The following is a 144179-nucleotide window of genomic DNA, read 5'->3' on the forward strand; positions in this document are numbered from 1 at the left end:
CCTCTCACCCTCTCTCGGCCCTCTCACCCCTCCCACCCTCTCACCCTCTCTCACCCCCTCTCACCCTCTCTCGGCCCTCTCACCTCTCTCACCCCTCTCACCCTCTCTCGGCCCTCTCACCCCTCTCACCCTCTCTCGGCCCTCTCACCCTCTCACCCTCTCTCGGCCCTCTCACCCTCTCTCGGCCCTCTCACCCCTCTCACCCCTCTCACCCTCTCTCGGCCCTCTCACCTCTCTCACCCTTGCTCGGCCCTCTCACCTCTCTCGGCCCTCTCACCCCTCTCACCCTCTCTCAGCCCTCTCACCCCTCTCACCCCTCTCACCCCTCTCACCCTCTCTCGGCCCTCTCGGCCCTCTCACCCCTCTCACCCTCTCTCGGCCCTCTCACCCCTCTCACCCTCTCTTGGCCCTCTCATCCCTCTCACCCTCTCATCCCTCTCACCCCTCTCACCTCTCTCACCCTCTCACCCCTCTCACCACTCTCACCCCTCTCACCCTCTCGTGGCCCTCTCACCCCTCTCACCCCTCTCACCCCTCTCACCCCTCTCACCCCTCTCGGCCCTCTCACCCCTCTCACCCTCTCTCGGCCCTCTCACCTCTCTCACCCCTCTCGGCCCTCTCACCCCTCTCGGCCCTCTCACCCCTCTCACCCTCTCACCCCTCTCACCCTCTCACCCTCTCTCGGCCCTCTCACCCTCTCTCACCCCTCTCACCCCTCTCACCCCTCTCGGCCCTCTCTCAGCCCTCTCACCCCTCTCACCCCTCTCACCCTCTCTCGGACCTCTCACCCTCTCACCCCTCTCACCCCTCTCACCCTCTCTCACCCTCTCTCACCCTCTCACCCCTCTCACCCCTCTCACCCTCTCTCACCCCTCTCACCACTCTCACCACTCTCACCCCTCTCACCCTCTCTTGGCCCTCTCACCCCTCTCACCCCTCTCACCCCTCTCACCCTCTCACCCCTCTCACCCCTCTCACCCCTCTCTCATCCCTCTCACCACTCTCACCCCTCTCACCCTCTCTTGGCTCTCTCACCCCTCACACCCCTCTAACCCCTCTCACCCCTCTCACCCTCTCACCCCTCTCACCCTCTCACCCCTCTCACCCCTCTCACCCTCTCACCCTCTCTCACCCCTCTCACCCTCTCTCACCCCTCTCACCCCCTCTCACCCTCTCTCACCCCCTCTCACCCCCTCTCACCCCTCTCACCTCTCTCACCCCTCTCACCCTCTCACCCCTCTCACCCCTCTCATCCCTCTCACCCCTCTCACCCCTCTCACCCTCTCTTGGCTCTCTCACCCCTCACACCCCTCTCACCCCTCTCACCCTCTCACCCCTCTCACCCTCTCACCCCTCTCACCCTCTCTCACCCCTCTTACCCTCTCTCACCCCTCTCACCCCCTCTCACCCTCTCTCACCCCCTCTCACCCCTCTCACCCTCTCTTGGCCCTGTCACCCCTCTCACCCCTCTCACCCCTCTCACCCCTCTCACCCTCTCTCACCCCTCTCACCCCTCTCACCCCTCTCACCCTCAATGTCACTTCAAAGGGGTACCGGTACAGAGTCAATGTGGAGGCTATATACAGGGGGTACCGGTACAGAGTCAATGTGGAGGCTATATACAGGGGGTACCGGTACAGAGTCAATGTGGAGGCTATATACAGGGGGTACCGGTACAGAGTCAATGTGGAGACTATATACAGGGGGTACCAGTACAGGGTCAATGTGGAGGCTATATACAGGGGGTACCAGTACAGAGTCAATGAGGAGGCTATATACAGGGTATTACAGTACAATGTGGAGGCTATATACAGGGGGTACCGGTACAGAGTCAATGTGGAGGCTATATACAGGGGGTACCGGTACAGAGTCTATGTGGAGGCTATATACAGGGGTACCGGTACAGAGTCAATGTGGAGGCTATATACAGGGGGTACCGGTACAGAGTCAATGTGGAGGCTATATACAGGGTATTACGGTACAGAGTCAATGTGGAGACTATATACAGGGGGTACCGGTACAGAGTCAATGTGGAGGCTATATACAGGGTATTACGGTACAGAGTCAATGTGGAGACTATATACAGGGTATTACGGTACAGAGTCAATGTGGAGACTATATACAGGGGGTACCGGTACAGAGTCAATGTGGAGGCTATATACAGGGGGTACCGGTACAGAGTCAATGTGGAGGCTATATACAGGGGGTACCGGTACAGAGTCAATGTGGAGACTATATACAGGGGGTACCGGTACAGAGTCAATGTGGAGGCTATATACAGGGGGTACTGGTACAGAGTCAATGTGGAGGCTATATACAGGGGTACCGGTACAGAGTCAATGTGGAGACTATATACAGGGGGTACGGTACAGAGTCAATGTGGAGGCTATATACAGGGGTACCGGTACAGAGTCAATGTGGAGGCTATATACAGGGGGTACCGGTACAGAGTCAATGTGGAGACTATATACAGGGGTACCGGTACAGAGTCAATGTGGAGACTATATACAGGGGGTACCGGTACAGAGTCAATGTGGAGACTATATACAGGGGTACCGGTACAGAGTCAATGTGGAGACTATATACAGGGGTACTGGTACAGAGTCAATGTGGAGACTATATACAGGGGTACCAGTACAGAGTCAATGTGGAGACTATATACAGGGGTACCGGTACAGAGTAAATGTGGAGACTATATACAGGGGGTACCAGTACAGAGTCAATGTGGAGGCTATATACAGGGGTACCGGTACAGAGTCAATGTGGAGGCTATATACAGGGGTACCGGTACAGAGTCAATGTGGAGACTATATACAGGGGGTACCGGTACAGAGTCAATGTGGAGACTATATACAGGGGTACCGGTACAGAGTCAATGTGGAGGCTATATACAGGGGGTACTGGTACAGAGTCAATGTGGAGACTATATACAGGGGTACCAGTACAGAGTCAATGTGGAGACTATATACAGGGGTACCGGTACAGAGTAAATGTGGAGACTATATACAGGGGTACCAGTACAGAGTCAATGTGGAGGCTATATACAGGGGTACCGGTACAGAGTCAATGTGGAGGCTATATACAGGGGGTACCGGTACAGAGTCAATGTGGAGACTATATACAGGGGGTACCAGTACAGAGTCAATGTGGAGGCTATATACAGGGGTACCGGTACAGAGTCAATGTGGAGGCTATATACAGGGGGTACCGGTACAGAGTCAATGTGGAGGCTATATACAGGGGTACCGGTACAGAGTCAATGTGGAGGCTATATACAGGGGTACCAGTACAGAGTCAATGTGGGGCTATATACAGGGGTACCGGTACAGAGTCAATGTGGAGACTATATACAGGGGGTACCAGTACAGGGTCAATGTGGAGGCTATATACAGGGTGTTACGGTACAGAGTCAATGTGGAGACTATATACAGGGAGTACTGGTACAGAGTCAATGTGGAGACTATATACAGGGTATTACGGTACAGAGTCAATGTGGAGGCTATATACAGGGTATTACGGTACAGAGTCAATGTGGAGGCTATATACAGGGGGTACCGGTACAGAGTCAATGTGGAGGCTATATACAGGGGGTACCAGTACAGGGTCAATGTGGAGGCTATATACAGGGGGTACCAGTACAGGGTCAATGTGGAGACTATATACAGGGTGTTACGGTACAGAGTCAATGTGGAGGCTATATACAGGGGGTACCAGTACAGAGTCAATGTGGAGGCTATATACAGGGGTACCGGTACAGAGTCAATGTGGAGACTATATACAGGGGGTACGGTACAGAGTCAATGTGGAGGCTATATACAGGGTATTACGGTACAGAGTCAATGTGGAGGCTATATACAGGGTATTATGGTACAGAGTCAATGTGGAGGCTATATACAGGGGGTACCGGTACAGAGTCAATGTGGAGGCTATATACAGGGGGTACCAGTACAGGGTCAATGTGGAGGCTATATACAGGGGGTACCAGTACAGAGTCAATGTGGAGGCTATATACAGGGGTACCGGTACAGAGTCAATGTGGAGGCTATATACAGGGGGTACCGGTACAGAGTCAATGTGGAGACTATATACAGGGGGTACCAGTACAGAGTCAATGTGGAGGCTATATACAGGGGGTACCGGTACAGAGTCAATGTGGAGGCTATATACAGGGGGTACCGGTACAGAGTCAATGTGGAGGCTATATACAGGGGTACCGGTACAGAGTCAATGTGGAGGCTATATACAGGGGGTACCAGTACAGGGTCAATGTGGAGGCTATATACAGGGTGTTACGGTACAGAGTCAACGTGGAGACTATATACAGGGTATTACGGTACAGAGTCAATGTGGAGGCTATATACAGGGTATTACGGTACAGAGTCAATGTGGAGGCTATATACAGGGGGTACCGGTACAGAGTCAATGTGGAGGCTATATACAGGGGGTACCAGTACAGGGTCAATGTGGAGGCTATATACAGGGGTACCAGTACAGGGTCAATGTGGAGACTATATACAGGGTGTTACGGTACAGAGTCAATGTGGAGGCTATATACAGGGGGTACCAGTACAGAGTCAATGTGGAGGCTATATACAGGGGTACCGGTACAGAGTCAATGTGGAGACTATATACAGGGGGGTACGGTACAGAGTCAATGTGGAGGCTATATACAGGGTATTACGGTACAGAGTCAATGTGGAGGCTATATACAGGGTATTATGGTACAGAGTCAATGTGGAGGCTATATACAGGGGGTACCGGTACAGAGTCAATGTGGAGGCTATATACAGGGGGTACCAGTACAGGGTCAATGTGGAGGCTATATACAGGGGGTACCGGTACAGAGTCAATGTGGAGACTATATACAGGGGGTACCGGTACAGAGTCAATGTGGAGGCTATATACAGGGGGTACTGGTACAGAGTCAATGTGGAGGCTATATACAGGGGTACCGGTACAGAGTCAATGTGGAGGCTATATACAGGGGTACTGGTACAGAGTCAATGTGGAGACTATATACAGGGGGTACCAGTACAGGGTCAATGTGGAGGCTTTATACAGGGGGTACCGGTACAGAGTCAATGTGGAGACTATATACAGGGGGTACCGTACAGAGTCAATGTGGAGGCTATATACAGGGGGTACTGGTACAGAGTCAATGTGGAGGCTATATACAGGGGTACCGGTACAGAGTCAATGTGGAGACTATATACAGGGGGTACGGTACAGAGTCAATGTGGAGGCTATATACAGGGGTACCGGTACAGAGTCAATGTGGAGGCTATATACAGGGGGTACCGGTACAGAGTCAATGTGGAGACTATATACAGGGGGTACCAGTACAGAGTCAATGTGGAGGCTATATACAGGGGTACCGGTACAGAGTCAATGTGGAGACTATATACAGGGGGTACCGGTACAGAGTCAATGTGGAGACTATATACAGGGGTACCGGTACAGAGTCAATGTAGAGACTATATACAGGGGGTACTGGTACAGAGTCAATGTGGAGACTATATACATGGGGTACCAGTACAGAGTCAATGTGGAGACTATATACAGGGGTACCGGTACAGAGTAAATGTGGAGACTATATACAGGGGGTACCAGTACAGAGTCAATGTGGAGGCTATATACAGGGGTACCGGTACAGAGTCAATGTGGAGGCTATATACAGGGGGTACCGGTACAGAGTCAATGTGGAGACTATATACAGGGGGTACCAGTACAGAGTCAATGTGGAGGCTATATACAGGGGTACCGGTACAGAGTCAATGTGGAGGCTATATACAGGGGGTACCGGTACAGAGTCAATGTGGAGACTATATACAGGGGGTACCAGTACAGGGTCAATGTGGAGGCTATATACAGGGTGTTACGGTACAGAGTCAATGTGGAGACTATATACAGGGAGTACTGGTACAGAGTCAATGTGGAGACTATATACAGGGTATTACGGTACAGAGTCAATGTGGAGGCTATATACAGGGTATTACGGTACAGAGTCAATGTGGAGGCTATATACAGGGGGTACCGGTACAGAGTCAATGTGGAGGCTATATACAGGGGGTACCAGTACAGTGTCAATGTGGAGGCTATATACAGGGTGTTACGGTACAGAGTCAATGTGGAGGCTATATACAGGGGGTACCAGTACAGAGTCAATGTGGAGGCTATATACAGGGGTACCAGTACAGGGTCAATGTGGAGGCTATATACAGGAGGTACCGGTACAGAGTCAATGTGGAGGCTATATACAGGGGTACCGGTACAGAGTCAATGTGGAGACTATATACAGGGGGTACCAGTACAGGGTCAATGTGGAGGCTATATACAGGGGGTACCAGTACAGAGTCAATGTGGAGACTATATACAGGGTGTTACGGTACAGAGTCAATGTGGAGGCTATATACAGGGGGTACCGGTACAGAGTCAATGTGGAGACTATATACAGGGTGTTACGGGACAGAGTCAATGTGGAGGCTATATACAGGGGGTACCGGTACAGAGTCAATGTGGAGACTATATACACGGGGTACCAGTACAGGGTCAATGTGGAGGCTATATACAGGGTGTTACGGTACAGAGTCAATGTGGAGACTATATACAGGGAGTACTGGTACAGAGTCAATGTGGAGACTATATACAGGGTATTACGGTACAGAGTCAATGTGGAGGCTATATACAGGGTATTACGGTACAGAGTCAATGTGGAGGCTATATACAGGGGGTACCGGTACAGAGTCAATGTGGAGGCTATATACAGGGGGTACCAGTACAGAGTCAATGTGGAGGCTATATACAGGGATACCAGTACAGGGTCAATGTGGAGGCTATATACAGGGGGTACCGGTACAGAGTCAATGTGGAGGCTATATACAGGGGTACCGGTACAGAGTCAATGTGGAGACTATATACAGGGGGTACCAGTACAGGGTCAATGTGGAGGCTATATACAGGGGTACCAGTACAGGGTCAATGTGGAGGCTATATACAGGGGGTACCGGTACAGAGTCAATGTGGAGGCTATATACAGGGGTACCAATGGTACAGAGTCAATGTGGAGGCTATATACAGGGGGTATACCGGTACAGAGTCAATGTGGAGGCTATATACAGGGTATTACGGTACAGAGTCAATGTGGAGACTATATACAGGGTATTACAGTACAGAGTCAATGTGGAGACTATATACAGGGTGTTACGGTACAGAGTCAATGTGGAGACTATATACAGGGGTACCGGTACAGAGTCAATGTGGAGACTATATACAGGGGTACCAGTACAGGGTCAATGTGGAGGCTATATACAGGGGTACTGGTACAGAGTCAATGTGGAGGCTATATACAGGGGGTACCAGTACAGAGTCAATGTGGAGGCTATATACAGGGGGTTACTGGTACAGAGTCAATGTGGAGGCTATATACAGGGTATTAGGTACAGAGTCAATGTGGAGGCTATATACAGGGTATACCAGTACAGGGTCAATGTGGAGGCTATATACAGGGTGTTAGGTACAGAGTCAATGTGGAGGCTATATACAGGGGTACCAGAGAGTCAATGTGGAGGCTATATACAGGGGTACAGGGTCAATGTGGAGGCTATATACAGGGGGTACCAGTACAGAGTCAATGTGGAGGCTATATACAGGGGTACAGAGTCAATGTGGAGGCTATATACAGGGGTACTATATACGGTACAGAGTCAATGTGGACAGGGGGTAGTACAATGTGGAGGCTATATACAGGGGTACCGAGTCAGTGTGGAGGCTCAGTGGGTATGTGGAGGCTATATACAGGGGGGTACAGAGTCTATGTGGAGGCTATATACAGGGTATTACGGTACAGGGTCAATATGGAGGCTATATACAGGTGGTACCGGTACAGAGTCAATGTGGAGGCTATATACAGGGGGAACCGGTACAGAGTCAATGTGGAGGGGGGGGTGCAAATAGTCTGGGTAGCCATTTGATTAGCTGTTCAGGAGTCTTATGGCTTGGGGGTATAGAAGCTGAAGAAGATGTTCAATGAGCTGTTCAATGACTGATTTCACCTGTAATCCTTTTCCTACATCTTCACTTCAAAGTAAATCTCAGCTCTGTAAAAAATACACTGAATAAAAACTCTTCTTTATCAGGAGTAACATTAAAATAGAATAATATGCCCCGCTGTTCTGAAAACCCAAACTCAAATAGCTGGAATAAGTAGATGAAGTCAATGAGAGAATGGTCAGATTAACTGATAAATCAAATCAAATTTATTTATATAGCCCTAATGTATTTATATATTCCAGAGACTGACTTCAAAGGGGTAATGTTATCCCTAACAATCTGTGTTCAACAGTGATATCCCTCCTCTATCATCATGTTTCTCTCTGTCTCTAATATCAAAGACACAAGTAGTATTAATACGATGCTCCAGTTCTTGAAGTTAATAACAACGTCTGAAACATACTTTCCACAGCAGGTTCAGACTCAGACCTCTCTGGGAGACTGCACAACTCCGGCTCTCTGGGAATAAAACAGTCACAGAGCCACAAACCGAGGACTACGGTACAGATAGATGCCGGGACAAAAGCCTTATCACAGACGAGAGGTCGGGCCTGTCTGGGAATGTTGGAATCCCCCTGAAAGACAAGCATGGCTTCTACAGGAACAAATTCATGTGCTACAGGAACAAATCGATTTAGCCAAAACTAAATACGATGATCTCCATGCCAAACTAGATCAATCTGAAGAGTTATCTACAAACAGGAGCCCTCAACTTGATAACATGCACAACATCTACAAACAGGAGCTCAACTTGATAACATGCACAACATCTACAAACAGGAGCTCAACTTGATAACATGCACAACATCTACAAACAGGAGCTCAACTTGATAACATGCACAACATCTACAAACAGGAGCCCTCAACTTGATAACATGCAGTTTTGTTGAACGTTCCTCAGAGTAACACGGTTCTCCTCAAAACGCTGCAGACCGGCCTCCCGGGTGGCGCAGTGGTTAAGGGCGCTGTACTGCAGCGCCAGCTGTGCCACCAGAGACTCTGGGTTCGTGCCCAGGCTCTGTCGTAACCGGCCGCGACCGGGAGGTCCGTGGGGCGACGCACAATTGGCCTAGCGTTGTCCGGGTTAGGGAGGGTTTGGCCTCTAGGGAAAAACTTGTCTCATCGCACACCAGCGACTCCTGTGGCGGGCCGGGCTCAGTGCGCGCTAACCAAGGTTGCCAGGTGCACGGTGTTTCCTCTGACACATTGGTGCGGCTGGCTTCCGGGTTGGACGCGCGCTGTGTTGGGTTGTGTATCGGAGGACGCATGATTTTCAACCTTCGTCTCTCCCGAGCCCGTACGGGAGTTGTAGCGATGAGACAAGATAGTAGCCGCTAAACAATTGGATACCACGAAATTGGGGAGAAAAAGGGTAAGATTCAAAACAAAAAAACAAATAAAAATGCTGCAGACGATCAGTTAATGAACACAATGGAAAGGTTGGTTGACAAATCAGCAGAACCCTTTGAAGTCGCTGACCAAATGAAGGGTGAGAGAACTCAGGTGATGAAGATGGAAATGTTGATTTCTAAGCAAGCGGAGGAAATCTCATCATTAAATCTCTCGCACTATCTGCAAACCATGACAGATACGTTTGAGACCGAAAGGAGCAAGTGTGACACTCACGTGTCCAAAATCAGTACTCTAAGCGCTCATGTGGACTCTGCAATGCAGCAGAATACCACCCTTAGGTACCATCTGGAGGAAGTCCAGAATGGTCACGCTCTACAGAGTGACTACCAATCCAAGCAACCGGAGCCCTGTACTCACAGGAGGCTATATACAGGGGGTACCGGTACAGAGTCTATGTGGAGGCTATATACAGGGGGGTAACAAAGAGTTGAAGGACGATCAAAACGTAGACCAGTTGTCTCCAGAATTTCCACTACGTGAAGAACTAAAGCGAGAAACATTTGAGAAAAGGGTAAAAGATAAGTCACCAGGACTAGACGGGGAATTACCAGACACCAGGTCCGCAGGAATTAACACCCATAGCAAGGACATTAAAATTCTAATCTCTCCCGCTCTCATTCAAGACCCTATCCAGGGCCCGCATGATCAAGAAACAAGCCCACAGGCTTTGTCTATAGACTCTGATACAAAGGTTGCGAAGAAAAAGGTCAAGCGCTTCGTTAAAGCCAAGCCCACTCAAAATCGGAAAAGTCAATCTGCTTCCACCTTGAACAGAAATGGCACATCACGTCGTTGTGAACTACCACTCCACTTTGTGGGAAATATGTCCACTAAACACGAATCTAAACGGCCATACCTGGAAACAGTCCTGGAGGACTGCTTAACTTGTTATGCTCTAATTGATTCCTGTGCGACAATATCACTCATCTCTCAAACATTGTTTGATGATCTTAAAAGGGCTTTGAAGCCAACTAAACGTTGGTTAAAAGTGGAACGATGAGACACTACACTTTGAGGGGTCACTCAGACTACCTCGCCTCTCACATTGAGAGTCATGCTGAAACTACACTTCAAGGACGTATCGCTCGTTCACCCTGTGTATGTTACCAGCCTCGAAACTGTAACCCTGCTACTTGGAGCAGACTTGATGGATCGGTTACTCCCATTGATGGATTGGAAAACCAACCAGGTATGGTCACAGGCCACCGTGCCTTCTCCACCGACCACACTGTCTTCCCCTAACGCTAGCTGCAACGCAGTCATTCACGAGGGGTATCTGTCGAAAGCACCCCTTGGGAAAAAGACGTTTAGAAACCTCTTGGGGCAGAATCCGATCCAAGGAGATATTAGGATATCTCGACACATTCCATCAGCCAACCTGATTGACCATTCTTTTCATGATTTAGATTTTATCTCTATGAATAAGCAACTTCCCTCCTCCTTGCAGTCGTGCAATACGGTAGTTGAGATGAACTCCTCTTGGCCTTCAGACACTTCCGCAAGCACTGTGGCCGTATCAGCAAGAAAAACATTGATGAGTAGAGTATACTCCGCTTCCGATGATACAACTTCCTCTTTGTTGGGGACTGTCACCCCTTACAATGACACTAATGGCGTCAGTCCAGCAACTGACCCGATGACTCCCACTGGTGAAACACTTTGCGATATCACAGACCGATATCCTCGTCTCAGTTCGCAGGTACTGAAGAGGTTGCCACACGCGGACGCGATGGTGACTGACATGCCTCTACAGCCACTGAGCGTTTTGAAGCACAAACACCAGGAAATTTGGTTGAAAGGTTACAGCCATTCCCATAACAACACGGCCGCTGACAACTCGTACATAGGGTCCGACCTTTTCGTTTGCGCCTCAGATACCAACACCACCTGCTGGTGGGGGGGTCCGGAGACACAAAGGGGGGGAATAGTAGCCCAGACCCATGAGGAGCCTCATCGAGGCCGGTGGGGGTCCGGAGACACAAAGGGGGGGAATAGTAGCCCAGACCCATGAGGAGCCTCATCGAGGCCGGTGGGGGACACAAAGGGGGAATAGTCCGGAGACACAAAGGGGGGGTATAGTAGCCCAGACCCATGAGGAGCCTCATCGAGGCCGGTGGGGGGTCCGGAGACCGGAGACACAAAGGGGGGGGGTCCGGAATAGTAGCCCAGACCCATGAGGAGCCTCATCGAGGCCGGTGGGGGTCCGGAGACACAAAGGGGGTATAGTAGCCCAGACCCATGAGGAGCCTCATCGAGGCCGGTGGGGGGTCCGGAGACACAAAGGGGGGATAGTAGCCCAGACCCATGAGGAGCCTCATCGAGGCCGGTGGGGGTCCGGAGACACAAAGGGGGAATCCGGAGACACAAAGGGGGGGATAGTAGCCCAGACCCATGAGGAGCCTCATCGAGGCCGGTGGGGGGTCGACACTACGGACAACATCGTACGAGGCCGCCAGAGCATAAATTAAATCTAGTTGTAAACTCCCCAATGAGAACAGTGAGGAGCAGACAGGCCCCTAGACGGGGATTATGTTAGGACACATCTAAGATAGTACTGAGGTGTACCACACTGATCGTAAAGGAAGTCCAGTGGACTTGTCCACCTCCAAAACAAATGGCAACAATAATCATTCCCTGCCATGTGTAGGTTCAACTACAATACAACTAGTAAAATGCTCCAATCATGTGTATAATATTTCAGAATATTTCAGAATAAATCGGTAAGATAACTGGTCCCTTTGAGCACCAGTACCAATACCAGCAACAGTCAGTCTAGCTACAATCAGTAAGAAGGTTAGAGACACAACCAATCAAATTACCCTTGACAATAGCGACATAGGAGTCACTCAGAGTGCAACACGTGGAAGGGAATCTCCAGTCTTCCAATGGTTAACACACATGTCACTAATAAATAGAATCTCGACATTCAGGAGGAATTATTCCGTTGTGCATGTGCGTTTATGCTTACACAAGCAAAGGGAAGACCATTGCTGAATCTTTTAACCATACCACGTGGTTCAACTCTTAGACTATCGATACCGACAGAATAAGATCAAGTCTTTGATATTAATTACTGGTCTGCAGCTAGGAATTCGGTATCATAGAACGACAACCGCCGAAACATACATTCTACAACGAAACGAATGAATGTCACTCTGAACTACCCACTATAACCATGACAGAGGGAGAGACGGACAATTCTACAAAAGAAACCAACTTTTCACCAGCGATCAAGACGACACACTGAGCGTAAATATATATATTGATTGAATTGTTCCCGAATGAGTGAGCGTTCATGTACTTCCGGCGCCGACAGAGATGGCCGCCTCGCTTCGCGTTCCTAGGAAACTATGCAGTTTTTAGTTTTTTTACGTGTTACAAGCATTTCGCTACACTCGCATTAACATCTGCTAACCATGTGTATGTGACCAATAACATCTGCTAACCATGTGTATGTGACCAATAACATCTGCTAACCATGTGTATGTGACCAATAACATCTGCTAACCATGTGTATGGGACAAATAACATTTGATTTGATGTGTAAAGGATCAGCATTTCAATAGTTATAATCATTAACTCTGTAGTGACTTCTCAGCTGACCCCCACTCCCCTTTTGTCTAACAAGCCGGTTTAGCCCACTAGGGCACATTCCCTTATCATTTCCTGTAACCATATTGACTTTGTTTGTTTATGCATTTCTGTGAATTACTTAGTTAGTAATAAATAAATGATTTAAGACAATTGATGTATGGATGACTCATAGTGAAGATTGTGGTCGTGCAGATAACCAATCATTTACGACGTTTGGAATGAGACTAACGTGAGGTAAAATAAATAATTCATTAATTCGAAGACTAATTGATCAGATATAAAATACCTGAAAAGTTATTTTGGGAATTGATAACTGTGTAATCTGAATATTTTCCTTGGTGCCCTGACTTCCTAGTTAATTACAGTTACATGATTAATCAGTTTGATCGCGTAATACTAATTACAGAGAATCTTTGATAAAAACTAAGTCTTCAATTTATTGATAGTAAAGACATGACACTGGCACACACACATACAGACACACACACACACACACTGGCACACACACTGGCACACACACTGGCACACACACTGGCACACAGACACACACACTGGCACATACACACACACACACACACACACAGACCACAGACCCGCACACTGGCACACACACTGGCACACACACTGGCACACACAGACACGCACACTGGCACACACACACACACACACACACTGGCACACACACACAGACCCGCACACTGGCACACACACACACAGACACACACACACACAGACCCGCACACTGGCACACACACACACAGACACGACACTGGCACACACACACACACACACACACACACTGGCACACACACAGACACGCACACTGGCACACACACACACTGGCACACACACACACAGACACGCACACTGGCACACACACACACACACACACACACACACACACACACTGGCACACACACACACACACACTGGCACACACACAGACATGCACACTGGCACACACACACACAGACACGCACACTGGCACACACACACACAGACACGCACACTGGCACACACACACACACACACACACACACACACACACACACACTGGCACACACACAGACCCGCACACTGGCACACACACACACAGACACGACACTGGCACACACACACACACACACACACACACACACACACACACACACACACACACACACAGACATGCACGCTGGCACATGCACACACACACACACACTGGCACACACACACACAGACATGCACGCTGGTACACACACACACAGACCCGCACACTGGCACACACACAGACATGCATGCTGGCACACACACACACAGACCCTGCACACTGGCACACACACACACCCGCACACTGGCACACACACACACAGACCCGCACACTGGCACACACACACAGAACCGCACACTGGCACACACACACACAGACCCGCACACTGGCACACACACACACCCGCACACTGGCACACACACACACAGACCCGCACACTGGCACACACACACAGACCCGCACACTGGCACACACACACACCCGCACACTGGCACACACACACACCCCCGCATGCTGGCCCACACACACACAGACCTGCACACTGGCACACACAGACACGCAGACCCGCACACTGGCACACACACACACACACACACACACAGACCCGCACGCTGGCACACACACACACACACACAGACACGCACGCTGGCACACACATACACACACACACAAAGACACACACAAAGGAACACGCTGGCACACACATACACACACACACAAAGACACACACAAAGGAACACACTGGCACACACACAGACACACACACTGGCACACACACAGACACGCACGCACACTGGCACACACACACATCAATCAAATGTATTTATGAATCCCTTTTTACATCAGCTGATGTCACAAAGTGCTGTACAGAAACCCAGCCTAAAACCCCAAACAGCAAGCAATGCAGGTGTAGAAGCACGGTGGCTAGGAAAAACTCCCTAGAAAGGCAGGAACCTGGGAAGAAATCTAGAGAGGAACCAGGCCAAGATGTTCAAACTTTCATAGATGATCAGCAGGGTCAGGAAACACTGTGGCCCCGTTTGACGATACCACCGGACAGGGCCAACCAGGCAGGATATAACCCAACCCACTTTAACAGAACACAGCCCCCACACCACTAGAGGGATATCTTCAAACCACCAACTTACTATCCTGAGACAAGGCCAATTATAGCCCAAGAAGATCTCCCCCACGGCACGAACCTGAGGGGGCGTCAACCCAGACAGAAAGATCACGTCAGAGACTCAATATCCCTGGAGTCGCCTCTTCACTGTTGGCGTTGAGACTGGTGCTTTGTGGGTACTATTTAATGAAGCTACCAGTTGAGGACTTGTGAGGCATCTGTTTCTCAAACTAGACACTCTAATGTACTTGTCCTCTTGCTTGGGCCGTACGATGTGGGTTGTTTTACTGGGTTGAGAGACCCTGTCTGGGCTGGAGGTGTGGGGAGTTTTCCTGGCTGGAGCGAACTGCCTGCCTGGCTGTCTGCTGGAGGTAATGAGAGAGATTAACACAAGAGGGATCTCCTCCAACCCTGCTCTAAACACCTAACACACACACACACACACATACACACACACACCTGCAGACACACACACACACACACACACACACACATGTACACATACTCACTCACACACACAGTCACACATGCACACACACACACACACACACACACACACACACACACACACACACACACACACAGACACACACACATGCGAATCCCCCTCCTCCCTCCCTCTTTACACATATGTGTATGTGGGTGTGGGGTGTGTGAGAATGTGCATGTGTGGTGTGTGTTCGCATGTGTGTGTGTCTGCGTGTGTGTGTATGTGTATGTGTACTCACACACACACATGCATGCAGACACACACACGCACACACACACCAGCGCGATAGTAAACACCTATCTCACCTACCACTAACCCTCTCATCAGATGGAACTGCAGAGAACGAGGAAACAAAGGAGATTAGAAAGATTAACAGTAATCCTGAAAGGAGGGTGGTGAGAGGAGGAGGGAGGGTGGTGAGGGTGGAGGGAGGGAGGGGGAGAAGGGAGAAGGAGAGGGAGGAGGAGTGAGGGTGGAGGGAGAAGGGAGAAGGAGGGGGGGAGAGAGAAGATGAGGGAGGGTGGTGAGGGTGGAGGGAGGGAGGGGGAGAAGGGAGAAGGAGAGGGAGGAGGAGTGGGAGGGTGGAGGGAGGGGGAGAAGGGAGAAGGAGGGGGAGGGAGAGAGGGGAGGAGGGAGGGTGGTGAGGGTGGAGGGAGGAAGGGGGAAAGGAGAGGGAGGAGGGTGGAGGGAGGGGGGGAGAAGGGAGAGGGAGGAGGAGGAGGGTGGAGGGAGGGGGAGAAGGGAGAAGGAGGGGGAGAGAGAGGAGGAGGGAGGGTGGTGGGAGGGTGGAGGGAGGAAGGGGAGAAGGGAGAAGGAGGGGGAGAGGGGGAGGGTGGAGGAGAAGGGAGAAGGAGAGGGAGGAGGAGGAAAGGGAGGGTGGGGAGAGGGAGGGGGAGAAGGGAGAAGGGAGAGGGGGGAGAGGTGGAGGAGGGGGAGAAGGGAGAGGAGAGGGTGAGGAGGGAGGGGGGAGGGAGGAGGAGGGAGGAAGAGGGGAGAAAGAGGAGGGGAGAAAAGGGAGGGAGGGGGAGAAGGAGAAGGGAGGGGGAGAGGGAGGAGGGAGGAGTGGGGAAGGACAGATGGGGAGGGTGGAGGGAGGGGGAGAAGGGAGGGGGAGGGAGGGAGGAGGGTGGAGGAGGGAGGGTGGTTGAGGGGGAGAAGGGAGAATGAGGAGAAGGGAGAATGGAGGAGGGGGAGAGGGAGGAGGAGGGGGAGAATGGAGGAGGGGGTGAGGGAAGGACAGAGAAGGGAGGAGGGAAGAGGGAGGGAGGAGAGGGGGAGGAAGGAGGGGGAGAGGAGGGGGAAGGACAGATGGAGGGAGGGGGAGAAGGGAGGGAGGGGAGCGAGGGTGGAGGGAGGGGGAGAAGGAGGGGGGAGAGGGTGGGGAGGGAGGGGGAGAGGAGGGGGAGAAGGAGGAGGAGGGAGGGAGGAGGGAGGGGAGGTGAGGGAGAAGGGAGAAGGGAGAAGGAGGGGGGGAGAGGAGGAGGGTGGAGGGAGGGGGAGAAGGGAGAAGGAGGGGGAGGAGGAGGGATGGTGGGAGGGATGGGGAGGGGAGGAGGGTGAAAGGGTGGGGAGGGAGGGATGGATGGGGAGAGGTGAGGGAAGAGGGAGGAGGAGGGTGAGGGTGAAGGGAGGGAGGGGGAGAAAGAGGGAAGGACAGGAGGGGGGAGGAGGACAGTGAAAGGAAGGACAGAAGGGAGGGGGGACAGATGGAGGGAGGAGAGAGGGAGGAGAGAGAGGGGAGAGGAGAAAGGGAGGAGAGGGGAGAGGGAGGAGGACAGTGAAAGGGAAGGACAGAGGGGAGAGAGAGGGAAGGAGGGGAGAGAGGACAGTGAAAGGAAGGAGAGAGGGGAAGGACAGGGGGAGAGGGAGGAGGACAGGGGAAAACAGATGGGGAGAGGGAGGGGAAGGACAGGGAGAGGGAGGAGGACAGTGAAAGGGAAGGACAGATGGGGAGAGGGAGGAGGACAGTGAAAGGAAGGACAGATGGAAGGACAGAAGGACAGAGAGAGGGAGGAGGACAGTGAAAGGGAAGGACAGATGGGGAGAGGGAGGAGGACAGTGAAAGAAGGACAGATGGGGAGAGGGAGGAGGACAGTGAGGGAAGGACAGATGGGGGAGAGGGAGGAGGACAGTGAAAGGGAAGGACAGATGGGGAGAGGGAGGAGGACAGTGAAAGGGAAGGACAGATGGGGAGAGGGAGGAGGACAGAGGGGACAGATGGGGAGAGGAGGACAGTGAAAGGGAAGGACAGATGGGGAGAGGGAGGGAGGAGGACAGTGAAAGGGAAGGACAGATGGGGAGAGGGAGGAGGAGGAAAGGGAAGGACAGATGGGGAAAGGGAAGGACAGATGGGGAGAGGGAGGAGGACAGTGAAAGGGAAGGACAGATGGGGAGGGAGAGGAGGACAGTGAAAGGGAAGGACAGATGGGGAGAGGGAGGAGGAGGAGGACAGATGAAAGGGAAGGACAGATGGGGAGAGGGAGGAGGACAGTGAAAGGGGAAGGACAGATGGGGACAGAGGGAGGGGAGGACAGTGAAAGGGAAGGACAGATGGGGAGAGGGAGGAGGAGGACAGTGAAAGGAAGGACAGATGGGGAGAGGGAGGAGGACAGTGAAAGGGAAGGACAGATGGGGAGAAGGACAGAAAGAGGGAGAGGACAGAAGGACAGATGGGGAAAGGAAGGACAGAGGGGGAGAGGGAAGGAAGGACAGTGAAAGGGGGACAGAGGGGAGGGGAGGAGGGGAGGAGGACAGTGAAAGGGAAGGACAGAGGGGAGAGGGAGGAGGACAGTGAAAGGGGAAGGACAGAGGGGGAGAGGGAGGAGGACAGTGAAAGGGAAGGACAGAGGGGAAGGAGAGGGGAGGAGGACAGTGAAAGGGAAGGACAGATGGGGGAGAGGAGGAGGACAGTGGGGAGAGGGAAGGAAGGACAGATGGGGAGAGGGAGGAGGACAGTGAAAGGGAAGGACAGATGGGGGAGAGGGAGGAGGACAGTGAAAGGGAAGGACAGATGGGGAGAGGGAGGAGGACAGTGAAAGGGAAGGACAGAGGGGAGAGGGAGGAGGACAGTGAAAGGGAAGGACAGAGGGGGGGAGGGAGGAGGACAGTGAAAGGGAAGGACAGAGGGGGAGAGGGAGGGAGGAAGGACAGATGAAAGGGAAGGACAGAGGGGGAGAGGGAGGAGGACAGTGAAAGGGAAGGACAGAGGGGAGAGGAGGAGGACAGTGAAAGGGGACAGATGGGAGAGGGAGGAGACAGTGAAAGGGAAGGACAGAGGGGGAGAGGGAGGAGGACAGTGAAAGGAAGGACAGATGGGGAGAGGGAGGAGGACAGTGAAAGGGAAGGACAGATGGGGAGGAGGGAGGGAGGACAGATGGGGAGAGGGAGGAGGACAGAAAGGGAAGGACAGAGGGGAGAGGGAGGAGACAGAGGGGGGACAGAGGGGAGGAGGACAGATGGGGAAAGGGGACAGTGAAAGGAGATGGGGAGGGAGGAGGACAGTGAAAGGGAAGGACAGAGGGGGAGAGGGAGGAGGACAGTGAAAGGGAAGGACAGAGGGGGGGAGGACAGATGGGGAGAGGGAGGAGGACAGTGAAAGGAAGGACAGACAGGACAGAGGAAAGGAGGAAGGAAGGACAGATGGGGAGGAGAAAGGGAGGAGGACAGTGAAAAGGGAAGGACAGAGGGGGAGAGGGAGGAGGACAGTGAAAGGGAAGGACAGAGGGGGAGGAGGACAGTGAAAGGGAAGGAGGGAGGAGGACAGTGAAAGGGAAGGACAGAGGGGGAGAGGGAGGAGGACAGTGAAAGGGAAGGACAGAGGGGGAGGGAGGGAGGAGGACAGTGAAAGGGAAGGACAGATGGGGGAGAGGGAGGAGGAGGACAGTGAAAGGGAAGGACAGAGGGGAGAGGGAGGAGGACAGTGAAAGGGAAGGACAGAGGGGAAGGACAGATGGGGAGGAGGAGGACAGTGAAAGGGAAGGACAGAGGGGGAGGAGGGAGGAGGACAGTGAAAGGGGGAGGGGAGAGGAGGAGGACAGTGAAAGGGAAGGACAGAGGGGAGAGGGAGGAGGACAGTGAAAGGGAAGGACAGATGGGGAGAGGGAGGAGGACAGTGAAAGGGAGGAAGGACAGATGGGGAGGAGGACAGTGAGGGAAGGACAGATGGGGAGGAAAGGAAGGACAGATGGGGAGAGAGGGAGGAGGAAGGACAGAGAAAGGGGGAAAGGAAGGACAGATGGGGGAGGATGGGGAGAGGACAGTGAAAGGGAAGGACAGATGGGGAGGGAGGAGGACAGAAAGGGAAGGACAGATGAGGGAGGACAGTGAAAGGGAAGGAGGAGGACAGTGAAAGGGAAGGACAGAGGGGGAGAGGGAGGAGGACAGTGAAAGGGAAGGACAGAGGAGGAGGAGGACAGTGAAAGGGAAGGACAGAGGGGGAGAGAGAGGGAGGGACAGTGAAAGGAAGGACAGAGGGGGAGAGGGAGGACAGTGAAAGGGAAGGACAGAGGGGGAGAGGGAGGAGGACAGAGGGGGAGAGGGAGGAGGACAGAGGGGGAGAGAAAATAAATAAACATATAAACGTAAAAAAGCATTCTTTAGAGATCCCTGATAACTGTTTCAGTGTCAGACCACACACAGCCCTGTGGTTGTTCCTGGGTGGGCTAGGTGAGATCCAGGGTGTTTCCCTCAGTGTTTCAGGATACATGTGCTGTCAGAGTTGGACACCCACACCTTGTCATCATGGGAACCAGGTAACGCGGTGAGTCTAAAAGCCAATTTATGTTTGATCCCAAAATGTAATAGGAGGCTTCGTATGGAGGGTGGAGCGCCTTCAGAGGCACACAGGGGCAAGATCAAGCTCAGTACCGCATCGCAGGGGCCAGATCAAGCTCCGTACCGCATCACAGGGGCCAAATCAATCTCTGTTCCACATCACAGGGGCCAAATCAAGATCTGAGTTTATGTAATATGAGACAGTGTCCAAGTTATAAAATTATCGGGTAGAATGCCCTGCATTTATTTAGCCACACTCACAAACATAAGCTATTTTCTGTAATTAGCTCTCTATTAACTTGTAAATAATGATCTTGTTGTGGGTTTATTTTCCTGTTACACTGAAGAGAAATTAAGACATTGTCAGCTATATTATATGGTCATTATTTAAACTGGCTAGCCAGCTAACAAGCTAACCAGCTAACAAGCTAGAAACAAACCAAAACATTGTTTAGAAAGTTCCTTTTAGTTGCCTGGTTTGCTAGATTGACATATATTACATACATTTTTAAACGTATGGGTTTATTGGTGTTAAAATACACAATCTTCTGCTATTTTGGACCACCAGGCTGCTGATGTCATGCAGCCTGTCGTTTTTGTGTTTAGACTTTTTCATAACGACGACACAAGTTTGACGTCGGACGACAATAGAATGTTAATGACGTCACTGTGACAACTGTATATAGACGTAGTACAAACCAGTCTTTAGTTTTGAAATCTTTTGTTTTACACTACTGTACTCGCTGCTTAGCACATGGCCTCGTGAATCCTTAAAGAGATGGGTGGGGCTGAGTTTATCAACTTTCAAAGCATAATTACTTTCCCATTGTTCCTCAACTGTAGTGTATGACACCACTTTCTAGCTCTGAGTCTCTACTTTTATCCAATGTAAAAAATAACATTTTCTAATGTTGCTACATAAGACCGAATCAAGCTGGTCAGTCACATATTTTAGCATAGTCTAAAAATAATAAAAACATTTAATTTTCCCTTATTTTATCCTCACTGAGGAGGATGGTCCTCCCCTTCCTCCTCTGAGGAGCCTCCACTGCTCCACATGGAAAAACAGGTCATCTGGAGATGCGCAGTTTTCATCAGCAACAAAAGGCAAGCCACAATAAAGATTAGCCACAATACTGGAATTTGCAGTTTGCCTTCAAAATAAAGGTCCCACATTGAAACAGATACAAAATAGTGGAATCATGTCATATTTGCACTCGATCGTTCTTAACAAGTTTGGAATGTTATATAAACGCAACAAAAAACAGTAGTTAATTTGACAAAGAAGGACAAATCATTTGAAATCGCTCTGTTGATGTATTAGACGTCATAATTACATTGGGGGCATACTTATATTACCTATGGATTGTGGATCCATTAAATAAGGTGTCAGCCTATTCAGTGACACCCACAGAACACAACTGGGAAGAGTTTACACACATTTTAGCATTGTAGCTCTTATTGCAATACTTTGTGGGAAATCACCTCACTGTTCAGCCTATTGTGCAAATTGAACATTAATATTTCACTGTACAGCCTTACCTATGAATCTAGGATCCCTGAAATGGGCTATCAGCCTACTGGGTGATACATAACACAACTGTGAAGGGTTTACACATATTAGCGTCGTAGCTCTTATTGCAGGACTTTGGCTGTGGGAAACCACCTCACTATACATAGCCCATCTGTAAACAGCCCATCCAATCTACCTCATCCCCATACTGTGTTTATTTATCTTGCTCCTTTGCACCCCAGTATCTCTACCTGCACATTCATCTTCTGCACATCAATCACTCTGGCATGTTGTAATTACTTCACCACCATGGCCTATTTATTGCCTTCCTTTTCTTACCTCATTTACTCACACTGTATATAGACTTGTTTATACTGTATTATTGACTGTATGTTTGTTTTACTCCATGTGTAACTCTGTGTTGTTGTATGTGTCGAACTGCTTTGCTTTATCTTGGCCAGGTCGCAGTTGTAAATGAGAACTTGTTCTCAACTTGCCTACCTGGTTAAACAGAGGTGAAATAAAACACAAAAAAACTATTGAGCCTATTGACTAGTGAGCTAATGTGGCTAATTTCACAGTGGTGTCAAAGTCCTGCAATAATAGTTACAACGTTAATATTTGTGTAAATTATAAACAGTTTTGAACATTTCACGGACCCAAGATACATAGGCAAGGCTGTAAAATAAATACAGTATGCCCCCAATGCAAGTCTAATACATCCACTCTGCGATTTCAACTGATTTAAATGTTTTGGTCAAATTGACTTTTGTTGAAATCATACACCAAACCAAATTGTATTGGTCACATACACGTTTTTAGCAGTTGTTATTGCAGGTGTAGCGAAATGGATATGTATTTTTTTTATATAAAAAAACAACAACATTTTTTTTAACCTTGTTTAGCATTATCCAGTATTTGTGTTTGTTTGTGTCAGTTTCAATGCAGGACTTTTATTTTGAAGGCGATCCGCAGAGTCTACAAGTGTAGCTAATCATTATTGTGGCTAGCTTCACATAGGTGGTGCAAAAGCAGCCCCATGACATTAAATACCACCCACAGACGCTTGATTGAATGACACACGAAGACAATCCATGTCTCAATTGTCTCAAGGCTTCAAAATTCTTCTTTTAACCTGTCTCCTCCCCTTCATCTGCACTGGTTGAAGTGGATTTAACAAGCAACATCAATAAGGGATCATAGCTTTCACCTGATCAGTCTGACATGGAAAGAGCAGGTGTCCTTAATGTTTGTGTTGTACACGTAGTGTGTGTGTACAATACCCGTTAGATATTGTGATCTTCCTGTAATGTGCTTTTGTATGTATTTTTGCTGTAAGAAGAGTTTGTTAACATGCTCTAAATGCAATGGGCATATTAGCTCCCTGCTAATTACAGGTGTTTTTCTACAGCCATCAAGAGCATCTAGAACTGCATATATAATGTGCAATCTTTTTATGAAGTATTTATACATATTGTATTCTAATATTTTTGTAATTGTTCAATTATTGATTGTAAATCCCCAGTCTGATATTGACATACACGCACTCGAGTCATAAACGACATATGTAATATATTTGTATCAAAACAAACTACAGATAATCTGGAACCATTGGCTGGGCTTCTGTTCTTTATTACCCAGTGCGAGAGAGAGTAAGGATCACATCTGTTACATACACACAGGTGTTTAGAGAGACGCAGATAGGTTAGTCCACTCTGTCTTCCGTAAACAAGCTCTGTAACATGGGAACACTAACCCTGTGTATCAATTTAGCCTATTTAAAAAAAAAAACACATCTCTCTCCGATATGAAAACCGTACCACAAGCGATGCATGTTCCCACCTACAGAAGAGTCCTGCGTCTAATGGAACTGTGAGAGTCCTGATCAAGGGCTAACAGGGTTGCATCGACTGCTGCTGTGGTGTAGGAAGGGGGGATTCCAATATGTAGATTACATCCTTTTCTATATTGAAACAACTAATACCCCCCCCCCCTCAAAAAAAATAGGTATGCTCTTTAATGATATATGTCTAATACCAGCCATAACTAATGTAATTGCATGTTGTTAAGCCTAAATGTGACTGTGTTTTAAAAAGCTACTCCCCTAAATGTGTAATGGTCCAGGCGGTTGCTATGCCGTCGACAGGTCTATAGCAGCAACGCTAAGGAACACAATGACGGCAGTGGTGCTCGCGCCTTGATCAAATATCGGCGGATTCCAAAAAAAACCCGTTATTTTCAAAACGCCATAACGACGGTTGCTAATAAACATGTCTTGTATCCGCAGGGCGAACGGTCAATTCCCGTGTATGAGCCCCGCTGTCAGGTAACGTCCATTTCTGACGCTATCTTGTTTACCGAAAAGGGATGTGATGAAGCTAGCTAGCTTAGCTATAAATATTTAGCTGCAGATGTGTTGTTTCTTTACGTTGCTCGGCAGTTGAGTTAGCTAACGCTAGCCAACCGTTTTGACGTTTGCTTGAAAACTACTGTTAGCTATCTCGCCATGTTTGACTAGGACATTGGATCGGCTAGATATTAAGCTAACTAATCGATTGATTGTAGCTAGACTAGTTAGCTGCTAGCGTCAATTGCCTAGGAATTCAATCAAAGTCGCACTGTGAGAATGTGCATTGCGGATAGATTCATCTACGTTGCACCTTTTTACTGTCTTTTTTCTTATTTACTGTAGATGCTGTGTTGCTATTTCTGCCTTTCGCAGGTTAGATGCTGTGTTGCTATTTCTGCCTTTCGCAGGTTAGATGCTGTGTTGCTATTTCTGCCTTTCGCAGGTTAGATGCTGTGTTGCTATTTCTGCCTTTCGCAGGTCTGAGTGCGGATTGCACATTTTGATCATACGAAAAAAGGTAGAAGGTGGAAAATTTAAATGACACAAACATCTAACCCTGCATCTTACCTATACACTATCCCCAAAACCCCATCCCACTACTTTAGCCCAAAACGACTCTACACCAGGCCGTTGTCCTTGGAGGATGGAAAACCTGCTCTCAACTTCCTGTAGATCTGCTGCACAAAACTCTCACACCCAAAACTCTCACACCCAAAAACTCTCACACCCAAATACTCTCACACCCAAAAACTCTCACACCCAAATACTCTCACACCCAAATACTCTCACACCCAAAAACTCTCACACCCAAATACTCTCACACCCAAATACTCTCACACCCAAATACTCTCACACCCAAATACTCTCACACCCAAAAATACTCTCACACCCAAAACTCTCACACCCAAAAACTCTCACACCCAAATACTCTCACACCCAAATACTCTCACACCCAAAACTCTCACACCCAAAACTCTCACACCCAAAAACTCTCACACCCAAAAACTCTCACACCCAAAACTCTCACACCCAAATACTCTCACACCCAAATACTCTCACACCCAAAACTCTCACACCCAAAAAAAACTCTCACACCCAAATACTCTCACACCCAAAAACTCTCACACCCAAAACTCTCACACCCAAAACTCTCACACCCAAAAACTCTCACACCCAAAACTCTCACACCCAAAAACTCTCACACCCAAAACTCTCACACCCAAAACTCTCACACCCAAAACTCTCACACCCAAAACTCTCACACCCAAAACTCTCACACCCAAAACTCTCACACCCAAAAACTCTCACACCCAAAACTCTCACACCCAAATACTCTCACACCCAAATACTCTCACACCCAAAACTCTCACACCCAAAAACTCTCACACCCAAATACTCTCACACCCAAAACTCTCACACCCAAAACTCTCACACCCAAAAACTCTCACACCCAAATACTCTCACACCCAAAAAAATACTCTCACACCCAAAAACTCTCACACCCAAAACTCTCACACCCAAAACTCTCACACCCAAAACTCTCACAACCAAAACTCTCACACCCAAAACTCTCACACCCAAAAACTCTCACACCCAAAACTCTCACACCCAAAACTCTCACACCCAAAAACTCTCACACCCAAAACTCTCACACCCAAAAACTCTCACACCCAAAACTCTCACACCCAAAACTCTCACACCCAAAACTCTCACACCCAAAAACTCTCACACCCAAAAACTCTCACACCCAAAACTCTCACACCCAAAACTCTCACACCCAAAACTCTCACACCCAAAAACTCTCACACCCAAAACTCTCACACCCCCAAAAAACTCTCACACCCAAAAACTCTCCCAAATACACCCAAAAACTCTCACACCCAAAACTCTCACACCCAAAACTCTCACACCCAAAAACTCTCACACCCAAAAACTCTCACACCCAAAACTCTCACACCCAAAACTCTCACACCCAAAACTCTCACACCCAAAACTCTCACACCCAAAAACTCTCACACCCAAATATTTATCTGCTGTTTCAACTATCACATCTTTCTTCTGTGATTTCTGCTCCATCCCTGCAGTTGGAGGCTCCCAGTCAAATCCTTCATCCTTGGGCTATCCTCTACTCTCCTTACCGCCTCAGCATATGAAAGTCTTCCCCACTCGAACTCTGGCAATCTCAACTTGTCTCTCGTACAGGGCACTTCAGACCCCCAGCTGCATGGGCGCCCCACAGTGTCCTCAACCCCAACTTCACACTCCCTGTTCCTAGGCCGTCATTGAAAATAAGAATTTGTTCTTAACTGACTTGCCTAGTTAAATAAAGGTAAAATAAAATAAATGCCCTCCTGTACACTTTCCACATTCTGGGATCTCCCTTCTACATACTGCTGCCACATATCCAAATCCTTGGCACCTAATCAACCGTATCAGGTTCGGAATAAACGCCCTCACCGAATAGCAAATATACCCTAGCCAGACCTTATTCGTTAGAAACTCCATATTGAAGCTCAGCAAGAAAGACCGTGTAGCCTCCATCTTACCATTTCCACCGGATTTGAGTCTCCCCAAACGGCAACCGACACACCACCAGAAATGTTATTTCTCATCTTATCCACCTCCACACTCAATGCCCCCCCAGTGATCACTTCTTTGATCTGCGCCCTACTCTGGACAACAAAGCACGTACGGGACCTGTGCACGCACCTAATCATATATGTGCACGCACCTAATCATAGAATTACATATAGAATCCTTATTCATTCAATAGGATCTCTGTGGGCCTAATCAAGAATTACATATAGAATCCTTATTCATTCAATAGGATCTCTGGGGGCCTAATCATAGAATTATATATAGAATCCTTATTCATTCAATAGGATCTCTGGGGGCCTAATCATAGAATTATATATAGAATCCTTATTCATTCAATAGGATCTCTGTAATCATAGTTATTTAGTAGTTTTGATGTCTTCACTATTATTCTACAATGTAGAAAATAGTAAAAAATAAATAAAAAACATGGAATGAGTAAGTGTGTCCAAACTTTTGACTGGTACTGTATGTATATATAGTATTCACTTGGGAACAGATTTCTTAAATTATAATCACTTGGAGCTGATTTCCTAGTGTTTTCACAGTCTATTATGTCCAACAATAAAACATCAAAGGTTTATATATATATATACAGTACCAGTCAAAAGTTTGGACAAACCTACTCACGCATAATAGAGACGTGATTGTATACAAATGTAAACATGGTTTGAAATGATGATTATTTTTGTTATTTTTACCCCAGTTTTTCTCCCCAATTGATAGTCTTGTCCCATCGCTGCAACTGCAGTACAGACTCGGGAGGGGCTAAGGTCAAGACTCCTCCAGAACCCCGCCAAGCCGCACGGCTTTTTTACACAATACACGTTTAACTGTGATGTTTTACGGGACCATACCGCCTTACTTTCACCCCAAACATGACACCAGTTGAGTCCCGAGACGCCTGACGCAGATCGCTTCCTGCCTCTGGGTGGAGGATAGACAAAAACATCTAAACAAATCCACTTCTCTAAACTTTGACAGATGTAACAGTTCTCAGTTTGTCCTTTACCCAACTTGAAACAACATTTTGGTCGGCCAAAAAGGATAGATCCACTTTTTCCAAAAAACACACTCCTACCATTCCAAAATCATTTCTGGTAGGATTTTCAGGGCAAACGTTGTAAATCTGTACCACCACACCTGCTGCCACAGGAAGGCCTTCATCCTGGCTCCATCTCATGATTCTCAAGAGAGCCAGCAGACCCATGGGATCCAACATCCTCAAAATGCTCAAGTGATAAACTAAATTTAGAAGTAATATTCCCTGGCTTGTATTCAGGCGATGAAGGTTTGTACTTAGAACCATTTTCCCCCACTTTCGAGTCATGACATTTCCTCTTTCTCGCCGTCGGACTGATAGCCTTTTGTCCAATTTCTGCTCCAAGGGCACTGGCTTCTATCTAATTGTATGGTTCATATGGTGGAGGTTTATTTGTATTTTGACAAATTGGCATCAATGGCACCTACTGTATCTACGTTATATTGTGTTTGTCTTTTTCAGCTGCTCCCGTCTGCGCCATGTCCAGTCACTGCTGTGGGAGGGGGAAGCCAGCCCTGATGGGATTCTTTGCTCTCTGGGTGAGTCCAGCTCTGTCTCAATACTGGAGTCACATTCATTCTTAGGAAGTTGGATTTGACAACATGACAATATATTAAACATTGCTTGAACGCAGTAAACTGTCTTGAGATATTATTATTTAGACACTTAGTATATCAAACATTAGGAACACCTTCCTAATATTGAGTTTCACCTCCCCCTTTGCTCTCAATTCGTCGGGACATGGACTCCTCGGTGTCAAGCGTTCCACAGGGATGCTGGCCCATGTTGACTCCAATGTTTCCATTTGGGTGCTGGACCATTCTTGATACACATGGGGAACTATTGAGCGTGAAAAACCCAGCAGCTTTGCAGTTCTTGACACAAACCGGTGTGCCTGGCATCTACTAACATACCCCGTTCATAGGCACTAAAATCTATGAATGGCACACATACACAATCCTGTGTCAATGCTTAAAAAACATGATTTAACCCGACTCCTTCCCTTCATCTACACTAATTGAAGTGGCTTTAACATGTGACATCAAGAAGGGATCATACAGTAGCTTTCTCCTGGTCAGTCTCTGTTGGAAAGAGCAGGTGTTCTTCATGTTTTGTACACTATTCCCTGTTTTATATAGATGGTGTTTTAGCTATGTTGTAGTCATATTAACTTCCCTGTTTTATATAGATGGTGTTTTAACTATGTTGTAGTCATATTAACTTCCCTGTTTTATATAGATGGTGTTTTAGCTATGTTGTAGTCATATTAACTTCCCTGTTTTATATAGATGGTGTTTTAGCTATGTTGTAGTCATATTAACTTCCCTGTTTTATACAGATGATGCTTCAGCTATGTTGTAGTCATTAACTTCCCTGTTTTATTTGATTTCAGCATGATTTGACATGTTAGTTCATATTGCAGGGATTGACAGCAGGTATAATGAGGGCTGCAGTGAGCTGGCCAACTACCTGTTCTACGGACTGTACCGGAAGAACCAGCTGAACCTGGAGCACATTCTGGAGGACTTCCCTGAGGAGGTGCTAGATGGTGAGGAGAAGGGGTTATGGGGTTTAGTATTTCAATAAGATCCCCCAAGGCAGCGGCTAATCTTCCTGTGGTCCAAATAGGAAGCAAAACACAACAAATAGAATCAATAATATACATCATACAATACGCAAATATATAAACATGTCTGTGTCTCCACAGTCCCCGTCATGCCGTAAGGTGTTCTTTAATCAGTTACCTGAGGTGGCAGAGAGTTCCATGTGATCAGTATATAGTCAGTAGTAGGGGTTATGGGGTTAAGATCAGTATATAGTCAGTAGTAGGGGTTAGGATCAGTATAGTTAGTAGTAGGGGTTATGGGGTTATGATCAGTATATAGTCAGTAGTAGGGGTTAGGATCAGTATAGTTAGTAGTAGGGGTTATGGGGTTATGATCAGTATATAGTCAGTAGTAGGGGTTATGATCAGTATATAGTCAGTAGTAGGGGTTATGATCAGTATATAGTCAGTAGTAGGGGTTATGATCAGTATAGTCAGTAGTAGGGGTTATGGGGTTATGATCAGTATATAGTCAGTAGTAGGGGTTATGATCAGTATATAGTCAGTAGTAGGGGTTATGGGGTTATGATCAGTATATAGTCAGTAGTAGGGGTTAAGATCAGTATAGTTAGTAGTAGGGGTTATGGGGTTATGATCAGTATATAGTCAGTAGTAGGGGTTATGGGGTTATGATCAGTATATAGTCAGTAGTAGGGGTTAGGATCAGTATAGTTAGTAGTAGGGGTTATGGGGTTATGATCAGTATATAGTCAGTAGTAGGGGTTAGGATCAGTATAGTTAGTAGTAGGGGTTATGGGGTTATGATCAGTATATAGTCAGTAGTAGGGTTATGATCAGTATATAGTCAGTAGTAGGGGTTATGATCAGTATATAGTCAGTAGTAGGGGTTATGATCAGTATAGTCAGTAGTAGGGGTTATGGGGTTATGATCAGTATATAGTCAGTAGTAGGGGTTATGATCAGTATATAGTCAGTAGTAGGGGTTATGGGGTTATGATCAGTATATAGTCAGTAGTAGGGGTTAAGATCAGTATAGTTAGTAGTAGGGGTTATGGGGTTATGATCAGTATATAGTCAGTAGTAGGGGTTATGGGGTTATGATCAGTATATAGTCAGTAGTAGGGGTTATGGGGTTTTAAGATCAGTATATGCATACTACTAATGCGGGTAGATTTAGGTATTCCTGTGTTAGAATATCAATTTCACCATCAGCAACATGGGGTTAGGATCAGTATAGTTAGTAGTAGGGGTTATGATCAGTATATAGTCAGTTATGGGGTTATGATCAGTATATAGTCAATAGTAGGGGTTAGGATCAGTATAGTTAGTAGTAGGGGTTATGGGGTTAGGATCAGTATAGTTAGTAGTAGGGGTTATGATCAGTATATAGTCAGTTATGGGGTTATGGGGTTAAGATCAGTATATAGTCAGTAGTAGGGGTTAGGATCAGTATATAGTCAGTAGTAGGGGTTATGGGGTTAGGATCAGTATAGTTAGTAGTAGGGGTTATGATCAGTATATAGTCAGTAGTAGGGGTTATGGGGTTAGGATTAGTATATAGTCAGTAGTAGGGGTTATGGGGTTAGGATCAGTATATGCATACTACTTCACACATGTTGGATGGTTCTCAACAAGCGCTCCTGGCTCCAGTGATTAATATTTCTAATGGTCTACATCCCGGATGGCACCCTATTCTCTATATAGTGCATATAGGTCTCTGGTTAACAGTAGTGCACTATACAGGGAATAGGGTGCTTTAGGGATGACAACGTATGTGTTCTAGTGTGTTGTTAATGCTGTCTTACTCTGTGTGTTGTTTTGGCTCGTTAACATTTAGACCCGTCTCTTGGTCTCTCTTCATCTCCAGATGTGATCGTGCTGATCAAGGCAGAGAGTGTCCACCTGTACTGTAACCCAATCAACTACAGTTACCTGCTGCCCTACGTCTCCCACTGGAGGAACCTCTCCATACACTGCATGAACCAAACAGAGGTTAGCTATTACTGCAACCACATAGACTGTCTTACCCAGGCAGAGGTTAGCTATTACTGTAACCACATAGACTGTCTTACCCAGGCAGAGGTTAGTTCACTACTATACCCACATAGACTGTCTTACCCAGGCAGAGGTTAGCTATTACTGTAACCACATAGACTGTCTTACCCAGGCAGAGGTTAGCTATTACTGTAATCACATAGACTGCCTTACCCAGGCAGAGGTTAGCTATTACTGTAACCACATAGACTGCCTTACCCAGGCAGAGGTTAGTTCACTACTATAACCACATAGACTGCCTTACCCAGGCAGAGGTTAGCTATTACTGTAACCACATAGACTGTCTTACCCAGGCAGAGGTTAGCTATTACTGTAACCACATAGACTGCCTTACCCAGGCAGAGGTTAGTTCACTACTATAACCACATAGACTGTCTTACCCAGGCAGAGGTTAGCTATTACTGTAAACACATAGACTGTCTTACCCAGGCAGAGGTTAGCTATTACTGTAATCACATAGACTGTCTTACCCAGGCAGAGGTTAGCTATTACTGTAATCACATAGACTGTCTTACCCAGGCAGAGGTTAGCTATTACTGTAATCACATAGACTGTCTTACCCAGGCAGAGGTTAGCTATTACTGTAACCACATAGACTGCCTTACCCAGGCAGAGGTTAGCTCTTACTGTAACCACATAGACTGTCTTACCCAGGCAGAGGTTAGTTCACTACTATACCCACATAGACTGTCTTACCCAGGCAGAGGTTAGCTATTACTGTAACCACATAGGCTGCCTTACCCAGGCAGAGGTTAGCTCTTACTGTAACCACATAGACTGTCTTACCCAGGCAGAGGTTAGTTCACTACTATAACCACATAGACTGCCTTACCCAGGCAGAGGTTAGCTCTTACTGTAACCACATAGACTGTCTTACCCAGGCAGAGGTTAGCTATTACTGTAACCACATAGACTGTCTTACCCAGGCAGAGGTTAGCTATTACTGTAACCACATAGACTGTCTTACCCAGGCAGAGGTTAGCTCTTACTGTAACCACATAGACTGTCTTACCCAGGCAGAGGTTAGTTCACTACTATAACCACATAGACTGCCTTACCCAGGCAGAGGTTAGCTCTTACTGTAACCACATAGACTGTCTTACCCAGGCAGAGGTTAGCTATTACTGTAACCACATAGACTGCCTTACCCAGGCAGAGGTTAGTTCACTACTATAACCACATAGACTGTCTTACCCAGGCAGAGGTTAGCTATTACTGTAAACACATAGACTGTCTTACCCAGGCAGAGGTTAGCTATTACTGTAATCACATAGACTGTCTTACCCAGGCAGAGGTTAGCTATTACTGTAACCACATAGACTGTCTTACCCAGGCAGAGGTTAGCTATTACTGTAACCACATAGACTGTCTTACCCAGGCAGAGGTTAGCTCTTACTGTAACCACATAGACTGTCTTACCCAGGCAGAGGTTAGCTATTACTGTAACCACATAGACTGCCTTACCCAGGCAGAGGTTAGTTCACTACTATAACCACATAGACTGTCTTACCCAGGCAGAGGTTAGCTATTACTGTAAACACATAGACTGTCTTACCCAGGCAGAGGTTAGCTATTACTGTAATCACATAGACTGTCTTACCCAGGCAGAGGTTAGCTATTACTGTAACCACATAGACTGCCTTACCCAGGCAGAGGTTAGTTCACTACTATAACCACACAGACTGTCTTACCCAGGCAGAGGTTAGCTATTACTGTAACCACATAGACTGTCTTACCCAGGCAGAGGTTAGTTCACTACTATAACCACATAGACTGCCTTACCCAGGCAGAGGTTAGCTATTACTGTAACCACATAGACTGTCTTACCCAGGCAGAGGTTAGCTATTACTGTAACCACATAGACTGTCTTACCCAGGCAGAGGTTAGTTCACTACTATACCCACATAGACTGCCTTACCCAGGCAGAGGTTAGCTATTACTGTAACCACATAGGCTGCCTTACCCAGGCAGAGGTTAGTTCACTACTATAACCACATAGACTGTCTTACCCAGGCAGAGGTTAGCTTACTACCATCACACTTGTAAGTTCTCATCCAAATGTTCAATTGATCAATAAATAAATAACAATATTTTTGTTTTAATTAGATTACTTAATTAATAGAAATGCATTTATATTTGTATCCTTAACCAAGCAGATACACTGGTATGTCTAAATTGAATGTTGATGTTAATTATATTCACTCCTGTTCTCAACCCTCCAACTCCTTCTTTGTTTCCCCCCTCATCTCCCCCTGCAGTATGAAGACGAGGAAGCAGCGGAGGAGTTTAAGATCTCCAGCTTTGTGAGCATGGTTCAAGACTGCAGCCGTATTGGAGTTCCTTACAGCACCCAGGGTACAGTATAGTTACAGAGATTACATTACATAGTACATGTTACATGTACAGTGCCTTTGGCAAGTATTCAGACCCCTTGACTTTTCCCACATTTTGTTACGTGTCGTGACTTTACTTTCATTAATCTGATGACTGTTATTTATTTAATCAACTATATTTGTTACCTGATTTAAATTAATCATGTAACAATTAACTCATTACGATTTGGGGCACCACGAGAGCGGTTGTTACCATCTCCCAAATTAAATTCTGAAGGTCTTTACCTATTACATCCATAAAACGGTCAACGTATTATTCATAACCTCATATCATATCATCATTCTGAACAGTCGTAACCTCCTGCATCTGCAAAAACCCCAGCCTTACTTATGATTCAGTACGGATTCAGTAAAGACCTAAGTTGCAGAATGGCGCCGGAGGAGATGGCTGCTGTTTTATGGGCTCCTAACCAATTGTGCTACTGTGTGTGTTTTTTAGTGTTATTTGTAACTTATTTTGTACATAATGTTTCCGCCACCGTCTGGAAGAAGAACTAGAAGAAGATTTTTTCTTTAACGAGTCGGAGCCGAAAGATTTACTTCAGACACCTGACAAGGCTCAAATCCCCGTCATTCGCATGAGAAAGAGACGGAGATATCGAGGACATAGGTCGGGGTGCCTTGTAAGGATCCGACGACGACTGGGTAATCTGCCTCTACCATCAGTCCTATTAGCCAACGTACAATCATTGGATAGCAAAATAGACAAGCTACGTTCATGAATATCCAACCAATGGGACATTAAAGACTATAATGTTTCACCGAGTCGTGGCAGAACGACGACATGGAGGATAGAACGACGACAGCTGGCGGGGTGTCACGTAGAGTAGGCCAGAAGGCTAAACTGGAAAACCCAACCCCTATCACGTAGAGTAGGCCAGAAGGCTATACTGGAAAACCTAACCTCTAGCACGTAGAGTAGGCCAGAAGGCTATACTGGAAAACCTAACCCCTATCACGTAGAGTAGGCCAGAAGGCTACACTGGAAAACCTAACCTCTATCACGTAGAGTAGTCCAGAAGGCTATACTGGAAAACCTAACCCCTATCACGTAGAGTAGGCCAGAAGGCTATACTGGAAAACCAAACCTCTATCACCTAGAGTAGGCCAGAAGGCTATACTGGAAAACTTAACCTCTATCACGTAGAGTAGTCCAGAAGGCTATACTGGAAAACCTAACCTCTATCACGTAGAGTAGGCCAGAAGGCTATACTGGAAAACCTAACCTCTATCACATAGAGTAGGCCAGAAGGCTATACTGGAAAACCTAACCTCTATCACATAGAGTAGTCCAGAAGGCTCTACTGGAAAACCTAACCTCTATCACGTAGAGTAGGCCAGAAGGCTCTACTGGAAAACCTAACCTCTATCACGTAGAGTAGGCCAGAAGGCTATACTGGAAAACCTGACCTCTATCACGTAGAGTAGGCCAGAAGGCTATACTGGAAAACCTAACCTCTATCACGTAGAGTAGGCCAGAAGGCTATACTGGAAAACCTAACCTCTATCTAAATAAAAAGATGGCGGAGCCGCCAAAGTTCTTCTGTGCTTCAGGGTGTTTAATTACAAAGTGATTCCTGAACAAAACAACAGTACTGACATCAAACATATACCTTATGGGACAGCTAAACACAATGCTGCCCCATCTACAGCTCAATCCAAAATGGCTCTCCATGAACTGAAAGAGAGGCTCCTTTTGTTGGGGAAGCCCCTCCCATTAGAACAATTAACACTAATTCATTATGCAATTACCTATTCAAACCTACATTTTCCATTCACTAAACGTACTAAAGTATATACATTGCAACTCGTTTTTTATGAAACAATATCCCAATGTAATTTTGGAAATGTTATATCACTACTGACATAGTGTCTTTCAATATGCCCATTTATATTAATGGGCTATTCGGGACAGGCACGACAAAGTCCGCCCAATTCCCTTAGCCCGGGTCCTTATCCAGCATACCCGGAAGCTACAGAGATTGAGAGAGAGAGAGTAACAGAACAAACAAATATGACACTTACGTAAGTGTGAATTGTATGTATTAAGACAGAGAAGTTAACTTGTGTGTCGACCCACATTGTTACCTTATCTGATAATGGAGCAGGGAGTCGACCCACATTGTTACCTTATCTGATAACGGAGCAGGGAGTCGACCCACATTGTTACCTTATCTGATAACGGAGCAGGGAGTCGACCCACATTGTTACCTTATCTGATAACGGAGCAGGGAGTCGACCCACATTGTTACCTTATCTGATAACGGAGCAGGGAGTCGACCCACATTGTTACCTTATCTGATAACGGAGCAGGGAGTCGACCCACATTGTTACCTTATCTGATAACGGAGGAGTGATGAATATGTGTGTTAAAGGACCAAATGCTGCCCGCGGCCGGTGACGGACTTCTACGTCACACGGGGTTTACGCTGCGTCGGTAATATAGAAGAGCTGCCTCTGGTAAGACAAGGGGTGCCCCAGCTGTAAACAACAGCTGTAAGCAACATCTAATATTAAGGAAGTCTCAAGGTTTTTCTCGCCTAAGGTAGAATATCTCATGTTAAGCAGTAGGCCACATTATCTACCTAGAGAGTGTTCATCTGTATTTTTTGTAGTTATCTTTTTACCACCACAAACCAATGGTGGCACTAAGACTTCACTCAATGAGCTGTATAAGGCCATAAGGAAACAGGAAAACGCTCATCCAGAGGCGGTGCTCCTAGTGGCCGGGGACATTAATGCAGGGAAAATTAAATCCGTTATACCTAATATCTACCAGGGGCGGCAGGGTAGCCTAGTGGTTAGAGAGTTGGACTAGTAACCGCAAGGTTGCAAGTTCAAACCCCCGAGCTGACAAGGTACAAATCTGTTGCTCTGCCCCTGAACAGGCAGTTAACCCACTGTTCCTAGGCCGTCATTGAAAATAAGAATGTGTTCTTAACTGACCTGACTAGTTAAATAAAGGTAAAATAAAAAAGAAATGTTAAATGTGCAAATAGGCGAAACAAAACTCTAGAGCACCTTTACTCCACACACAGAGACGTATACAAAGCTCTCCCTCGCCCTCCATTTGGCAATCTGAACATAATTCTATTCCTGCTGAAAGCAAAAACTAAAGCAGGAAGCCACTACTCATACAGAGATTGAGAGAGAGAGTAACAGAACAAACAAAATGAATAACATCGATAAGTCACTACTCATTCAAAAAAGAAGTTGTCAGATGACGCATATACTAAGCTACAGGACTGTTTTTCTAGCACAGACTGGAATATGTTCCTGGATTCTTCCGATGGCATTGAGGAGTACACCACGTTGGTCACTGGCTTCATCAATAAGTGCATCGAGGACGTCGTCCCCACAGTGACTGTATGTACATACCCCAACCAGAAGTCATGGATTACAGGCAACATTCGCACTGAGCACTAAAGGGTAGAGCTGCCGCTTTCAAGGATCGGGACTCTAACCCAAACGCTTATAAGAAATCCTGCTATGCCGTCCGGCGAACCATCAAACAGGCAAATCGTAAATACAAGACTTAAGATTGAATCGTACTACACCGGCTTCGACGCTCGTCAGATGTGGCAGGGCTTGCAAACTATTACAGACTACAAAGGGTAGCACAGCTGCGAGCTGCCCAGTGACACGAGCCAACCAGGCGAGCTAAATTACTTCTAATCTCGCTTTGAGGCAAGCAACGCTGAAGCATGCATGAGATCATCAGCTTTTCCGGATGACTGTGTGATGACGCTCTTCGTATTCAATGCGAGTAAGACCTTTAAACAGGTCAACATTCACAAGACCGCTGGGCCAGATGGATTACCAGGATGTGTACTCCAGGCATGCGCTGACAAACTGGTAAGTGTCTTTACTGACATTTTCAACCTGTCCCTGACTGAGTCTGTAATACCAACATGTTCCATGCGGACCACCATAGTCCCTGTGTACAAGAACACCAAGGTAACCTGCCTAAATGATTACCGCCCCGTGGCACTCACGTCTGTAGCCATAAAGTGCTTTGAAAGGCTGGTCATGGCTCACATCAAAACCATTATCCCAGAAACCCTAGACCCACTCCAATATGCATACCGCCCCAACAGATCCACAGATGATGATATCTCTATTGCACTCCACACTGCCCTTTCCCACCTGGACAAGAGGAACACCTATGTGAGAATGCCATTCATTTACTACAGCTCAGCATTCAACACCATAGTACCCTCAAAGCTCATCACTAAGCTAAGGATCCTGGGACTAAACACCCCCCTCTGCAACTTACCACCCCAAGGTGGTAAGTGTAGGTAACAACACATTTGCCACTCTGATCCTCAACACAGGGGCCCCTCGGGTGGGTGCTCAGTCTCCTCCTGTACTTCCTGTTCACCCATGAGTGCATGGCCAGGCACGACTCCAACATCGTCATTAAGTTTACCAAGAACGCAACAGTGGTAGGCCTGATCACCGACAACGATGAGACAGCCTATAGGCCGTGTGGTGCCAGGATAACAACCTCTCTCTCAACGTGATCAAGACAAATTATTGTGGACTACAGGAAAAGGTGGACAGAGCACACCCATATTTTAATCGGCGGGGCTGTAGTGGAGCAGGTTGAGAGCTTCAAGTTCCTTGGTGTCCACATCACCAACAAATTATCATGGACCAAGCACACCAAGACAGTTGTGAAAAGGGTACGACAAAGCCTATTCCCCCTCAGGAGATTGAAAAGATTTGGCATGGGTCCTCAGATCCTCAAAAGGTTTTACAGCTGCACCATCGAGAGCATCCTGACGGGTTGCATCACTGCCGGGTATGGAAACTGCTCGGCCTCCGACCGCAAGACACAGCAGAGGGTAGTGCTTACGGCCCAGTACATCACTGGGGCTAAACTTCCTTCCGTCCAGGACCTCTACACCAGGCGGTGTCAGAGGAACGCCCTGAAAATTGTCAAGACTCCAGCCACCTTAGTCATCGACTTGTTCTCTCTGCCACTGCACGGCAGGCGGTACCAGAGCGTCAAGTCTAGGTCCAAAAGGCTTCTTAACAGCTTCTACCCCCAAGCAATAAGACTCCTGAACAGCTAATCAGACGGCTACCCAGACTATTTGCACTGTACACCCCACTCCCTATTTTACTCTGATTCTACTCTGTTTATTATCTATGCATGGTCACTTTAACTGTACCTACATGTATATATTACCTCAATTATCTTGACTAACCGGTGCCCCCGCACATTGACTCTGTACTGGTACCCCCTGTATAAAGCCTCACTACTGTTATTTTGCTACTGCTCTTTAATTATTTGTTATTTTTACTTATCTGTTTTATGCTTAACCAACAATGCAGATTAAAAAATAGTGTTAAGGGCTTGTAAGTAAGCATTTCTCTGTAAGGTCTATGCATGTGATAAATACAATTTGATTTGATACTCAAATTGGTTTAATTATTTATTTACTAGCTAAGTAAATGATAACACAGGATAACAAACACACTTAATACATGAGAAAAGGGTATTCCTTGGTAACCAGTAATTACTCCTCTATAACTACTTCCTTGGTAACCAGTAATTATTCCACTATAACTACTTCCTTGGTAACCAGTAATTACTCCTCTATAACTACTTCCTTGGTAACCAGTAATTACTCCTCTATAACTACTTCCTTGGTAACCAGTAATTACTCCACTATAACTACTTCCTTGGTAACCAGTAATTACTACTCTATAACTACTTCCTTGGTAACCAGTAATTACTCCTCTATAACTACTTCCTTGGTAACCAGTAATTACTACTCTATAACTACTTCCTTGGTAACCAGTAATTATTCCACTATAACTACTTCCTTGGTAACCAGTAATTACTCCACTATAACTACTTCCTTGGTAACCAGTAATTACTCCTCTATAACTACTTCCTTGGTAACCAGTAATTATTCCACTATAACTACTTCCTTGGTAACCAGTAATTACTACTCTATAACTACTTCCTTGGTAACCAGTAATTACTCCACTATAACTACTTCCTTGGTAACCAGTAATTATTCCACTATAACTACTTCCTTGGTAACCAGTAATTACTCCACTATAACTAAACTAATTACTTCTATAACTACTGGTAACCAGTAATTACTCCACTATAACTACTTCCTTGGTAACCAGTAATTACTACTCTATAACTACTTCCTTGGTAACCAGTAATTACTACTCTATAACTACTTCCTTGGTAACCAGTAATTACTACTCTATAACTACTTCCTTGGTAACCAGTAATTATTCCACTATAACTACTTCCTTGGTAACCAGTAATTACTCCACTATAACTACTTCCTTGGTAACCAGTAATTACTCCTCTATAACTACTTCCTTGGTAACCAGTAATTATTCCACTATAACTACTTCCTTGGTAACCAGTAATTACTACTCTATAACTACTTCCTTGGTAACCAGTAATTACTCCACTATAACTACTTCCTTGGTAACCAGTAATTACTACTCTATAACTACTTCCTTGGTAACCAGTAATTACTACTCTATAACTACTTCCTTGGTAACCAGTAATTACTACTCTATAACTACTTCCTTGGTAACCAGTAATTACGCCTCTATAACTACTTCCTTGGTAACCAGTAATTACTCCTCTATAACTACTTCCTTGGTAACCAGTAATTACTCCCCTATAACTACTTCCTTGGTAACCAGTAATTACTCCTCTATAACTACTTCCTTGGTAACCAGTAATTGCTTAACAGCCTCCGACGTGACTTCTATTGTTCCACTTATGTAATGAAGCAAACAACTAATTGAACAATTGTAACATAATTGAACTGTAACCAGCAACTTGTTTTATAGTGTGACGATTTGGGATGTGTAGTGTTTATATGTAAATGAGAAACTGTGCTGTTTCAGGCCACATCCAGACGTTTGACATGTTTATGATAGAGAAGTGGCCCATCATTCAGGCCTTCGCCCTGGAGGGGATCGGTGGAGGAAGCTTCTTCACCATGAAATACAAGGTACCTCACTCCATATTACTAATACAAATTGTAGGGGGAAATTGTCTAACCTTAGGTCCATGGCTGAATAGTTAGTAAAATAATTACATCTCCATTTCATTTGAGTGGTACAGAATAGTTGCCTGACGACTCAAACTAAATTCGCTACATACTTCAGTCTTAGACATTTGTGGTCACGAGGGGCGTTGTACAAAACAAAGTCATCAGCAATTGGATAATCTCTAACCAATCAGAGTATCAAAGCCAATGACACATTTTCTAAACACTGCTTTACCCACTTGTGTTCTGGCTCTGGCCCAACCTATCTGTCTGGGACCAATCCGAACGGTTAGAATGTGTTTGCATTATAATAATCGTCGGAGAGGTACTCGGATCCAGACTCATTGCAGAAAAGAAACTGTGGGCGTGGCGTTGCATTTGGCCGTAGCAAGGAGTTTGGGTTACTTCTCGGAAATGATTGACTGGATGTGTGTACTGTTGCTGTGTGTTCCAGTTGATGGACATTAGTGAGAAGCTGTGGCAGACTTACACCAGATTGGACCCTGTGTCCCTAGACAACCTGCTGACTGAGGTAACCATTCTGAGCTTGAACGCACCACACACCTGTGAGTAGATGTTGGAACAGGACCGTTGGACCAGCGTGTTGTGACGGCCACACTGACTCTGGTATGGTGTCTCTTCCAGGACCTGGTGTTGTTTGAGAAGCAGTGGAGCAGTTTCTTCTCCAGCTTTGACATCGAGAGCCATCTGTCTATCCTGGAACTGTCTGAGGCTCAGGCAGGGGAGGTAACTTAACACTAGAACCGCTAAAGCAGTCAAATCAAATGTTATTGGTCACACACACATGGTCAACAGATGTTTATGTGAGTGTAGCGAATGCTTGTGATTCTAGTTCCGACAGTACAGTAATATCTAACAAGTAATTTAACAATTTCACAAGAACTACCTAATACACACATCTAAAGGGGTTAATGAGAATATGTATATGTAAGTATATGGATGAGCGATGGCCGAGCGGCATAGACAAGGTGCAGTAGATGGTATAGAGTACAGTATATACATGTGATATGAGTAATGTAAGATATGTAAACATGATTAAAGTGGCATTATTTAAAGGGGCATTGTTTAAAGTGACTAGTGATCCCTTTTTTAAAGTGGCCTGTGATTGGGTCTAAGTGCAGGCAGCAGCCTCTCTGAGTTAGTGATGGCTGTTTAGCACTCTGATGGCTTTGAGATAAAAGCTGTTTTTCAGTCTATGCAACACACCTCCAGGCTGTGTAAGGGTTATTTTACCACGAAGGAGAGTGATGGAGTGCTGCATCAGATGACCTGGCCTCCACAATCCCCCGAACTCAACCAAATTGAGCCAACACGTGCTCAGCATATGAGGGAACTCCTTCAAGACTGTTGGAAAAGCATTCCAGGTGAAGCTGGTTGAGAGAATGCCAAGAGTGTGCCAAGCTGTCATCAAGGCAGAGGGAATTTTGAAGAATCTCAAATATAAAATATATTTTGGTTTGTTTAACACATTTTTGGATCCTACATGATTCCATATGTGTTATTTCATATTTTTTATTGTCTTCACTTTTATTCTACAATGTAGAAAATGGTAAAAATAAAGAAAAACCCTGGAATGAGTAGGTGTTCTAAAACTTTTGATCAGTAGTGAATATAACACACTGTCAGTGTTAGAATCTTAATATCACAAACACAACTATAACCAGTTTTAGGAGTGTATGTCATAAATATATTTTTTAAGGGTTTTCCCCATTGCCCCTCTTCTTTCCGACAGTAGGGCCTGCTTCGCTCCTTCTCCCAACAGTGGAAGGTGCCGTGCCCACTTGATAATCACCCGGATAATTGTCTCGGAACAGAACGAAACTAATATCACATATATAACAACAGATTACATAAATAAAGTAAAGTATGATGGGGGAGGAAGGGGGAGAATGGATGAGCGAGACGAAGCGAACGATGCAGCATTATGTCATCATCAATTTAATCTATTGAATTGATCCATTCTAATTATATACCTCATCTTAAAATGGTATGTACCCTATATCAGTTCACCGAATCACAGCAGTCTAGTCAGTCTACTCTGGCCTACTGGGAGTAGGCTTCACAATGAGAGCTTGCATAATTTACAATGGCAAGAAGACCAAGACGAATTGATGCCCGTGCTGCGTTAGCGCTGTTACAAGATCAGATTGAAAATGGTGGGGAAGAAATGAATCATGACATCTGATTATTCTTCTGATTCTGAGCATCAGCCTGAACCTGCACATCCAAGGCCTAAGCGCAAAAAAAGCCAGAACGGCCGCAATTAAATGAAATGGTGAGACAGGAGAAAGGAAGGGACTCACCATTTGGATAGAACCAGCCGGTGACAATGCTACGGGCCGATTATCAGTACAAAATGTCATCACTGAGAGAGCACGCTCTACATCTCAAGCACAAAAGTACATCCGCAACACTCTCGCCTGCTTTCATTGTTTATGTGACGTGAACATGCTACAGCACATACTGTGGCTGAGGTGCACAGGGAGCAAGGAGAGACTGCCTGGGATCTGTCTGTTGATGAGCTGGAAGCATTCATTTCAATCCTGTATGTCCGTGAAGTATTTTGGTGGCGAGAGCGTGTATATGGAGAGCTTCTGCTCAGACATGTACTGTATGGGATACCTTTCTTTGGAGAAACCATTTCACCAGACTACTTCAGAGATCATGTGTTACCTCCATTTTGAGGAAAGAGAAATGAGAACGCTATCAGCAGACGATTGTCATTAAAAACAGAGATCACCCAAGAATAAATATTAGATAGTGTGAAAACACACACACAGAGAAAAGCACCAGGACTGGACAGCTTTCCCATAGAATTATGTTGAAAGTTGTTGGACAAAGAGGCCTCCTATTTACACAAATGACAACACACATCACTTAATTCAGTGCTTTCTAGTTCCATGTGTCAAACGGTTATTTCAGTTGTATTAAAACCAGGAAAATCTGGAGAGTTTAATACATGACAATAAATAATAACAAAGCTTATAAGCATTAGAATGGCAAAAGTCTGACCAGATGTGATAGATATCAATCAAACAGGGTTTATTACATATTTCAGTTTAATACAATATGTCAAAAAAATATATATATATATAGCAATAATAATAGCAAGATGGCGCCGACAGAGATGGTCGTCGGTGTTATTTCGTACACTATTAGCCCAGAAAATCTTGTGTTATTACACAGCCAGGAAGAACTATTGGATATAAGAGCAACGTCAACTTACCATCATTGCGACCAGGAATACGTCTTTCCCGAAGCGGAGCCTTTGTTCGGACCTCCACCCTGGACATTGGATCTGGGTCCAGAAGCTGACCCAAAACAACACGGTTGCAGCAGAAGAGGCAGACGGAGAGGCCTCCTGGTCAGACTTAGAAGGCAAGCACACCATCCATCGCTCCCGAGCATATTTCTTGCCAATGTCCAGTCTCTTGAAAACAAGGTGGACGAAATTAGGGCACAAGTTGCCTTCCAGAGATTAACATTCTCTGTTTCACGGAAACATGGCTCTCTCGGGATATGTTGTCAGAGTCGGAACAGCCACCAGGTTTCTTCATGCGTCGCGCCAACAGAAACAAACATCTCTGTTAAGAAGAAGGGAAGGAGGTGTATGCCTCATGATTAGCGACTCATGGTGTAATCATAACAACATACAGGAACTCAAGTCCTTTTGTTCACCTGACCTAGAATTCGTTACAATCACATGCCTACCGCATTATCTACCAAAAGAATTCTCTATTCTCTAGAGAATTTGACTATAGTCACAGCCGTGTATCCCCCATGCAGATACCTCGACGGCCCTGAAAGAACTTCACTGGACTCTATGTAAACTGGAAACCATATATCCTGAGGCTGCATTTATTGTTGCTGGGGATTTTAACAATGCTAATTTGAGAACAAGGCTACCTAAATTCTACCTGCACAATTGATTGTAAGTACCCGCTCGAGCAAAACAGTGGACCACTGCTACTCTAACTTCCGCAATACATCGACGTATACGCTTACTCGGTGAGTGAGTTTATTAGGAAGTGCATTGGAGATGTTGTACCCACTGTGACTATTAAAACCTTCCTTAACCAGAAACCGTGGATTGATGGTAGCATTTAATCAAGGTGTCTGGAAACATGATCGAATACAAACAGTGTAGTTATTCCCTCCACAAGGCAATTAAACAAGCAAAGCGTCAGTGTGTATATATTTTTATTTATTTAACCTTTATTTAACTAGGCAAGTCAGTTAACCTCTCTGGGATATGTGGGACGCTAGCGTCCCACCTGGCCAAAAGCCGGTAAAAATGCAGCCAAATTCAAATAAATTACTATAAAAATCAAACTTTCATGAAATCACACATGCTAGATAGCAAATTAAAGCTACACTTGTTGTGAATCCAGCCAACATGTCAAAAGGCTTTTCAGCGATGCTATTACCTGAGGATAGCACCCCAGTAAACAAAGAGAGAGAAGCATATTTCAACCCTGCAGGCACGACACAAAACTCAGAAATAAAAATATAATTCATGCCTTACCTTTGACGAGCTTCTTTTGTTGGCACTCCAATATGTCACACAAACATCAAAAATGGTCCTTTTGTTTGATTAATTCCGTTGATATACAGTGCCTTGCGAAAGTATTCGGCCCCCTTGAACTTTGCGACCTTTTGCCACATTTCAGGCTTCAAACATAAAGATATAAAACTGTATTTTTTTGTGAAGAATCAACAACAAGTGGGACACAATCATGAAGTGGAACGACATTTATTGGATATTTCAAACTTTTTAACAAATCAAAAACTGAAAAATTGGGCGTGCAAAATTATTCAGCCCCCTTAAGTTAATACTTTGTAGCGCCACCTTTTGCTGCGATTACAGCTGTAAGTCGCTTGGGGTATGTCTCTATCAGTTTTGCACATTGAGAGACTGACATTTTTTCCCATTCCTCCTTGCAAAACAGCTCGAGCTCAGTGAGGTTGGATGGAGAGCATTTTTGAACAGCAGTTTTCAGTTCTTTCCACAGATTCTCGATTGGATTCAGGTCTGGACTTTGACTTGGCCATTCTAACAGCTGGATATGTTTATTTTTGAACCATTCCATTGTAGATTTTGCTTTATGTTTTGGATCATTGTCTTGTTGGAAGACAAATCTCCGTCCCAGTCTCAGGTCTTTTGCAGACTCCATCAGGTTCTTCCAGAATGGTCCTGTATTTGGCTCCATCCATCTTTCCATCAATTTTAACCATCTTCCCTGGCCCTGCTGAAGAAAAGCAGGCCCAAACCATGATGCTGCCACCACCATGTTTGACAGTGGGGATGGTGTGTTCAGGGTGATGTGCTGTGTTGCTTTTACGCCAAACATAACGTTTTGCATTGTTGCCAAAAAGTTCAATTTTGGTTTCATCTGACCAGAGCACCTTCTTCCACATGTTTGGTGTGTCTCCCAGGTGGCTTGTGGCAAGCTTTAAACAACACGTTTTATGGATATCTTTAAGAAATGGCTTTCTTCTTGCCACTCTTCCATAAAGGCCAGATTTGTGCAATATACGACTGATTGTTGTCCTATGGACAGAGTCTCCCACCTCAGCTGTAGATCTCTGCAGTTCATCCAGAGTGATCATGGGCCTCTTGGCTGTATCTCTGATCAGTCTTCTCCTTGTATGAGCTGAAAGTTTAGAGGGACGGCCAGGTCTTGGTAGATTTGCAGTGGTCTGATACTCCTTCCATTTCAATATTATCGCTTGCACAGTGCTCCTTGGGATGTTTAAAGCTTGGGAAATCTTTTTGTATCCAAATCCGGCTTTAAACTTCTTCACAACAGTATCTCGGACCTGTCTGGTGTGTTCTTCATGATGCTCTCTGCGCTTTTAACGGACCTCTGAGACTATCACAGTGCAGGTGCATTTATACGGAGATTTGATTACACACAGGTGGATTGTATTTATCATCATTAGTCATTTAGGTCAACATTGGATCATTCAGAGATCCTCACTGAACTTCTGGAGAGAGTTTGCTGCACTGAAAGTAAAGGGGCTGAATAATTTTGCACGCCCAATTTTTCTGTTTTTGATTTGTTAAAAAAGTTTGAAATATCCAATAAATGTCGTTCCACTTCATGATTGTGTCCCACTTGTTGTTGATTCTTCACAAAAAAATACAGTTTTATATCTTTATGTTTGAAGCCTGAAATGTGGCAAAAGGTCGCAAAGTTCAAGGGGGCCGAATACTTTCGCAAGGCACTGTATATCCAAAATGTCCATTTATTTGGCGCGTTTGATCCAGAAAACACCGGTTCCAACTTGAGCAACGTGACTACAAAATATCTCAAAAGTTACCTGTAAACTTTGCCAAAACATTTCAAACTACTTTTGTAATACAACTTTAGGTATTTTTTAACGTACCCTCGTTCTGAACAGTGCTACTTCTTCATTACACAAATGAAAAACCTCAACCAATTTCTAAAGACTGTTGACATCCAGTGGAAGCGGTAGGAACTGCAAGAAGGTCCCTGAGAAATCTGGATTCCCAATGAAAACACATTGAATAGAGAGTGACCTCAAAAAAAAAATCTGAATGGTTGGCCTTGGGGTTTCGCCTGCCAAATAAGTTCTGTTATACTCACAGACATGATTCAAACAGTTTTATAAACGTCACAGTGTTTTCTATCCAAATCTAATAATACTTATGCATATCTTATCTTCTGGGGATGAGTAGCAGGCAGTTGAATTTGGGCATGCATTTCATCCGAACGTGAAAATACTGCCCCCTGTCACAAAGAAGATAAGAACAAATTCTTATTTACAAAGATGGCCTACCCTAGTCAAACCCGGACGACGTTGGGCCAATTGTGCGCCACCTTATGGGACTCCCAATCATGGCTGGATTGATGCAGGTACTGCAGTGACGCCTCTTGCACTGAGATGCAGTGTCTTAGACCACTACGCCCCAGTATAGAGACAAAGTAGAGTTGCAATTCAACGGTTCAAACACGAGACGTATGTGGCAGGGTCTACAGACAATCGCCGATTACAAAAAGAAAACCAGCCCCATCGGAAACATCGATGTGTTGCTCCCAGACAAATTAAACAACTTCTTTGTGTGCTTTGAGGACAATACAGTGCCACCGACACGGCCCGCTACCAAAAACTGTGGGCTCTCCTTCTCCGTGGCCGACGTGAGTAAAACATTTAAACATGTTAACCCTTAGCCCAGACGGCATCCCTAGCCGCGTCCTCAGAGCATGAGCAGACCAGCTGGCTGGTGTGTTTATGGACATATTCAGTCAGTCCTTAATCCCAGTCTGCTGTCACCACATGCTTCAAGATGGCCACCATTGTTCCAGTTCCCAAGAAACTAAACTAAATGACTGTCACCCCGTAGAACTCACTTCTGTCATCATGAAGTGCTTTGAGAGACTAGTCAAGGATCACATCACCTCCACCCTACCTGATACCCTAGACCAATTCCAATTTGCTTACTGCCACAATAGGTCCAAAGACGATGCAATCGCCATCACACTGCACACTGCCCTATCCGTTCATTGACTACACCTCAGCATTCACCACCATAGTACCATCCAAACTCATCATTAAGCTTGACACCCTGGGCCTCAACCCCGCACTGTGCAACTGGGTCCTGGACCTCCTGACAGGCCGCCCCCAGGTGGTGAGGGTAGGGAACAGCATCTCCACCCCGCTGATCCTCAACACTAGGGCCCCACAGGTGTGTTCTCAGCCCTCTCCTGTACTCCCTGTTCACCCATGACTGCGTGGCCATGCACGCCTCCAACTCAATCATCAAGTTTGCAGACGACACTACAGTGGTAGGCTTGATTACCAACAACGATGAGACGGCCTACAGGGAGGAGGTGAGGGTCCTCGGAGTGTAGTGTCAGGAAAATAACCTCACACTCAAAGTCAACAAAACAAAGGAGATGATCGTGGACTTCAGGAAACAGCACAGGGATCAGCCCTCTATGGGACAGTAGTGGAGAAGGTGGAAAGTTTTAAGTTCCTTTGCGTACATGGACAAACTGAAATGGTCTACCCACACAGACAGCGTGGTGAAGCAGGAGGCTGAAGAAATTTGGCTTGTCACCAAAAACATTCAAACTTTTACAGATGCACAATTGAGAGCATCCTGTCGGGCTGTATCGCCGCCTGGTACGGCAACTGCTCCGCCCACAACCATAAGGCTCTCCAGAGGGTAGTGTGGTCTGCACAACGCATCACAGGCAGTAAACTACCTGCCCTCCAGGACACCTACACCACCCGATGTCACAGGAAGGCCATAAAGATCATCAAGGACAACAACCACCCGAGCCACTGCTTGTTCACCCCGTTATTGTCCAGAAGGCGAGGTCAGTACAGGTGCATCAAAGCTGGGACAGAGAGACTGAAAAACAGCTTCTATCTCAAGGCCATCAGACTGTTAAACAGCCACCACTAACATTGAGTGGCTGCTGCCAACATACTGACTCAACTCCAGCCACTTTAATAATGGAAAAATTGGATGTAATAAACGAGATTACTGTTAATTAAAATGTACGCTTAATCCAGTATAAATTCATGTGTAGAATTTATTATACAATAGACAACATTCACACATTTTGCAGCACGTGGATTAAGTATAAAAATAATAATGACAATAATCCATGCTTTCTGGGAATGCGATATAGTCTGGAATATGTGGGCGGAGCTAGAAAGTTGGCTGCCAGAGGTATTACAATGTAAACTTCCTTTTAATCCGTCTGTCTGTATATTTCAGGACATGTCATATGGTTGTATAGTGAGATACCCAATGGACTGGACGATTCTCATTTCTCATCTTGAAAAAAACGTATATTAACTTGCCAATCAATTAATCTACCATAATTAACAGAATGGAAAAATCTAATTTATTATTGAAATATTGAAATAGCATGGGCGACCAAGGAAAAATGAATTGGTATAATTTAAGGCCATGTGGCAATCATTAATGCAGGCACTAGGGATGGAGATATGACTAGGGATGGAGATATGACCAGGTACTAGAGATGGAGATATGACCAGGTACTAGGGATGGAGATATCTTCTTTAAGAGGCTCCTCTGGCCTCCACTCGTTACCTGTATTAATGGCACCTGTTTGAACTTGTTATCAGTATAAAAGACACCTGTCCACAACCTCAAACATTCACACTCCAAACTCCACTATGGCCAAGACCAAAGAGCTGTCAAAGGACACCAGAAACAAAATTGTAGACCTGCACCAGGCTGGGAAGACTGAATCTGCAATAGGTAAGCAGCTTGGTTTGAAGACATCAACTGTGGGAGCAATTATTAGGAAATGGAAGACATACAAGACCACTGATAATCTCTCTCGATCTGGGGCTCCACGCAAGATCTCACCCTGTGGGGTCAAAATGATCAAGAGAACGGTGAGCAAAAATCCCAGAACCACACGGGGGGACTTAGTGAATGACTTGCAGAGAGCTGGGACCAAAGTAACAAAGCCTACCAACAGTAACACACTACGCCGCCAGGGACTCAAATCCTGCAGTGCCAGACGTGTCCCCCTGCTTAAGCCAGTACATGTCCAGGCCCGTCTGAAGTTTGCTAGAGAGCATTTGGATGACCCAGAAGAAGATTGGGAGAATGTCAGATGAAACCAAAATATAACTTTTTGGTAAAAACTCAACTCGTCGTTGTTTGGAGGACAAAGAATGCTGAGTTGCATCCAAAGAACACCGTACCTACTGTGAAGCATGGGGGTGGAAACATCATGCTTTGGGGCTGTTTTTCTGCAAAGAGACCAGGGCGACTGATCCATGTAAAGGAAAGAATTAATTGGGGCCATGCATCATGAGATTTTGAGTGACAACCTACTTCCATCAGCAAGGGCATTGAAGATGAAACGTGGCTGGATCTTTCAGCATGACAATGATCCCAAACACACTGCCCGGGCAACGAAGGAGTGGCTTCGTAAGAAGCATTTCAAGGTCCTGGAGTGGCCTAGCCAGTCTCCAGATCTCAACCCCATAGAAAATCTTTGGAGGGAGTTGAAAGTCTGTGTTGCCCAGCAACAGCCCCAAAACATCACTGCTCTAGAGGAGATCTGCATGGAGAAATGGGCCAAAATACCAGCAACAGTGTGTGAAAACCTTGTGAAGACTTACAGAAAATGTTTGACCTCTGTCATTGCCAACAAAGGGTATATAACAAAGTATTGAGAAGTATTTGGTCAATAACAAAAGTTTATTTTCCACCATAATTTGCAAATTAATTAATTAAAAATCCTACAATGTGATTTCCTGGATTTTTTTTCTCTCATTTTGTCTGTCATAGTTGAAGTGTACCTATGATGAAAATTACAGGCCTCTCTCATCTTTTTAAGTGGGAGAACCTGCACAATTGGTGGCTGACAAAATACTTTTTTGCCCCACTATATGATCAGGTACTAGGGATGGAGATATGACCAGGTACTAGGGATGGAGATATGACCAGGTACTAGAGATTGAGATATGACCAGGCACTAGTGATTGAGATATGACCAGGCACTAGAGATGAAGATCTGACCAGGTACTAGAGATGGATATCTGACCAGGTACTAGGGATGGAGATATGACTAGGGATGGAGATCTGACCAGGTACTAGAGATGGAGATCTGACTAGGTACTAGAGATGGAGATCTGACCAGGTACTAGGGATGGAGGTGTGACTAGGGATGGAGGTATGACCAGGTACTAAGGATAGAGATATGACCAGGTACTAGAGATGGAGATATGACCAGGTACTGGAGATGGAGATCTGACCAGGTACTAGGGATGGAGGTGTGACTAGGGATGGAGGTATGACCAGATGCTAAGGATGGAGATCTGACCAGGTACTAGGGATGAAGGTGTGACTAGGGATGGAGATATGACCAGGTACTAGGGATGGAGATGTGACCAGGTACTGGGGATGGAGGTGTGACCCGGTACTAGAGATGGAGATATGACTAGGTACTAGAAATGGAGATATGACCAGGTACCAGGGATGGAGGTGTGACTAGGGATGGAGCTATGACCAGTCACGGTCATAGCGGTACTCATGTTACCTAACTACATGAGGCTTAGGCAGGGGAGGTAACCTAACATAGCTACATGTTGTCTACAACTACATTATTACAGTCTGGGGCTCAGACAGGGGAGGTACCTTAACATAGCTACATGTTGTCTACAACTACATTATTACAGTCTGGGGCTCAGACAGGGGAGGTACCTTAACATAGCTACATGTTGTCAATAGCTACATGTTATCTATAACTACGTTATTACAGTTTGGGCTCAGGCAGGGGAGTTAACATATGTTCTCTAGTTGGCCAAGTACAGGTTGCTACGTTGGTTTGTTAGTGAGCAAACCAAACCATTGACTAAATGTCTGTTAAATCCCCAGGCGTTCCGGAGTTATTTCTCTCATGGCCTGATCTCCAGTAACATCGCTGACAGCAACAGGAGACGGCAGCCCTTGGTTCTGTTTGGGAGCCACTCCTCCATGGAGAACCTTCACAGCTACTCCTTCAACTTCCCTTCTGATGGACACCAGGTCCGCAACACCGGACCCCAGGGGGCCCCAGCCAAACACATGGTGAGAGCACCCTAACCCCTATCTAACCTAACACATGGTGAGTTCACCCTAACCCCTATCTAACCAAACACATGGTGAGAGTACCCTAAACCCTAACCCCTATCTAACCAAACACATGGTGAGATCACCCTAACCCCTATCTAACCAAACACATGGTGAGAGCACCCTAACCCCAATCTAACCAAACACATGGTGAGAGCACCCTAAACCCTAACCCCTATCTAACCAAACACATGGTGAGAGCACCCTAACCCCTATCTAACCAAACACATGGTGAGTTCACCCTAAACCCTAACCCCTATCTAACCAAACACATGGTGAGAGCACCCTAACCCCTATCTAACCAAACACATGGTGAGAGCACCTAACCCCTATCTAACCTAACACATGGTGAGTTCACCCTAAACCCTAACCCCTATCTAACCAAACACATGGTGAGATCACCCTAACCCCTATCTAACCAAACACATGGTGAGAGCACCCTAACCCCCTATCTAGCCAAACACATGGTGAGAGCACCCTAAACCCTATCTAACCAAACACATGGTGAGAGCACCCTAACCCCTATCTAACCAAACACATGGTGAGAGCACCCTAACATGGTGAGATCACCCTAACCCCTATCTAACCAAACACAAGGTGAGAGCACCCTAAACCCTAACCCCTATCTAACCAAACACATGGTGAGAGCACCCTAACCCCTATCTAACCAAACACATGGTGAGAGCACCCTAACATGGTGAGATCACCCTAACCCCTATCTAACCAAACACATGGTGAGAGCACCCTAAACCCTAACCCCTATCTAACCAAACACATGGTGAGAGCACCCTAAACCCTATCTTAGACTGTTAAACCCATGATTAGACTGTTACCTAACCCCTAGCACCTCTAAACCCTAACCCCTATCTAACCAAACACATGGATTAGACTGTTACCTCACCCCTATCCAGATTAGACTGTTACCTCACATCCAGATTAAACTGTTACCTAACCCTATCCAGATTAGTCTGTTACCAAACACATGATTAGACTGTTACCTAACCCTATCCAGATTAGACTGTTCCTCTACCTAACCCCTATCCAGATTAGACTGTTACCTAACCTCTATCCAGATTAGCATGTTACCTAACCCCTATCCAGATTAGACTGTTACCTAACCTCTATCCAGATTAGACTGTTACCTAACCCCTATCCAGATTAGACTGTTACCTAACCTCTATCCAGATTAGACTGTTACCTAACCCCTATCCAGATTAGACTGTTCCCCTACTGTTACCTAACCCCTATCCAGATTAGACTGTTACCTAACCCCTCTCCAGATTAGCATGTTACCTATCCCCTATCCAGATTAAACTATTACCTAACCCCTATCCAGATTAAACTATTACCTAACCCCTATCCAGATTAGACTGTTACCTAACCCCTATCCAGATTAGACTGTTACCTAACCCCTATCCAGATTAGACTGTTACCTAACCCCTATTCAGATTAGACTGTTCCTCTACTGTTACCTAACCCCTATCCAGATTAGACTGTTACCTAACCCCTATCCAGATTAGAATTTTCCTCTACTGTTACCTAACCCCTATCCAGATTAGTCTGTTACCTAACCCCGATCCAGATTTACCTCACCCTATCCAGATTAAACTGTTACCTAACCCCTATCCAGATTAGACTGTTACCTCACCCCTATCCAGATTAAACTGTTACCTAACCCCTATCCAGATTAGACTGTTCCTCTACTGTTACCTAACCCCTATCCAGATTAGACTGTTACCTAACCCCTATCCAGATTAGCACTGTTACCTAACCCCTATCCAGATTAGACTGTTACCTAACCCCTATCCAGATTAGACTGTTACCTAACCCCTATCCAGATTAGACTGTTACCTAACCTCTATCCAGATTAGACTGTTACCTAACCCCTATCCAGATTAGTCTGTTACCTAACTCCTATCTAGATTAGACTGTTACCTAACCTCTATCCAGATTAGCATGTTACCTAACCCCTAAGATTAGACTGTTACCTAACCTCTATCCAGATTAGACTGTTATCTAACCCCTATCCAGATTAGACCGTTACCTAACCCCTATCCAGATTAGTCTGTTGCCTAACTCCTATCTAGATTAGACTGTTACCTAACCCTTATCCAGATTAGACTGTTACCTAACCCCTATCCAGATTAGACTGTTCCTCTACTGTTACCTAACCCCTATCCAGATTAGACTGTTACCTAACCTCTATCCAGATTAGACTGTTATCTAACCCCTATCCAGATTAGACTGTTACCTAACCCCTATCCAGATTAGACTGTTACCTAACCTCTATCCAGATTAGACTGTTACCTAACCCCTATCCAGATTAGACTGTTCCCCTACTGTTACCTAACCCCTATCCAGATTAGCATGTTACCTATCCCTATCCAGATTAAACTATTACCTAACCCCTATCCAGATTAGACTGTTACCTAACCCCTATCCAGATTAGACTGTTACCTAACCCCTATCCAGATTAGTCTGTTACCTAACTCCTATCTAGATTAGACTGTTACCTAACCCTTATCCAGATTAGACTGTTACCTAACCCCTATCCAGATTAGACTGTTCCTCTACTGTTACCTAACCCCTATCCAGATTAGACTGTTACCTAACCTCTATCCAGATTAGACTGTTACCTAACCTCTATCCAGATTAGACTGTTACCTAACCCCTATCCAGATTAGACTGTTCCCCTACTGTTACCTAACCCCTATCCAGATTAGACTGTTACCTAACCCCTCTCCAGATTAGCATGTTACCTATCCCTATCCAGATTAAACTATTACCTAACCCCTATCCAGATTAAACTATTACCTAACCCCTATCCAGATTAGACTGTTACCTAACCCCTATCCAGATTAGACTGTTACCTAACCCCTATCCAGATTAGACTGTTACCTAACCCCTATTCAGATTAGACTGTTCCTCTACTGTTACCTAACCCCTATCCAGATTAGACTGTTACCTAACCCCTATCCAGATTAGAATTTTCCTCTACTGTTACCTAACCCCTATCCAGATTAGTCTGTTACCTAACCCCTATCCAGATTAGTCTGTTACCTAACCCCGATCCAGATTAGACTGTTACCTCACCCCTATCCAGATTAGACTGTTACCTAACCCCTATCCAGATTAGACTGTTACCTCACCCCTATCCAGATTAGACTGTTACCTAACCCCTATCCAGATTAGACCGTTACCTAACCCCTATCCAGATTAGTCTGTTACCTAACCTCTATCCAGATTAGACTGTTATCTAACCCCTATCCAGATTAGACCGTTACCTAACCCCTATCCAGATTAGTCTGTTGCCTAACTCCTATCTAGATTAGACTGTTACCTAACCCTTATCCAGATTAGACTGTTACCTAACCCCTATCCAGATTAGACTGTTCCTCTACTGTTACCTAACCCCTATCCAGATTAGACTGTTACCTAACCTCTATCCAGATTAGCATGTTACCTAACCCCTATCCAGATTAGACTGTTACCTAACTCCTATCTAGATTAGACTGTTACCTAACCCTTATCCAGATTAGACTGTTACCTAACCCCTATCCAGATTAGACTGTTCCTCTACTGTTACCTAACCCCTATCCAGATTAGACTGTTACCTAACCTCTATCCAGATTAGACTGTTACCTAACCTCTATCCAGATTAGACTGTTATCTAACCCCTATCCAGATTAGACTGTTACCTAACCCCTATCCAGATTAGACTGTTACCTAACCTCTATCCAGATTAGACTGTTACCTAACCCCTATCCAGATTAGACTGTTCCCCTACTGTTACCTAACCCCTATCCAGATTAGACTGTTACCTAACCCCTCTCCAGATTAGCATGTTACCTATCCCTATCCAGATTAAACTATTACCTAACCCCTATCCAGATTAGACTGTTACCTAACCCCTATCCAGATTAGACTGTTACCTAACCCCTATCCAGATTAGACTGTTACCTAACCCCTATTCAGATTAGACTGTTCCTCTACTGTTACCTAACCCCTATCCAGATTAGACTGTTACCTAATCTCTATCCAGATTAGACTGTTATCTAACCCCTATCCAGATTAGACTGTTACCTAACCCCTATCCAGATTAGACTGTTACCTAACCTCTATCCAGATTAGACTGTTACCTAACCCCTATCCAGATTAGACTGTTCCCCTACTGTTACCTAACCCCTATCCAGATTAGACTGTTACCTAACCCCTATCCAGATTAGACTGTTACCTAACCCCTATCCAGATTAGACTGTTACCTAACCCCTATCCAGATTAGACTGTTCCTCTACTGTTACCTAACCCCTATCCAGATTAGACTGTTACCTAACCCCTATCCAGATTATACTGATACCTAACCCCTATCCAGATTATACTGATACCTAACCCCTATCCAGATTAGACTGTTCCTATACTGTTACCTAACCCCTCTCCAGATTAGACTGTTACCTAACCCCTGTCCAGATTAGACTGTTACCTAACACCTATCCAGATTAGACTGTTGCCTAACCTTTATCCAGATTATACTGTTCCTCTACTGTTACCTAACCCCTATCCAGATTAGACTGTTCCTCTACTGTTACCTAACCCCTCTCCAGATTAGACTGTTACCTAACCCCTATCCAGATTAGACTGTTCCTCTACTGTTACCTAACCCCTATCCAGATTAGACTGTTACCTAACCCCTATCCAGATTAGATTTGTCCTCTACTGTTACCTAACCCCTATCCAGATTAGACTGTTACCTAACCCCTATCCAGATTAGCATGTTAACTAACCCCTCTCCAGATTAGCATGTTACCTAACCCCTATCCAGATTAAACTGTTACCTAACCCCTATCCAGATTAGACTGTTACCTAACCCCTATCCAGATTAGACTGTTACCTAACCCCTATCCAGATTAGACTGTTACCTAACCCCGATCCAGATTAGACTGTTACCTCACCCCTATCCAGATTAAACTGTTACCTAACCCCTATCCAGATTAGACTGTTCCTCTACTGTTACCTAACCCCTATCCAGATTAGACTGTTACCTAACCTCTATCCAGATTAGCATGTTACCTAACCCCTATCCAGATTAGACTGTTACCTAACCTCTATCCAGATTAGACTGTTACCTAACCCCTATCCAGATTAGACTGTTACCTAACCTCTATCCAGATTAGACCGTTACCTAACCCCTATCCAGATTAGTCTGTTACCTAACTCCTATCTAGATTAGACTGTTACCTAACCTCTATCCAGATTAGCATGTTACCTAACCCCTATCCAGATTAGACTGTTACCTAACCTCTATCCAGATTAGACTGTTATCTAACCCCTATCCAGATTAGACCGTTACCTAACCCCTATCCAGATTAGTCTGTTGCCTAACTCCTATCTAGATTAGACTGTTACCTAACCCTTATCCAGATTAGACTGTTACCTAACCCCTATCCAGATTAGACTGTTCCTCTACTGTTACCTAACCCCTATCCAGATTAGACTGTTACCTAACCTCTATCCAGATTAGACTGTTATCTAACCCCTATCCAGACTAGACTGTTACCTAACCCCTATCCAGATTAGACTGTTACCTAACCTCTATCCAGATTAGACTGTTACCTAACCCCTATCCAGATTAGACTGTTCCCCTACTGTTACCTAACCCCTATCCAGATTAGCATGTTACCTATCCCCTATCCAGATTAAACTATTACCTAACCCTATCCAGATTAAACTATTACCTAACCCCTATCCAGATTAGACTGTTACCTAACCCCTATCCAGATTAGTCTGTTACCTAACTCCTATCTAGATTAGACTGTTACCTAACCCTTATCCAGATTAGACTGTTACCTAACCCCTATCCAGATTAGACTGTTCCTCTACTGTTACCTAACCCCTATCCAGATTAGACTGTTACCTAACCTCTATCCAGATTAGACTGTTACCTAACCTCTATCCAGATTAGACTGTTACCTAACCCCTATCCAGATTAGACTGTTCCCCTACTGTTACCTAACCCCTATCCAGATTAGACTGTTACCTAACCCCTCTCCAGATTAGCATGTTACCTATCCCTATCCAGATTAAACTATTACCTAACCCCTATCCAGATTAAACTATTACCTAACCCCTATCCAGATTAGACTGTTACCTAACCCCTATCCAGATTAGACTGTTACCTAACCCCTATCCAGATTAGACTGTTACCTAACCCCTATTCAGATTAGACTGTTCCTCTACTGTTACCTAACCCCTATCCAGATTAGACTGTTACCTAACCCCTATCCAGATTAGACTGTTACCTAACCCCTATCCAGATTAGTCTGTTACCTAACCCCTATCCAGATTAGACTGTTACCTCACCCCTATCCAGATTAGACCGTTACCTAACCCCTATCCAGATTAGACCGTTACCTAACCCCTATCCAGATTAGTCTGTTACCTAACTCCTATCTAGATTAGACTGTTACCTAACCCTTATCCAGATTAGACTGTTACCTAACCCCTATCCAGATTAGACTGTTCCTCTACTGTTACCTAACCCCTATCCAGATTAGACTGTTACCTAACCTCTATCCAGATTAGCATGTTACCTAACCCCTATCCAGATTAGACTGTTACCTAACCTCTATCCAGATTAGCCTGTTACCTAACCCCTATCCAGATTAGACTGTTACCTAACCCCTATCCAGATTAGTCTGTTACCTAACTCCTATCTAGATTAGACTGTTACCTAACCCTTATCCAGATTAGACTGTTACCTAACCCCTATCCAGATTAGACTGTTCCTCTACTGTTACCTAACCCCTATCCAGATTAGACTGTTACCTAACCTCTATCCAGATTAGACTGTTACCTAACCCCTATCCAGATTAGTCTGTTACCTAACCTCTATCCAGATTAGACTGTTATCTAACCCCTATCCAGATTAGACCGTTACCTAACCCCTATCCAGATTAGTCTGTTGCCTAACTCCTATCTAGATTAGACTGTTACCTAACCCTTATCCAGATTAGACTGTTACCTAACCCCTATCCAGATTAGACTGTTCCTCTACTGTTACCTAACCCCTATCCAGACTAGACTGTTACCTAACCTCTATCCAGATTAGACTGTTACCTAACCCCTATCCAGATTAGACTGTTCCCCTACTGTTACCTAACCCCTATCCAGATTAGACTGTTACCTAACCCCTATCCAGATTAGACTGTTACCTAACCCCTATCCAGATTAGACTGTTACCTAACCTCTATCCAGATTAGACTGTTACCTAACCCCTATCCAGATTAGACTGTTCCCCTACTGTTACCTAACCCCTATCCAGATTAGACTGTTACCTAACCCCTCTCCAGATTAGCATGTTACCTATCCCCTATCCAGATTAAACTATTACCTAACCCCTATCCAGATTAGACTGTTACCTAACCCCTATCCAGATTAGACTGTTACCTAACCCCTATCCAGATTAGACTGTTACCTAACCCCTATTCAGATTAGACTGTTCCTCTACTGTTACCTAACCCCTATCCAGATTAGACTGTTACCTAATCTCTATCCAGATTAGACTGTTATCTAACCCCTATCCAGATTAGACTGTTACCTAACCCCTATCCAGATTAGACTGTTACCTAACCCCTATCCAGATTAGACTGTTCCCCTACTGTTACCTAACCCCTATCCAGATTAGACTGTTACCTAACCCCTATCCAGATTAGACTGTTACCTAACCCCTATCCAGATTAGACTGTTACCTAACCCCTATCCAGATTAGACTGTTACCTAACCCCTATCCAGATTAGACTGTTACCTAACCTCAATCCAGATTAGACTGTTACCTAACCCCTATCCAGATTAGACTGTTCCTCTACTGTTACCTAACCCCTATCCATATTAGACTGTTACCTAACCCCTATCCAGATTAGACTGTTACCTAACCCCTATCCAGATTAGACTGTTACCTAACCTCAATCCAGATTAGACTGTTACCTAACCCCTATCCAGATTAGACTGTTCCTCTACTGTTACCTAACCCCTATCCAGATTAGACTATTAGTGTTGTGTGTGCATGTTTAATGAGATGGCTTGGCAGTCCATGTTGGGCTTGGTCTCCCTAGAGTACTCTGTAATCTGTTCTTGTCTGTCAGGTTCTCCAGTGTGTGGCTCCTAAAGGTTCTTTAGCCTGCTCCAGGACTTACTTCTTTGGAACCACTCACATCCCCTACCTAGGTAAACATAGTCCATAATGTATACACTAAACTGTTTGTTGGATCTACCATAGCTATTTTACTGTCTGTAGACCTAATATCTGATGTTTCCCTTTAATATCTGATGTTTCCCTTTAATAACTGATGTTTCCCTTTAATATCTGATGTTTCCCTTTAATATCTGATGTTTCCCTTTAATATCTGATGTTTCCCTTTAATATCTGATGTTTCCCTTTAATATCTGATGTTTCCCTTTAATATCTGATGTTTCCCTTTAATATCTGATGTTTCCCTTTAATATCTGATGTTTCCCTTTAATATCTGATGTTTCCCTTGCAGGGAATGACAACATGCAACAAAAGAAAACAGAACTCCTGTAAGTTCACCAAGACAACATGTCCAAACCTGTTAGCCCATCTCCCCCATATGATAATACTGTATATAACCTGTTAAATATATCTCTTCTAGATCTACATATTATATAAGGTGTGAAATATATCTCTTCTAGATCTACATATTATATAAGGTGTGAAATATATCTCTTCTAGATCTACATATTATATAAGGTGTGAAATATATCTCTTCTAGATCTACATATTATGGAAGGTGTGAAATATATCTCTTCTAGATCTACATATTATATAAGGTGTGAAATATATCTCTTCTAGATCTACATATTATATAAGGTGTGAAATATATCTCTTCTAGATCTACATATTATATAAGGTGTGAAATATATCTCTTCTAGATCTACATATTATATAAGGTGTGAAATATATCTCTTCTAGATCTACATATTATATAAGGTGTGAAATATATCTCTTCTAGATCTACATATTATGGAAGGTGTGAAATATATCTCTTCTAGAACAGTGGTTACCAAACTGTGAAGTTTTAAGGAACTCGGACCAGCTTTGAACTTTCTCTTGGAAGTTGTAATAGTAGAATGCACAAGGTGATATTTCTATCTTGGGTTGTGCATCATCAGCTCCTCTTGTCATGTCAGTCATTACAGACCTTAGAGAACTATTTATAACTTGTCTGAAATGTCCAGATCAACTAGCCCAGGTATGTTTTTTTAGTCCATAGATTTTGTAGTAATGTTTGATTCACTCAAATAACATATGAATTCACATTAGACAGTTTTGCTTTAAACCTGCAAAATGTTCTCACCGCCAACAAGAGGGGTTTGAACAGTTGAACAGTGCTTGTGGCCGTAGAATAGGCATGGCGTGTGCACACGTGCAGGTGGGGGTAAGGTATGTCCTCGCCCCCCCCCCCCGTTTGGCCTCAGTGAAACCTGTTGGGAAGCCCTGTTCTAGAAGATGATGCCTGAATATTATGTAGAACATGTACATATTACACTACATGGCCCAACGTGAGATGAGATGTTGAATGAGCAGCTGTCCACATACGTCTGTCCATGTAGTGTATGTATGGTGTTAAATCTATCTCTCTTCCAGTCTTCTCTCTCAGATCTATGCAGCAGCCGTCCAGTCGGTCCTGGCTGGAATCAAATGCTACTCCAACACCACTAGTGCTACTAAGGTGATAGTCATTTCTCCAACTAGCTACAGTCTAAAGTTTACTTACACCTTAGACAAATACATTTAAACTCAGTTTTTCACAATTCCTGACATTTAATCCTAGTAAATATTCCCTGTTTTAGGTCAGTTAGGATCACCACTTTATTTTTAAGAATGTGAAATGTCAGAATAATAGTAGAGAATTATTTATTTCAGCTTTTATTTCTTTCATCACATTCCCAGTGGGTCAGAAGTTTACATACACTCAATTCGTATTTGGTAGCATTGCCTTTAAATTATTTAACTTGTGTCAAACGTTTTGGGTAGCCTTCCACAAGCTTCCCACAATAAGTTGGGAGAATTTTTGCCCATTCCTCCTGACAGAGCTGGTATAACTGAGTCAGGTTTGTAGGCCTCCTTGCCTGCACATGCTTTTTCAGTTCTGTCCACAAATGTTCTATAGGATTGAGGTCAGGGCTTTGTGATGGCCACTCCAATACCTTGACTTTGTTGTCCTTAAGCCATTTTGCCACAACTTTGGAAGTATGCTTGGGGTCATTGTCCATTTGGAAGATCTATTTGCAACCAAGCTTTAACTTCCTGACTGATGTCTTGAGATGTTGCTTCAATATATCCACATAATTTTCCGTCCTCATGATGCCATCTATTTTGTGAAGTGCACCAGTCCCTCCTGCAGCAAAGCACCCCCACAACATGCTGCTGCCACCCCCTGCTTCACGGTTGGGATGGTGTTCTTCGGCTTGCAAGCCTCCCCCTTTTTCCTCCAAACATCTGTTTCATCAGACCAGAGGGCATTTCTCCAAAAAGTACGATCTTTGTCCCCATGTGCAGTTGCAAACCGTAGTCTGGCTTTTTTATGGCGGTTTTGGAGCAGTGGCTTCTTCCTTGCTGAGTGGCCTTTCAGGTTATGTCGATATAGGACTTGTTTTACTGTGGATATAGATACTTTTGTACCTGTTTCCTCCAGCATCTTCACAAAGTCCTTTGCTGTTCTGGGATTGATTTGCACTTTTCGCACCAAAGTACGTTCATCTCTAGGAGACAGAACGCGTCTCCTTCCTGAGCAGTATGACGGCTGCGTGGTCCCATCGTGTTTATAGTTGCGTACTATTGTTTGTACAGATGAACATGGTACCTTCAGGTGTTTGGAAATTGCTCCCAAGGATGAACCAGACTTGTGGAGGTCTACTATATTTTTTCTGAGGTCTTGGCTGATTTCTTTAGATTTTCCCATGATGTCACGCAAAGAGGCACTGAGTTTGAAGGTAGGCCTTTAAATACATCCACAGGTACAGGTACACCTCCAATTGACTCAAATGATGTCAATCAGAAGCTTATAACACCATGACATAATTTTCTGAAATTTTCCAAGCTGTTTAAAGGCACAGTCAACTTAGTGTATGTACACTTCTGACCCACTTGAATTGTGATACAGTGAATTAGAAGTGGAATAATCTGTCTGTAAACAATTGTTGGAAAAATGACTTGTGTCATGCACAAAGTAGATGTCCTAACCGACTTGCCAAAACTATAGTGTGTTAACAAAAAAATTTGTGGAGTGGTTGAAAAATGAGTTTTAATGACTCCAACCGAAGTGTATGTAAACTTCCGACCTCACCTTGTATGTTTGCTATAACTAGCTTTACATGGTATACTATAACTAATGGTGTACTATAACTGGCTATACAAATTTGTTGTAACTAGCTATAGATGGTGTACTGAAAGGGAAAGGGGGATACCTAGTCAATGGTTCAACTGAATGCTGACATGTGCACCACTCTGAATCAGAGGTGGGGGGGCTGACATAATCTGTAACTAGCTAGGCACGGCGGTATGCTGTAACTAGCTAGGCACGGCGGTATGCTGTAACTAGCTAAGCACGGCGGTATGCTGTAACTAACTAGGCACGGCGGTATGCTGTAGGCGTTGGATGAGGACGAGTGTTTCGTTACTGACTGAAACTTGTGTATATTTTGTGTATATTTCCAGGCGAAGGACGTAGCAGAGCATACCTTCCATCTGGCACTGGACTCGGTCCACCTGCCTCAGTACAGAACTGCTCTCAGGTACCAGCACACCTGTCACAATAGACAACAACTCTACCTTTGTATTCCAATAGAAGGAAAAAGTTATTTAATGTCATTGGTGTCCTCTGAATGACGACGTTAGCTGATCTAGTATAAAGTGTTCTACCTGTTGTTTCATTAGTGTCCTCTGAATGACGACGTTAGCTGATCTAGTATACAGTGTTCTATCTGTTGTTTCATTAGTGTCCTCTGAATGACGACGTTAGCTGATCTAGTATAAAGTGTTCTACCTGTTGTTTCATTAGTGTCCTCTGAATGACGACGTTAGCTGATCTAGTATAAAGTGTTCTACCTGTTGTTTCATTAGTGTCCTCTGAATGACGACGTTAGCTGATCTAGTATAAAGTGTTCTACCTGTTGTTTCATTAGTGTCCTCTGAATGACGACGTTAGCTGATCTAGTATACAGTGTTCTATCTGTTGTTTCATTAGTGTCCTCTGAATGACGACATTAGCTGATCTAGTATAAAGTGTTCTATCTGTTGTTTCATTCGTGTCCTCTGAATGACGACGTTAGCTGATCTAGTATAAAGTGTTCTATCTGTTGTTTCATTAGTGTCCTCTGAATGACGACGTTAGCTGATCTAGTATAAAGTGTTCTACCTGTTGTTTCATTAGTGTCCTCTGAATGACGATGTTAGCTGATCTAGTATACAGTGTTCTATCTGTTGTTTCATTAGTGTCCTCTGAATGACGACATTAGCTGATCTAGTATAAAGTGTTCTACCTGTTGTTTCATTAGTGTCCTCTGAATGACGATGTTAGCTGATCTAGTATACAGTGTTCTACCTGTTGTTTCATTAGTGTCCTCTGAATGACGACGTTAGCTGATCTAGTATACAGTGTTCTACCTGTTGTTTCATTAGTGTCCTCTGAATGACGACGTTAGCTGATCTAGTATACAGTGTTCTACCTGTTGTTTCATTAGTGTCCTCTGAATGACGACGTTAGCTGATCTCGTATAAAGTGTTCTACCTGTTGTTTCATTTAGTGTCCTCTGAATGACGACGTTAGCTGATCTAGTATAAAGTGTTCTACCTGTTGTTTCATTAGTGTCCTCTGAATGACGACGTTAGCTGATCTAGTATACAGTGTTCTACCTGTTGTTTCATTAGTGTCCTCTGAATGACGACGTTAGCTGATCTAGTATACAGTGTTCTACCTGTTGTTTCATTAGTGTCCTCTGAATGACGACGTTAGCTGATCTAGTATACAGTGTTCTACCTGTTGTTTCATTTAGTGTCCTCTGAATGACGACGTTAGCTGATCTAGTATACAGTGTTCTACCTGTTGTTTTCTCTCTCAGATCTAAAAGTGTTTTCCACATCCAAGCTGTGAACAACCAGGGCAGGTGGGTTCTGATTGTTGTAAAGAAAGTGTTTAATCACACTATGATTCAATGTTGTCAGCTGGCTTTTTATTGACTCATTGTTTTCCTGAATGTTCCGTCTTTCTTGTTTTCCTTTTCAGAATTGTTCCTCTGAGTGAAGAAGGGAGCTGCTTCTTGGTGAAAACTGTAAGTCAATTCTTCCAACCTGATAATTGTTCCAAAACATTTGCGGTAGGCATGTCACTGTGTTTGATTGATTGATTAGATTGGAATGAATTACAATGTGCGTTTTCTGTCCATCACTCCCAAACGTCAATGTCAGTGTATGACAGCCCAGACCTGCAGTGGGGTTAAGGGTTATACTTTATAGCGGTGGTTGTGTGTCCCAGGCGTCCATGTCAGTGTACGACATCCCAGACCTCCAGTGGGGGAAAGGAGACCTGGGCTCTGTAGTCTTCTCTGAGTCCTTCCTGGTGTCCAGCATCAACATCCAACAGAAAGGTAAGAGAGACACATACTGTTAGGCCTGACCGATGCCTACTCCCTATTATTATAAACTGTGTCTGTGAGTCATGTTGTTCCTCCTGTTGAACTGTAATGTTGAGTCTGTCCTGTAGATGGTAGTGTTTCCTCAGACAGCTGCTACACCATCCTGACGACAGCTCTGCCTCGATACGTCTGCTGGCTGGTATGTTACCCTCTCTCCTCATCTCTCCTCTCTTCTCATCTCTCCTCTCTTCTCTCATCCCCTCAATCCTCTCTCCTTTCATCCAGGGATCAAGTCACTTTCAACAAAATGGCCGTGTTCAAGGGCTTCAAAATGACTGCCAACTGACCTGCAAATCACCTTGCATCATAAATAACTGCTAATTATTATTTGTAGATCAGTCAGTCACAATTTATCCATAATGCATTGTGGATTTGATCCTCTCGTTCACAGCCCTTGTTAACTGTGTGTCCTAATGGCTTTAGGTGGAGTCTGATGTGAAGCATTCTGAGAAGGCCCAGGTCCTGCTGAAGGTCAGACAACAACCGCTCATGTTGCCGTTATTACATTGAGAAATGCTGGTCAGTGTGTTGATGTGTATTGTGTGTGTTTAATCCCCAGGAGGAGGAGGGTACCTGCCTGGGCACCTCTTTGACTACAGCAGACACAGCTCATGTGTTCTCCAACAGCCTGCTCTCCACTCCAGAGGAAGGTGACACATACTTTAATGCTCTCTCTGTAGTCAGCCAGCCAGTCAGCTAGTCAGTTTAGTTCTAGAGGTCGACCCATTATGATTTTTCAACGCCGATACCGATTATTGGAGGCCAAAAAGGGCAGATACCGATTAATCGGCCGATAAATATATATGCACACACACACACACTTTTGTAATAATGACAACTGCAGCAATACTGAATGAACAATGAACACTTTTATTTTAACTTAATATAATACATATTATGGGCTTTTGGATGGGTGTTCATAAGGTGATTCCACAGGTTGGTGGTATTTTTTTATTTAGCCGTTGCTGACCCCATGCTTACATCTTTATCACAAATAAGACACGTTGCTTTCCCTGGTGCCAAGTCCATGTAATGGTCCCACACTGATGCTCTGCCTTTCTCTGCCAACTGTAAAACACACACACAGCTCTGAAGTGACAATGATACTGGAGAGTCTGCTTAGGAGACAAATACTCTCAACTGTTTGAATAAAAATAGAGTTTAAGTTACCTGTGATGAATGTTGAAAGTAAAAACTGTAATTTCTATATGCAGGAAATCCTATTTTAATAATGGGCATGGTAAGAATTGACTACCAAAGTGCGAGTCATAATTCCCATGACACCTAGCAAAATCTGCACGTAACACCCTAACAGTTTAAACCTGCACGTAAACAGACAGACCTTCTCTATCTGAACAGAAAACCTGTAGATCAAGACATTCTCTATGGAACAGAGGCGGTTTAAACCTGACATGAACAGAGGCGGTTTAAACCTGCACGTAACACAGACATGAACAGAGGCGGTTTAAACCTGCACGTAACACAGACCTTATTGGAAGTAGATCAAGACATTCTCTATGGAAGACATGAACGGTAAAAATAACGAAGGAACCCCTTTCAAGTTCAGCCGCAAGTTATTACAGGAATTATAACGCGTCTCTAAACCATATACCTTTGACTATTACGAGCCTGCTGCCGCCTACCACCCCTCAGTCAGACTGCTCTATCAAATATCAAATCATAGACTTAACTATAATAAACACACAGAAATACGAGCCGTAGGTCAAATCCGGAAACTATCACCTCGAAAACAAAACGTTTATTCTGTTACGTATTTTATCTCACGGGTGGCATCCATGAGTCTAAATATTCCTGTTACATTGCACAACCTGCAATTTTATGTCATAATTACGTAAAATTCTGGCAAATTAGTTCGCAACGAGCCAGGCGGCCCAAACTGTTGCATATACCCTGACTCTACGTGCAATGAACGCAAGAGAAGTGACACAATTTCACCTGGTTAATATTGCATGCTAACCTGGATTTCTTTTAGCTAAATATGCAGGTTTAAAAATATATACTTCTGTGTATTGATTTTAAGAAAGACATTGATGTTTATGGTTAAGTACACATTAGAGCAACGACAGTCGTTGATTGATTGTTTTTTATAAGATAAGTTTAATGCTAGCTAGCAACTTACCTTGGCTTACTGCATTTGCGTAACAGGCAGTCTCCTTGTGGAGTGCAATGAGAGGCAGGTGGTTAGAGCGTTGGACTAGTTAACTGTAAGGTTGCAAGATTGGGTCCCCCGAGCTGACAAGGTAAAAATCTGTTGTTCTGCCCCTGAACGAGGCAGTTAACCCATCGTTCTTAGGCCGTCATTGAAAATAAGAATGTGTTCATAACTGACTTGCCTAGTTAAATAAAGGTATAAAAAAAATATTTAAAAAACGGCGCCCAAAAATACAGATTTCCGATTGTTTGGAAAACTTGAAATCGGCCCTAATTAATCGGCCATTGGTCGACCTCTAGTCCAGTCAGTTAGTCAGTCAGCCAGCCAGCCAGCCAGCTAGTTTGTCCAGTTCAGCCAGTGGCCGTGTTCGAGAGGATCTAAAATGAGTAGTTATTTATGATCCCAGGTGATTTGTAGATCAGTCAGTCGCCTGCAGTTGTTTTGATGCTCTGGAACACGACCAGTCAGTCAGTCAGTTGGTGGTCTTGTTAGATTAGTAAGGCGAAAGCAACCGCTATAGACAAGTTGTGGGAGGTGCATCTGCGAGAGCCGGAAGTCGGTGCTACTGGTTTCCAACGGCAAGGCTCAGTGCAACATGGTGGTGGACAGCTTTGCCAAGAGTGTGCAAGGCTGTTATCAAGGCAAAGGGTGGCTACTTTGAAGAATATAACATATATGTTCATTTGTTTAACACTTTTTTTGGTTACTACATAGTTCTGATGTCTTCACTATTATTCTACAATGTAGAAAATAGTACAAATAAAGAAAAACCCTGGAATGAGTAGGTGTGTCCTAACTTTTGACTGGTACTGTGTGTACAATGTACAGTCAATTGGACAGAGAGAGGGCCTTAAATATCACATTCATTTGTACATATCCACTGTATACGTGAACTGTGGCAAAGTTGGTTCCTGTCTCAATCACGTCTTGGGTCAAAGAAAAACACCCTAATGATTGGTTGACAATAGATCCTCCCACAATGCAGGTGAGGGCTACAGAATGACGTTGGTAAAGAGCAACTGCAGAAACTTGCAGTCATGACCTTTGATCACATGATTTTTGTAACGTTTATGCAGTCGACATGTCGGTACAAGTCGGACCATTTTTATCCCCATAATGCAACACACTTTGAAAGGCAGAAACCAGCGATTGTCACCTACTTGACCAAATCAAATTTTATTGGTCACATACACATGGTTTCCAGATGTTAATGTGAGTGCAGCGAAATTCTTCTGCTTCGAGTTCCGACCGTGCAGTAATAACCAACGAGTAATCTAACCTAACAATTCCCCAACAACTACCTTATACACACAAGTGTAAAGGAATGAATAAGAATATGTACATATAAATATATGGATGAGCGATGGCCGAACGGCATAGGCAAGATGCAGATGGTATAGAGTACAGTATATACATATGAGATGAGTAATGTAGGGTATGTAAACATTATTCATGTGGTGATATTTAAAGTGACTAGTGATACCATTATTAAGTCCATTTATTAAAGTGGCCAATGATTTCAAGTATGTATGTAGGCAGCAGCCTCTCAATGTTAGTGATGGCTGTTTAACAGTCTGATGGCCTTGAGATAGAAGCTGTTTTTCAGTCTCTCAGTCCCAGCTTTGATGCACAAGCAGTGGCTCGGGTGGTTGTTGTCCTTGATGATCTTTATGGCCTTCCTGTGACATCGGGTGGTGTAGGTGTCCTGGAGGGCAGGTAGTTTGCCCCCGGTGATGCGTTGTCCAGACCTCACTACCCTCTGGAGAGCCTTACGGTTGTGGGCGGAGCAGTTGCCGTACCAGGCGGTGATACAGCCCGACAGGATGCTCTCGATTGTGCATCTGTAAAAGTTTGAGTGTTTTTGGTGACAAGCCAAATTTCTTCAGCCTCCTGAGGTTGAAGAGGCACTGTTGCACCTTCTTCACCACACTGTCTGTGTGGGTGGACCAATTCAGTTTGTCCGTGTACGCCGAGGAACTTAAAACTTTCAACCTTCTCCACTACTGTTCCATGGATGTGGATAGGGGGGTGCTCCCTCTGCTGTTTCCTGAAGTCCACGATCATCTCCTTTGTTTTGTTGACGTTGGGTGAGAGGTTATTTTCCTGACCCCACACTCCGAGGGCCCTCACCTCTTCCCTGTAGGCCGTCTCATCATTGTTGGTAATCAAGCCTACCACTGTTGTGTCATCTGCAAACTTGATGATTGAGTTGGAGGCGTGCTTGGCCACGCAGTCGTGGGTGAACAGGGAGTACAGGAGAGGGCTGAGAACGCACCCTTGTGGGAACCCAGTGTTGAGGATCAGCGGGGTGGAGATGTTGTTTCCTACCCTCACCACCTGGGGGCGGCCCGTCAGGAAGTCCAGTACCCAGTTGCACAGGGCGGGGTCGAGACCCAGGGTCTCGAGCTTGATGACGAGCTTGGAGGGTACTATGGTGTTAAATGCTGAACTGTAGTCAATGAACAGCATTCTTAGAAGGGCTATATAAATACATTTGATTTGATTTGATTTGATTCTTACATAGGTATTCCTCTTGTCCAGATGGATTAGGGCTGTGTGCAGTGTGATGGCGATTGCGTCATCTGTGGCTCTATTGGGGCAGTAAGCGGTAAGGTGGAGGTGATGTGATCCTTGACTCGTCTCTCAAAGCACTTCATGATGACAGAAGTAGTCATTTAGTTCAGGTACCTTAGCTTTCTTGGGAACAGGAACAACGGCTATTAAATAGTGATCCACTCGAACGCACGCACCCAGCCAGCCAGTCAGTCAGCCACCCACCCACCCAGCCAGCCACCCACCCAGCCAGCCACCCAGCTAGTCAGCCACCCACCCAGCCAGCCACCCAGTCAGTCAGCCACCCACTCAGCCAGCCAGCCACCCACTCAGCCAGTCAGTCAGCCACCCACCCAGCCAGACACCCACCCAGCCAGCCACCCAGCCAGTCAGCCACCCACCCAGCCAGCCAGCCACCCAGTCAGTCAGCCACCCACTCAGCCAGCCAGCCACCCACTCAGCCAGTCAGTCAGCCAGCCACCCAGTCAGTCAGCCAGCCAGCCACACACTCAGCCAGTCAGTCAGCCACCCACTCAGCCAGTCAGTCAGCCACCCACCCAGCCAGCCAGTCAGTCAGCCACCCAGCCAGCCAGTCAGTCAGTCAGCCACCCAGCCAGTCATCCACCCACCCAGTCAGTCAGCCACCCACTCAGCCAGTCAGTCAGCCAGCCAGTCAGTGTGTCAGTTATTTAATTAGTTAATGAGTTAGTCTGTAGTTAATGTGAATGATGTCCCTTTAACCCCCTGTGTCTGTGTGTTTCAGGTAAGATGAGCTTCTTCACAGAGGGCATCCTGTTCCTCCATCCTCAGTACGGCACCATCACTCTACCCAGGAGCCTCATCAGCAGGATCAAATTGTATGACCTGGTACGTTTCTCTACCAGAACACAGGCAGTTACATGGGCTGTCTCCCAGAGGGCACCCTGTTCCCTATAGTGCACTACTGTTGACCAGGGCCCTGGTGTTTTCCACAAGTACACGGAGTAGCCAGCCACGTGTCCCTGGGTTGGGGCCTATTTTAGTTGCCTCTGGTACATTCTAATGCCTCTGGTACATTCCAATGTTTCTGGTACATTCCAATGTGTATGGTACATTCTAAAGCCTCTGGTACATTCCAATGCTTCTGGTACATTCTAATGCCTCTGGTACATTCCAATGCCTCTGGTACATTCTAAAGCCTCTGGTACATTCCAATGCTTCTGGTGCATTCTAATGCCTCTGGTACATTCTTATGCCTCTGGTACATTCCAATGTTTCTGGTACATTATAATGCCTCTGGTACATTCTAATGCCTCTGGTACATTATAATGCTTCTGGTACATTCTAATGCCTCTGGTACATTCCAATGCCTCTGGTGCATTCTAAAGCCCCTGGTACATTCCAATGCTTCTGGTACATTCTAATGCCTCTGGTACATGATCATGCCTCTGGTACATTCTAATGCCTCTGGTACATTCCAATGTTTCTGGTACATTCCAATGTGTATGGTACATTCTAAAGCCTCTGGTACATTCCAATGCTTCTGGTACATTATCATGCCTCTGGTACATTATCATGCCTCTGGTACATTCTAATGCCTCTGGTACATTCCAATGTTTCTGGTACATTCCAATGTGTATGGTACATTCTAAAGCCTCTGGTACATTCCAATGCTTCTGGTACATTCTAAAGCCTCTGGTACATTCCAATGCTTCTGGTGCATTCTAATGCCTCTGGTACATTCTAAAGCCTCTGGTACATTCCAATGCTTCTGGTACATTCTAATGCCTCTGGTACATTCCAATGCCTCTGGTACATTCTAAAGCCTCTGGTACATTCCAATGCTTCTGGTACATTCCAATGCCTCTGGTACATTCTAAAGCCTCTGGTACATTCCAATGCTTCTGGTGCATTCTAATGCCTCTGGTACATTCTTATGCCTCTGGTACATTCCAATGCTTCTGGTACATTCCGATGCCTCTGGTACATTCCGATGCCTCTGGTACATTCTGAAGCCTCTGGTACATTCCAATGCTTCTGGTGCATTCTAATGCCTCTGGTACATTCTTATGCCTCTGGTACATTCCAATGCTTCTGGTACATTCCGATGCCTCTGGTACATTCCGATGCTTCTGGTACATTCCGATGCCTCTGGTACATTCCGATGCCTCTGGTAGATTCTGATGCCTCTGGTACATTCTGATGCCTTGATTCCATCCAAAATGCACAGTGAGCTCAGGGCATGCTTAGCCCAGCATGCATTTGTAGCCTTCTTGTGTGCTGCTATAGCCCCTTGCTTTAGCTACTGTCATGGAGTTGGATAGATATGTTCATAAAGAAACTCATTGAACACATAGGTTCTAAATGAAGGGGACTTAGAAAAGAGGAAGAGGACCAAGAGCAAGAGAGGGAGTGTGGTGATGTAATGTCTACAACTAAAGACTCGTGATGGAGTACTTACGATGTACATATGCTAACAGATAACTAAGTGTGTCATTGTTGCAAAGTATTTATAAACTAAAAAACAGATATATTAAAAGTTCTATTATCTATACAATAGATTTTATCCCAGTAGGCCAGTAGGTTTTGATACGATTATTTTGCCTAAAAACCTTTCGGCCTACCCATAGAAAAATGTGAAAACACCTCTGCATCCCTGCCCAGCCTGGCAAGAGTGGCCTGAAGGGTGTTTAGCATCCCCAGTGGCTCTGCAAGCGCCAATAGGGTATTTTCCTCTTACTGCCCTGCTCTCCAGGTACCATTGCATGAACCTGAAGCCAGTCTCTGGCCAAACTCGTGTTTCTAAAAATGAATTCAAGGGCACTGTAGACTGAGCCAAACAAGGCAATTTTGTTTAATTTGTATTTTATTCTAAGTAAGTCACAGCCTATATGTGCAATTTCTAGACTATAATGATTTAATACAACAAAAATGCTGAGCGCTTTATGTCCCTGCCAGTCTGTTGCGTCACTCTCGCAAATGCTTCACAATGTATTCCTTTGTGGAATAACAGCCTGAATAATACATTAGGCTTCCTGTCTGGCTCCTGACCTATTTAGTGTTAATATGCTGTTTAATATGACATGTAGCCTGTTTCAAATAAGCGCTTCTTTACAGTCACCTTTTAAAATTGGTTTGGTTTCAATACTTCAAGACCACATGGTAGGTCCAGGTAGTCCCAGTAATAGATTGGTGTTGGTTATTAAAATACTTCTCGTTCAGATCATATGGTTTGGTTTCAATACTTCAAGACCACATGGTAGGTCCAGGTAGTCCCAATAATAGATTGGTGTTGGTTCAATTATTTTTAATGAATGGAGCGAATTTGGAGCTGCAGTTTTTTATCCTGTGAGCAAGGAGAGGTTTTTAGGGGAGAGGTTGGAAAGGACGTTGAGCGCCAGCGCGATATGAGCGGGATTTCTGACTGCTCAACTCCGCTCGCATACTCTCAAAATCACTCTTTTTCAACAGAAAAACGCCAACATCGAAAGTTCTACATCCACAACAATGCTTAAACCACATCAGGAGGCCACATTCATCAAATGCTTTCGTAATTTATCTGCAGATAATAGCCAAAAAGCCTAGGCCTACCAGTAGCCAAATGAATGGCTCTCACTGATTGGTAGTATACATTGACTACAGGAGAGCCGCTCACTTTAGCCAACTAGGTTTCCATCCAGCAGTTTTTACTAGTGGAGAGCCGCTCACATAGATAATGGCGCCGAAGGAGATGGCCGCCGTTTTACGTTCCCGTAACCATTTGTGCATGTTTTTTTGCGTCATTTGTAACTTATTGTGTACATAATATCAGGACAGCGATTACTCACCTCGTACTGGAGGAATTCTTCTTCTTCAACGAGTTGGATGGGAAGGATTTACTCCAGACAACCGACAAGGCCCTCATCCCGTTATTCACAGGAGGAAAAGATGGAGAAATGGTGGGTGACGGTCCGGGTGCCATGTAAGGATCCGTCGCCGAGAGGGTAATCTACCTTTACCATCGGTCCTATTAGCCAACGTACAATCAATGGATAATAAAATAGACCAACTACGAGCACGTACAGTGGGGAGAACAAGTATTTGATACACTGCCTATTTTGCAGGTTTTCCTACTTACAAAGCATGTAGAGGTCTGTAATTTTTATCATAGGTACACTTCAACTGTGAGAGACGGAATCTAAAACAAAAATCCAGAAAATAACATTGTATGATTTTTAAGTAATTAATTTGCATTTGCACCCCCCATTCTCATTGACGGTGCTGTAGTGGAGCAGGTTGAGAGCTTCAAGTTCCTTGGTGTCCACTTTACCAACGAACTAACATGGTCCAAGCACACCAAGTCAGTCGTGAAGGGGGCACGACAAAACTGATTCCCCCTCAGGAGACTGAAAAGATTTGGCATGGGTCCTCAGATCCTCAAAAGGTTCTACAGCTGCGCCATCGAGAGCATCCTGACTGGTTGCATCACTGCAAGGTATGGCAACTGCTAGGCCTCCGACCGCAGGGCCCTACAGAGGGTAGTGCGTACGGCCCAGTACATCATCGGGGCCAAGCTTCCTGCCATCCAGGAACTCTATACCAGGCGGTGTCAGAGGAAGGCCCTAAAAACTGTCAAAGACTCGAGCCACCCTAGTCATAGACTGTTCTCTCTACTACTGCATGGAAAGCGGTACTGGAGCACCAAGTCTAGGTCCAAGAGGCTTCTAAACAGTTTCTACCCCCAAGCCATAAGACTGATGAACAACTACTCAAATGGCCACCCAGACTATTTGCATTGCCCCCCTCTTTTACACTGCTGCTACTCTCTGTTGTTATCATCTATGCATAGTCACTTTAATAACTCTACCTACATGTACATATTACCTCAATTATCTTGACTAACCTTTACTTCTTATTCTTATTTTTTTTTAACAGAATTGTTGGTTAGGGGATCGTAAGTAAACATTTCACTGTAAGGTCTACACCTGTTGTATTCGGCGCATGTGACTAATACAATTTCATTCTATTTTGAAAAATTTATTTCAAAGACATTTGATTTAAAAAACACCTTATGGAACAGCGGGGACTCTGAAGAAACACAAAATAATTCAAATAAACCCCAGGAAGAGTAACTGCTGCCTTGACAGGAAGTAATGAGGATTCATAATAAATACAATTTAAAAAATATATAGAAATATATATATTTCACCTTTATTTAACCAGGTAGGCCAGTTGAGAACAAGTTCTCATTTACAACTGCGACCTGGCCAAGATAAAGCAAAGCTGGGTCTAGAGTGTCTCCCTCTTTGAAGAGGGGGATGACCGCGGCAGCTTTCCAGTCTTTAGGAATCTCCGACGATTCAATATCGAGGTTGAACAGGCTAGTAATAGGGGTTGCAACAATTGGCGATGGATAGTTTTAGGAAAAGAAAGTCCAGATTGTCTAGCCCAGCTGATTTGTAGGGATCCAGATTTGGCAGCTCTATCAGGACATCAGCTGTCTGGATTTGGGTGAAGGAGAAGCGGGGGGCTTGGGCCAGTTGCTGTGGGGGGTGCAGGGCTGTTGGCCGGGGTTGGGGTAGCCAGGTGGAAAGCATGGCCAGCCGTATAGAAATCCTCCTTGAAATCCTCGATTATGGTGGATTTATCAGTGGTGACAGTGTTTCCTAGCCTCGGTGCAGTGGGCAGCTGGGAGGAGGTGCTCTTGTTCTCCATGGACTTTACACTGTCCGAAAACTTTTTGGAATTAGTGTTGCAGGATGCAAATTTCTGTTTAAAAAGCTAGCCTTAGCTTTCCTAACTGACTGTATATATTGGTTCCTGACTTACCTGAAAAGTTTCATATTGTGGGGTCTAATTGATGCTAGTGCAGTACGCATAGGATGTTTTTGTGCTGGTCAAGGGCAGTCAGGTCTGGAGTGAACCAAGGTCTATATCTGTTTTTAGTTCTACATTTTTTGAAAGGAGCATGCCTATTTAAGATGGTGAGGAAATCCCTTTTAAAGAACAACCAGGCATCCTCTACTGACGGGATGAGGTCAATATCCTTCCAGGATACCCGGGCCAGATCGATTAGAAAGGCCTGCTCGCAGAAGTGTTTTAGGGCGTATTTGACAGTGATGAGGGGTGGTCGTTTAACTGCGGACCCATAACGGGCGGAGGCAATGAGTCAGTGATCGCTGAGATCCTGGTTGAAGACAGCAGAGGTGTATTTAGAGGGCAAGTTGGTCAGGGTGATATATATTAGGGTGCCCATGGTTATGGATTTAGGGTTGTACCTGGTAGGTTCCTTGATAATTTGTGTGAGATTGATGGCATCTATCTTAGATTGTAGGACGGCCGGGGTGTTAAGCATATCCCAGTTTAGGTCACCACGAACTCTGATGATAGATGGGGGGCAATCAATTCACATAAGGTGTCCAGGACTCCGCTAGGGGCTGAAGGTGGTCTATAACGAGCGGCAACATCGTCACAAAAGTAGACATCAGGATAGATAATAATAAGGTATTAGAGGTAGATATTTACATGAAGGCAGGGTAAAGAGACTAGGCGTCAGGATAGATAATAATAAGGTATTAGAGGTAGATATGTACATGAAGGCAGGGTAAAGAGACTAGACATCAGGATAGATAATAATAAGGTATTTGAGGTAGATATGTCCATGAAGGCAGGGTAAGGTGACTAGACATCAGGAAAGATAATAATAAGGTATTTGAGGTAGATATGTCCATGAAGGCAGGGTAAAGTGACTAGACATCAGGATAGATAATAATAATATTAAAATAAAGAACAGAGTAGCAGCAGCATATGATGTGTGTGTGTGTGTGAGAATATGTCGGACCAACCATGGTTCTGTTATTGTTACTGTGCCTTTTCTGTCTGTGGGGTTATTATACATTCCAGCACTGTCCCCCATATCTCTCTGTGTCTGCTATCTGTGTCCGCCAGGACTCGTCGAGCGTGGTGGCAGCTCTGTTTGTACAGTATGAAGCTGCTCTGCTGTCCCACCTGCCCTTCCCTCTCCACAGTGACGACCACTGTTTGGTCTTCAGCCTCCAGCCACGCTCACAGAGTCACCGAGCCTTCTACTCACAGGTCAGTCAGTCACAGAGCCTTCTACTCACAGGTCAGTCAGTCACAGAGCCTTCTACTCACAGGTCAGTCAGTCACCGAGCCTTCTACTCACAGGTCAGTCAGTCACAGAGCCTTCTACTCACAGGTCAGTCAGTCACAGAGCCTTCTACTAACAGGTCAGTCAGTCACAGAGCCTTCTACTAACAGGTCAGTCAGTCACAGAGCCTTCTACTAACAGGTCAGTCAGTCACAGAGCCTTCTACTCACAGGTCAGTCAGTCACAGAGCCTTCTACTCACAGGTCAGTCAGTCACCGAGCCTTCTACTAACAGGTCAGTCAGTCACAGAGCCTTCTACTCACAGGTCAGTCAGTCACAGAGCCTTCTACTAACAGGTCAGTCAGTCACAGAACCTTCTACTCACAGGTCAGTCAGTCACAGAGCCTTCTACTCACAGGTCAGTCAGTCACCGAGCCTTCTACTAACAGGTCAGTCAGTCACAGAACCTTCTGACTATAAGTCAGTCACAGAACCTTCTACTAACAGGTTAGTCAGTCACAGAGCCTTCTACTAACAGGTCAGTCAGTCACAGAACCTTCTACTCACAGGTCAGTCAGTCACAGAACCTTCTACTCACAGGTCAGTCAGTCACAGAACCTTCTACTAACAGGTCAGTCAGTCACAGAGCCTTCTACTCACAGGTCAGTCAGTCACAGAACCTTCTACTCACAGGTCAGTCAGTCACAGAACCTTCTACTAACAGGTCAGTCAGTCACCGAGCCTTCTACTAACAGGTCAGTCAGTCAGTCACAGAGCCTTCTACTCACAGGTCAGTCAGTCACAGAACCTTCTACTAACAGGTCAGTCAGTCACAGAGCCTTCTACTAACAGGTCAGTCAGTCAGTCACAGAGCCTTCTACTCACAGGTCAGTCAGTCACAGAACCTTCTACTAACAGGTCAGTCAGTCACAGAGCCTTCTACTAACAGGTCAGTCAGTCAGTCACAGAGCCTTCTACTCACAGGTCAGTCAGTCACAGAGCCTTCTACTAACAGGTCAGTCAGTCACCGAGCCTTCTACTAACAGGTCAGTCAGTCACCGAGCCTTCTACTAACAGGTCAGTCAGTCAGTCACAGAGCCTTCTACTCACAGGTCAGTCAGTCACAGAGCCTTCTACTAACAGGTCAGTCAGTCACAGAGCCTTCTACTAACAGGTCAGTCAGTCACAGAGCCTTCTACTAACAGGTCAGTCAGTCACAGAACCTTCTACTAACAGGTCAGTCAGTCACAGAGCCTTCTACTAACAGGTCAGTCAGTCACAGAGCCTTCTACTAACAGGTCAGTCAGTCACAGAGCCTTCTACTCACAGGTCAGTCAGTCACAGAGCCTTCTACTAACAGGTCAGTCAGTCACAGAGCCTTCTACTAACAGGTCAGTCAGTCACAGAGCCTTCTACTAACAGGTCAGTCAGTCACAGAGCCTTCTACTAACAGGTCAGTCAGTCACAGAGCCTTCTACTAACAGGTCAGTCAGTCACAGAGCCTTCTACTAACAGGTCAGTCAGTCACAGAGCCTTCTACTAACAGGTCAGTCAGTCACAGAGCCTTCTACTAACAGGTCAGTCAGCCACAGAACCTTCTACTCACAGGTCAGTCAGTCACAGAACCTTCTACTAACAGGTCAGTCAGTCACAGAGCCTTCTACTCACAGGTCAGTCAGCCACAGAACCTTCTACTCACAGGTCAGTCAGTCACAGAACCTTCTACTCACAGGTCAGTCAGTCACAGAGCCTTCTACTCACAGGTCAGTCAGTCACAGAGCCTTCTACTAACAGGTCAGTCAGTCACAGAGCCTTCTACTAACAGGTCAGTCAGTCACAGAGCCTTCTACTCACAGGTTAGTCAGTCAGTCACAGAGCCTTCTACTAACAGGTCAGTCAGCCACAGAGCCTTCTACTAACAGGTCAGTCAGTCACAGAGCCTTCTACTAACAGGTCAGTCAGTCACAGAACCTTCTACTCACAGGTCAGTCAGTCACCGAGCCTTCTACTAACAGGTCAGTCAGTCACAGAACCTTCTACTCACAGGTTAGTCAGTCAGTCACAGAGCCTTCTACTAACAGGTCAGTCAGCCACAGAGCCTTCTACTAACAGGTCAGTCAGTCACAGAGCCTTCTACTCACAGGTTAGTCAGTCAGTCACAGAGCCTTCTACTAACAGGTCAGTCAGTCACAGAGCCTTCTACTCACAGGTCAGTCAGTCACAGAACCTTCTACTAACAGGTCAGTCAGTCACAGAGCCTTCTACTCACAGGTCAGTCAGTCACAGAGCCTTCTACTCACAGGTCAGTCAGTCACAGAGCCTTCTACTCACAGGTCAGTCAGTCACAGAGCCTTCTACTAACAGGTCAGTCAGTCACAGAGCCTTCTACTAACAGGTCAGTCAGTCACAGAGCCTTCTACTAACAGGTCAGTCAGTCACAGAGCCTTCTACTCACAGGTCAGTCAGTCACAGAGCCTTCTACTCACAGGTCAGTCAGTCACAGAACCTTCTACTAACAGGTCAGTCAGTCACAGAGCCTTCTACTCACAGGTCAGTCAGTCACAGAGCCTTCTACTCACAGGTCAGTCAGTCACAGAGCCTTCTACTAACAGGTCAGTCAGTCACAGAGCCTTCTACTCACAGGTCAGTCAGTCACAGAGCCTTCTACTCACAGGTCAGTCAGTCACAGAGCCTTCTACTAACAGGTCAGTCAGTCACAGAGCCTTCTACTAACAGGTCAGTCAGTCACAGAGCCTTCTACTCACAGGTCAGTCAGTCACAGAGCCTTCTACTCACAGGTCAGTCAGTCACAGAGCCTTCTACTCACAGGTCAGTCAGTCACAGAGCCTTCTACTAACAGGTCAGTCAGTCACAGAACCTTCTACTCACAGGTCAGTCAGTCAGTCACAGAACCTTCTACTCACAGGTCAGTCAGTCACCGAGCCTTCTACTAACAGGTCAGTCAGTCACAGAACCTTCTACTCACAGGTCAGTCAGTCACAGAGCCTTCTACTAACAGGTCAGTCAGTCACAGAACCTTCTACTCACAGGTCAGTCAGTCACAGAACCTTCTACTCACAGGTCAGTCAGTCAGTCACAGAACCTACTAACAGGTCAGTCAGTCACCGAGCCTTCTACTAACAGGTCAGTCAGTCAGTCACAGAGCCTTCTACTCACAGGTCAGTCTGTCAGTCACAGAACCTTCTACTCACAGGTTAGTCAGTCAGTCACAGAACCTTCTACTCACAGGTTAGTCAGTCAGTCACAGAGCCTTCTACTAACAGGTCAGTCAGCCACAGAGCCTTCTACTAACAGGTCAGTCAGTCACAGAGCCTTCTACTCACAGGTTAGTCAGTCAGTCACAGAGCCTTCTACTAACAGGTCAGTCAGTCACAGAGCCTTCTACTAACAGGTCAGTCAGTCACAGAGCCTTCTACTAACAGGTCAGTCAGTCACAGAGCCTTCTACTAACAGGTCAGTCAGTCACAGAGCCTTCTACTAACAGGTCAGTCAGTCACAGAGCCTTCTACTAACAGGTCAGTCAGTCAGTCACAGAACCTTCTACTAACAGGTCAGTCAGTCACAGAGCCTTCTACTAACAGGTCAGTCAGTCACAGAACCTTCTACTCACAGGTTAGTCAGTCAGTCACAGAGCCTTCTACTAACAGGTCAGTCAGTCACAGAGCCTTCTACTAACAGGTCAGTCAGTCACAGAGCCTTCTACTAACAGGTCAGTCAGTCACAGAGCCTTCTACTAACAGGTCAGTCAGTCACAGAGCCTTCTACTAACAGGTTAGTCAGTCAGTCACAGAGCCTTCTACTAACAGGTTAGTCAGTCAGTCACAGAGCCTTCTACTAACAGGTTAGTCAGTCACAGAGCCTTCTACTAACAGGTCAGTCAGTCAGTCACAGAGCCTTCTACTAACAGGTTAGTCAGTCAGTCACAGAGCCTTCTACTAACAGGTTAGTCAGTCAGTCACAGAGCCTTCTACTAACAGGTTAGTCAGTCAGTCACAGAGCCTTCTACTAACAGGTTAGTCAGTCAGTCACAGAGCCTTCTACTAACAGGTTAGTCAGTCAGTCACAGAACCTTCTACTAACAGGTTAGTCAGTCAGTCACAGAGCCTTCTACTAACAGGTCAGTCAGTCACAGAGCCTTCTACTAACAGGTTAGTCAGTCAGTCAGAGCCTTCTACTAACAGGTCAGTCAGTCACAGAGCCTTCTACTAACAGGTCAGTCAGTCACAGAGCCTTCTACTAACAGGTCAGTCAGTCACAGAGCCTTCTACTAACAGGTTAGTCAGTCAGTCACAGAGCCTTCTACTAACAGGTCAGTCAGTCACAGAGCCTTCTACTAACAGGTTAGTCAGTCAGTCACAGAACCTTCTACTAACAGGTTAGTCAGTCAGTCACATAACCTTCTACTAACAGGTTAGTCAGTCAGTCACAGAGCCTTCTACTAACAGGTCAGTCAGTCACAGAGCCTTCTACTAACAGGTTAGTCAGTCAGTCACAGAGCCTTCTACTAACAGGTCAGTCAGTCACAGAGCCTTCTACTAACAGGTCAGTCAGTCACAGAGCCTTCTACTAACAGGTCAGTCAGTCACAGAGCCTTCTACTAACAGGTCAGTCAGTCACAGAGCCTTCTACTAACAGGTCAGTCAGTCACAGAGCCTTCTACTAACAGGTTAGTCAGTCAGTCACAGAGCCTTCTACTAACAGATCAGTCAGTCACAGAGCCTTTTACTAACAGGTTAGTCAGTCAGTCACAGAACCTTCTACTAATAGGTCAGTCAGTCACAGAGCCTTCTACTAACAGGTCAGTCAGTCACAGAACCTTCTACTCACAGGTTAGTCAGTCAGTCACAGAGCCTTCTACTAACAGGTCAGTCAGTCACAGAGCCCTCTACTAACAGGTCAGTCAGTCACAGAGCCTTCTACTAACAGGTCAGTCAGTCACAGAGCCTTCTACTAACAGGTCAGTCAGTCACAGAGCCTTCTACTAACAGGTTAGTCAGTCAGTCACAGAGCCTTCTACTAACAGGTTAGTCAGTCAGTCACAGAGCCTTCTACTAACAGGTCAGTCAGTCACAGAGCCTTCTACTAACAGGTTAGTCAGTCAGTCACAGAGCCTTCTACTAACAGGTCAGTCAGTCACAGAGCCTTCTACTAACAGGTCAGTCAGTCACAGAGCCTTCTACTAACAGGTCAGTCAGTCACAGAGCCTTCTACTAACAGGTCAGTCAGTCACAGAGCCTTCTACTAACAGGTTAGTCAGTCAGTCACAGAGCCTTCTACTAACAGATCAGTCAGTCACAGAGCCTTCTACTAACAGGTTAGTCAGTCAGTCACAGAACCTTCTACTAACAGGTCAGTCAGTCACAGAGCCTTCTACTAACAGGTTAGTCAGTCAGTCACAGAACCTTCTACTAACAGGTTAGTCAGTCAGTCACAGAGCCTTCTACTAACAGGTTAGTCAGTCAGTCACAGAGCCTTCTACTAACAGGTCAGTCAGTCACAGAGCCTTCTACTAACAGGTCAGTCAGTCACAGAGCCTTCTACTAACAGGTCAGTCAGTCACAGAGCCTTCTACTAACAGGTCAGTCAGTCACAGAGCCTTCTACTCACAGGTCAGTCAGTCACAGAGCCTTCTACTCACAGGTCAGTCAGTCACAGAGCCTTCTACTAACAGGTCAGTCAGTCACAGAACCTTCTACTCACAGGTCAGTCAGTCAGTCACAGAACCTTCTACTCACAGGTCAGTCAGTCACAGAGCCTTCTACTAACAGGTCAGTCAGTCACAGAACCTTCTACTAACAGGTCAGTCAGTCACAGAACCTTCTACTCACAGGTCAGTCAGTCAGTCACAGAACCTTCTACTAACAGGTCAGTCAGTCACAGAGCCTTCTACTAACAGGTCAGTCAGTCAGTCACAGAGCCTTCTACTCACAGGTCAGTCAGTCACAGAACCTTCTACTCACAGGTTAGTCAGTCAGTCACAGAACCTTCTACTCACAGGTTAGTCAGTCAGTCACAGAGCCTTCTACTAACAGGTCAGTCAGCCACAGAGCCTTCTACTAACAGGTCAGTCAGTCACAGAGCCTTCTACTCACAGGTTAGTCAGTCAGTCACAGAGCCTTCTACTAACAGGTCAGTCAGTCACAGAGCCTTCTACTAACAGGTCAGTCAGTCACAGAGCCTTCTACTAACAGGTCAGTCAGTCACAGAGCCTTCTACTAACAGGTCAGTCAGTCACAGAGCCTTCTACTAACAGGTCAGTCAGTCAGTCACAGAGCCTTCTACTAACAGGTCAGTCAGTCAGTCACAGAACCTTCTACTAACAGGTCAGTCAGTCACAGAGCCTTCTACTAACAGGTCAGTCAGTCACAGAACCTTCTACTCACAGGTTAGTCAGTCAGTCACAGAGCCTTCTACTAACAGGTCAGTCAGTCACAGAGCCTTCTACTAACAGGTCAGTCAGTCACAGAGCCTTCTACTAACAGGTCAGTCAGTCACAGAGCCTTCTACTAACAGGTCAGTCAGTCACAGAGCCTTCTACTAACAGGTTAGTCAGTCAGTCACAGAGCCTTCTACTAACAGGTTAGTCAGTCAGTCACAGAGCCTTCTACTAACAGGTTAGTCAGTCACAGAGCCTTCTACTAAAGGTCAGTCAGTCAGTCACAGAGCCTTCTACTAACAGGTTAGTCAGTCAGTCACAGAGCCTTCTACTAACAGGTTAGTCAGTCAGTCACAGAGCCTTCTACTAACAGGTTAGTCAGTCAGTCACAGAGCCTTCTACTAACAGGTTAGTCAGTCAGTCACAGAGCCTTCTACTAACAGGTTAGTCAGTCAGTCACAGAACCTTCTACTAACAGGTTAGTCAGTCACAGAGCCTTCTACTAACAGGTCAGTCAGTCACAGAGCCTTCTACTAACAGGTTAGTCAGTCACAGAGAGCCTTCTACTAACAGGTCAGTCAGTCACAGAGCCTTCTACTAACAGGTCAGTCAGTCAGTCACAGAGCCTTCTACTAACAGGTTAGTCAGTCAGTCACAGAGCCTTCTACTAACAGGTTAGTCAGTCAGTCACAGAGCCTTCTACTAACAGGTCAGTCAGTCACAGAGCCTTCTACTAACAGGTTAGTCAGTCAGTCACAGAACCTTCTACTAACAGGTTAGTCAGTCAGTCACAGAACCTTCTACTAACAGGTTAGTCAGTCAGTCACAGAGCCTTCTACTAACAGGTCAGTCAGTCACAGAGCCTTCTACTAACAGGTTAGTCAGTCAGTCACAGAGCCTTCTACTAACAGGTCAGTCAGTCACAGAGCCTTCTACTAACAGGTCAGTCAGTCACAGAGCCTTCTACTAACAGGTCAGTCAGTCACAGAGCCTTCTACTAACAGGTCAGTCAGTCACAGAGCCTTCTACTAACAGGTCAGTCAGTCACAGAGCCTTCTACTAACAGGTTAGTCAGTCAGTCACAGAGCCTTCTACTAACAGGTCAGTCAGTCACAGAGCCTTTTACTAACAGGTTTTGTCAGTCAGTCACAGAACCTTCTACTAACAGGTCAGTCAGTCACAGGTTCTACTAACAGGTCAGTCAGTCACAGAACCTTCTACTCAACAGGTTAGTCAGTCAGTCAGAGCCTTCTACTAACAGGTCAGTCAGTCACAGAGCCTTCTACTAACAGGTCAGTCAGTCACAGAGCCTTCTACTAACAGGTCAGTCAGTCACAGAGCCTTCTACTAACAGGTCAGTCAGTCACAGAGCCTTCTACTAACAGGTTAGTCAGTCAGTCACAGAGCCTTCTACTAACAGGTTAGTCAGTCAGTCACAGAGCCTTCTACTAACAGGTCAGTCAGTCACAGAGCCTTCTACTAACAGGTCAGTCAGTCACAGAGCCTTCTACTAACAGGTCAGTCAGTCACAGAGCCTTCTACTAACAGGTCAGTCAGTCACAGAGCCTTCTACTAACAGGTCAGTCAGTCACAGAGCCTTCTACTAACAGGTTAGTCAGTCAGTCACAGAGCCTTCTACTAACAGATCAGTCAGTCAGTCAGAGCCTTCTACTAACAGGTTAGTCAGTCAGTCACAGAACCTTCTACTAACAGGTCAGTCAGTCACAGAGCCTTCTACTAACAGGTCAGTCAGTCACAGAGCCTTCTACTAACAGGTTAGTCAGTCAGTCACAGAGCCTTCTACTAACAGGTTAGTCAGTCAGTCACAGAGCCTTCTACTAACAGGTCAGTCAGTCACAGAGCCTTCTACTAACAGGTCAGTCAGTCATAGAGCCTTCTACTAACAGGTCAGTCAGTCACAGAGCCTTCTACTAACAGGTCAGTCAGTCACAGAGCCTTCTACTCACAGGTCAGTCAGTCACAGAGCCTTCTACTAACAGGTCAGTCAGTCAGTCACAGAACCTACTAACAGGTCAGTCAGTCACAGAGCCTTCTACTAACAGGTCAGTCAGTCACAGAACCTTCTACTCACAGGGAGCTGTAGCTGTTTATATGTTGTATTGTGGTTGTTTAGGTGTTGTATTGTGGTTGTTTAGGTGTTGTATTGTGGTTGTTTATCTGTTGTACTGTGGTTGTTTATCTGTTGTATTGTAGTTGTTTATCTGTTGTATTGTAGTTGTTTGTGTTGTATTGTAGTTGTTTATGTGTTGTATTGTGGTTGTTTATGTGTTGTATTGTTGTTGTTTGTTGTATTGAGGTTGTGTTGTATTGTTGTTGTTTATGTGTTGTATTGTGGTTGTGTTGTATTGTGGTTGTTTATGTGTTGTGTTGTATTGTGGTTGTTTATCTGTTGTACTGTGGTTGTTTATGTGTTGTATTGTGGTTGTGTTGTATTGTGGTTGTTTGGTTGTGTTGTATTGTGGTTGTTTGGTTGTGTTGTATTGTGGTTGTTTATGTGTTGTATTGTGGTTGTGTTGTATTGTGGTTGTGTTGTATTGTGGTTGTTTGGTTGTGTTGTATTGTGGTTGTTTATGTGTTGTATTGTGGTTGTTTGTGTTGTATTGTGGTTGTTTATCTGTTGTACTGTGGTTGTGCTGTATTGTGGTTGTTTATGTGTTGTATTGTGGTTGTGTTGTATTGTGGTTGTTTATCTGGTGTACTGTGGTTGTTTATGTGTTGTATTGTGGTTGTTTATGTGTTGTATTGTGGTTGTGTATCTGTTGTACTGTGGTTGTTTGTGTTGTATTGTGGTTGTTTATGTGTTGTATTGTGGTTGTTTAGGTGTTGTATTGTGGTTGTGTATGTGTTGTATTGTGGTTGTTTAGGTGTTGTATTGTGGTTGTTTAGGTGTTGTATTGTGGTTGTTTAGGTGTTGTATTGTGGTTGTGTTGTGTGGTGGTTGTTTAGGTGATGTATTGTGGTTGTTTATGTGTTGTATTGTTATTGTATTGTGTTTGTCTATGTGTTGTATTGTGGTTGTTTAGGTGTTGTATTGTGGTTGTATTGTATTGTGGTTGTCTATGTGTTGTATTGTGGTTGTTTAGGTGTTGTATTGTGGTTGTTTATGTGTTGTATTGTGGTTGTTTAGGTGTTGTATCGTGGTTGTATTGTGGTTGTCTATGTGTTGTACTGTGGTTGTCTAGGTGTTGTACTGTGGTTGTTTATGTGTTGTATTGTGGTTGTTTAGGTGTTGTATTGTGGTTGTTTAGGTGTTGTATTGTGGTTGTTTAGGTGTTGTATTGTGGTTGTTTAGGTGTTGTATTGTGGTTGTTTATGTGTTGTATTGTGGTTGTTTAGGTGTTGTATTGTGGTTGTTTATGTGTTGTATGGTGGTTGTTTAGGTGTTGTATTGTGGTTGTGTTGTATTGTATTGTGGTTGTTTATTTTGGTGTTGTATTGTGGTTGTTTAGTGTTGTATTGTGGTTGTTTATGTGTTGTATTGTGGTTGTGTTGTATTGTGGTTGTGTTGTATTGTGGTTGTTTAGGTGTTGTATTGTGGTTGTTTATGTGTTGTATGGTGGTTGTTTAGGTGTTGTATTTTGGTTGTGTTGTATTGTATTGTGGTTGTTTAGGTGTTGTATTGTGGTTGTTTAGGTGTTGTATTGTGGTTGTTTGTGTTGTATTTTGGGTTGTGTTGTGTTGTATTGTGTTGTTTAGGTGTTATATTGTGGTTGTTTAGGTGTTGTATTGTGGTTGTTTATGTGTTTTATGGTGGTTGTTTAGGTGTTGTATTGTGGTTGTGTTGTATTGTATTGTGGTTGTTTAGGTGTTGTATTGTGGTTGTTTAGGTGTTGTATTGTGGTTGTTTAGGTGTTGTGTTGTATTGTGGTTGTTTAGGTGTTGTATTGTGGTTGTTTGTGTTGTATTTTGGTTGTGTTGTATTGTGGTTGTTTAGGTGTTGTATTGTGGTTGTTTAGGTGTTGTATTGTTGTTGCAGGTGTTACCAGTGTGGCAGGGGTCAGACTCTGGACTCTCTCTGCAGCTGGTGGACAGAGAACAGCTGACCTGGGATCAGAGGAACATGTGAGTCACAGTAACGAACTGGCACCTACTCTACGACTTCTACGTAAAGTGATCTGACTTTGATCTGTCAGAAATGTCAATATTAGGAGTAATGTTGTTGATCCATGTTGTCCCTCAAGGCACTCCAGACTGCAGTGGTTGCATGACTGCCACGCCCCCCCTGTGGCCAAACGCAGAGGCAGCCTGAAGGCCTCATACTCCCAGCTACCAGAACAAGAGATGTATGTATACACTACCTAGTATACACTACCTAGTATACACTACCTACCACATAGAGGCAGCCTGAAGGCCTCATAGTCCCAGCTACCAGAACAGGACATGTAGGCTCCCGAGTGGCGCCGCGGTCTAAGGCACTGCATCGCAATGCTAGAGGCGTCACTACAGACCTTGGTTTGATCCTGGGCTGTATCACAACCGACAGTGATCGGGAGTCACATAGGGCGGCACACAATTGGCCCAGTGTCGTTCGGGTTAGAGAACAAATAAGAATTTGTTATTAACGTTAAATAAAGGTTAAATAAAAAATTATATAAAATGTACTTGTACCTACTCCCCTTGTGAAGACAACAGGCTGTTGCCGTATGTATCACACCTGCCAGCAGGGTGGGAAATTAACAGCCGCAGTGGCCGGTGGGTGCCCAAATTTTACCAGCCACAACATTTTATGAGGCATATTTCCTCCATTCCTCCTGACAGAGCTGGTGTAACTGAGTCAGGTTTGTAGGCCTCCTTGCTCGCACACGCTTTTTCAGTTCTGCCCACAAATGTTCTATAGGATTGAGGTCAGGGCTTTGTGATGGCCACTCCAATACCTTGACTTTGTTGTCCTTAAGCCATTTTGCCACAACTTTGGAGGTATGCTTGGGGTCATTGTCCATTTGGAAGACCCATTTGCGACCGAGCTTTAACTTCCTGACTGATGTCTTGAGATGTTGCTTCAATATATCCACATAATTTTCCGTCCTCATGATGCCTTCTATTTTGTGAAGTGCACCAGTCCCTCCTGCAGCAAAGCACCCCCACAACATGATGCTGCCACCCCCATGCTTCACGGTTGGGATGGTGTTCTTCAGCTTGCAAGCCTCCCCCATTTTCCTCCAAACTTAACGATGGTCATTATGGCCAAACAGTTCAATTTTTGTTTCATCAGACCAGAGGACATTTCTCCAAAAATTATGACCTTAGTTCCCATGTGCAGTTGCAAACCGTAGTCTGGCTTTTTTATGGCAGTTTTGGAGCAGTGGCTTCTTCCCTGCTGAGCGGCCTTTCAGGTTATGTCGATATAGGACTCGTTTTACTGTGGATATAGATACTTTTGTACCTGTTTCCTCCAGCATCTTCACAAGGTCCTTTGCTGTTGTTCTGGGATTGATTCACACTTTTCGCACCAAAGTACGTTCATCTCTAGGAGACAGAACGCGTTTCCTTCCTGAGCGGTATGACGGCTGCGTGGTCCCATGGTGTTTATACTTGCGTACTATTGTTTGTAAAGAGGTACGTGGTACCTTCAGGCGTTTGGAAATTGCTCCCAAGGATGAACCAGACTTGTGGAGGTTTACAATTTTTTTTTTTCTGAGGTATTGGCTGATTTCTTTTGATTTTCCCATGATGTCAAGTGAAGAGGCACTGAGTTTGAAGATTGGCCTTGAAATACATCCACAGGTACACCTCCAGTTGACTCAGATGATGTAATTTAGCCTATCAGAAGCTTCTAAAGCCATGACATCATGTTCTGGAATTTTCCAAGCTGTTTAAAGGCACAGTCAACTTAGTGTATGTAAACTTCTGACCCATTTGAATTGTGATACAGTTAATTATAAGTGAAATAATCTGTCTGTAAACAATTGTTGGAGAAATGACTAGTGTCATGCACAGAGTAGATTTCCTAACCTAATTGCCAAACTATAGTTTGTTAACAAGACATTTGTGGAGTGGTTGAAAAACAAGTTTTAATGACTCCCCAACATAAGTGTATGTAAACTTCCGACTTTAACTTTTAACTGTATATATATATATATATATAAACTCAGCAAAAAAAGAAACGTCCTCTCACTGTCAACTGTGTTTATTTTCAGCAAACTTAACATGTGTAAATATTTGTATGAACATAACAAGATTCAACAACTGAGACAAACTGAACAAGTTCCACAGACATGTGACTAACAGAAATTGAATAATGTGTCCCTGAACAAAGGGGGGGTCAAAATCAAAAGTAACAGTAACAGTCAGTATCTGGTGTGGCCACCAGCTGCATTAAGTACTGCAGTGCATCTCCTCCTCATGGACTGCACCAGATTTGCCAGTTCTTGCTGTGAGATGTTACCCCACTCTTCCACCAAGGCACCTGGATGTTCCCGGACATTTCTGGGGGGAATGGCCCTAGCCCTCACCCTCCGATCCAACAGGTCCCAGACGTGCTCAATGGGATTGAGATCCGGGCTCTTCGCTGGCCATGGCAGAACACTGACATTCCTGTCTTGCAGGAAATCACACACAGAAGGAGCAGTATGGCTGGTGGCATTGTCATGCTGGAGGGTCATGTCAGGATGAGCCTGCAGGAAGGGTACCACATAAAGGAGGAGGATGTCTTCCCTGTAATGCACAGCATTGAGATTACCTGCAATGACAACAAGCTCAGTCCGATGATGCTGTGACACACCGCCCCAGACCATGACGGACCCTCCACCTCCAAATCGATCCCGCTCCGGGAGTACAGGCCTCGGTGTAACGCACTGGTCCAGCGACGGTGGGTTTGTGCCCATAGGCGACGTTGTTGCCGGTGATGTCTGGTGAGGACCTGCCTTACAACAGGCCTACAAGCCCTCAGTCCAGCCTCTCTCAGCCTATTCAGGACAGTCTGAGCACTGATGGAGGGATTGTGCATTCCTAGTGTAACTCGGGCAGTTGTTGTTGCCATCCTGTACCTGTCCCGCAGGTGTGATGTTTGGATATACCGATCTTGTGCAGGTGTTGTTACATGTGGTCTGCCGCTGTGAGGACGATCAGCTGTCCGTCCTGTCTCCCTGTAGCGCTGTCTTAGGCGTCTCACAGTACGGACATTGCAATTTATTGCACTGGCCACATCTGCAGTCCTCATGCCTCCTTGCAGCATGCCTAAAGCACGTTCACGCAGATGAGCAGGGACTCTGGGCATCTTTCTTTTGGTGTTTTTCAGAGTCAGTAGAAAACTTGAAATCGGCCCTAATTAATCAGCCATTCCGATTAATCGGTCAACCTCTAATATATATATACACACACTACCACTCAAAAGTTTGAGATCACTTAGAAATGTCCATGTTGTTGAAAGAAGAGCCCATTTTTTGTTCATTAAAATGACTTCAAATTGATCAGAAATACAGTGTAGACATTGTTAATGTTGGAAATGGCAGATTTATTATGGAATATCTACATATGCGTACAGAGGCCAATTATCAGCAACCATCACTCCTGTGTTCCAATGGCACATTGTGTTAGCTAATCCAAGTTTATCATTTTCAGTTTATCAGTCTCAAAGTCAACAGTGAAGAGGGGACTAACTCCGGGATGCTGGCCTTCTAGGCAGAGTTGCAAAGAGAAAGCCATATCTCAGACTGGCCAATAAAAATAAAAGATTAAGATGGGCAAAAGAACACAGACACTGGACAGAGGAACTCTGCCTAGAAGGCCAGCATCCCGGAGTCGCCTCTTCACTGTTGACGTTGAGACTGGTGTTTTGCGGGTACTATTTAATGAAGCTGCCAGTTGAGGACTTGTGAGGCGCTAATGTACTTGTCCTCTTGCTCAGTTGTACACTAGGGCCTCCCACTCCTCTTTCTATTATGGTTAGGGCCAGTTTGCGCTGTTCTGTGAAGGGAGTAGCACACAACATTGTACGAGGTCTTCAGTTTCTTGGCAATTTCTCTCATGGAATAGCCTTCATTTTTCAGAACAAGAATAGACTGACGAGTTTCAGAAGAAAGTTCTTTGTTTCTGGCCATTTTGAGCCTGTAATCGAACCCACAAATGCTGATGCTCCAGATACTCAACTAGTCTAAAGAAGGACAGTTTTATTGCTTCTTTAATCTGGACAACGGTTTTTAGCTGTGCTAACATAATTGCAAAAGGGTTTTCTAATGATCAATTAGCCTTTTAAAATGATAAACTTGGATTAGCAAACACAACGTGCCATTGGAACACAGGAGTGATGGTTGCTGATAATGGGCCTCTGTACGACTATGTAGATATTCCATAATAAATCTGCAGTTTCCAGCTACAATAGTAATTTACCACATTAGCAATGTCTACACTGTATTTCTGATCAATTTGATGTTATTTCAATGGACAAAAAAACTAGATTTTCTTTTAAAAAACAAGGACATTTCTAAGTGACCTCAATCTTTTGACCAGTAGTATATATGTGTAGATGTCCCACCCTGCCTGCCAATAGCCCAAGTGTTCTCCCATTGAACCACCATAACTTGCTTCCTAATGCTGATGTGTTCCAACAGGTTCCTACAGCACTTTGCTCTGAGCAGTGTGGGTCAGGAGCCCATCCAGGATGACCACCTGGGGGCACTGTTCTCCACGCCAGACACCAGGAACCCTCTGGCAGGAAGCACTGACAAGGTAACCAACCCTCTCACAGGACAGTTGACAAGGTAACCAACCCTCTCACAGGACAGACTGACAAGGTAACCAACCCTCTCACAGGACAGTTGACAAGGTAACCGACCCTCTCACAGGACCGACTGACAAGGTAACCAACCCTCTCACAGGACAGACTGACAAGGTAACCAACCCTCTCACAGGACAGACTGACAAGGTAACCAACCCTCTCACAGGACAGTTGACAAGGTAACCAACCCTCTCACAGGACAGACTGACAAGGTAACCAACCCTCTCACAGGACAGTTGACAAGGTAACCAACCCTCTCACAGGACAGACTGACAAGGTAACCAACCCTCTCACAGGACAGACTGACAAGGTAACCAACCCTCTCACAGGACAGACTGACAAGGTAACCAACCCTCTCACAGGACAGACTGACAAGGTAACCAACCCTCTCACAGGACAGTTGACAAGGTAACCAACCCTCTCACAGGACAGACTGACAAGGTAACCAACCCTCTCACAGGACAGACTGACAAGGTAACCAACCCTCTCACAGGACAGTTGACAAGGTAACCAACCCTCTCACAGGACAGACTGACAAGGTAACCAACCCTCTCACAGGACAGACTGACAAGGTAACCAACCCTCTCACAGGACAGACTGACAAGGTAACTAATACAGATTACTATTCTGTCTTCCCAGCTCCCACTACTTACCACATGTTGTTGATTGTCCAGGAGTCTGATGTACCTGTGTGTTTGTATGATAACAGGTGGTTATAACCATCATCTCTGGACTACCGGGCAGCCACAAGAACAGACTGGTTAACTTCCTGGTGCAGCTGAATAGAGAAGGAGGAAGGTGAGACAATAAGAACTATAACGCTGACCCACAGTACAGTATGTGTCTGACTGTGGTGTTCCCCGCTGTGGTGTTCCCCACTGTGGTGTTCCTAACTGTGGTGTTCCCCACTGTGGTGTTCCTAACTGTGGTGTTCCCCACTGTGGTGTTCCCCACTGTGGTGTTCCTAACTGTGGTGTTCCTCACTGTGGTGTTCCCCACTGTGGTGTTCCCCACTGTGGTGTTCCCCACTGTGGTGTTCCCCACTGTGGTGTTCCTAACTGTGGTGTTCCCCACTGTGGTGTTCCCCGCTGTGGTGTTCCCCAGCTGTGGTGTTCCCCGCTGTGGTGTTCCCCACTGTGGTGTTCCCAACTGTGGTGTTCCTAACTGTGGTGTTCCTAACTGTGGTGTTCCCCACTGTGGTGTTCCTAACTGTGGTGTTCCTAACTGTGGTGTTCCTAACTGTGGTGTTCCCCACTGTGGTGTTCCCCACTGTGGTGTTCCCCACTGTGGTGTTCCCCACTGTGGTGTTCTCCACTGTGGTGTTCCCCACTGTGGTGTTCCCCACTGTGGTGTTCCCCACTGTGGTGTTCCTAACTGTGGTGTTCCTAACTGTGGTGTTCCCCACTGTGGTGTTCCCCAAATCAAATCAAATCAAATCAAATCAAATTTTATTTGTCACATACACATGGTTAGCAGATGTTAATGCTGTCAAGCGAAATGCTTGTGCTTCTAGTTCCGACAATGCAGTAATAACTGAGCAAGTAATCTAACTAACAATTCCAAAAAAAAAAAAAAAAAACTACTGTCTTATACACAGTGTAAGGGGATAAAGAATATGTACATAAGGATATATGAATGAGTGATGGTACAGAGCAGCATAGGCAAGATACAGTAGATGATATCGAGTACAGTATATACATATGAGATAAGTATGTAAACCAGTGGCATAGTTAAAGTGGCTAGTGATACATGTATTACATAAGGGGGTACTGCCCCCAGGTGGTGAGGGTGAGCACCATCTCCTCCCCGTGATGCAGTCGATGATATAGAGTACAGTATCAACGTATGCATATGAGATGAACAATGTAGGGTAAGTAACATTATATAAGGTAGCATTGTTTAAAGTGGCTAGTGATATATTTACATAATTTCCCATCAATTCCCATGATTAAAGTGGCTGGAGTAGAGTCAGTGTCATTGACAGTGTGTTGGCAGTAGCCACTCAATGTTAGTGGTGGCTGTTTAACAGTCTGATGGCCTTGAGATAGAAGCTGTTTTTCAGTCTCTCGGTCCCAGCTTTGATGCACCTGTACTGACCTCGCCTTCTGGATGACAGCGGGGTGAACAGGCAGTGGCTCGGGTGGTTGATGTCCTTGATGATCTTTATGGCCTTCCTGTAGCATCGGGTGGTGTAGGTGTCCTGGAGGGCAGGTAGTTTGCCCCCGGTGATGCGTTGTGCAGACCTCACTACCCTCTGGAGAGCCTTACGGTTGAGGGCGGTGCAGTTGCCATACCAGGCGGTGATACAGCCCGCCAGGATGCTCTCGATTGTGCATCTGTAGAAGTTTGTGAGTGCTTTTGGTGACAAGCCGAACTTCTTCAGCCTCCTGAGGTTGAAGAGGCGCTGCTGCGCCTTCCTCACGATGCTGTCTGTGTGAGTGGACCAATTCAGTTTGTCTGTGATGTGTATGCCGAGGAACTTAAAACTTGCTACCCTCTCCACTACTGTTCCATCGATGTGGATGGGGGTGTTCCCTCTGCTGTTTCCTGAAGTCCACAATCATCTCCTTAGTTTTGTTGACGTTGAGTGTGAGGTTATTTTCCTGACACCACACTCCGATGCTGCCCTCACCTCCTCCCTGTAGGCCGTCTATCGTTGTTGGTAATCAAGCCTACCACTGTTGTGTCGTCCGCAAACTTGATGATTGAGTTGGAGGCGTGCATGGCCACGCAGTCGTGGGTGAACAGGGAGTACAGGAGGGGGCTCAGAAACGCACCCTTGTGGGGCCCCAGTGTTGAGGATCAGCTCGGGGAGGAGATGTTGTTGCCTACCCTCACCACCTGGGGGCGGCCCGTCAGGAAGTCCAGTACCCAGTTGCACAGGGCGGGGTCGAGACCCAGGGTCTCGAGCTTGATGACGAGCTTGGAGGGTACTATGGTGTTGAATGCCGAGCTGTAGTCGATGAACAGCATTCTCACATAGGTATTCCTCTTGTCCAGATGGGTTAGGGCAGTGTGCAGTGTGGTTGAGATTGCATCGTCTGTGGACCTATTTGGGCGGTAAGCAAATTGGAGTGGGTCAAGGGTGTCAGGTAGGGTGGAGGTGATATGGTCCTTGACTAGTCTCTCAAAGCACTTCATGATGACGGATGTGAGTGCTAAGGGCGGTGAGTCGTTTAGCTCAGTTACCTTAGCTTTCTTGGGAACAGGAACAATGGTGGCCCTCTTGAAGCATGTGGGAACAGCAGACTGGTATAGGGATTGGTTGAATATGTCCGTAAACACACCGGCCAGCTGGTCTGCGCATGCTCTGAGGGCGCGGCTGGGGATGCCGTCTGGGCCTGCAGCCTTGCGAGGGTTAACACGTTTAAATGTCTTACTCACTTCGGCTGCAGTGAAGGAGAGACCACATGATTCCGTTGCAGGCCGTGTCAGTGGCACTGTATTGTCCTCAAAGCGGGCAAAAAGTTATTTAGTCTGCCTGGGAGCAAGACATCCTGGTCCGTGACTGGGCTGGGTTTCTTCCTGTAGTCCGTGATTGATTGTAGACCCTGCCACATACCTCTTGTGTCTGAGCCGTTGAATTGAGATTCTACTTTGTCTCTGTACTGGCGCTTAGCTTGTTTGATAGCCTTGCGGAGGGAATAGCTGCACTGTTTGTATTCAGTCATGTTACCAGACACCTTGCCCTGATTAAAAGCAGTGGTTCGTGCCTTCAGTTTCACACGAATGCTGCCATCAATCCACGGTTTCTGGTTAGGGAATGTTTTAATCGTTGCTATGGGAACGACATCTTCAACGCACGTTCTAATGAACTGCACACCGTATCAGCGTATTCGTCAATGTTGTTGTCTGACGCAATGTGGTGTCTCCCAGTCCACGTGATGGAAGCAGTCTTGGGTGTTCTCCACTGTGGTGTTCCCCACTGTGGTGTTCCCCACTGTGGTGTTCCCCACTGTGGTGTTCCTAACTGTGGTGTTCCCCACTGTGGTGTTCCCCACTGTGGTGTTCCCCACTGTGGTGTTCCCCACTGTGGTGTTAACCGTGTTGTTCCCACTGTGGTGTTCCCCACTGTGGTGTTCCCCACTGTGGTGTTCCCCACTGTGGTGTTCCTAACTGTTGTGTTCCCCACTGTGGTGTTCCCCACTGTGGTGTTCCCCACTGTGGTGTTCCTAACTGTGTGTGTATATTCTACCAGGTGGGTTGTCTACCGTCCAGGTCCAGACTGCAGTGATTGTGTCTAACTGTAGTGTTTCCCCTGTGTGTGTTGATGTGTAGGTGGGTTGTCTACCGTCCAGGTCCAGACTGCAGTGATTGTTTCTCCACCTCCCACTTCCAGCGCTACCTGTCCTGCTTCCTGGAGACACAGAGAGCACCTGGAGGGAAGCCCCGACTACTGCTGCTCACTCCTGGGTATGTACGCATTAAGCTGTGTACCGGTCTCTAAGATCATCTATTATAGTAGCATGTAGTTACAGAAGTCAACCAGACAGATATATCCTCCATTAGCTCTGTTATAGTAGCATGTAGCTTAAAGAAGTCAACCAGACAGATATATCCTCCATTAGCTCTGTTATAGTAGCATGTAGCTTAAAGAAGTCAACCAGACAGATATATCCTCCATTAGCTCTGTTATAGTAGCATGTAGCTTACAGAAGTCAACCAGACAGATATATCCTCCATTAGCTCTGTTATAGTAGCATGTAGCTTAAAGAAGTCAACCAGACAGATATATCCTCCATTAGCTCTGTTATAGTAGCATGTAGCTTAAAGAAGTCAACCAGACAGATATACCCTCCATTAGCTCTGTTATAGTAGCATGTAGCTTAAAGAAGTCAACCAGACAGATATATCCTCCATTATTTCTGTTATAGTAGCAAGTAGCTTACAGAAGTCAACCAGACAGATATACCCTCCATTATTTCTGTTATAGTAGCAAGTAGCTTACAGAAGTCAACCAGACAGATATATCCTCCATTATTTCTGTTATAGTAGCAAGTAGCTTACAGAAGTCAACCAGACAGATATACCCTCCATTATTTCTGTTATAGTAGCAAGTAGCTTACAGAAGTCAACCAGACAGATATATCCTCCATTAGCTGCTGGTGTCACTGATGATCTTTCTGTTTATAATCCACTGGTTAAATCTCTTTCCTGTGTCTGTGTAGATTATCTCTATCTCTAGATGGCTTAACCCTGACTATCTCTCTGTCTCTATCTCTAGATGTACAGATGTATTAGACGTGGTCCAGGCGGTCCTGTCCCATCCAGATGCTGTGGTCCAGGCCTGTTTCACCATCGGGGCAGTCACAGCCTGTGTGGACCCTCTCAGCTCATACATGGAACACAGGTCAGGACACCTTCCACTGGTCACACATGAGGCTGTGGTGGAAATTTGATCAAGACAGTGATTGTCAAGCAAATAACTGCCGTTCTCACGGTAATTGACCGTTAATTAACATAAAATCATTGAGCCTACAAGCCACTGATGCAGACCTTTGAAACATCTACTTTTTTTTAAAAATAAATTTAATATATCCATTATTTATTTTATACAGGTCTAAAGAAACATGATATAAAGGAAATGTAGTTTATTTCAGAAGAACAGAATAGCATACTCTGAGTTGTCCTTATGTTAGGGTCCTGATCTGGCTGTGACATATGGCTGTGGGCTACACTAGTTCATTTAGCAGACAAGATCTGCTTAGAATGTCGTGGCGTTATTTATGGTTTATAGTTTAAATAATACCATTGAACAAAGCTTAATAAAATAGAAAGGATATTTTATCCAAACTATAATAGGCGGCTATTCTGTGTTGTTTGGTCAACAGAGAAACAGGTCCTCCTAGATGCTTAATTTAGAGTCATTAATAATGTAACTTTAGTTGTCCTACAAACGTTGGCCTGTATGTTTTGGTGTTTAATACATTGTAAGGCTGCATGATGGGACTCTAATGATGATTTGAAACAAGTTGCTTGAAATGCATGAGCTCTGCTTTGTTTTTTTGCCACGCTGTACATACTACATCAGTCACAGTTTGACAAGCACTTGATTATGCCTTGAATTTCACGTGGCATCCCCTTTGTGACCGTAATGCACCCTAAAGAAAATACATTACTTTTGCGGCCAGTGGCTGCTGTGCCCTTCTCTCTGAGTGCTGCATTCTGCCCTTCTCCCTGAGCACTCCGAAGCACCTCTCACTCACACGGCTCTCCATCATGTGATCGGGTCTTTCTCACAGGCTACAAGTGAAGACGGACACATCGGGGACGCAGCTGCACATGTCCTTATCCAATTCCGAGGTGCATATTGAAGATATTGGAAGAACTGTCCACATTTACTTTTTGTCAGCCAACAAGATGAGTAGGCCTAACGAACAGCAAAAACACTAGCCTATGTCAATCTACTATCCCACATAGTACATAAGTTGACCTATTCTGTGCGAGAAATAAATATTCCAGACATAGTCTGGGACAGTTGTGGGATGCGATAGATCCCAAATTAATACAACCACTAGAATAAAAAATTTTTTTTTAAATACCGCAATGTACTGACGCAACAGATCAGAACGTTTAGCTTAACATGTGGATAACGTATTAGGCTATTTCTTCACATTATAACCACAGTAATGTGCACATGGTAGTAGGCTATAAGCACATGGTAGTAGGCTATAAGCACATGGTAGTAGGCTATAAGCACATGGTAGTAGGCTATAAGCACATGGCAGTAGGCTATAAGCACATGGCAGTAGGCTATAAGCACATGGCAGTAGGCTGTAAGTAGGCTATAAGCACATGGCAGTAGGCTATAAGCACATGGCAGTAGGCTATAAGCACATGGCAGTAGGCTATAAGCACATGGCAGTAGGCTAGCACATGGCATGGTAGTAGGCTATAAGCACATGGTAGTAGGCTATAAGCACATGGTAGTAGGCTATAAGCACATGGCAGTAGGCTATAAGCACATGGCAGTAGGCTATAAGCACATGGCAGTAGGCTATAAGCACATGGTAGTAGGCTATAAGCACATGGTAGTAGGCTATAAGCACATGGCAGTAGGCTATAAGCACATGGCAGTAGGCTATAAGCACATGGTAGTAGGCTATAAGCACATGGCAGTAGGCTATAAGCACATGGCAGTAGGCTATAAGCACATGGCAGTAGACTATAAGCACATGGCAGTAGGCTATAAGCACATGGCAGTAGGCTATAAGCACATGGTAGTAGGCTATAAGCGCAAATGTTCCATTAGCGGAAAACACCATTATCAAAAGTAACCACAAATGCGGTTATGCATGTAATGCTTTTTTTATAAAGGTGCATTTCTATGGTGAACGTTATCTTCCCTAAACTTGAAACTCACACGCTGTTTATGTATGTAGTTAGGCTCTACACTCCGTTGTAAAGCAGATTAATGTGCCTCATTTTAAGAAGTTATTTGGCTACTTTAGTTGTGATACAAACCTTATCAAAACATATAGGCCTATGGCCTAGGCTAGGTGAGGTGGAAGCCCCACCTTCCTCGCTGGAAGCCCCTCCTTCCACAGGTGATAAGCGTGAGGCTCAAGATTCATTCCTTAAATTTATAAAAGATGGCGCCGTACTGCATGGCTGCCGTTTTGCAGACTCCAACCCAATTATTATTTCACTAAATGAATCCGCTATCATTTCTTATAACCGATCCGCAAGCAATCAAACAAGCGGAATGTCATTAAAATCAAATCAAATCCAATTTTATTTGTCACGTACACATGGTTAGCAGATGTTAATGCGAGTGTAGCGAAATGCTTGTGCTTCTAGTTCCGACAATGCAGTAATAACCAACAAGTAATCTAACTAACAATTCCAAAACTACTGTCTTAAACACAGTGTAAGGGGATAAAGAATATGTACATAAGGATATATGAATGAGTGATGGTACAGAGCAGCATAGGCAAGATACAGTAGATGGTATCGAGTACAGTATATACATATGAGATGAGTATGTAAACAAAGTGGCATAGTTAAAGTGGCTAGTGATACATGTATTACATAAGGATGCAGTCGATGATATAGAGTACAGTATCTACGTATGCATAAGAGATAAATAATGTAGGGTAAGTAACATTATATAAGGTAGCATTGTTTAAAGTGGCTAGTGATATATTTACATCATTTCCCATCAATTCCCATTATTAAAGTGGCTGGAGTTGAGTCAGTGTCAGTGTGTTGGCAGCAGCCACTCAATGTTAGTGGTGGCTGTTTAACAGTCTGATGGCCTTGAGATAGAAGCTGTTTTTCAGTCTCTCGGTCCCAGCTTTGATGCACCTGTACTGACCTCGCCTTCTGGATGATAGCGGGGTGAACAGGCAGTGGCTCGGGTGGTTGATGTCCTTGATGATCTTTATGGCCTTCCTGTAACATCGGGTGGTGTAGGTGTCCTGGAGGGCAGGTAGTTTGCCCCCGGTGATGCGTTGTGCATCACAGGGACAAAGTGGAGTTGTAATTCAACGGCTCAGACACGAGACTTATGTGGCAGTGTCTACAGGCAATTACGGACTACAAAAAGAAAATCAGACTAACTAAACACCTTCTTTGCCCGCTTTGAGGATAATACAGTGCCACCGACGTGGTCCACTAACAGGGACTGCGGGCCCCCACTCTCTGAGGTAAACCACTCTGTGCCATAACTGATCATATTACAGTGAGGTAGCCGTTCTGAGTGTATATCTGATTCTACCTTATAGATTTGTCTTCCCGAAGCTGGTAGAGCAGTGCAGCCAAGGTATAGTGAGTACAGTTGTCTTCACTGGACTGGCAGCAGAACAGAAGAACCCTCTCCTCCAAACCGTACAGCAGCTGATCCGGTCAGCCAATCCCAACGCTGTCTTCATCCTGGCAGAGAGAGGAGCCGTTACCAGGTAGATTAGCCTAATGAAGTCTAAACTAATTTCTGTCTTAATCTTTCAGTAATTCTCTTGGTTCCTTGCGTAACAATGCATCATTCCCTTCTATAGGAATGAGGATGTGAAGATGATTTTGTCTGAGAGCAGCTTCTCTGAGGCGCAGATGATGAGAGCACGCTACCTGCTCTACCCTGGCTGGTAAGATGATCTCTCCTTCTCCTCTCCCTCTCTCCAGCTCTATCTCTTGCTCCTTCCCCTCTCTCTCCTTCCCCTTGATTTCTCCTCTCCTTCTCTCTTCTCCCTCTTCCACCTCTCTCTCCTCTCTTTTTCTCCATCTCCCCTCCATTTATTTGTTTTATATTTATTTGATCGACAGTGGCTTGTGAAAGGATTCACCCCGTTGGCATTTTTCCTATTTTGTTATCCTACAAAATGGAATAAAACATTTTGTGGGGTTTGTATCATTTGATTTACACAACATGCCTACCACTTTGAAGATGCAAAATATGTTTTAATGTGAAACAAACATGAAATAATACCAAAAATACAGAACTTGAGCGTGCATAACTATTCACCCCCCCAAGTCAATACTTTGTAGAGCCACCTTTTGCAACAATTACAGCTGCAAGTCTCTTGGGGTATGTCTCTATAAGCTTGGCACATCTAGCCACTGGGATTTCTGCCCAATCTTCAAGTTCAAGTTGGATGGGTTCCGCTGGTGTACAGCGATCTTTAAGTCATACCACAGATTCTCAATTGGATTGAGGTCTGGGCTTTGACTAGGCCATTCCAAGACATTTAAATGTTTCCCCTTAAACCACTCAAGTGTTGCTTTAGCAGTATGCTTAGGGTGAACCTCCTTCCCAGTCTCAAATCTCTGGAAGACTGAAACAAGTTTCCCTGAAGAATTTCTGTGTATTTAGCGGCATCCATCATCCTTCAATTCTTACCAGTTTCCCAGCCCCTGCCGATGAAAAAACATTCCCACAGCATGGGGATGATGTTCTCGGGGTGATTAGAGGTGTTGGGTTTGCTCCAGACATAGCGTTTTCCTTGCTGGTCAAAAAGCTCAATTTTAGTCTCATCTGACCAGAGTACCTTCTTCCATATGTTTGTGGAGTCTCCCACATTTGCTTATTTCTTTCTTTAAGCAATGGCTTTTTTTCTGGCCACTCTTCCGTAAAGCCCAGCTATATGTTCTGTCAGTTTTGGTGGGCGGCCCTCTCTTGGCAAGTTTGTTGTGGTGCCATATTCTTTCCATTTTTAATAATGGATTTAACTTCTTAGGGACGTTAGCGTCCCACCTGGCCAACATCTGGTGAAATTGCAGAGCGCGAAATTCAAATTACAGAAATATAAATATTTAACATTCATGAAAATACAAGTGTCAAACATCAAAATAAAGCTTAACTTCTTGTTAATCCAGCCGCTGTGTCAGATTTCAAAAAGGCTTTACGGCGAAAGCACACCATGCGATTATCTGAGGACAGGGCCCCGCATACAAAAGCATGAAAAACATATTTCAACCAGGCAGGTGCGCCACGAAAGTCAGAAATAGTGATATAATAAATGCCTTACCTTTGAAGATCTTCTTCTGTTGGCACTCCAAAAGGTCCCAGCTACATCACAAATGGTCATTTTGTTCGATAATGTCCTTCTTTATATCCCAAAAATCAGTTAACTGGCGAGCTTCAGTCAATAATCCACCGGTTTCCCTCCGCAAATAATGCATACAAAATGAATCCCAAACGTTACCAATAAACTTCTCCAAACAAGTCAAACAACGTTAATAATCAAACCTCCGGTACCCTAATACGTAAATAAATGATCAAATTTAAGACTGAGAATCGTTATTGTCTTTACCGAAGATAAACAACAAAGAACGCACTCTCATCCACGTGCATGAAAACACTATAGCCTAAATGGGAGCCACTTAGAAAAACTACAAATTCTAGCTAATTTTTCCAAAAACAAGCCTGAAACTCTTTCTAAAGACTGTTGACATCTAGTGGAAGCCCTAGGAACTGCAATCTGGGAGGACTTCGCCTTATAATAAACATGACAGCCATTGGAAACAGTGGTAGGCTGAATTTTGTTTTTTGTGGATGGTTTGTCCTCGGGGTTTCGCCTGCCATATCAGTTCTGTTATACTCACAGACATTATTTTAACAGTTTTAGAAACTTTAGAGTGTTTTCTATCCAATACTACATGCATATGCATATCCTAGCTTCTGGGCCTGAGTAACAGGCAGTTTACTTTGGGCATGCTTGTCATGCAAACTTCGAAATACTGCCCTCTAGCCCAGAGTGCTCCGTGGGATGTTCAAAGTTTGGGATATTTTTTTATAACCCAACACTGATCTGTACTTCTCCACAACTTTGTCCCTGACCTATTTGGAGAGCTCATTGGTCTTCATGGTGCCGCTTGCTTGGTGGTGCCCCTTGCTTAGTGGTGTTGCAGACTCTGGGGCCTTTCAGAATAGGTGTGTGTTTGAATATATTTATAGACATAGATATATTTAGAGAACATGTAACAGGTCATGTGACACTTAGATTGCACACAGGTGGACTTTATTTAACTAATTATATGACTTCTGAAGGTAATTGGTTGCACCAGATCTTATTCAGGGGCTTCATAGGAAAGGGGGTGAATACATATGCACACACCACTTTTCAGTTTGTTTTTGTTGTTTTTTTAGAATTTATTGAAACAAGTTATTTATTTTTATTTCACTTCACCAATTTGGACTATTTTGTGTATGTCCATTACATTAAATAAAAATAAATTTAAATTACGTGTAGTAATGCAACAAAATGGGGGGTGAATACCTTTGCAAGGCACTGTAGACATATTGCGATCTAGGTCTGTTTTCCCTGTATAATACAATATATACAGTGCATTCGGAAAGTATTCAGACCCCTTGACTTTTTCCTTAAAATTTTACACTACAGCCTTATTCTAAAATGTAAACAATTATGTTTTCCTCATCTATCTACACACAATACCCCATAATGACAAAGCGAAAACAGGTTTTTCGAAATGTAATAAAAAATGTATGAAAGCAAACAAACAAACAAACACCTTATTTACATAAGTATTCAGACCCTTTGCTATGAGACTAGAAATTGAGCTCAGGTGCGCCCTGTTTCAATTGGTCATCCTTGAGATGCTTCTATGACTTGATTGGAGTCGACCTGTTGTAAATACAATTGATTGGACATGATTTGATCATCCTTGTTTTTTAGGGGGGGGTTACCCCTTTTTCTCCCCAATTTCATGGTATCCAATTATTAGTTACAGTCTTGTCCCATCGCTGCAACTCGCCTGCGGACTCGGGAGAGGCGAAGGTCGAGAGCCATGCGTCCTCCAAATCACGACCCTGCTAAGTCGCACTTCTTCTAGACACACTGCTTGCTTAACCCGGAAAGCCAGCCACACCAATGTGTGGGGAAAAAAGCACTGTACAGCTGGCGACCGAAGTCAGCATGCATGCGCCTGCCCGCCACAGGAGTCGCTAGCGTACGATGGGACAAGGACATCCCGGGCCAAACCCTTAGACCGCTGCGCCACTCAGGAGGTATTGATCATCCTTGAGATGTCTACAACTTGATTGGACATGATATGGAAAGGCACACACCTGTCTATATAAGGTCCCACAGTTGACAGTGCATGTCAGAGCATAAACCATTCTCCGTAGAGCTCCGAGACAGGATTGTTTCATGGCACAGATCTGAGGAAAGGTACCAAAAAATGTCTGCAGCAGTGAAGGTCCCCAAGAACACTATGGAGCCACCAAGACTCTTTCTAGAGCTGGCCACACAGCCAAACTGAGCTATCAGGGGAGATGTGCCTTCTTTATTTATTTATTTCAGCTTTTATTTAGGCCAGTTGAGAACAAGTTCTCATTTACAACTGCGACCTGGCCAAGATAATGCAAAGCAGTGCGACAAAAACAACAACAGAGTTACACATGGAATAAACAAATGTACAGTCAATAACACAATAGAATAATCTATGTACAGTGTGTGCAAATGTAGTAAGATTAGGGAAGTAAGGCAATAAATACACCATAGAGGGGAAATAATTACAATTTAGCATTAACACTGGAATGATAGATGTGCAGATGATGATGTGCAAGTAGAGATACTGGGGTGCAAAATAATATAATTAAATAACAATATGGGGATGAGGTAGTTGGGTGTGCTATTTACAGATGGGCTGTGTACAGGTACAGTGATCGGTAAGCTGCTCTGACAGCTGATGCTTAAAGTTAGAGGGAGATACACTGGGGAGAACAAGTATTTGGTACACTGACGATTTTGCATGTTTTCCTACTTACAAAGCAAGTTCCTCCTACTGTAACAGACCACTACCAGCCTGGTTCCTCCTACTGTAGCAGACACTACCAGCCTGGTTCCTCCTACTGTAACAGACCACTACCAGCCTGGTTCCTCCTACTGTAACAGACCACTACCAGCCTGGTTCCTCCTACTGTAACAGACCACTACCAGCCTGGTTCCTCCTAATGTAACAGACACTACCAGCCTGGTTCCTCCTACTGTAACAGACCACTACCAGCCTGGTTCCTCCTACTGTAACAGACCACTACCAGCCTGGTTCCTCCTACTGTACCAGACCACTACCAGCCTGGTTCCTCCTACTGTAACAGACCACTACCAGCCTGGTTCCTCCTACTGTAACAGACCACTACCAGCCTGGTTCCTCCTACTGTAACAGACCACTACCAGCCTGGTTCCTCCTACTGTAACAGACCACTACCAGCCTGGTTCCTCCTACTGTAACAGACCACTACCAGCCTGGTTCCTCCTACTGTAACAGACCACTACCAGCCTGGTTCCTCCTACTGTAACAGACCACTACCAGCCTGGTTCCTCCTACTGTAACAGACCACTACCAGCCTGGTTCCTCCTACTGTAACAGACACTACCAGCCTGGTTCCTCCTACTGTAACAGACCACTACCAGCCTGGTTCCTCCTACTGTAACAGACCACTTCCAGCCTGGTTCCTCCTGTGGTAACAGACCACTACCAGCCTGGTTCCTCCTACTGTAACAGACACACTACCAGCCTGGTTCCTCCTACTGTAACAGACCACTACCAGCCTGGTTCCTCCTACTGTAACAGACCACTACCAGCCTGGTTCCTCCTACTGTAACAGACACTACCAGCCTGGTTCCTCCTACTGTAACAGACCACTACCAGCCTGGTTCCTCCTAATGTAACAGACCACTAACAGCCTGGTTCCTCCTACTGTAACAGACCACTACCAGCCTGGTTCCTCCTACTGTAACAGACCACTACCAGCCTGGTTCCTCCTACTGTAACAGACCACTACCAGCCTGGTTCCTCCTATTGTAACAGACCACTACCAGCCTGGTTCCTCCTACTGTAACAGACCACTACCAGCCTGGTTCCTCCTACTGTAACAGACCACTACCAGCCTGGTTCCTCCTACTGTAACAGACCACTACCAGCCTGGTTCCTCTTACTGTAACAGACCACTACCAGCCTGGTTCCTCCTAATGTAACAGACCACTACCAGCCTGGTTCCTCCTACTGTAACAGACCACTACCAGCCTGGTTCCTCCTACTGTAACAGACCACTACCAGCCTGGTTCCTCCTACTGTAACAGACCACTACCAGCCTGGTTCCTCCTACTGTAACAGACCACTACCAGCCTGGTTCCTCCTACTGTAACAGACCACTACCAGCCTGGTTCCTTCTACTGTAACAGACACTACCAGCCTGGTTCCTCCTACTGTAGCAGACACTACCAGCCTGGTTCCTGCTACTGTAACAGACCACTACCAGCCTGGTTCCTCCTACTGTAACAGACCACTACCAGCCTGGTTCCTCCTACTGTAACAGACCACTACCAGCCTGGTTCCTCCTACTGTAGCAGACACTACCAGCCTGGTTCCTCCTACTGTAACAGACCACTACCAGCCTGGTTCCTCCTACTGTAGCAGACCACTTCCAGCCTGGTTCCTCCTGTGGTAACAGACCACTACCAGCCTGGTTCCTCCTACTGTAACAGACCACTACCAGCCTGGTTCCTCCTACTGTAACAGACCACTACCAGCCTGGTTGCTCCTAATGTAACAGACCACTACCAGCCTGGTTCCTCCTACTGTAACAGACCACTACCAGCCTGGTTCCTCCTACTGTAACAGACCACTACCAGCCTGGTTCCTCCTACTGTAACAGACCACTACCAGCCTGGTTCCTCCTACTGTAACAGACACTACCAGCCTGGTTCCTCCTAATGTAACAGACCACTACCAGCCTGGTTCCTCCTACTGTAACAGACCACTACCAGCCTGGTTCCTCCTACTGTAACAGACCACTACCAGCCTGGTTCCTCATACTGTAACAGACCACTACCAGCCTGGTTCCTCCTACTGTAACAGACACTACCAGCCTGGTTCCTCCTACTGTAACAGACCACTACCAGCCTGGTTCCTCCTACTGTAACAGACCACTACCAGCCTGGTTCCTCCTACTGTAACAGACCACTACCAGCCTGGTTCCTCCTACTGTAGCAGACACTACCAGCCTGGTTCCTCCTAATGTAACAGACCACTACCAGCCTGGTTCCTCCTACTGTAACAGACCACTACCAGCCTGGTTCCTCCTACTGTAACAGACCACTACCAGCCTGGTTCCTCCTAATGTAACAGACCACTACCAGCCTGGTTCCTCCTACTGTAACAGACCACTACCAGCCTGGTTCCTCCTACTGTAACAGACCACTACCAGCCTGGTTCCTCCTACTGTAACAGACCACTACCAGCCTGGTTCCTCCTACTGTAACAGACCACTACCAGCCTGGTTCCTCCTACTGTAACAGACCACTACCAGCCTGGTTCCTCCTACTGTAACAGACCACTACCAGCCTGGTTCCTCCTACTGTAGCAGACACTTCCAGCCTGGTTCCTCCTAATGTAACAGACCACTACCAGCCTGGTTCCTCCTACTGTAACAGACCACTACCAGCCTGGTTCCTCCTACTGTAACAGACCACTACCAGCCTGGTTCCTCCTAATGTAACAGACCACTACCAGCCTGGTTCCTCCTACTGTAACAGACCACTACCAGCCTGGTTCCTCCTACTGTAACAGACCACTACCAGCCTGGTTCCTCCTACTGTAACAGACCACTACCAGCCTGGTTCCTCCTACTGTAACAGACCACTACCAGCCTGGTTCCTCCTACTGTAACAGACCACTACCAGCCTGGTTCCTCCTAATGTAACAGACCACTACCAGCCTGGTTCCTCCTACTGTAACATACACTACCAGCCTGGTTCCTCCTACTGTAACAGACCACTACCAGCCTGGTTCCTCCTACTGTAACATACACTACCAGCCTGGTTCCTCCTACTGTAGCAGACACTACCAGCCTGGTTCCTCCTACTGTAACAGACACCTCAGTGGTCACTATGCCTCATTATAACTGTTTCTAACAGCAGCTTAGAAAACACAGGCTATCTACTCTATCAAGCGTGCATGAATGCCCGTCACAAGGTTTGATGCCTGTGTGTATTTCAGGTGTAAAGGCCGGTTCGTCAGTGGCTGTGCGTCCCTGTCTTTGGGCCACCAGTATGTGATGTTCAACCTTCCCTTGGAGAGACCTCTGTTTCTGAAACACTGTAAAGGTAAGAAAGAAAAATAATTCATTAAGAAAGAAAATAATTTGTTGAAAAATAAGGAAATAGTAGCACAAGTCAAGAACAATACTGAGACCATAGACTAGATGTACCAGTCAATAACAATACTGAGACCATAGACTAGATGTACCAGTCAATAACAATACTGAGACCATAGACTAGATGTACCAGTCAATAACAATACTGAGACCATAGACTAGATGTACCAGTCAATAACAATACTGAGACCATAGACTAGATGTACCAGTCAATAACAATACTGAGACCATAGACTAGATGTACCAGTCAATAACAATACTGAGACCATAGACTAGATGTACCAGTCAATAACAATACTGAGACCATAGACTAGATGTACCAGTCAATAACAATACTGAGACCATAGACTAGATGTACCAGTCAATAAGCGTATGTAGTGTGTGTGTGAGGGCGCATAGAGCCAGCGCAAGAATGTCATTCAATTAAAAAAGGGGTCAATGTTAGCAGTCAGAGTAGCCATTAACTGTTCAGCAGTATCGGGGGAGATGGGCCTTATTTATTTGATTTATTTCACCTTTATTTAGGCAGAAGCTAGAAGCTGTTAAGGAGCCTTTTGGTCCAAGACTTGGCACTCTGGTACCGCTTGCTGTGTGGTAGTAGAGAGAACAGTCTATGACTTGGGTGGTCTTTGACAATTTTTAGGGTCTTCCTCTGACACCGCCTGGTATAGAGGTCTTGGATGGCAGGGAGATTGGCACGGTGATGTACTGGGCTGTACGCACTACCCTCTGTAGCGCCTTACGGTCAGATGCCAAAGCAGTTGCCATACCAGGCGGTGATGCAGCCAGTCAAGATGCTCTCAATGGTGCAGCTGTATAACTTTTCGAGGATCTATATAGTGTACAGTACAATGCTTAACCATGTATATTAAACAGTAGGATATGTTATACAGTTGAATATCCTACCAGTCTCTCTCTGCCCCCTAGCCTTCAAGTCAGCTCTGAGACCAAACCCTTTCAGAGGAAACGTCTACAACGTCTCGGGGAAGGTCCTCTTCTCTGGTAGGGTTTCTCTGTTATTCTCCCTCACTGACAATATACACAACATCACTCTATGCAATGATGGTGATGATTGAGTATAAATGTTTACTTGTACTACTTATCATAATACAAGTATTATTTGAGATGAGATGTCTTCTGCCTTGTGTTCTAATACTAAATGCCAACATTTAACCTGTACTTGCATTCCCAGTTGTGAGTATTATTAGATAAAGGTTTGTCCTCAAGGCAGGCAGCACCAGCTGATGGTAGGAAACTGAGCTCCTTCACTCTCCACTGGTTTAGTTTGGTTGAGTAGTTTCTCCTCACTTTATTCATACAGACGTTTATGTGACGTTGTTGAATGAGGAGAGAGTGCAGAATGAAGAGGGTGCAGAATGAAGAGGGTGCAGAATGAAGAGGGTGCAGAATGAAGAGGGTGCAGAATGAAGAGGGTGCAGAATGAAGAGGGTGCAGAATGAAGAGGGTGCAGAATGAAGAGGGTGCAGAATGAAGAGGGTGCAGAATGAAGAGGGTGCAGAATGAAGAGGGTGCAGAATGAAGAGGGTGCAGAATGAAGAGGGTGCAGAATGAAGAGGGTGCAGAATGAAGAGAGAGCAGATGTTTGTGGAAGTTGAATGATTCTAGAGCTGGTGGTCCTTGGCGTGTTCCTTACTAGTTTCTGTGAATTTTAAGTTACTATCCATTGAATTAAACTAGTTGCATTGATTTTGTTTATTCGTGTCTTCTATTGAATGTTCCATGTTGTTTGAGTCATTCTGGAGTTGGATCATGGATAGATGGATGGATGTTGTAGCACTGAACCCCTCCTCATCCTCAGCATGCTGTTTGGTATATGTAGCTGCCACAGTGGTAGGTCCATCAGACCAGTCATTAGGACCATCAGACAGGTCAGTGAGATGCTGAGATATCTCCATGTTCTTCTCCAGACTCTGAGAGGATGATGGAGGTGAGCTACAACACTGTGAGTGGGAACCTCCGTATCACTCAGCAGCCCTTGGGCGACAGCCACCAGGGAGACCAGGAGCCCTCTGGATGCTTCCTGCTGTTCCATGGAGTGGGATTGACACAGGAGGCCCTGAAGGACTGGCTGAGGATCTGTGTAAAACCGGTACAAGACTGACTGACCAACTACTGGAACTCACAGCTCATCTAACTGACCATCTACTGGAACTCACAGCTCATCTAACTGACCATCCAACTGACCATCTAACTGACCATCTATCTGACCATCCAACTAGCCATCTAACTGGCCATCTAACTGACCATCTACTGGAACTCACAGCTCATCTAACTGACCATCTAACTGACCAACTACTGGAACTCACAGCTCATCTAACTGGCCATCTAACTGACCATCTAACAAACTCACAGCTCATCTAACTGACCATCTAACTGGCCATCTAACTGGCCAACTAACTGGCCATCCAACTGGCCATCCAACTGACCACCTAACTGGCCATCTAACTGGCCATCTAACTGGCCATCGAACTGACCATCTAACTGACCATCTAACGAACTCACAGCTCATCTAACTGACCATCTAACTGACCACCTAACTGGCCATCTAACGAACTCACAGCTCATCTAACTGACCATCTAACTGACCACCTAACTGACCATCTAACTGACCATCTAACGAACTCACAGCTCATCTAACTGACCATCTAACTGACCACCTAACTGGCCATCTAACTGGCCATCTAACTGACCATCTACTGGAACTCACAGCTCATCTAACTGACCATCTAACTGACCAACTACTGGAACTCACAGCTCATCTAACCGGCCATCTAACTGACCACCTAACTGACCATCTAACTGACCATCTACTGGAACTCACAGCTCATCTAACTGACCATCTAACTAACCAACTACTGGAGCTCACAGCTCATCTAACTGACCAACTACTGGAACTCACAGCTTCTCTAACTGACCATCTACTGGAACTCACAGATCATCTAACTGACCATCTAACTGACCAACTACTGGAACTCACAGCTCATCTAACTGGCCATCTAACTGACCATCTACTGGAACTCACAGCTCATCTAACTGACCATCTACTGGAACTCACAGCTCATCTAACTGACCAACTAACTGAAACTCACAGCTCATCTAACTGACCATCTACTGGAACTCACAGCTCATCTAACTGACCATCTAGCCTACCATCTAACTGACCATCTAGCTGACCATCCAACTGACCGTCTAGCTGACCATTCAACTGACCATCCAACTGACCATCTAGCCTACCATCTAACTGACCATCTAACTGACCAGCTAACTGACCATCTAGCTGACCATCTAGCTGACCATCCAACTGACCATCTTACTGACCATCTAGCTGACCATCTAACTGACCATCTAACTGACCATATAGCTGACCATCTAGCTGACCATCTAACTGGCCATCTACCTGACCATCTAACTGGCCATCTATCTGACCATCCAACTGACCATCTAACTGACCATCTAACTGGCCATCTAACTGACCATCTACTGGAACTCACAGCTCATCTAACTGACCATCTACTGGAACTCACAGCTCATCTAACTGACCATCTAACTGACCAACTACTGGAACTCACAGCTCATCTAACTGGCCATCTAACTGACCATCTAACAAACTCACAGCTCATCTAACTGGCCACCTAACTGGCCATCTAACTGGCCAACTAACTGACCATATAACTGACCATCTAGCTGACCTTCCAACTGACCATCTAGCTGACCATCTAACTGACAATCTAACTGACCACCTAACTGACCATCTAACTGACCATCTACTGGAACTCACAGCCCATCTAACTGACCATCTACTGGAACTCACAGCTCATCTAACTGACCAACTACTGGAACGCACAGCTCATCTAACTGACCATCTACTGGAACTCACAGCTCATCTAACTGACCATATACTGGAACTCACAGCTCATCTAACTGACCATCTAACTAACCAACTACTGGAGCTCACAGCTCATCTAACTGACCAACTACTGGAACTCACAGCTTCTCTAACTGACCATCTACTGGAACTCACAGATCATCTAACTGACCATCTAACTGGCCATTGAACTGACCATCTAACTAACCAACTACTGGAACTCACAGCTCATCTAACTGACCATCTACTGGAACTCACAGCTCATCTAACTGGCCATCTAACTGACCAACTACTGGAACTCACAGCTCATCTAACTGACCATCTACCTGACCAACTACTGGAACTCACAGCTCATCTAACTGACCATCCAACTGACCATCTAACTGACCATCCAACTGACCACCTAACTGACCAACTACTGGAACTCACAGCTCATCTAACTGACCATCTAACTGACCATCCAACTGACCATCTAACTGACCATCTACTGGAACTCACAGCTCATCTAACTGACCATCTACTGGAACTCACAGCTCATCTAACTGACCATCTAACTGACCAACTACTGGAACTCACAGCTCATCTAACTGACCATCTAACTGACCAACTACTGGAACGCACAGCTCATCTAACTGACCATCTAACTGACCATCTAACTGACCATCCAACTGACCATCTAACTGACCACCTAACTGACCATCTACTGGAACTCACAGCTCATCTAACTGACCATCTACTGGAACTCACAGCTCATCTAACTGACCATCTAACTGACCAACTACTGGAACTCACAGCTCATCTAACTGACCATCTAACTGACCATCTACTGGAACTCACAGCTCATCTAACTGACCATCTAACTGACCAACTACTGGAACTCACAGCTCATCTAACTGACCATCTAACTGACCATCCAACTGACCATCTAACTGACCATCTACTGGAACTCACAGCTCATCTAACTGACCATCTACTGGAACTCACAGCTCATCTAACTGACCATCTAACTGACCAACTACTGGAACTCACAGCTCATCTAACTGACCATCTAACTGACCATCCAACTGACCATCCTAACTGACCAACTACTGGAACTCACAGCTCATCTAACTGACCACCATCTAACTGACCATCCAACTGACCATCTAACTGACCATCTACTGGAACTCACAGCTCATCCATCTAACTGACCATCTACTGGAACTCACAGCTCATCTAACTGACCATCTAACTGACCAACTACTGGAACTCACAGCTCATCTAACTGACCATCTAACTGACCAACTACTGGAACGCACAGCTCATCTAACTGACCATCTAACTGACCATCTAACTGACCATCCAACTGACCATCTAACTGACCACCTAACTGACCATCTACTGGAACTCACAGCTCATCTAACTGACCATCTAACTGACCAACTACTGGAACTCACAGCTCATCTAACTGACCATCTAACTGACCAACTACTGGAACTCACAGCTCATCTAACTGACCATCTAACTGACCATCTACTGGAACTCACAGCTCATCTAACTGACCATCTAACTGACCAACTACTGGAACTGACCACAGCTCAGCTCATCTAACTGACCATCTAACTGACCATCCAACTGACCATCTAACTGACCATCTACTGGAACTCACAGCTCATCTAACTGACCATCTACTGGAACTCACAGCTCATCTAACTGACCATCTAACTGACCAACTACTGGAACTCACAGCTCATCTAACTGACCATCTAACTGACCAACTACTGGAACGCACAGCTCATCTAACTGACCATCTAACTGACCATCTAACTGACCATCTAACTGACCACCTAACTGACCATCTACTGGAACTCACAGCTCATCTAACTGACCATCTACTGGAACTCACAGCTCATCTAACTGACCATCTAACTGACCAACTACTGGAACTCACAGCTCATCTAACTGACCATCTAACTGACCATCTACTGGAACTCACAGCTCATCTAACTGACCATCTAACTGACCAACTACTGGAACTCACAGCTCATCTAACTGACCATCTAACTGACCAACTACTGGAACTCACAGCTCATCTAACTGACCATCTACTGGAACTCACAGCTCATCTAACTGACCATCTAACTGACCAACTACTGGAACTCACAGCTCATCTAACTGACCATCTAACTGACCATCTACTGGAACTCACAGCTCATCTAACTGACCATCTAACTGACCAACTACTGGAACTCACAGCTCATCTAACTGACCATCTAACTGACCAACTACTGGAACTCACAGCTCATCTAACTGACCATCTAACTGACCATCTAACTGACCATCCAACTGACCATCTAACTGACCACCTAACTGACCATCTACTGGAACTCACAGCTCATCTAACTGACCATCTACTGGAACTCACAGCTCATCTAACTGACCATCTAACTGACCAACTACTGGAACTCACAGCTCATCTAACTGACCATCTAACTGACCAACTACTGGAACTCACAGCTCATCTAACTGACCATCTAACTGACCATCTACTGGAACTCACAGCTCATCTAACTGACCATCTAACTGACCAACTACTGGAACTCACAGCTCATCTAACTGGCCATCTAACTGACCATCTAACGAACTCACAGCTCATCTATCTGGCCATCTAACTGGCCATCTAACTGGCCATCTAACTGGCCAACTAACTGACCATCCAACTGACCATCTAACTGACCAACTACTGGAACTCACAGCTCATCTAGCTGGCCATCTAACTGACCATCTAACGAACTCACAGCTCATCTATCTGGCCATCTAACTGGCCATCTAACTGGCCATCTAACTGACCATCTAACTGACCATCCAACTGACCATCCAACTGACCATCTAACTGACCATCTACTGCGCTGTAGACAAGTTGCAGAGGTTGATCGTATTGTCACCTAAACATCAGAGGTAATATACTCATCTTGGTATCTGTGGTCTTGTTTTCAGAAGGAGGTGAGGAAGGTGAAGAAGACCCACACCAGCCTCTCTCCTCAGGAAATCAGGACCATCCATGTGAGTGTTCCTCTAACATCATTTTTCCTCTCTCTTGGCCCGCCTGTCCGTCTGTGTACCTGTCTGTCAACCTGCCTGTTTCTGTGTTCAGGTGAAGAGACATCTGGACCCTCTGCCTCCAGGCTTCTTCTACAACGGACAACAGTACGTCAGTTTCTTTGGAGAGAAGAACAACTTCCATCCACGTATCCTTTTATCGCTACTGTCTGTCCTCAACACAACCATTGTAAAACCCTGGCGTCTAATACAACACCTGACAACACATCCCTATTCCACTGAATTGTTTGTTGTTGATGAGTAGTAGGTGGTGTAGCTGTCCTTACATCAAGCCCCTGCAGAAATGGACCAGTTCATAGCGGAGTATGTTGAGGAGGCCAACCGAGAGATCGACCTCTTCAACAATCAGCTGGAGCAGCAGCAGCACCAGGACCTGTTTGACCCTTAGTGACCCCCAAGGTTGGGGTTAGAGGTCGTCTGTCTCGTCCTTTTACTGTTTGTCCTCCTCAGCACATCTCAAAGGGAAACAAAGGGGGAAACTATACCATACATCCTGTCACTTCCACTATACCATACATCCTGTCACCTCCACTATACCATACATACTGTCACCTCCTCTATACCATACATCCTGTCACCTCCACTATACCATACATCCTGTCACCTCCACTATACCATACATCCTGTCACCTCCACTATACCATACATACTGTCACCTCCACTATACCATACATCCTGTCACCTCCACTATACCATACATCCTGTCACCTCCACTATACCATACATACTGTCACCTCCACTATACCATACATCCTGTCACCTCCACTATACCATACATCCTGTCACCTCCACTATACCATACATCCTGTCACCTCCACTATACCATACATACTGTCACCTCCACTATACCATATATCCTGTCACCTCCACTATACCATACATCCTGTCACCTCCACTATACCATACATCCTGTCACCTCCACTATACCATACATCCTGTCACTTCCACTATACCATACATCCTGTCACCTCCACTATACCATACATCCTGTCACCTCCACTATACCATACATCCTGTCACCTCCACTATACCATACATCCTGTCACCATACATATAGGGGTGATAAACATAACTGAATCAAGACATTATTATGGTGAGAGCACAAACTTTCTGTCCAGATAAGAGGTTCAACTTTACATTGTCAGTCAGTATCATCCTAGGTAGGTTTCTAATAGGCCAGTAGAATTGGTTCTATTTGTAGCCTGGCTGTTGGCATTATTAAAACACTCCTTTCTCGTCTCCTTTCCTGACCTGTCATACGATGCACAGCCCACCTGTTAGTTAGCTGCTTTCAGTATCACGCTGTGTAGCTGTTCTCACTGGCTCTACTGTGCTAATAGCTTGTATCAGTGTCAGACTTGGTGAGAGGAAGTGGACGCAGAGCTGTGAACTTTGAATAGACAGCCTGTAGCTGTAACTGTCTCCTGTTGTAAATACTAGCTAGACCGTCACCCAGCTCTAGTCAGCATAGCAACGTGGTCCTCAGTAACATAATGTCATGGGGATCAAACATCAACAATAACATTACTCCTCCCCTTTCACACCTAACATGACCTGACAATTAGTCTAGTTTAGGCCAGTTTGCTGGTTTAGGGTTTTGGTTTGATTTGGGCTGGTTTAGGCCACTTTGGGTTTTTGGGCTGGCTTAGGCCACTTTGGGATAGGAGGGTTTGGGCTGGCTTAGGCCACTTTGGGTTAGGAGGGTTTGGGCTGGCTTAGGCCACTTTGGGTTAGGAGGGTTTGGGCTGGCTTAGGCCACTTTGGGTTAGGAGGGTTTGGGCTGATTTAGGCCACTTTGGTCTGGATTAGGAGGGTTTGGGTTGAGGGTGTTTGAGGGATGGGGAGGGTAGGACTGGTGTTGGCCAGATAAGGGCTGAGGAATGAGTTAGTAGTGGTGTATTACAGGGATGGGTAGGGTCAGAGGTCAGAGTCTTAGTAATGGTGTATTACAGGGATGGGTAGGGTCAGGGGTCAGAGTTAGTGTTGTTGACCACATGCAGTTCCTTGATGTGGGATTTAAGCTGTGTCCACTACCTGTTAGATAGATGGGTGTTGGAGGTAGCTTACATGTTCTCTCAGGACTACCTGTCGTGATGTTCCTGGAGATGGGACTTAAGCTGTGTCCACTACCTGTTAGATAGATGGGTGTTGGAGGTAGCTTACATGTTCTCTCAGGACTACCTGTCGTGATGTTCCTGGAGATGGGACTTAACCTGTGTCCACTACCTGTTAGATAGATGTGATTTAAAATGCGTCCACTACCTGTTAGATAGATGGAATTTCAAATTAGAACATAACAGAATATTCGACAATATCAGTTGACAGAACAGTTACGGTCTGCTAATTTAGCTCCACTCACCTGGAGAACAGTTACGGTCTGCTAATTTAGCTCCACTCACCTGGAGAACAGTTACGGTCTGCTAATTTAGCTCCACTCACCTGGAGAACAGTTACAGTCTGCTAATTTAGCTCCACTCACCTGGAGAACAGTTACGGTCTGCTAATTTAGTTCTACTCGCCAGGAGAACAGTTACGGTCTGCTAATTTAGCTCTACTCACCTGGAGAACAGTTACGGTCTGCTAATTTAGCTCCACTCACCAGTCCATCTATACCGGGCCTGTCATCATACAGTCCATCTATACCAAGCCTGTCCATTCACAGTGCCTCCCATGCTAGACGTGTTACTGTCTGAATAGAGAATGACCCAGTCCTCTGCTAGATGTGTTACTGTCTGAATAGAGAATGATCCCTAGCCAGTAAGTTAGTTTCTTCAGGGTCCAGGCCTGTTCCAGTCAGATACACACCCAGTCAATCAGTCTAGAAAGGAAGACAGACTACATCACAATCCTCCTGACCCATGTTACTATTCATTCTCTTAGCTTACAATCCCTCCCTCTCCTTAACTTTATCAAGTGCAATTGTACTCTGTTTTTATATGTATTCTAACTACCTTCACAGAACTATTTTAAGGACTAGCTAATTAAATAAGGACCGCGTTCTCAGTCTCAACATTGGAGTGAGTTGAGATTTGCTTAACGCTTAGTACCATGCTGACCTAATCCACAGCACTGGAGACTAACGCTCTGTGTCTGTCTCAGTATGACTGGAGTCTCTTCTGACAAGTCCTCTTGTCTGCTTAGAGCAAAAATGGTTTTCATTCGCAATACCACAGAGACCTGTCTTAGTTGAGTCAGAGACACAGAGCCATAACTGAGGGTGATTGATATCCTACAGAATAAGACTGAAGATGCCATAACTACAGGTCTTAATGGGCGGTGTTTGGAAACAGACACTGATTGGTCTACGGTGTAGCTATCAGTCCTTAAAGGGTTCTAGGGGGTTATTATTGAAGATGTTTGTGATATTAACTTAGTAGCACATAAGATGCCACACTATCTGCATGTGTTAGGATGTCCTTTTAATATATATATCTATGATATATTCTGATACTATTGCCTTTCACCAAACTGGTATAACCAAGAGAAAATTATCACATTTATTTTACAAAACTGGTGAGAATTGAAGTACCTCAGACACCACTAGAGTATTTTTGTAATGCTGTGAATTGAACAGAGAAAAAGCTAAGAGTCAATCTTTTTCTCACACAATTGAATAAATAAGCAAAACAGAGAAATGTTGTGAGACGTGATGTTTCTCTGGTCCAGCAGTGCCTTGGCCCGTTACTATACGGCTAAGAAATAATCCTGTTCAGAGCTCCAGCCCCCTCTAGTCTACATTCTACTGCTACTGTACATGACGGGGCTGGAGGCTGAGGAACCGTCCTGAAACGGTATTTGGTGAAAGGAACCGTCCTGAAACAGCCTGGGTCTATTTGGACCATCATGCCACTCCTTGCCGGTTTGGCATGACAAGGAGTTGAGATGATGACAAACAGATCTGGGACCAGCTATCTTAAACAGTGTTGGTGAAAGGACTGAATCAATGGAATTGTTCTTTAAGCAATGTGTTACTCAGCCAAAGGGGGCAGTAAGCCCCAGGGGAAGGGGAGGTCACTCGAGGGCTCACACCGTTTCAACTAGTAAATACATGATACAAAGCCACAATGATTCTGAATGGAAACCGGGGTCCTCGTGGTTCTGGTTTCAAAGCTGTTGTCAAAAATGAGGATGATGAGTTAGTGGTTAAAGTAGAGCAGCCTACCCTGTCCTAATGGTTAACTTAGTGGTTAAAGTAGAGTAGCCTACCCTGTCCTAGTGGTTAACTTAGTGGTTAAAGTAGAGCAGCCTACCCTGTCCTAGTGGTTAAAGTAGAGCAGCTTCCCTGTACTAGTGGTTAACTTAGTGGTTAAAGTAGAGCAGCCTACCCTGTCCTAATGGTTAACTTAGTGGTTAAAGTAGAGTAGCCTACCCTGTCCTAGTGGTTAACTTAGTGGTTAAAGTAGAGCAGCCTACCCTGTCCTAGTGGTTAAAGTAGAGCAGCTTCCCTGTACTAGTGGTTAACTTAGTGGTTAAAGTAGAGCAGCCTACCCTGTCCTAGTGGTTAACTTAGTGGTTAAAGTAGAGCAGCCTACCCTGTCCTAATGGTTAACTTAGTGGTTAAAGTAGAGCAGCCTACCCTGTCCTAATGGTTAACTTAGTGGTTAAAGTAGAGCAGCCTACCCTGTCCTAATGGTTAACTTAGTGGTTAAAGTAGAGCAGCCTACCCTGTCCTAGTGGTTAACTTAGTGGTTAAAGTAGAGCAGCCTACCCTGTCCTAATGGTTAACTTAGTGGTTAAAGTAGAGCCGTCTACCCTGTCCTATTTAAGGTATTGGTCAGCTGATTGGTTAGGTGACCCACCTTATTGCTCAGTGGGCCCCAGAGAAAAAGCCCTCTAGAGGTTCTCCCCTGTAACTGAGAGCTAAATCTATGCTTCTGATGTAACTCTTCTTACTCAACCCTCTGGCTATGTTGTATTCATGCTGTATGTGGAGGCTAGCGGCTTGTAGCTGAAGTTATAGGACAAAAACAAAGTTTAGTGTTCATTGGTTTTTTATGAGGGAAATGTGATGAGTACGTTCTAAACAAAATTAAATGTTCTGAAGATTGGCTCCAAGGTTCCAGAGAGCCAACATTTGGAATTTATGCACTTTGATGAAAACTGATATTTGAATTCATTGTATTTTTATGTTTTGTAATGGAGTAATTATCTCACCTGTAGTCAAAGTGAGCTTTCACATGCCTACAGTAACCTACCTATACAGTACCCTGACTTCAACAGTCTTTAGGTGTTAAAAGGAATCACAAGTTTCAGTGGGAATAATAACTCAGGTATATTGGTCTATAGGAAGGTTATAGGTCAGGGCCCAGATTCACACAACCTTCTTAAGAAGATATTTCTTCTTAACTGCCATTTATTCCTTAACTATAGACTACAGATGAAAGTTCAGCCAAGTTGGTATTCCTCAAAAAGCTTCTTGGACATGTTCTTGTGTTATTTCATGTTTCTCTTCAAGTAAAAATATAAGAAGAAATTAGATTTTTGAAAATATAGTTTGTTCTTGGACATTTTCTTAATTCCAAGATGGCTAAACCCTCGTCTTAAACTCAGGGCAGTGAGATAATAAGCTCATTAAATCAATTGAACATATTTAATTCACTCAAACTTCATCTGAAAGTTTCAGTATTGATTATTTGAAACCCCAAAACATGTTTTAGAACAGTCATCTCAGTATGAAATATGCTAACATGATTGTCATTGCTAGCTAGATACTAAAGCTAGCTAAAACAGTTTGCCTAGTGACAATCTTTGACAAAGTTTGTGACAAAGTTTGTAAGAAAATTATAAAATCTTAACATATTGTTGAAGAATTGCACTTGTGAACTATCTTATGAACTTATAATTTTTTTCTTAAGAAGGTTCTTAAGTTTTTGCATAAGAATGTAATGTAAATCTGGGCCCAGGTTTCCACACCTGTAACAGTGGGTTACACCCTGTCAAACACTACTGATGGTTCAGTAGTGGTTAGTCTGCCAATCCTAATCAGAAGCTGATAGCCCATAGTTTTTCCCCCATACAATCTTATGACAACTACATTTATATGTTTGGGAAAGTATTGTTTTAAATTGGAGGTAGTTTATGGCATGAACATGGTGGTAAACTAAAGACTCTTTTCACCTCTACAACCAAGTTATTCCATCTGTAACGTAACTATATTAATACAATTGATTAATATATTGCCTCAAAAAAGGATTTCCGATGTGGAATCCAATAAGCTGAAATAAGGAATTTGGTGAAGTGAACTTAGTGCCAAAATGTTTTTGAGGATGATTAATTGAATCGCATTTGCACAAAACTACTGTAACTTTAGTTTTTTCCTGTGACTGATGCTTTTATAATCTTATTGTGTTATTTATTGCACCAAGTAATCCATTAAAATATTGATATGGTTAAATAGTCTCGTTATTTTTGTCATTGTCAGATATGAGTGTATTTACTGTACCTTAATGTATTCAAACCCCTGGATTTCTTCAGAATTTTTGTTAGTGGTATTATATGGATTTAATTGTAATTTATTCAACAAAATACTCTGTGAAAGTGGAAGAAATAATTCACTAAAATATAGTCTTTACATAAGCCCCTTTGTTTGGGCAAGCCTACATTAGTTCAGTAAGATGTGGCTTAACAAGTCACATAACTTACATGGACTCACTTTGTGATTTATGACTAACCCTTTATCTGTCCCACATACATACATACATCTGTAAGGTCCCTCTGTCAAGTGTTGAATTCCAGCACAGATTCAACTACAAAGATCAGGGAGCTTTTTGAAAGCCTCAAAGGGCAGTGATTGAATCCTACTGCTCTGATGCTCGTCGGATGTGGCAGGGTTTGCAAACTATTATGGACTACAAAGACTAAAACAACTGCGAGCTGCCCAGTGACACGAGCCTACCAGACGAACTAAATGACTTCTATGCACGCTTCAAGGCAAGCAACACTGAAGCATGCATGGGAGCTCCAGCTGTTCCGGACGACTGTGTGATCACGCTCTCCGTAGCCGATGTGAGTAAGACCTTTAAACAGGTCACCATTCACAACCATTCACACGGGTTACCAGGACGTGTACTCCGAGCATGCGCTGACCAACTGGCAAGTGACTTCACTGACATTTTCAACATGTCCCTGACCGAGTCTGTAATACCAACATGTTTCAAGCAGACCACCATAGACCCTGTGCTCAAGAACACCAAGGTAACCTGCCAAAATGACTACCGACCTGTAGCACACATCTGTAGCCATAAAGTGCTTTGAAAGGCTGGTCATGGCTCACATCAACACCATTATCCCAGAAACACTAGACCCACTCCAATTTGCATACCGCCCCAACAGATCCACAGATTACGCAACCTCTACTGCACTCCACACTGCCCTTTCCCACCTGGACAAGAGGAACACCTATGTGATAATGCTATACATTGACTACAGCTCAGCGTTCAACACCATAGTGCCCTCAAAGCTCAACACTAAATCAAATTGTATTGGTCACATGGTTAGCAGATGTTAATAATGCGAGTGTACTGAAATGCTTGTGCTTCTAGTTCCGACCGTGCAGTAATATCTATCAAGTAATCTAACAATTTCACAACTACCACCTTATTGACATAAGTGTAAAGGAATGAATAAGAATATGTACATATAAATATATGGATGAGCGATGGCCGAACGGCATAGGCAAGATGCAGTAGATGGTATCGAGTACATTATTTTTTATTTTTTTATTTCATCTTTATTTAACCAGGTAGGCTAGTTGAGAACAAGTTCTTATTTACAACTGCGACCTGGCCAAGATAAAGCATAGCAGTGTGAACAGACAACACAGAGTTACACATGGAGTAAACAATTAACAAGTCAATAATACAGTAGAAAAAAGGAGAGTCTATATACATTGTGTGCAAAAGGCATGAGGAGGTAGGAGAATAATTACAATTTTGCAGATTAACACTGGAGTGATAAATGATCAGATGGTCATGTACAGGTAGAGATATTGGTGTGCAAAAGAGCAGAAAAGTAAATAAATAAAAACAGTATGGGGATGAGGTAGGTGAAAATGGGTGGGCTATTTACCGATAGACTATGTACAGCTGCAGCGATCGGTTAGCTGCTCAGATAGCAGATGTTTGAAGTTGGTGAGGGAGATAAAAGTCTCCAACTTCAGCGATTTTTGCAATTCGTTCCAGTCACAGGCAGCAGAGAACTGGAACGAAAGGCGGCCAAATGAGGTGTTGGCTTTAGGGATGATCAGTGAGATACACCTGCTGGAGCACGTGCTACGGATGGGTGTTGCCATCGTGACCAGTGAACTGAGATAAGGCGGCGCTTTACCTAGCATGAACTTGTAGATGACCTGGAGCCAGTGGGTCTGGCGACGAATATGTAGCGAGGGCCAGCCGACTAGAGCATACAAGTCGCAGTGGTGGGTGGTATAAGGTGCTTTAGTGACAAAACGGATGGCACTGTGATAAACTGCATCCAGTTTGCTGAGTAGAGTGTTGGAAGCAATTTTGTAGATGACATCGCCGAAGTCGAGGATCGGTAGGATAGTCAGTTTTACTAGGGTAAGTTTGGCGGCGTGAGTGAAGGAGGCTTTGTTGCGGAATAGAAAGCCGACTCTTGACTTGATTTTCGATTGGAGATGTTTGATATGAGTTTGGAAGGAGAGTTTACAGTCTAGCCAGACACCTAGGTACTTATAGATGTCCACATATTCAAGGTCCGAACCATCCAGGCTGGTGATGCTGGTCAGGCGTGCGGGTGCAGGCAGCGAACGGTTGAAAAGCATGCATTTGGTTTTACTAGCATTTAAGAGCAGTTGGAGGCCACGGAAGGAGTGTTGTATGGCATTGAAGCTCGTTTGGAGGTTAGATAGCACAGTGTCCAAGGACGGGCCGGAAGTACAGTGCCTTGCGAAAGTATTCGGCCCCCTTGAACTTTGCGACCTTTTGCCACATTTCAGGTTTCAAACATAAAGATATAAAACTGTATTTTTTTGTGAAGAATCAACAACAAGTGGGACACAATCATGAAGTGGAACGACATTTATTGGATATTTCAAACTTTTTTAACAAATCAAAAACTGAAAAATTGGGCGTGCAAAATTATTCAGCCCCTTTACTTTCAGTGCAGCAAACTCTCTCCAGAAGTTCAGTGAGGATCTCTGAATGATCCAATGTTGACCTAAATGACTAATGATGATAAATACAATCCACCTGTGTGTAATAAGTCTCCGTATAAATGCACCTGCACTGTGATAGTCTCAGAGGTCCGTTAAAAGCGCAGAGAGCATCATGAAGAACAAGGAACACACCAGGCAGGTCCGAGATACTGTTGTGAAGAAGTTTAAAGCCGGATTTGGATACAAAAAGATTTCCCAAGCTTTAAACATCCCAAGGAGCACTGTGCAAGCGATAATATTGAAATGGAAGGAGTATCAGACCACTGCAAATCTACCAAGACCTGGCAGTCCCTCTAAACTTTCAGCTCATACAAGGAGAAGACTGATCAGAGATGCAGCCAAGAGGCCCATGATCACTCTGGATGAACTGCAGAGATCTACAGATGAGGTGGGAGACTCTGTCCATAGGACAACAATCAGTCGTATATTGCACAAATCTGGCCTTTATGGAAGAGTGGCAAGAAGAAAGCCATTTCTTAAAGATATCCATAAAACGTGTTGTTTAAAGTTTGCCACAAGCCACCTGGGAGACACACCAAACATGTGGAAGAAGGTGCTCTGGTCAGATGAAACCAAAATTGAACTTTTTGGCAACAATGCAAAACGTTATGTTTGGCGTAAAAGCAACACAGCACATCACCCTGAACACACCATCCCCACTGTCAAACATGGTGGTGGCAGCATCATGGTTTGGGCCTGCTTTTCTTCAGCAGGGACAGGGAAGATGGTTAAAATTGATGGGAAGATGGATGGAGCCAAATACAGGACCATTCTGGAAGAAAACCTGATGGAGTCTGCAAAAGACCTGAGACTGGGACGGAGATTTGTCTTCCAACAAGACAATGATCCAAAACATAAAGCAAAATCTACAATGGAATGGTTCAAAAATAAACATATCCAGGTGTTAGAATGGCCAAGTCAAAGTCCAGACCTGAATCTGTGGAAAGAACTGAAAACTGCTGTTCACAAATGCTCTCCATCCAACCTCACTGAGCTCGAGCTGTTTTGCAAGGAGGAATGGGAAAAATTTCAGTCTCTCGATGTGCATAACTGATAGAGACATACCCCAAGCGACTTACAGCTGTAATCACAGCAAAAGTGGCGCTACAAAGTATTAACTTAAGGGGGCTGAATAATTTTGCACGCCCAATTTTTCAGTTTTTGATTTGTTAAAAAAGTTTGAAATATCCAATAAATGTCGTTCCACTTCATGATTGTGTCCCACTTGTTGTTGATTCTTCACAAAAAATACAGTTTTATATCTTTATGTTTGAAGCCTGAAATGTGGCAAAAGGTCGCAAAGTTCAAGGGGGCCGAATACTTTCGCAAGGCACTGTATATAGAATGGTGTCGTCTGCGTAGAGGTGGATCAGGGATCAGGATCATATGAGATGAGTAATGTACAGTATGTAAACATTATATAAAGTGCCATTGTTTAAAGTGACTAGTGATACATTTATTACATCCAATTTTTACATTATTAAAGTGGCTGGAGTTGAGTCAGTATGTTGGCAGCAGCCACTCAATGTTAGTGGTGGCTGTTTAACAGTCTGATGGCCTTGAGATAGAAGCTGTTTCGCAATCTCTCGGTCCCAGCTTTGATGCACCTGTACTGACCTCGCCTTCTGGATGATAGCGGGGTGAACAGGCAGTGGCTCGGGTGGTTGTTGTCCTTGATGATCTTTATGGCCTTCCTGTAACATCGGGTGTTGAGAGGGTAGTGAGGTCTGCACAACGCACCACCGGGGGCAAACTACCTGCCCTCCGGGACACCTACACTACCCGATGTCACAGGAAGGCCATAAAGATCATCAAGAACAACAACCACCTGAGCCACTGCCTGGTCACCCCGCTACCATCCAGAAGGCGGGGTCCGTACAGGGGCATCAAAGCTGGGACCGAGAGATTGCGAAACAGCTTCTATCTCAAGGCCATCAGACTGTTAAACAGCCACCACTAACATTGAGTGGCTGCTGCCAACACACTGACACTGACACTGACTCAACTCCAGCCACTTTAATAATGGGAATTGATGGGAAATGATGTAAATATATCACTAGCCACTTTAAAAAATGCTACCTTATATAATGTTACTTGCCCTACATTATTCATCTCATATGCATACGTATATACTGTACTCTATATCATCGACTGCATCCTTATGTAATACATGTATCACTAGCCACTTTAACTATGCCACTTTGTTTACATACTCATCTCATATGTATATACTGTACTCGATACCATCTACTGTATCTTGCCTAAGCTGCTCTGTACCATCACTCATTCATATATCTTTATGTACATATTCTTTATCCCCTTACACTGTGTATAAGACAGTAGTTTTTTTTTGGAATTGTTAGTTAGATTACTTGTTGGATTATTACTGCATTGTCGGAACTAGAAGCACAAGCATTTCGCTACACTCGCATTAACATCTGCTAACCATGTGTATGTGACAAATAAAATTTGATTTGATTTGAAGACGGCTGCACAGTACTGTCTTTTATCGATGGCGATTCTGATATTATTTAGAACCTTGAGCATGGCTGAGGTGCACCCATGACTAGCTCGGAAATGACTAGCTCGGGTAGGCGAAGCCAGGTGGAAAGCATGGCCAGCCATAGAGAAATGCTTATTGAAATTATCGATTATCGTAGATGGTGGTGACAGTGTTTCCGAGCCTCAGTGCAGTGGGCAGCTGGGAGGAGGTGCTCTTATTCTCCATGGACATTACAGTGTCCTAGAAGGAGGTGCTCTTGTTCTCCATGGACTTTGCAGTGTCCCAGAAGGAGGTGCTCTTATTCTCCATGGATTTTACTGTGTCCCAAAACCTTTTGGACTTAGTTCTACAAAAAGCACATTTCTGTTTGAAAAAGCTTGCCTTAGCTTTCCTAACTGACTGAGTACATTGGTTCCCGACTTCACTGCAATGAGGCAGTGATTTCTGAGATCCTGATTGAAAACAGCAGAGGTGTATTTAGAGGGAAGTTTGTCAGGGTGATATCTCAGAGGGTGCCCATGGTTACGGATTTAGGGTGGTACCTGGTAGGTTCCTTGATAATTTGTGTGAGATTAAGGGCATCTACCTTAAATTGTAGGACGGCCGGGATGTTAAGCATATCCCAGTTTAGGTCACTTGACAGTACGAACTCTGAAGATAGATGGGAGGCAATCAATTCACACATGGTGTCCAGGGCACAGCTGGGGGCTGAATATGGTCTATAGCAAGCGGCAATAGTAAGAGACTTGTTTCTGGAAAGGTGGATTTTTAAAAGTAGAAGTTTGAATTGTTTGGGCACAGACCTGGATAGTATGACAGAACTCTGCAAGCTATCTCTGCAGTAGATTGCAACTCCGCCCCCTTTGGCAGTTCTATCTTGTCAGAAAATGTTATAGTTAGGGTTGTACATTTTAGGATTTTTGGTGGTCTTCCTAAGCCGGGATTCAGACACGGCTAGGACATAAGGGTTGGCAGAGTGTGCTAAAGCAGTGAATAAAACAAACTTAGGGAGGAGGCTTCTAATGTTAACATGCATGAAACCAAGGCTTTTATGGTTACAGAAGTCAACAAATGAGAGCACCTGGGGAATAGGTGTGGTACTGGGGGCTACAGGGGTTAACCTCTACATCACCAGAGGAGGAGTAGGATAAGGGTACGGCTAAAGGCTATAAGAACTGGTCGTCAAGTGCGTTGGGAACAGAGAGTAAAAGGAGCAGATTTCTGGGTGTGGAAGAATAGATTCAAGGCATAATGTACAGACAAGGGTATGGTAGGATTGAGTACAGTGGAGGTAAACCTAGGCATTGAGTGAAGATGAGAGGTTTTGTTTCTAGAGGCACCATTTAAACCAGGGTAGGCCACCGCATGTGTAGGGGGTGGAACTAAAGGGCTAGCTAAGGCGATTCAGCCAGCTAGCAGTGTCTAGGAGATGACAGGAGCATCTGTAGAGATGGCAGGTTAACAGCCTGATTTAGACAGTGATGGTGTAGAGATGACAGGTTAAAAGCCTGATATGGACAGTGATGGTGTAGAGATGACAGGAGCAGGTTAAAAGCCTGATATAGACAGTGATGGTGTAGAGATGACAGGTTAAAAGCCTGATATAGACAGTGATGGTGTAGAGATGTTAGCTTAAAAGCCTGATATAGACAGTGATGGTGTAGAGATGACAGGTTAAAAGCCTGATATGGACAGTGATGGTGTAGAGATGACAGGAGCAGGTTAAAAGCCTGATATAGACAGTGATGGTGTAGAGATGACAGGTTAAAAGCCTGATATAGACAGTGATGGTGTAGAGATGTTAGCTTAAAAGCCTGATATAGACAGTGATGGTGTAGAGATGACAGGTTAAAAGCCTGATATAGACAGTGGTGGTGTAGAGATGACAGGATCAGGTTAAAAGCCTGATATGGACAGTGATGGTGTAGAGATGGCAGGTTTAAAGCCTGATATAGACAGTGATGGTGTAGAGATGCCAGGAGCAGGTGAAAAGCCTGATATAGACAGTGATGGTGTAGAGATGCCAGGAGCAGGTTAAAAGCCTGATATAGACAGTGATGGTGTAGAGATGACAGGAGCAGGTTAAAAGCCTGATATGGACAGTGATGGTGTAGAGATGACAGGAGCAGGTTAAAAGCCTGATATGGACAGTGATGGTGTAGAGATGACAGGAGCAGGTTAAAAGCCTGATATGGACAGTGATGGTGTAGAGATGACAGGATCAGGTTAAAAGCCTGATATGGACAGTGATGGTGTAGAGATGGCAGGTTTAAAGCCTGATATAGACAGTGATGGTGTAGAGATGCCAGGAGCAGGTTAAAAGCCTGATATAGACAGTGATGGTGTAGAGATGACAGGAGCAGGTTAAAGCCTGATATAGACAGTGATGGTGTAGAGATGACAGGTTAAAAGCCTGATATAGACAGTGATGGTGTCGAGATGACAGGATGCTAAGGGCAGGCATTTATTTCAGGTACAGAGGAAAATTGGGGAGCGGAGGACAGAAGAGAGGAGTCTATTTTTAGAAGATGAAGGGTGGAACACAGCTGGTTGAATAAGACCTTAATGTGATAAGAAAGCAGCCAACAGGTAAGTGTGATTATTGCCAGGAAACAGAGACCGTGGATCATGTATTGATACTGTGTGGGCAGTATTGTAGAGAAAGAGAGAGGCTGAGATCTAGTATGAGGTGAAGGGGATACAATAAAATAGTTTAAAGAGTATATTGAGTAGAACGTTATTTAGATATAGTCTCAAATATGTTATCGTTTTAATTAAAGATCAACGGGGCTGGCTGGTAGGATGTCGTTCCTCCATGTCTCTGGCCCACACTCCAGTACAGTAGGTGGCGGTCATGCACCATAACGTTGGATGCCAACCACTGATAAACCCCACCGAAGTAGAAGTTTTTACCACGTTGGTCAAGTGGCAGCAGACTCCTGCGAAGTCATCAACACACTACGCTTCTTTTACAGCACATTTTCTGCAGGAGGTTGTTGCACCAGGACAGTTCTGCAGGAGGCTTTAGGGTCACAGAGGCGTCATGGCAGAAGAGGCCAAGAAACTAGCAGGCTACGCTGCGGTGGATAACCATGTCCAGGTAATAACATTTGGTATTGCATTGACGATACATTAATATAGCGAGTTAACTACAGGGGTTTGCTTTAGGGTGATAGGGGGCATACTCTGTTTACAACCTGACTGTTAAGTCATGTGCAAGTTACTGATGCCGAACAACAGCTATATGAGCTGGCTAGTTAGCTACTAGTAGCTAGCAAACATTTGAATGGTGTACTTTTTAGCTAGACATAGGACTACTTTCCTAATAGTAATGACTGCACAAAGGAAGTTATTTGTTTCTAAGCCAGCCAGGTAGCATGGTCAACTTTGGCACCACGTGGTTAGCTGTGCAACATGAGGTAATACTGTCTCACCTTCTAGAGTTGCAAATTGTTACCAGATAATGTGAATCAACTAAATATTTGTTTATAACCGTTACTGGGGGTTACAGGAGCATAGATCATTTTCGACCAAACTTAACTTGGTATCGATTCGACCAAACATCTATCTACTAACATGTCTGTGTGCAGGTGGCGCTTTTGAATTGAGAAAATACTCCGTTATTAAAACAAAATAAATTCCTCCGAGAGTTAAATCCAGCAATGTGTAAATCGCCATGTTCTCTCATTGATCGAGACACGTGGATTTATTCTATGGTATATTGGCGATCCCACAATGTAATTTGCATCCTGCCACCTACTATGCGGGATGGAAACAAGATTCCCCCCAAACTGAACTTCCAATAAATGAAACAAACTGTTAAAACAGATCTGATCCCTATACAGGCTCAAGGGGAACCTGGGAGGGGGGTCTTCAGGCGCCAGTACCCCTTACATGTCATCCAATGTAAAATCTTTTGATTCCCCAAAACTTTTCTGCTGCAGCCACCTTGTCTAATTTCGACTTCTTTGAGACTTGTGCTGTACAGGTTATAACTGTGGCAATGAACGCAACAAAGTCCACCTTTTCAACACACAGCGTGTCTTTTGTCTGTCAGCAAACATTTACTACAGAGATGGAATCCACCACCATCTCTTCACGGGAACCCCTTGTTATTTTTGATCTGCTCAATCCCCACCACCCTGACAGGGCACTCCAGGAACTCAGGATCATGATCCCCACCACCCTGACAGGGCACTCCAGGAACTCAGGATCATGATCCCCACCACCCTGACAGGGCACTCCAGGAACTCGGGATCATGATCCCAGGGCACCAGGAACTCAGGATCATGATCCCCACCACCCTGACAGGGCACTCCAGGAACTCGGGATCATGATCCCCACCACCCTGACAGGGCACTCCAGGAACTCGGGATCATGATCCCCACCACCCTGACAGGGCACTCCAGGAACTCGGGATCATGATCCCCACCACCCTGACAGGGCACTCCAGGAACTCGGGATCATGATCCCCACCACCCTGACAGGGCACTCCAGGAACTCAGGACAGGGCACTCAGGATCATGATCCCCACCACCCTGACAGGGCATCCCCACCACCCTGACAGGGCACTCCAGGAACTCAGGATCATGATCCCCACCACCCTGACAGGGCACTCCAGGAACTCGGGATCATGATCCCCACCACCCTGACAGGGCACTCCAGGAACTCAGGATCATGATCCCCACCACCCTGACAGGGCACTCCAGGAACTCAGGATCATGATCCCCACCACAATTGCAACGCTGTCATTCTTCAGTATATTCTGTTCATCTGCACACACTTGAAACATGGCCAAATCCTTGACATTTTTTTTACACTGCAGTGGTTTGTGGATGAAAGCTTGTACGGGGTATCTTACACAAACAAGTTTCACATGCAGGTAACTGCAAAAAACAGGCCCGACAGGCTTCCCTTTCTGCTTTCACCTAGAGGGTCAGACCACACCAGGAATTCTCTTCAGGTCTTCAACCTGAACATCTGTCACCCCTGAGATGACTCCTTTGACGGGTGTTCTACTCAAGTTCAAAACACACAACTCCTGTTGTCCGGATTCTTTTGAGGCCTACTGCAATCTTCCTCTGTTCTTCAGAAATGCAATGAATCAAAAATAAGACCACTTCTGGTCACTGACAGACTCCACTTTCCCAAGCGCGTACTTCACCATTTGACACCTCGATCGGGTTTCCCACATGCATCCTTGCTCAACAAAAGCATCCCAACCAGAAGTGATTCATTACCATTCACACATGCATCCTTTAGACCATTCCCTTTTTGTTCCAGTTTGAAACTACTGTTGTCCACTCAGTACAAAACACTGCCACTCAACACCCCCTGCACCTGTTCTGCAGTAAATCCCAAGTACTTCTCTGCCGCTGCCACCACAACCTCTATTTTCTCTGACTTCCGATCCATTTCTGCTGTACAACTGACAACACATAGTGTTATATACATACAGGACAATACACCGAAGCCTTCGGGGAAAGCATTCACACAATACACCGGAATGTCAAAGCGAAAACAGGTTTATACATTTTTGCAAATTTATAACATACATTTTATTTACATAAGTATTCAGACCCTTTGCTACGAGACTTGAAATTGAGGTTGGGTTCATCATACTATTTCCATTAATCATCCTTGATGTTTCTACAACTTGACGGGAGTCCACCTGTGGTAAATTGATTGGACATTATTTGGAAAGGCACACAGCTGTCTATATAAGGTCTCACAGTTGACTGTGCATGTCAGAGCAAAAACCAAGCCATGAGGTCGAAGGAATAGAGCTCAAACAGGATTTTGTCGAGCCACAGATCTGGGGAAGGGTACCAAAAAGTCTGCAGCATTGAAGGTCTTGAACACAGTGGCCTCCATCATTCTTAAATGGAAGAAGCTTGAAACCACCAAGACTCTTCCTAGAGCTGGTCGCCCGGCCAAACTGAGAAATCGTGGGAGAAGTGCCTTGGTCAGGGAGGTGACCAAGAACCTGATGGTCACTCTGACAGAGCTCCATAGTTCCTCTGTGGAGATGGGAGAACCTTCCAGAAGGACAACCATCTCGGCAGCACGCCTGCAATCAGGACTTTATGGTAGTGACCAGGCGGCAACCTCTCCTCAGTAAAAGGCACAAGACAGCTCGCTTAGTTTGCCAAAAGGCACCTAAAGACTCTCTGAACATGAAACAAGATTCTCTGGTCTGATGAAACCAAGATTAAACTCTTTGGCCTGAATGTCAAGCGTCACGTCTGGAGGAAACATGACGCGGTGAAATGTGGTGGCAGCAGCATGGGTCTGTTCTAAGCGGCAGGGACCGGGAGACTTGTCTGGATCGAGGCAAAATGAACGGAGCAAAGTACAGAGCTCCTTAAAAACCTGCTCCAGAGCGCTCAGGACCTCCAACTGGGGTGAAGGTTCACCTTCCAACAGAACAACGACCCTAAGCACACAGCCTAGACAACGCAGGAGTGGCTTCGGGACAAGTCTCTGAATATCATAGTTCCAGACATTATCTACCAGCATGTGCCCAGGTAATGTGTTATATTATATAAAATGTGCTGACTGTTACTTGTCTTTCCTTCCATCACAGAACAACCAGGTGGTTGGAGTGGGCAGTGGATCCACCATTGTGTATGCTGTAGACAGACTGGGTGAGGAGACTAGTATCCCAGCGGTTGATTATAGAACAAGCCAAGCTAGTACTTTATTCATCCACAAAGGGGTTTCGTGAATAATGTAGGCTGGTCGATGAGCCTTTTTCAAATGTTGTGTTCTCTCTCATTAAGATGACTTGGAACTGTGATCTAACGTGTGTGTGTGTGTGTGTGTGTGTGTGTGTGTTCCAGCGGAGAGGGTTCGTCAGGAGAAACTCAACATCGTGTGTGTCCCCACCTCCTTCCAGGTGAAGTTGTCACTCTGTGGTGTAACAAAAACAGACAACATTCCAGCTGGAGTTCCTTTGTGCCTTATCCTCTCCCTCCTCAACTCTAGGCTCGTCAGTTGATTCTGCAGCATGGTCTAACCCTATCGGATCTGGACAGACACCCAGAGGTATAGTCTTACTTCAGCTAGAAATGACTTTACCAGCTTTTCATGTGTTCCAATGCTGTTTTCAATGTTTCAGTTTCCTCTAGTCATTATCAGCAGTAATGTATCTACCTGTATCAGGGGTCATGGTGTTCTTATCGGCAGTAATGTATCAGGGGTCATGGTGTTCTTATCGGCAGTAATGTATCAGGGGTCATGTTAATGCAGAATTCTGCCCTTTTCACACAAAAAAAAAGATTAAATTCAAAAGAGATCTTGCTGCTTTTTATAAACCCATTTCTAAAATGCTTCTTGTCATTTCTGCTCGGCATCAGACTAATTTTGTGCTTCAGTTGCACTTCTAAACTCAATTCAGGACCAGGCCTTCTATCGGCAGGCTGCGCTCTGACTGATACCGTCTATCGGCAGGCTGCGCTCTGACTGATACCGTCTATCGGCAGGCTGCGCTCTGACTGATACCGTCTATCGGCTAGCTGCCTACATTCTTCCTATGGCAGGCCTAAACATTAGAAATATGTTAGCTCGTTTTTGAAAAAAAAAATCCTTGCTTTTGTAAGCTCACTTACATGCGGCTACCAGCCAAAAGGCTTTGCACTTCTGTTGTCATCTGAACTGAAGCTGTTTCCTGCATAATGTGTTGCACTAATGTATTTTCTGAAGGAAAAGTGTAGTTGCATGGTCCTGATCACTCTATTTGAACCAAAAAACACTCAATATAAAAAGCAGGTGAAACGGTTTAAAACATATTCCTTTTGGAGGTCTGAGTTTGAAAATGCATATTTCTGAACTGTAACGTGGCCCCTGTGTATGCTGTTTGACCTCTGACCCCTCCCAGCTGGATGTGGCCATCGACGGAGCGGACGAGGTGGATGCAGCTCTCACACTCATCAAGGGAGGAGGGTAAGAAGCTTCTGTCTTATTCACCAGACTAGTCAGGTTCTAGGCTAGCCCGTTACTGTCCGTGCTGTCAGGTTCTAGGCTAGCCCGTTACTGTCCGTGCTGTCAGGTTCTAGGCTAGCCCGTTACTGTCCGTGCTGTCAGGTTCTAGGCTAGCCCGTTACTGTCCGTGCTGTCAGGTTCTAGGCTAGCCCGTTACTGTCCGTGCTGTCTGGTTCTAGGCTAGCCCGTTACTATCCGTGCTGTCTGGTTCTAGGCTAGCCCGTTACTATCTGTGCTGTCAGGTTCTAGGCTAGCCCGTTACTATCCGTGCTGTCAGGTTCTAGGCTAGTCCGTTACTGTCCGTGCTGTTAGGCTCCATGCTATCCATACAAGCATACCCATAACATGATGCAGCCATCACTATGGTTGGAAATATAGTGGTACTCAGTGTTGTATTGGATTTGCCCCAAACACCTTTTTTTGTGTTCAGGACAAAAAGTGAATTGCTTTGCCACATTTTTCCAGCGTTACTTTAGTGTCTTGATGCAGGTTTTGAATTATTTTTATTCTGTACTGGCTTCCCTTTCTCTGTCATTTAGGTTAGTATTGTGGAGTAACTACAATGTTGTTGATCCATCCTCAGTTTTCTTCCATTAAACTCTAAATGTTTTAGTCACCATTGGCCTCATGGTGAAACCCCTCAGTGGTTTCCTTCCTCTCCGGTAACTGAGTTAGGAAGGACGTATGTATCTTAGTAGTGACTGGATGGTGTATTGATACACCCAGAGTGTAATAATAGATTCACCCTGCTCAAAGGGATATTGTCTGATTTATTTTATCCATCGACCAATAGGTGCCCTTTGCGAGGCATTGAAAATCGTCTTTGTGGTTGAATCTGTGTTTGAGATTCACTGATCGACTGAGGGAACTTAAATGATTGTGTGTATGTGTGGGGCACAGAGATGGAGTCATTATTGCACAGTGAGTCTATGCAACCTGTGACTTGTTAAGCACGTTTTTACTCCTGAACTTATTTAGCCTTAATGTAACAAAGAGGTTGAGTACTTATTGAGTCAAGACATTTTAGCTTTTAATTTAATTTTAATACAACATTATTCCACTTGTCATTTATGGGGTATTGTATGTATATTGTATGTATGCTAGTGAGCCTAAACATCTCAACTGAATCCATTTGAAATTCTGGTGTGAAGGCTCTGCTATTCATGCTGCTAGCCTCCCTGACTAGTTCTCTCTCTCCGGCTCATAGAGGCTGTCTGACTCAGGAGAAGATCGTAGCCGGCTGTGCCAAACACTTCATCGTCATCGCTGACTTCAGGTGGGTCTGTGTGTTCAAATGAAGTTGTATTTGTCACATGCATCGTAAACGACGTGTAGACTAACATTGAAATGCTTACTAATGGGTCCTTTTCCAACAATGCAGAGATAAAGATACAATAGAAACAGTGACACAAGGAATAGTGATTAACAAAAAATAAGTGTAAAAATATCATGGCTATATACAGGAAGTACCAGGTAATAACGTGGCTATATATACAGGAAGTACCAGGTAATAACGTGGCTATATATACAGGAAGTACCAGGTAATAACGTGGCTATATATACAGGAAGTACCAGGTAATAACGTGGCTATATATACAGGAAGTACCAGGTAATAACGTGGCTATATATACAGGAAGTACCAGGTAATAACGTGGCTACTGATACAGGAAGTACCAGGTAATAACGTGGCTACTGATACAGGAAGTACCAGGTAATAACGTGGCTACTGATACAGGAAGTACCAGGTAATAACGTGGCTACAGATACAGGAAGTACCAGGTAATAACGTGGCTACAGATACAGGAAGTACCAGGTAATAACGTGGCTACAGATACAGGAAGTACCAGGTAATAACGTGGCTACAGATACAGGAAGTACCAGGTAATAACGTGGCTACAGATACAGGGGGTAAGCTAACGTTATAAGCAGCTAGCTAGCGTCGTGAAGCTCGACCAGACCAGGTTGTGTTGTGAAGCTAGCCACATTAAGGATTAGGCACAATAGTGGAATTTGCAGTGTGCCTTCAAAATAGAAGTACCTCATTGAAAGTGATGCGGAAGGTTACTTTTGGTGGAATCATGCCATATTTAGAGTAGATAATGTTAAACAAGGTTTGAATGTGAAGCAATGAAATGAGGTATCAGTCTACTCTGTGACACCCACAGAACACAACTGGGGAGAGTTTATGCAAATATTAGCGTTGTAGCTCTTATCGTGGGACTGACTGTGTGAAATCACCTCCCCAGTCAGCCTATAGTGTGTATTGCCATTCATATTGCACTGTACAGCTTTACCTAAGGATTGGGGATCAATGAAATGGGGTGTCAGTCTACTCAATACCCAATATATTTTTACCCAACTTCCTCATAGTTGTTAGACTCCAAAACATCCACAAAATATTGGTTTTCCTCTGGAATAGTGTTCAATACACATGGGCTGACAAACGTGGCTCAATTCAGTTGAGTCCCACACTAAGAGCTACGATGCTAATGTTCTCTGGGTGTCACAGAGTAGACTGATACCTGTGGATCAATGACTTGGGGTAAGGCTCTACAGTGAATTATGAATGTGTCCAATGCAGTTCTGAAGTACAATACATCCAGTGTGATTTCAACAGATTTTTGTCAAATTAACAGATTGTCTTGTTTTTTTTTTTTTCTATAACATTCCAACCTTGTTTAGCATAATCTATTCAATGTCATAATTCTACTGTTTGTTTTAATTTGCATCACTGTCAATGACCTATTTTACATGATGACACCTAGCTATATCGCTAGCTAGCTACAGCTACTGAAACAGGTGTTTCTGGGGAAGAACATGGTGTGCATCCATCAGCTAGCTGCACTGTAGGTGACGCCAGAGACAACTTCACCAGCATCATAGCATACGTATCGTTGTGAAGTATGAAATACGAGTGATGGTATATATATAATATAACCAATGTGTAATAACTACGTACAAAATGTATGAATGCGGTAAATTATGTGACGTCTTATTCAGGTCAACAAGCTTATTGGACACGCGTCAAAGACCCTAAAGGCGTTCCGTAGTCTCCTGTAATTGCGGATGGTCTTTAACATTGTCGATTTATTGACTTGTTTACTTTGGCTAGGTATCATATACAGGTTTTAAATACAAAGAAACATGCACTTGCCTAAAAGGTTGAAGTTCACAAGCCCCTGACCCCCCCCACCCCCAGGAAGGACTCCTCGGTCCTGGGCCAGCAGTGGAAGAAGGGTGTTCCTATTGAGGTGATCCCTATGGCCTACGTCCCCGTCTCCAGGACTATAGCCAAGCGCTTCGGAGGGGAGGCAGTACTCCGCATGGCCGTCAGTAAAGCTGTGAGTCACCATACGTTACACCATCTTCCTGTTGTCCTGCTTTCAATAGCGATCGAAACTGAATGCAATTCATTATGGTCTGTTGTAGTTACTGCATGGATTGGTTCCATTTTATATTCACTATAATACACAACAAATTACTTAAGTGAACCACTGCACTAACGGAGGTTGAGATGGTTACACTTACTCTATGTAAGTGAGAGGCAGAGGGTTTTATTGGTCTTCCTGTCCACTAGCAGCTGTTCTGATTCGTCTCTGAGGTTTTAGTGTTGTGGTAGAGCATGGTGCTTGTAACCCCGGGGTTGTGGGTTCGATTCCCACGGGAGACCAGCACATAGAAATACATAAACTTAAGTCTCTCTGGATAAGAGCTTCTGCTAAATGACCGACATGTCAATGTAACTAATGTGATTGGTCCGTCTCCCCATCTCAGGGTCCTGTGGTAACAGACAACAGTAACTTCATTCTGGACTGGAAGTTTGAACACGCTCAGAACTGGAAGGAGGTCAATACCGCTATTAAGATGATACCAGGTACACAGTCTACAAAACACACACGGCTCTGTTTCTATCATCATCATAATAGACAGTGTGGCTGGTCAACTTCCTGTTTCTTACGTGAATATGGTTTTCTCTCTTCCTCTCTCTTCTTCTCTCTAGGTGTGGTAGAGACAGGTCTGTTTGTGGGGATGGCTGAGAGGGTGTACTTTGGGATGGAGGATGGCAGTGTTCGTGTGAGAGACCCTCCAGTCATCTGACCTGTCTGGGAGCTGGCACCTTCCACCAACCTCCCTGTCTGGGACCACCATCTAAACCACAGTACCTTCTAGTCTGGGACCACCATCTAAACCACAGTACCTTCTATTCTGGGACCACCATCTAAACCACAGTACCTTCTATTCTGGGACCACCATCTAAACCACAGTACCTTCTAGTCTGGGACCACCATCTAAACCACAGTACCTTCTAGTCTGGGACCACCATCTAAACCACAGTACCTTCTATTCTGGGACCACCATCTAAACCACAGTACCTTCTATTCTGGGACCACCATCTAAACCACAGTACCTTCTATTCTGGGACCACCATCTAAACCACAGTACCTTCTAGTCTGGGACCACCATCTAAACCACAGTGCCTTCTATTCTGGGACCACCATCTAAACCACAGTACCTTGTATATTGAGTCCCAAATGGCACCCTATCCTTTACAAAGTGCACTACTTTTGACCAGCCCTATGGGTTATGATGGGGTTAGGGTCCTATGTAGTGGATAGGGCGCCATTGGGGGAAACAGACAATATTGGCTATTACCTATGGACTCTGCCTGATCTGCCAGACTGAATGGTGTGAGGCCAACCTGTTATACAACATCTACCATGACCTGTATAGGCTCTACTTTTTTGTATGTTTATAAGTTGAATAATGTATGTACACATAAATACATTAAAGTGCTTGATGCTAAACGAGGTTATACATTATTGCCTGCACTGGTGCTTCTAAATAAATGTGAGGTAGAACACAGGCAATATATTTAGGTGCCTGTGTTCCTAGGCCGTCATTGAAAATAAGAATTTGTTCTTAACTGATTAAATAAAGGTTAAAACAAAAATCGATGAATCGTGACATATGAAATACGAGTGATAGTGTGATAACTACGTAAGAAATGTATGAAGGTTTTTAATTATGTGACGTGCAGTCATATTTAGGTCCCTATTCCCTACATAGTGCACTAAATTAGACCAGGGATTATAGGGATGAATTCCGACCAGAGTTATGGAACGGAATTCCCTTTTTATGCACTTCTCTCTCTGCGGATTCTGACCTTGAACTGAAGCATGAGAATATACACCTGCTATACACCTCTTATACACCTGTTATTCACCTGTTATACACCTGGTATTCACCTGCTATACACCTGCTATACACCTGTTATTCACCTGTCATTCACCTGTTATACACCTGCTATACAGCTGCTATTCTCCTGGTATTCACCTGTTATACACCTGGTATTCTCCTGGTATTCACCTGTTATTCACCTGTTATACACCTGCCATCCCCCCTTCTATTCACCTGCTATACACCTGTTATACACCTGCTATACACCTCTTATACACCTGGTATTCACCTGTTATTCACCTGTTATACACCTGTTATACACCTGGTATTCACCTGCTATTCTCCTGGTATTCACCTGCTATTCTCCTGGTATTCACCTGTTATTCACCTGTTATACACCTGCTATACAGCTGCTATTCTGGTATTCACCTGTTATTCACCTGTTGTACACCTGCCATCCCCCCTTCTATTCACCTGCTATACACCTAATATACACCTGCTATACACCTCTTATACACCTGTTATTCACCTGATATACACCTGTTATACACCTGCCATCCCCCCTTCTAGTCACCTGCTATACACCTGTTATACACCTGCTATACACCTGTTATACACCTGCTATACACCTGCTATACACCTCTTATACACCTGTTATTCACCTGTTATACACCTGTTATTCACCTGTTATACACCTGGTATACACCTGCTATACACCTGCTATACACCTGTTATTCACCTGTTATTCACCTGTTATACACCTGCCATCCCCCTTCTATTCACCTGCTATACACCTGTTATACACCTAATATACACCTGCTATACACCTCTTATACACCTGGTATTCACCTGTTATTCTCCTGCTATACACCTGTTATACACCTGCTATACACCTGTTATTCTCCTGCTATACACCTGCTATTCTCCTGGTATTCACCTGTTATTCACCTGTTATACACCTGCTATACAGCTGCTATTCTGGTATTCACCTGTTATTCACCTGTTGTACACCTGCCATCCCCCCTTCTATTCACCTGCTATACACCTAATATACACCTGCTATACACCTCTTATACACCTGTTATTCACCTGATATACACCTGTTATACACCTGCCATCCCCCCTTCTAGTCACCTGCTATACACCTGTTATACACCTGCTATACACCTGCTATACACCTCTTATACACCTGTTATTCACCTGTTATACACCTGTTATTCACCTGTTATACACCTGGTATTCACCTGCTATACACCTGCTATACACCTGTTATTCACCTGTCATTCACCTGTTATACACCTGCTATACAGCTGCTATTCTCCTGGTATTCACCTGTTATTCACCTGTTATACACCTGCCATCCCCCTTCTATTCACCTGCTATACACCTGTTATACACCTAATATACACCTGCTATACACCTCTTATACACCTGTTATTCACCTGTTATACACCTGTTATACACCTGGTATTCACCTGCTATTCTCCTGGTATTCACCTGCTATTCTCCTGGTATTCACCTGTTATTCACCTGTTATACACCTGCTATACAGCTGCTATTCTGGTATTCACCTGTTATACACCTGCCATCCCCCTTCTATTCACCTGCTATACACCTAATATACACCTGCTATACACCTCTTATACACCTGTTATTCACCTGATATACACCTGTTATACACCTGCCATCCCCCTTCTAGTCACCTGCTATACACCTGTTATACACCTGCTATACACCTGCTATACACCTCTTATACACCTGTTATTCACCTGTTATACACCTGCCATCCCTTCTATTCACCTGCTATACACCTCTTATACACCTGCTATACACCTGCTATACACCTCTTATACACCTGTTATTCACCTGTTATACACCTGCTATACACCTGCTATACACCTCTTATACACCTGTTATTCACCTGCCATACACCTGCTATTCTCCTGCTATACACCTGCTATACACCTGTTATTCTCCTGCTATACACCTGCTATACACCTGTTATTCTCCTGCTATACACCTGCTATACTCCTGTTATACATCTGCTATACACCTGTTATACACCTGCTATTCTCCTGGTATTCACCTGTTATTCACCTGCTATACACCTGCTATACACCTGTTATACACCTGTTATACACCTGCTGCTATACACCTGTTATACACCTGCTATTCTCCTGCTATACACCTGCTATACACCTGTTATACACCTGCTATACACCTGCTATACACCTGCTATTCTCCTGCTATACACCTGTTATACACCTGCTATTCTCCTGCTATACACCTTCTATACACCTGCTATTCTCCTGCTATACACCTGCTATACACCTGCTATTCTCCTGCTATACACCTGTTATACACCTGTTATACACCTGCTATACACCTGCTATACACCTGTTATACACCTGCTAT

The 144179-nt window shown here is 44.9% G+C and overlaps 2 protein-coding genes across 3 annotated transcripts; both read left to right on the forward strand.

Annotated features, from left to right (window-relative positions):
* The first annotated feature begins 24134 nt into the window (after positions 1-24134).
* dnaaf9 (dynein axonemal assembly factor 9) lies at positions 24135-118164 on the forward strand. 2 transcript variants are annotated; one of them, XM_042325046.1, is made up of 35 exons: positions 24135-24311; positions 28435-28511; positions 29396-29521; positions 31407-31531; positions 33853-33949; positions 40885-40991; positions 41485-41562; positions 41676-41777; positions 52453-52644; positions 60825-60906; positions 61224-61260; positions 62348-62432; positions 64421-64497; positions 65824-65868; positions 65988-66033; positions 66237-66348; positions 66465-66535; positions 66820-66867; positions 66956-67046; positions 71886-71989; positions 78029-78175; positions 88586-88671; positions 88791-88892; positions 93159-93276; positions 94035-94123; positions 97604-97738; positions 98550-98675; positions 102052-102225; positions 102322-102408; positions 109784-109890; positions 110868-110942; positions 111869-112050; positions 116803-116868; positions 116960-117053; positions 117207-118164. In XM_042325046.1, the coding sequence occupies exons 1-35, from the start codon at positions 24256-24258 to the stop codon at positions 117311-117313; spliced, it is 3453 nt and encodes a 1150-aa protein (XP_042180980.1). In that variant the 5' UTR covers positions 24135-24255; the 3' UTR covers positions 117314-118164. The 2 variants fall into 2 exon arrangements, with proteins under 2 accessions (XP_042180980.1, XP_042180981.1); XM_042325047.1 differs by lacking the exons at positions 111869-112050; positions 116803-116868; positions 116960-117053; positions 117207-118164 and adding an exon at positions 111262-111852.
* Positions 118165-131496: 13332 nt separating this feature from the next.
* rpia (ribose 5-phosphate isomerase A (ribose 5-phosphate epimerase)) lies at positions 131497-141391 on the forward strand. The gene is made up of 9 exons (XM_042325048.1): positions 131497-131703; positions 135190-135250; positions 135446-135501; positions 135591-135650; positions 136483-136547; positions 137794-137862; positions 139786-139927; positions 140361-140460; positions 140587-141391. The coding sequence occupies exons 1-9, from the start codon at positions 131647-131649 to the stop codon at positions 140682-140684; spliced, it is 708 nt and encodes a 235-aa protein (XP_042180982.1). The 5' UTR covers positions 131497-131646; the 3' UTR covers positions 140685-141391.
* Positions 141392-144179: the final 2788 nt, after the last annotated feature.

The sequence above is a fragment of the Oncorhynchus tshawytscha genome, linkage group LG08 (assembly GCF_018296145.1).
Source record: "Oncorhynchus tshawytscha isolate Ot180627B linkage group LG08, Otsh_v2.0, whole genome shotgun sequence".
In the NCBI taxonomy this organism is placed as follows: domain Eukaryota; kingdom Metazoa; phylum Chordata; class Actinopteri; order Salmoniformes; family Salmonidae; genus Oncorhynchus; species Oncorhynchus tshawytscha.

What these genes read in the sequence shown, in the direction of transcription:
- dnaaf9 (XM_042325046.1), top strand. Translation starts at nt 24,256, where the DNA reads ATGTCTTGTATCCGCAGGGCGAACGGTCAATTCCCGTGTATGAGCCCC. An exon ending in TGGGATTCTTTGCTCTCTGG is followed by an intron (nt 28,512 to 29,395) that starts GTGAGTCCAGCT and finishes TTCATATTGCAG; the next exon opens with GGATTGACAGCAGGTATAAT. An exon ending in CTGAGGCTCAGGCAGGGGAG is followed by an intron (nt 41,778 to 52,452) that starts GTAACTTAACAC and finishes TTAAATCCCCAG; the next exon opens with GCGTTCCGGAGTTATTTCTC.
- rpia (XM_042325048.1), top strand. Translation starts at nt 131,647, where the DNA reads ATGGCAGAAGAGGCCAAGAAACTAGCAGGCTACGCTGCGGTGGATAAC. An exon ending in GTATGCTGTAGACAGACTGG is followed by an intron (nt 135,251 to 135,445) that starts GTGAGGAGACTA and finishes TGTGTGTTCCAG; the next exon opens with CGGAGAGGGTTCGTCAGGAG. An exon ending in ATCTGGACAGACACCCAGAG is followed by an intron (nt 135,651 to 136,482) that starts GTATAGTCTTAC and finishes GACCCCTCCCAG; the next exon opens with CTGGATGTGGCCATCGACGG.